The 124,653-nt window shown below is 40.6% G+C and overlaps 2 protein-coding genes and 2 pseudogenes across 6 annotated transcripts; 3 read left to right on the top strand and 1 right to left on the bottom strand.

Annotated features, from left to right (window-relative positions):
- The first annotated feature begins 9,171 nt into the window (after nucleotides 1-9,171).
- Nucleotides 9,172-18,351, top strand: LOC125360637 (annotated as a pseudogene).
- Nucleotides 18,352-20,976: 2,625 nt separating this feature from the next.
- Nucleotides 20,977-26,916, bottom strand: Chchd7 (coiled-coil-helix-coiled-coil-helix domain containing 7). 2 transcript variants are annotated; one of them, XM_048358993.1, is made up of 4 exons: nucleotides 26,831-26,916; nucleotides 23,168-23,235; nucleotides 21,740-21,838; nucleotides 20,977-21,114 (listed from the first exon to the last, which is right to left on the bottom strand). In XM_048358993.1, exons 2-4 carry the CDS (start codon nucleotides 23,219-23,221, stop codon nucleotides 21,010-21,012), a joined length of 258 nt encoding a protein of 85 aa, XP_048214950.1. In that variant the 5' UTR covers nucleotides 23,222-23,235; nucleotides 26,831-26,916; the 3' UTR covers nucleotides 20,977-21,009. The 2 variants fall into 2 exon arrangements, with proteins under 2 accessions (XP_048214950.1, XP_048214951.1); XM_048358994.1 differs by lacking the exon at nucleotides 26,831-26,916 and adding an exon at nucleotides 26,117-26,494.
- Nucleotides 26,917-27,392: 476 nt separating this feature from the next.
- On the top strand, nucleotides 27,393-72,700 carry Plag1 (PLAG1 zinc finger). 4 transcript variants are annotated; one of them, XM_048358821.1, is made up of 5 exons: nucleotides 27,393-27,550; nucleotides 54,634-54,733; nucleotides 62,912-63,010; nucleotides 65,554-65,908; nucleotides 66,414-72,700. In XM_048358821.1, exons 4-5 carry the CDS (start codon nucleotides 65,667-65,669, stop codon nucleotides 67,669-67,671), a joined length of 1,500 nt encoding a protein of 499 aa, XP_048214778.1. In that variant the 5' UTR covers nucleotides 27,393-27,550; nucleotides 54,634-54,733; nucleotides 62,912-63,010; nucleotides 65,554-65,666; the 3' UTR covers nucleotides 67,672-72,700. The 4 variants fall into 4 exon arrangements, with proteins under 4 accessions (XP_048214778.1, XP_048214781.1, XP_048214779.1 ...); XM_048358822.1 differs by lacking the exon at nucleotides 27,393-27,550 and adding an exon at nucleotides 36,293-36,448; XM_048358824.1 differs by lacking the exon at nucleotides 65,554-65,908.
- Nucleotides 72,701-98,574: 25,874 nt separating this feature from the next.
- On the top strand, nucleotides 98,575-98,989 carry LOC125360883 (annotated as a pseudogene).
- The last annotated feature ends 25,664 nt before the right edge of the window (nucleotides 98,990-124,653 follow it).

Here is a 124,653-nt window from a genome sequence, read left to right as displayed (position 1 = left end):
GGGGGAGTCAGTGCAGCATTGCACCACCAGATGGCAGCATGGGGCCACCGCCATTTTCGCCCTTGGGCAGCACTGCAGCTTTATCAGACTGAAATGAATTGGTTCACAGCCATGGAAATAGGAATTATCACAGCTAGGCTCCCTCTATTGTACCACTTAAGCCCTGAACGCTGGTGTTTCTGAAACCCTATTTCCATCCAATTTTCCACACCTCTCCTTACTGTTTGGAGGTATCTAGACTGTCTAGGAAGTCTGACTTTCTTTTTTAAAAAGAAATCATTTCACACACAAAGGAAAGAAATTACCAGGTCCACTCAACAGTTAGCATTTGGGCTGGTCTTTATAAACCCATAAAGGCTCAGCTACTGTGAAAAGTGTTGTTAAAACAAAACATTCTTTGCCGTGCTTATAAGCAAATCATACCTTAACAAGATTAGTTAAAAACCAAAGAAACCTCGGCAAGCTAGTGGCTATTTTGTTTTTGTTTTGTTTTTTGTAAAGGTGGTGGCTTTTTTTTTTTTTGCAGAAAAAAAATCAAGCATTAGTCCATCCATATGTTTTTCAATTTTAAGTCATTGTACAGAAAGGTTTCAATTCAACTAGTCAGATTATGAGTAAATACATCTTGGTTAATGGCACCCCTTCATCAACGTTTTTGAAGATCAACTTCAGACACTGAATATTCTATATAAAATAGTTTTGTACAAATAAAATGTGTTTCCTTTGAAGCCCAAAGTCCTTCTCAACTTTCATGATGCAAATGACTATTTTCCTTTGTAGCTACAAATAGGAATAACATTAACATGATCCACCACAGATTAAGACAGTATTCGATCACTTGGAATCTCACTCTCCTATAGAGCTTGAACTCAGAGCCTCAACTTGCTTGCACTGCTTGCTTGAGGCTGAAGCTCTACCATCTGCATCATGCCTCCACCCTCCCTGGCTTTTTGCTGCCGAATTGGAGATAGAATCACATGGACTTTAGGCTGCCTTTAAACTGCGATTCTCTGTTTCTCAGCCTCCTGAGTAGCTAGGATTGCAGACATGAGCCACTAGCACTTGACTTTCCATTCATTTTTAATTCAGGACTAAATGTATTGTTCCAAGGTCAGAAATATATAGCATGTCCTCAAATGCTACAGTTTGATTTTACATTTAACGCACAGATGTTAGTCAACAGATGAGAAAAACATATATATTCAATTAACTCCCTAGAAAGTATGCTGTGAAGCTCAAAACAGTGTATTCCTTCTCCCATTAGCATTGAACTATATTTTACTTTCCTCAGCTGAACATTTTTATTGCATACAATGCACGTGTGCTTTTCTCTCAAAGTATCCCTTTAATTGACTGCCCGAGTGCATGCAAGCGTCTGTACCTAAGTCACTCAAATCGGCTGCGCCTGGATCTGCCTTCTGATTAGCCCACAGCCACCCAATCGTCCTGGCACTGTGAAGATAATAGAAATGTGCAGATCAAGGGTTGGGCACTCAATAGGAACCAGCTAGCTGTAAGTCTTTACAAATTGAATATGCTTCCTGTTCTCAATCTGTTTTTTAAATTTCTAAAATCACGCTTAGCTGTGAAAGGCTACGATTTGTGATTGTTTAGTCAGGACCAATAGAAATAACCAGATAACAAAAAAATCAAGAACAGAACACTTTGAATGTAAGTATGATGGTCATGAAAGTCATGCGTTTATTTTATGGTTTGGATGCAAAAGCCAGAAGACTCTCCTCACACAAACTCCTCACACAAACTGGTAGAATAGCATCAGTTAATTACAGAGTATATGTTTTGAAAGATGATAAATGACTTAATAAAACAGTTGACCATGACTTGAACCAGCGAGGGTTGGGTGACACATCCCCAAATGCTGTAATTAAATAGTCAGAGCCATTTCTCAATGCGTGAGCCCTGCTTCCTTTAGACTTGAAATAGCTTGGGAAGTAAAGTACAGTGAGGTTTTTAGGTTACTAGATCAATGATTCTGAATGCATGGTTGACAGGTCTAGACTGGAGATCAAAGTACCTGAGATGGTCAGGAAAGGGCTGAGAAACAAGTCCAACCTGAGGAAAGTGAGCACCAGGCTGGATGCGGGCTCGTCGAAGATCACACCGAAGCCACGCCTGACCTCATGCCCAGGACATGGGCTGTGCTTCTTAACTGTGAAGCTCGTCCGCAAAATCCCCCTTTCCTTCCTTCCTTCCTTCCTTCCTTCCTTCCTTCCTTCCTTCCTCCCTCCCTCCCTCCCTCCTTCCTCCCTCCCTCCCTCTTTCATTCCTTCTTCCCTCCTTCCTTCTTCCTTCCTTCCTTTCTTTTTTCTATCATTCTTTCTTTTTTGTTTCAAGACTAAGACTCAAACTGAGGCTTTGCTCACTGGCTGGCACTCTGTGAACTGCGCCACACCTCCAACCTCCACAGAACACTTCCAACCAGACACAGACAGGCTGGTCTCTGGCGCTGTTCTCTAAGCCATGGCATCTCTGGTGTTGATTCACACATTTTATCCCCACTCATGCATCTGGCTGAGACAGCCTGCTAGCTTAGGGAGGCCATGAGGAACTCACAGAAACAAAGTCCAGTGGGAGGAAGACCCAAGACAGACACCCCCCTGTTCCTGAAGAAGCTCAAGTCCCTCTCTTAAAGGCTTGAGCAACACAGTCACAGGGAGCTCCCTGGACCAAACCACTCAGGCGTTCTCTTTTTCTTTCTGTGGCATGGTAGTAGGAGATCAGGGCCACATAGTTTTCCCAGGGCTTTTATTTAGAGTAAAGTATTATTTGGAAAGTTAGAAAGCTCTTGCCTTTCCAGCACCTTGTAGGTGCTCTGAATTCCAAATGCATGTCAATGCAAACAGCCATATCTCATAGGGACACTGAGCACTACCTCTTTCCTCTGAGTGTTCCCACATAGACAAGATAGATGGTGGAGGATGGTCCCATTCAGTACAGTTATTGGCAAGGGGCAGTGAACCCACCGCTGCTATCTATCTCAGGGAAGGTGGCTTCCACCGCATGCATGTCTGCCATGAAGCAGCAGCTCCGGCCAGCTCTGAGAGCACTTCAGCTCCTCATAGGTTCTTCCTATCATCCCTGTAGGAGGTGGAGGGGGGGCTGAGAATGGAGCTTTGCAAGTCACTCACTCTGTGACAAGATACTTTTTCCAAAATTTTGAGATTCTGAGAGACAGTCACCAAACCTGACTTCATCATCGCCAGACTGGGACTCTAGACTGGACTCTTCAGGTCTTCCAAACTCGGTGTCGTCCATCGCGTTCTAATGGAATATGTGTGTTTCATCATCAATTCCACGTTGGAGAATTCTTCACTTGGAGTTTGTCTTTTGTGAGAATCAGACCATGTGACTGCACCCCTGTTCTGTGGCAGGCTGGTTGCGTGAGGGTGGGCAAACCACTTCACCCGTGCCAATCTCCTTCGTGTTTCTGTGAAAACAAGTTGGATAATAATAAATACATGTCAGCGATGGTTATTATGATTATATCTATATATATTCCCATAAGGATACTACAGTTTGTATATGTCCCTCAAAGTTCATGTGCTAAAATCTTTTTTTTTTTTTCAGTAGCACTGGAGTTTGATATCAAGAAGGTCTCATACTTGCTAGGCAGGCAGGCAGTACACCACTGAAGCACACCTTTAACATGCATCTTCCCCCCCCCACCCGCCCCTCCTTTATTTTGCCCGTCCTGGGGCTTGAATTCTGAGCCTGGGGCCATCGTTGAGTTACTTTTGCTCAAGACTAGTACTCTTTCACTTGAGCCACAGTGCCATTTCTAGCTTTTTTTTTTTTTTTTTTTTTAGTAGTTTATTAGAGATGAGAATCTCATAGATTTCCAGCCCCGGCTGGCTTCAAACTACAATGCTCAGGGCTGGGAATATGGCCTAGTGGCAAGAGTGCTTGCCTCCAAACTACAATGCTCAGATATCAGCCTGTTGAGTAGCTAGGATTACAAGCAGGAGCCACTGGAATCTGGCTCTCTAGCCCATTTTGCAATAGGATCTTATTTTTCCCCAGGCCAACCTAGACAGTAATCATCTATTTAATATTGATAGGACAGGCATGTACCACTGCATCCAGCTTTTTCTGTTGAGTTGGGGTCTTTTTTGCCAGGGTTCATCTCAATCCTCTTGGAATCTGTCACCTATTTTAGCTAAGATTCCCAACTATGGGAAGAAAAGTCTGTGAGACTCTTATCTCCAATTAACGATGAAAAAGCTGAAGTGGAACTGTAACCCAAGTGGCAGAGCACTAGCCTTGAGCAAAAGAGCTAAGAAAAGATGTTCTGGCCCAGAGTCCAAGTTGCAGCCAAGAAAAGAAAGAGAGAAGGAAGGAAGAAAGGAAGGAAGGGAGGGAGGGAGGGAGGGAGGGAGGGAGGGAGGGAGGGAGGGAGGGAGGGAGGGAGGGAAGAAGGAAGGAAGGAAGGAAGGAAGGAAGGAAGGAAGGAAGGAAGGAAGGAAGGAAGGAAGGAAGGAAGGAAGGAAGGAAGGAAGGAAGGAAGGAAGGAAGGAAGGGAGAAAGAAAAGATTAGGTTATAATGATTCTGTTCATGGATTGATGTCATTTCCATGTCTCATAAATAGATTCGTATCATTACTATGTGAATGAGTAATAGTAAAAGTGATTTTTTTAAGGTGTCTTTCTTTCATCTTCCTTATCATCTACCATATCTCTATCATCTCCCATGTGTTAATCAAGTGCTTACCATGTGTCTGTCTACATCATGGAGTGATCATGTATGTAGCAGTAAGGCCCTCGAGAGTTTCAGCTCCTTCGTCATGGACTTCCAAGGCCTGGCACCATGAACTGAGTGAGTTACTCAGCCTGGCGTACTCCAATGGTCACACATGTCCAGGAGGTGAGGTGGGCTGGGGAAGTCTGAAGTTAAATTACTGAGTAAAACTCCTGGCTCCAATCCATGTTAATTATGTGACTAGGGTCAAATCGTTTGACCTCAAGTTGCAGAATTTTCTTGCATGACTCTTCATGAGAGTCACCCTGAGGAATAAATAGAAGGAAAACCAATATACACTTTGAATGTGTGGCTCAGTGATTGCCGCTTGGTGAGCATCTGAAAAGTATCAGTGACCATGATTAGCAGTAGTTATGTAGCAGCAGCAACAGCCGGAGTGGTGGTTATAATGTTGGTTTATTGAGGAGACAACTCATAATTATTAATTCTGAATACCTCTGAAAAATGTTCTTGGCAGAAGTAAAGTTCCCATCCTGACTGGAGCTCTCCTCTGAATAGTTTAAGGAAGAGCACAGTGTTCAGAAATATTCTAGATGGAGAAAGATTTTTTTTTTTCCCTTCATAAGCTATTCCATTTGGTTTGTTAAAAAGTCTTCCCTGCCAGGCACCAGTGGATCACACTTGTAATCCTAGTTACTCGGGAAGCGGAAATATGAGGATCTAGATTCAAAGCTAGCCAGAGCAAGAAAGTCCATGAGACTCTTATTTCCAATAAACTGCTCAAAAAGTTGGACATGGTGCCATGACTCAAATGGTAGAGTGCTTGAGAAAAAGACAGCTCAGGGACAGTGTCCAGGCCCAGAATTCAAGCCCCAGGAATGGAAAAAAAAAAATCTTTCCTACTGTGAGAGAGCAAGGGAAAGGGTGGCATTGTCTAAAAAGAAAGGTACTCATTACCTGACTTATATAATTGTAACTCCTACGTATATCATCTTTATAATAACAATTTATAAAATCTTTCCTCTGTTTTTAGTATTCAGACAAAAACCAATAATTGTAATCTCCTTAAGGGTAATAATAAAAAACCAGTTCTTTTTTTAAAATATATATTTTCCTTAAGTAATTGTAGAAAGAAGTTGCCATTCAACAAAGCAGTTTATGAATACAATGCAATACAATACAATCTTGATCAATGTCACACCTTTCATCATTCTCCCCTATCTGACTTTTTTTTTTTTTTCCAGTCTTGAGCCTTGGACTCAGGGCCTGAGCACTGTCCCTGGCTTCTTTTTGCTCAAGGCTAGCACTTCGCCACTTGAGCCACAGCGCCACTTCTGGCCATTTTCTGTATATGTGGTGCTGAGGAATCGAACCCAGGACTTCATGTACACGAGGCGAGCACTCTTGCCACTAGGCCATATCCCCAGCCCCTATCTGACATTTTTAATACAGAAATTTTCATTGGTTTTGTTAGGTTTTTAAAGTAGGTAGCCAGTAAAGGAGAATGCCAAGTGGTATTCAGGCAGGAGAGAAAAAGTTTATTACTGAACTGCTTGGCCTGTGGCCGAGATGATGCATGGCCAGAGAGAAGGGAGAGAAGTGGGGGACCCCCATCCCGCCCAGCCTTACCTAGGGCAGGGGCAGGGGGTGTGGCCAGGTGGATTAGGAGGTAACCTCAGGGAAAGGGGCGGTAACTGCCTCCAGGTCTGCAGGTTACCCAGGTAACTGGGTGGAGACTTAATGAGGTGGGGGCATCTGCATGCATAGTATTTACCCTTCAAGTCAATTTGTTCTCGAGAGGTGCTATTATATATCAGGTATGCACTGGATTTGGAGTGGGAAAAAAAAAGGTCAAACTGAAGTTATTTCAAATGCTCTCCCATTTACCATTTTGGGTAGAATGGTGTGCCCTTGGATCATCACTGAATTTTTTATTATACATAAAAAAAATGCTTGTATAATGCACACATTGTAAATGGGGTTTCATTGTGACCTTTCCACCTATGTGAATAACTATCTTGATCAACACCCCACTATCACTCTCCCTTCCGATTTCAATTTCAATAGGTTTTATTGTACCTTTGAATTCTGTGTGTGTGTGTGTGTGTGTGTGTGTGTGTGTGTGTGTGTGTGTGTGTGTGTAAAAGAGAGAGAGAATCCGAGTCAAAGCTTCAACTCAGGGACATGCTGCTCTTTCTTAGCTTTTTCACTCAAGACTAGTGTCCATACCTTAAACTACAGCTCCATTTCCATCTTTTTGGTGTTAATTGGAGATAAAATTCTCACAGACTTTCCTGCCTAGACTGGCTTCAAACTGTAACCCTCCGATTTCTGCCTCCTGAGTAGCTAGGATTGCTAACATTAGGTAGATTTTTTAAAATCTATTTTCCTCATCTGTGACAGTAAGGCTATCAGTATCTATCCTGCTTTATCTTTCAAAATTATGATTGCAGTTCAGATGAGGAGAACGTTGGCTTGAACTTTAATCAAAGTCAATACACATTGAAGTTTGTCTTATTTCACAGTATGAGCTCACTCACCCACAGAAACTCCAGTCTGGGGATTTTGTCTGTACTCACTGAAGAAAACAACTATTTAGCTGGTTGGTCCATTGACCCCACTAAGACTTGGCTTGGGCTGGGCAGTTTTTTCCTTAGGCAGAGCCTGCCTAAAGAGTTGGTGCCCCAGTATGTTCCCTGAGCCCGGGGGGCATGGGTGTCTGCAACCAAGGCCTCACAGACTGCTGGAAGGAATTTTAACAGCTCTTCTCTGAGTCTTACCCTCTCCAAAGCACATATTGACATGAAAAACCACAATGGATTGAAGTGTTTAAAGTAAAAAATGCACTTTTAAAAATAAGTACTTAAGTTGGCTGACTGAGCAATACTACCTGAATGCTGAATTGAATTTATTGAGAATGAATCCTAGTCAACTTTTTCATTTTAACATGTGACACCAAAGTAAGAAAAATGCCCAGAGAAAAAACACAATTCCACAAAACATGTTCTTATTTCTACCTATGGAACAATGGCGACCTGCAGCAGAGTTGTAAGGGCGGAGCCAACAAACCCTGACTGGCTTTGGAAAAATGTTTAGATTCAATTTAAAAGTCAATGTGTTTCCTGTACCCCTGGGAGCTGTCTGCTTTTTTCTGTCTCACACCTTTATTTGCTTATGTCTCCTGCAATACTCTTCCTGATACCCAGAAAAATCTGTTGGAAATGTCCCCCAAATTGAGAAACAAGTGGCAATAATATGAAGTGACAATTTTTCATTTATTTGCCCGTTGGTATTGATACACACAGACTGTCTTTTGCTGTGGCCACACACAGCTCCTCCTATCCTGTCTAGTTGTCCCATTGTTTTGAGTGGAATATTTTGAGCAATGTTTTGTCTGTTTCTTTTGAGCAATGTCTTATCTAGCATGACTTGCCATGTAGGTGTGATTTTGGATTACACATTCCATTCATCACTACCTGTATCATATCCCAGAAAGTGGTACCCAAAATTCCACCAAGCACAGATAGAAAAAAATATTGTTTAGAAAGTTTGTATCTGGCCAGGCGCTGGTGGCATATGCCTATAATCCTAGCTACTCAGGAGGCTGAGATCTGAGGATTGTGGTTTGAAGCCAGCCCAGGTAGAAAAGTCTGAGCAACTCTTCTCTCCAATTAACCACCAAAAAGCTGACAGGAAAAATCTGGCTCAAGTGGTAGAAGAAGCAAGTGAAAGCACAAGTCCCTCAGTTTAAGACCCAGTCCCAGAACCACCACAAAAAAATAAATAAACCCTGAAATTTGCATCTGTATTGAACATGTTTGGTGTTTTTTTTCTTGTCATTATTCTCTGAAGAACATAACAACTTATTATGTTTACATTGTATAAAATTGTAAATAATTAAGAAATGATTTAAAGCCTATGGGAAGAAGCGTGGAGTCTACTTGTGAATATTACACCCGTTTATACAAAACACTTAAGCATCAAGAGCCTGGGTATTGGTAGAAATTCTGGAAACAGCCTCCATGGATACTGAAGACAACTATATTGTTTTGTTTTGTTAAGCTTTCAAACACTAGTCTAGAGCATCTGAGGGAGAAACTGTTTGATTACATCATTACTGCAGACAAGTCTTACCCATGTCATGGCTTCCATGTGCCTTGTATAAATAAAACTCGAAATCACCCTGGAGGTGACCATGGAAAGATCTCTGAATTCACCACAAGATTCTTCCACTTTGCCTGAATTGGTTCCCTAGGTCAGGGGTGGGGATTAGAGAGCAGAAAATGGATTCACAGCAGCAGAGCAGAGGTTGACAAATTCTCCCTATGGATTAGTTGATCCTCCATGTTTGAGACTTGCCTCTGTCATTGATAGCCATAGTGTGTATGTGTGTGTGTGTGTGTGTGTGTGTGTGTGTGTGATAGTGTGGCTAGGACTGTAGATATCACATCATCATGACCTTCAGTAGTCACAAGTACGGGCACGTGGATATCATGCCATGGCCCATTGATCCTGGAAGACTTGTACATGGGCTGAGTGGATCCCAGAGATGTGGGTCAGAATGGACATCCAATCAGAGAAGCTAAAGCACACATGCAATGCTTATTAGGCAGGCCACATGACCCTCTGACTGGGTTTGGGGACTTATATTGCCAACAGGCTACCCAATGATCTTGAGGGTCACGGTACCTCTCTACTAGAAACATCTGATTAACCCCTGCACAACCTACCCCAGGCAGTGCCCTTTTTGGGGATCCCTCCTGTGTAGAAGAAGCCCTGTTTATCGTTTTCTTCAGTACAGCTTTGCCATTTTACTTCTTTGTCCATAGACTCATTCTTCAAGATCATTGAGACAAAGCTTTGATCTAGATGTTCCCTCTGGCTACAGTTCAAGCTTGACCATGAGTCTACAACACAACACCTTGCAGAAAAGTAGCAAACTGAAGCTGTCATGTAAGAACTCTAGGTGGTAGCAGCAGGTTACTGAAGGACATTCTCAGGATCTTTGAATCACTTGTGGGATCCAAATGATTTTTTTTCTTTCAAGATTGTTAGTGTTCTACAAGTTCCAAGTTAAAAGTGATTTGGCACTCCACACACAGTGTGTTTATTTTCTGTATGACTGTGTTCCTCCTCCTCGCTCCTTGCTGGGGATGGCTTTAAAGTCCATTCCCTGACTCACTGTCCTGGCATCTCTAGACCCCTGCCTAGATGCCTGAAAAGCTTGGATACTGCTCTCTTCTCAGGTATATTTCCATCACTTTAACACTCAGCCCTCCAGAGACTCATATGTCCTCTTACATCCACATTCTAAAATCTAAGAGGTGTCATGAGAAAAACCAAATCAGATCGTTGTAAGCAAAGTTGCCTTCTGAGTGGCAGCTTTGCTACTCAAAATTTTGCTGCCTAACCTTTATCATTGTCAGTATTTCCCTACCCAAACCCCACTTCCAATATCTCTTTACTTCATGCCCCTAACTCTCTAGGCAGCCACACTCAGCAACTCCTATCTTGCCACATAGGCCCTTGTGTTCATAGCATTTTAATGTGCGAGGATCCTAACACGGGTGTAATATGCTATCTAGTTCTTTTATTGTAATTACTATGAATTGCCTGTCTCCTCTCACCTAAGTTCCAGTGGGCAGATGACTTTGCCTATTGTGATGAATTTAAAAAAAAAAATCTCAAGTTCAAAGGACTGTATATTACAGAGCAAGTACTGAATAAATATTTACTATGCAAATAAATGAATGCTGAAAGATAATACTTCTCTAACACTCAGGTTATTATCCATGATTTGCTGACCTCAAATTTTTTTTTTCCTGGATTGCTCTGATCATTTCTAAATGCAAAGCTAAGGTACATTTTTAAATTAACTTTGTCCATGTCATTCTTCTCTTTACCTTTTTCCTTTGCTCCCACACCTAGCATTACTCAAAACATTTAATTTCAACACATCTCTTTGGCCATCTTAATCCATATTCTTCAAACTTCCCTAAACTTCACTATACCATGATTTACTCCTTGTGTTATTCATTCTTTCTAAATAAAACCATTCCATTGTTAATTTTACTGTTTAAAAAGTATCAAGAACCTAACCATAAAAGTTTCTGAAGGAAATCTCTCTATAAATTTTGATTATCTTTGTAATACCCTACTCTGTCTTCTTGAAGATTATTGAGCTGTCTAGCCCTGGCCCTTAGAAATATCTAGATACTAAAATAACTATAATTAGGCTTATAATCACTCAGCACTAAATAATTCTTACTCAAGAGCAGGATGCTGTTTTGGAGTTCGACCACATGAATGAAATCGCCTTGATTTTTTTCATACTTAAACCTGTCGCTTGAGTAGGGATTTTCCTTTTCCAAAGATAAGTGCAAAGAACGAGAGCATAGATGCAGAGATAGGCAGGAAGACAGACAGATAAGGCATATGTGTGTGTATACATTCATACATATATGTATATGTGATACTGGGAATTGAATTCAAAGTGCTCTACCATTTGAGCCACAACTCCATTCCCATTTGGCTTAGTTATTTTTCTAATAGGGTCTCTCATACTTTTCCCCGGGCAAGCCTTGTTCATGATCCTATTTATACCTCCATAATCCTCCTGCTCTTTGCCTCTTGAGTAGGTCACTGTGCTAAGTCTTTCACAGATATCATCCTATCCCATGCACAAGTATTCTCTCAGACTGGCATTCTGTGCTTGCAGAAAATACACATTTTATTTTTAAAGCAGAATTACAAATCTAACCAGTGAAACCACAGACCAATCACACCTCCCAACCGCTAATAACCTCCCTCCCACACTATACCCTCTTTCCTCAGCATTTTACACTCTCTCCCATCCCCCAATGCCAGAATTAAAAATAAGCAGGAAGATTAAACAAAGAGACAGTAATAACGGATGTACTCGTCTACACACTCACATCACAAGTCTGCACAAGGCTTGAGATAGAGCAGGATTGTGGAAGAACAGACCAGCCTGAATTGGCACGGGGGGGGGGGGGGGAGGGGGGGGAGGGACAGTAGCAGTGGTAGCTTGGTTTGTTTTTCCCAGGAGGTAGAGAAATGTAGTCTATTAAGGTTGTGAAAGACATTCTTCAAAAGTGGGAATTATATACAGAAGTCGTCAAGAGATTGGAATGCTGTTCTACAAGGTGACATATACATTTGAAGTGAAAGAAACAGATGAGATGACACTGTTGCCAAGACTATGTACTGTGAAGCTGAAAACACCCCCACCTTGATCCACAACTCCTCAAGTCCTTAAGCAGCCCAAATATGTGTTAGGAAACTGGGTAGTACAAGGAAATGGCAAACCAACCTACTTGTCCTGGAACTTACAAAGGACTCTTCCTATTTCTTGATAGAGCATCTGTCCGTTCTCAGTAGCAGAGGATGGGTCAGGTTAACAAGGTACATGGAACCAATCATTTTGGAAATACTTCTTAGAGTTGATGCAAAGGTTTCATAGATAACCAGTTATTCCACCCAAGGCTAATTTCCAACTTCCTCTTAGAGTATAGGTGTCATTCACCAAGGCCTCCTGTTTACCAACTGCAGCTTTTTGTTTTCAAACTCAAATATACTCAATGAATGAGAATCTGAATAATGATGACAGTAAGGCAACGAGGAGAGGACAACCAGGAGCTAGGCAGTGGAGCAACCTGGTAACTAGTTTCAACATGCCTGTCAGTCATCCAAACTGCTCGGATCTCTGTAAGCAAACCAAAAGAATAGTGACTCTACTGGGCTGCAGCGAGGTTCAAAGATGGTCAGGTTTCCACTAACACTATGAACTGAAAGGTGCTATGCAAGTAAAGTGCTCTCTGCTTTTGCAATGTAGGGCAGGATATAGATAGAACTTCTGTATGTAAGGCAGAGACTAAATGATGAGTACTAACATGTAATTGTGTTTCCAGGTCAAGGAAGCCAATATCCATGAAGACCTGGGAGAACAGGAAAGAGGGATGCTGTGCATGAGGTTCAGACGTTACTTCAGGAACAGGACTGGATGAGCTAAAGAAGGATGGGAGGGATGAAGGGAGTAGGAGAGAGAGAAGGGGAGAGGAGAGGAGAGGAGAGGAGAGGAGAGGAGAGGAGAAGAGAGGAGAGGAGAGGAGAGGGAGAGAGAGAGAAAGAGAATAGTGGGACAATCCAGTCAATAGTGGTGCTGTATGTGCCATGCACTAAATGTTGGACAATATTATTTCTTCCCAGTGACTAAAGGCATTCAGTTCTTTTTCATAATCTCCCTGTACTTGTTCCTGCTTACCCCAGACTTCCTTCTGTATGAAAGAACCACGTTAGTTCTAAGTCATGAGTGAAAATTATGAGAGAACATTCTGGAATAAGTCACAGGATGGAACTCTAAAAGGAAAGGAGTGAAATAAATGAATAATCAGTTTGGCTTTTGTGGCAAGATTCTTTGGTTGGTGGTGATGTTTGCATTATTATTTGGGGGGAGGCTTAAGAGGGAGTGTCCAATAAAAGTTGTAGATGATGTCATAAATTTACCAGTATTGATCAAGAATTGACTGACGCTTTGTCTTATTACAAATGAGCCAGGATTTACATACCTACATCTCAGGTACTAACACTATCTATCCATTCAACACATGGGAAACTTTATCCAACTTTCACAGTAGCCTACTTGTTTTTTTCTAAGTATGCTTTCACAGAAGAACGGATGCTCCAATGGAAGCATTTACTCAAGACCATCTAGGTAGTAAGAGGGCAGACTCACACCCAAAGGCAATGTTGTATCCTGCTGTGCTTTACTGTGTATACTAAGTGGTGCCTTTTGGCTTATCTTTTGGTACCAGGGTCTTTATTTTCTTTATGCATGACTGTTTACCTTTCAGGACTCACTTCGATCTACAGCCAGTGCCCAGAATTCAGTGAATCACTCAGAATCTCAGGGTCTCCATCATTCTCTCCTCCCCTTGTGTGAACTTCCTAGTAGCTTCCTTCCCCTCAGCCCACCAATCCTGAAATTCAGTGCTTTGACATGACCCTTTTGTTTTGGTTTTGTTTTCTTTTTGTTAGGACTCCCAGTACTAGGACCCTGACTTGCTCCCAAACCTCTTTCTTTGTGGTAAGCACAATAAAATAAAAGAAGCAGAAAAATGGAATGTGTAGACCTCTGTGATTATTGTAGGCTGGGCACACTTTTTGAAAGAAAGCAGACTTCTTTTTTCTTTTTTGTAACGCTGGGGATAGAACCTGGATCTCTGCACATGTTAGGCAAGTGCTCTACCACTGAGCACCATTACCCCTAGCCATTTTTAAATGTAATTTAAGAGGCTTCCTAGAGGAAAGCGGGTGTTTCAGACCAATTTTGGAATTTCATTGTGTAATAGCACCATCCAGTTGTCAGAAGAAAAGCCCAGACACACTGAGAGAAATCCAGCAGGCTTCTAGGGGCTGAATGCTCAGCAGGCAGCCTGGCTACGGACAGGCCGATGGCTGTCAAATGATGGCTGACAACAGCAGAAACCTCTCCTAAGACTGAAACTTGTCAATTGAAACTATTCTTGTCTTTATAATCAAAGACAAAACTATCTTATCAAAGACAAAACTATCTTACCTCCGTTTGCCTCTCTTTTAGGATGAAGTATTGGGTGCTTACTCTATATTTCATTCTTTTTCCTGCAAAATAAAAGCCAACCAGGGCACACCGTGTGTGACTGTTACAGAAGAGACAGATGATGAAATGAAGAGATGCGACGAATCCTGACTGGGGGATGTCAGAACACTTCAGAGAAATGACAGGTGAGCTGAGCCAGACTGGACAGGAGAGATAAGGGGAGCGGTATGGGCATGATCACGCAGGTTCAGAAAACAGGGAGGGTACTCGACCACGGCGAGTGTGTCGGGAAGATACCGCACAGCACTGTATTTTCCTGTCTGGCTCCTGAAATGTAAGGTCATGGAAGACAGGAGCTAGTCTGGTCCATCCCCAAAAGAACCACTTCCTAAAACTGCCTAGAACCTTCCCGCACCAGATCAGGATTTGGGCAGTAGCTTGAAAAGATGGGCAGATCTTGAGAAACTCAAGTGAAGGAATCATTGCATTTGCATCTTAAGAGACTTACCTAGCTATGGTAGAGAACAGGCATTAGGATGATAACGGCTGAAGAAGAAAAAGCAGCTAAAACAATGGCAGGGTTCCAGTCATTTCAATCTTCTCTTTGTCTCCAGAATTCTTTTTTAAACATAAATTGGATTAGATTCTCTCCATCTCAAAAGCCTCTATAGCTTTCTCTTACAATCAGAAAAAATGTACTGAAGTACCAGGCACCGCATTCAAGACTTTTAATCTGAACTCATTCTACCTTTCTAGTTTCCTCTTACTGCCTCCCTCCACATATTCTGGCTTTAATTAGTAAGGGCTTCCCAAAGAACTGTGTTTGCCTCTTTGCCTCTTTGCACTTCTGAAGGCCACTTACCTTTGGAGTTTGCTATTATTGTTCCTGCTCCAGTGCTACTTCATTCCCTTGCAGTGCACCAAACTTCCTCAAGGGTCAGGATGGTAACTTCTTTGTTCATGCCCCTCTAGACAGCCTACAGCTTTGCAAATGCTGATTGAGTAGAACTGAACTATAACAGTAGTTAGAGTTGGCTCCATTTGCTATTTTTAAACTACAGAAAGCATAAATAGAAAGGTTAATGCATTTAATTACAGGAAAACCAAAATTTTTTTTGCGTGTGCGCCAGTACTGGGGCTTGAACTCAGGGCCTAGGTTCAAGGCTTGTGCTCTACCATTGGAGTCACAGACCTACTTTTGTTTTTTTTTGATAGTTAATTGGAGATAAGTCTCATGGACTTTCCTGCCTGGTCTAGCTCTGAACCATATTCTCATATCTCAGCCTCCTGAGTAGCTAGGATTACAGGCATGAGCCACTGGCACCCAGAAGAAACATTTTTAAAGAGCCAATAGCAAGGCTAAAAACTCCCAATTAATTCACACCAACAATCTAAAAGAGAAAAGGAGGTAAGGGTAATAAACTTGTTCTATTTTTTTTCACTCATTAGATTAGCAAAGATTAAAAAAATTGAAATACCTAGTGAGACTTAAAGTGTCAGGACAGAAACACAGGCTTTATTTATGGGAGTAAAAATCAGTGTGTTTCTCTCTTTGGAGAGCAATTGTTGTTCCATTATCTGTAAAATGTAAAGCACAAAAACCGTACAGACAAATCATGCAGGACAAAGATCCAGGAATGAAGAAGACTTACAACTTTGTTATAATGGAATATCCATCTATAGGAGGTTGGTTGGATAACAGTATAGCAAACAATGGAAGTAGCAGCCACTGACAGAGATGGAGTAAATCTATACCACAGAGAGGTAGTAATCCCAAACTATGTCATTAAGAGAACAAAGAAAGTACCACACACCTCCTACTCTTTGAGGCTCCCGTGGCACAAAGCAAATGCACCCAGACATGCTTGCATATGCATGGGAATCTTGAAAACTCTTTTCGACATTGACTGCTTCTAGAATGATTTATTGTACAAAGTCTGCACTCTCTCGTTGTTTGAGCCTGAACAATTTTCAATTTTAAAAGCCAGAAGCTCCCCCAAACACACATTTGGGATCATTTATCACATACTGGATGCAGACCAGACATTATAGGTGTGACCATGACACGGGTATTACTTGCTTTTGTCCCAGGAACTTATAAATACAGTGATTCTCAAAAGGATTTTTACATATGACAGACACAGGACATCATTGTCCCCATCTGGCTGAGAATCTGTAATAAAATGCTTCCCACAAGTGAACATGAACATAGTAAAAATGACTCCTGTGTATTTTGCTACTTGATACCTTCATATAAAGTCTTGCCTAACAACATTCTCATAGCACTCACTCACATCCGGACACAAACGACTTCTCTCAAAGCAGAAACTTGGAGAAATATAACAATTTAATAGCGACGATAAGGAAAACTCTTGGGACTCTGCCACCACCCCAAAGATGGGGCAATGGGGGTTGGACACAGATCAAAAGAACACTACCTTAAAGTGATTAGGGTAGTAAAGCAACTAACTAGGAATTAAGAATTACTGAAGACAAATTTAGAATTGGACAGTTTTATCTGGGGGACCATTGCATACTTGAAGTTTGTTGACCGAAAAAAATCTCAAAGCGGTTTATCAACAAAATGCTCCAAAGATTTCCGATCCGCTCACCGCGCCAAGTACCACACTGAGGCGGTGCGTTTTGCCAGAGATACCAGGTCTCTGTTGCCCTGGCTGGCCTCAGATTCCTCAGCTCAAGGGTTCACAGCCTCTTGAGTGCTGGAACTATATTCACAGAATTTAGAACACTTAGAAGAGGAAAAGATGCTAGAACCACAAGAAAATGGCTTGAAGGATCTTCCAGATTATGAGCATGTCGAAGATGAAACTTTTCCTCCTTTCCCACCTCCAGCCTCTCCAGAGAGAGATGGTGCAGAAGCTGAACCTGATGAAGCTCAGCATTGAGAGTTTTCACAGAAACATCCCATAGTTCTGTATAGTCAGGGAGAAGAGTACTTGTTCCCCCAAAGAGAACGGTTAAAAGGAATCTACCCAAGTTGGATGCTCAGAGATTAATTTCAGAGGGAGGTCTTCCAGCCTTAAGACATGTATTTGATAAAACAAAATTTAAAGGTAAAGGTCACGAGGCTGAAGACTTGAAGACACTAACTAATCAGACACATGGAGCACTGCACACATCGGCTATTCCCCTAGCTGCAGTTTGAGGATTTTATTGACCGAGTTGAATACCTAGGAAATAGAAAGGAAGTTCAGACCTGTTTAAAACAAATTCGACTGGTCTCCCTACTTTACATGAAGATTTTGTTAGCAATAATGAAAAAGAAGGGCAAAATAGTCATTTTGATGTGCCGGCTGAGGAGCCAGATCCCTTTCTGCCAAATTCATCTGCAAGTGAGCCGTTTGCTTCTGAGTCAAGTCAAAGCCTAACAGAAGAGCAACAACAAAGAATCGAGAGAAATAAGCCGCTGGCCTTGGAAAGGAGGCAGGCAAAGCTGCTAAGTAACAGTCAGACCCTCGAAAATGACACATTAATGGACACACCCAGGGCACAGGTGGTTGAAGAGGTTGAATCCCGGGAGGAGCAAGTGGAAGACCTGAGTAGCTCCAACATAGATGCTGAGGACGGTCCCCGTGATGCTTCCTCCAGTACCTTCCCTGACGCAGAGCAGCCAAAGGGGGAGGAGATACGTGGGGGCCATGGCTCTTAGCATGGACAGTGATGGCTTCATACTTTATCCACAACGTTCCTGCAGTTAGGCAAACCTCCATGGAGAGGATAATGTAGTCACTATCTTGCAAGTTTTGGAGTGCTGTGCTTTGTCTCCTTTGTGCAGTAAAACTTGCAGATTCCTACTTAAAAATTTGTATTTATGTCCTTAATGCCCGCTGCTTGTTTAGTCTGCTACCTTTAATGTTTTATACAGCTATGTTGTCATAAAATCACTAGGAGCTGATAAGCAGCTTCCTCTAGTGTGCTTTCAGTACCTTGTTTGTAATCCATGAGCACTGTTTTCAGATGTAAATATGTAGATTTACTACTGTCTTTGTATAAAGTAAAAACTTAATTTTACAAACTGTCAAAAAAATGCTCCAAAGAAGAAGTAGATCTGTGGCTCAAATGTTAGAGCACCAGCACTGAATGAAAAAGCCGAAGGACAGCACCTGGGTCCTGAGTTCATGCCACAGTGCTGCACAAAATAATTTTAAGACATTATTAATAATATTGCCCATGGAAATATACAGAAACCAAAGAGCTAGGCCATCACTACAAAGCTATAGCACTCTACATTATGATGCTGGCCTAAGGGGAGGTGTGTGTATACACACACACACACACATATGCATGCATACATACACACACACACACACACAAATGGCATGGAATGGAAAGTCCAGAGAAAAACATTCTCACATATATAGTCAATCTAAAACAAAGTGCTAATTAAATGGGAGAAAGATAAGTCTTTTTCAAGATTGCTGGGAAAATCCATGGCCGTGTATACGAAATGAAATTGGACTCCTACCTCAGACTATCTGCAAAACTTAACTCAAAATGAATGAATGAGTGGGCTGGGAATGTGGCCTTGTGGCAAGAGTGCTTGCCTCCTATACATGAAGCCCTGGGTTCGATTCCTCAGCACCACTTAAATACAAAATGGCCAGAAGTGGCACTGTGGCTCAAGTGACAGAGTGCTAGCCTTGAGCAAAAAAGAAGCCAGGGGCAGTGCTCAGGCTCTGAGTTTAAGGCCCAGGACTGACAAAAAAAAAAAAAAAAGAATGGATGACCTCATTTTTGACGTAGAACCACAAAACTGTTAAAGGACCTTGGGTTAGGCAATGCCTTCTTACATGACACCAAATGCAAAAGAGAAATTGGTATTTCGTTGTAGAGAAGTTAATAGTTGTGTATGGTTGTTCTGAGGTTTGAACTCAGGGCCTGAACGCTGAGCCTGAATTCTTTTCCTCAAATCTAGCACTAGTGACCAGCAAGGTTATCACTCTGTATCTTCAACTTTAAAGGTTAATGTTTTCTATTCATCAAAATGTTTAAAAAATTTGCTCCAAAGCAAACTATACATGAAACTTCAACCCATACAATGGGAGAAAATTCTTGCTAAGCAGACATCTAGTATCTCTTATCTAGTATATATAAGCAACTGTTATAATTCAGTAAAATGACCCACATATTAAGATGTGTCAAGAATCAGAAGAGATAGTTCCCCAAAGGAAACAGTCAATATACAAATGAAAAGATACCCAACCAAGTTTTTTAGCCACCAAAGAAATGTAGAGCAAAACCATATGGGGAGAGCAGTTTGCATCAGTAGAGTAACTGTAATAGCAAATGTTGAAGGTGTAAAGAAACTAGAACTCACACACTGCAGATGGGAATTAAACAGCACAACCACACTGGAAAATGTCGTCAGATCCTCAAAAAGGTTAAATAGTCACAATACAACCCAGCAACTCAACTCTGAAGTATTCATCCAGGGATTCAGGAATGCCTCCACACAAGGCAGTAAGGCAGGCATTCATATCTATGTCTGCTGTGCTTAACAATCACACAACTTGTGGAAAATCAATGACAAATAAATAACTACAGGATGAATGCGGATTCTGCTATGTACACTTACAGGAGTGACAGAAAAATGAAATGCTTCGCACATAATCTTCTCAGGGTTCAATTTTAATCCATCATTTTTTTCTGTAATCACGAGCATTTTGAAAATAATCCATTTTTTATTCAAATGGAATTACATTTAGCAAGGAAGGTCATATGGTTTAAAAACTTCTGAGCTGGACTTTGACTCTGATAGTTCACTGGCTATAGCCATTGAAACTATACCCTTGATCCAGGTGATAAAAAAGGATGTAGTAACTTGTTTTCACTAGCCTTGGAGAACTCAGTAGATTTTATTAAATACTGTATCTTTACATTCTGTAAACGAACAAATTCAATTTGAAAAGGCAGTGGGTATAGGCAAACACACAACCAGCCCCCACGGAGTATTCTCGTTGTTTACATCATGAAGAAAAGCTGTGCCTGTCTCATCCCAGTCGGGAGTTTGCCCAATGAACCCTGCATCCTTCCTTCATCTCATCCTGCAGCAGAAATCCCATTTTTAAGAGTGTGCATTTTCCCCCCATTCTATTATGGAGATTTGAGAACTGATACTATCACTCCAGATGATTTTGGTCACAGAATCTGTACCCAAGTCTCTCCTTAAAGACAGAACACTAGTTCTTTTTCATATATCTGAAGATAACTTCTCTTTACCCATTTTTCCACAGAGAAAGTACTAACCTTAATTCTATAAATGAGTAAAGAAATTGTAGGGTTTAAGGCTCATACACACATCTATCTGCAACTCACCTTCCCAGTCTTCTTCCCACGATACTTGCACACTTTTAAACAATAGACACTTGAATTATTTTATTTCCTTGGAACAACTGCCTTTCTCTCAGTCCCATGAAGTGTCTTTGTCCAGATCTCAATTTTTTTTTCAAGACCCAGCAGAGAAGCTCAACTCCTACAACCCCACCCCCACCCCCACCTCGCCTTACCTCTAGGAAGTAGAGCCTGGGAGCAGCTATCAAGGTCTCTGGGCCAACAGGAGTGCTCCCCTCACAGAACTTAAGATTCCTCTCTGTTTGAGGTGAGCCAACTCTTAGAAGAGTATGTGAACAACAGTCATCAGTTCTAGTTAAATAAACACTTTTAATGTAAACAGTCAGTAAGGCTTCTTTCCCATTGCTCCCAAAATTTCATCTCTTTCTGCAGCCGTAGGCATGGGTGGCGTCACTCCATTCTGTCTTCTGTGAATCATGACAGAATTCTGTGCATAGACATAACACAAGAAAACAAAATTAGTCATTAATTCACTCCGGCTTCCTCAAGGAAAATTGTGACAGTTAGACTGCCCAACTGTGTCCAACAGTTAGACTAACCCAAAACCTACTTCTGAGACTCCGGATAAAACGTCAAAGTTTTAACACTGAAATAGAAGGGTTATTCGCCTATAAATATGTTCATAGTAACTGAGATGGGGATATCTGTGGAAGTATGCATGTGTGCATGCAAAACTGTTCAGTGAAACCAAAAGTCCATACAGCAAGTAGCTGGAACCTATCAATGCTTATGCAAACAGAAATTATCTATCAAAGGCATAGGAAAATGGGATGATTTTACCTACCATAGACGGCAATAGGAAAGGAGGCAGGAATGGCAGTCTAGTATGCTGTGTCCTAGCAGGGTAAGTTATACACTGTTCATCTCCAGGAAAACTAATTTAGAACAAAGTTATCATTTTAGGACTGAGATAGAGATACGTGTAGGAAGACTCACTTATATTAAAACTGCTTCCTATACCCCAGAACAGGGTGAGATAACAAAAGCTCTTGTGGGGTCATCACGGGGACAAGATTAATCTCAGTCCACAAAGTTTACCAAAGTAGGCTTACCCAGAATTTCCGGCAGTTTTTGTATCTCAAGAAGTAATTGGAACACCTCTCCTTGTCATAGTTATTTTCATCCATACATCTTGTAGAAGCATCAGATTCCTTTAAAGGTATCAAAAGAGTAATCATTTAAAAGTTAGAATATGGTCTAAAAAGACCAAAACCAAAAAACTGCTCAATCTGTTTCCTCCCAAAGCAGAAGTAAAATGGTTCGTTTTGTTCACTTTATAATCAGCACACTAATAAAAACTGAATTATCTATCCCAACTATCACTCTCCTTGGGTAGACATCTTTCTTTTAATAGTTCGGGCCAGTTTTCTAAATATCATGGACGTTTGAATGAAAGTACTGGCTGTGATCATTTGATCCAAAAGCCGAAGATAGAAGATGCAGAATTATTGCTGCACTGCTAGAATCAGAAGCCAGTCTCCTAGCTGGGTGCTGGGAACTTGTGCTTACAACTCTTGCTACTTGGCTAAGATCTTAACCAAAACAAAAGCCAGAACTGGAGACATGCTTCAAATGGTAGAGCACCAATCTTGAGCAAAAATGCTACGTGAGAGCATGAGACTCTCGAGTTCAAACCCTAGTACCTGCACCAGAAAAAGAAAAAGCCAGTCTCCTGACTCAGTATAGTTCTGATTTTTAAATTCTTGCTTTATTTGATGTTTGACCTTAATGATGGTCCAGGAGAGTTTAACGAAATTGCTAAATAAGTTACATCAAGACAATTGTTCCCACTTGAGCCACTTTGCCAGCCCTATGGATGTATGCATTTTTGAAAGATGCATATAGGATCAGGAACCATAATTCTTCATAGCAGTAGTATGATTATGATTCACGGGTTACAAAGCCACAGTAAAGCACTGCAAGGCATACCAAATTAGTACAAATAAGAAGTTATTATTTCACCAAGACATTTATTTATAAGATATCATTCAACTTCAAATAACCTTAACTTCAAATAAACTAATTCTATTATTAGCCCTTTTGCATTCAGCCAGGTTGTCTGGAGAGCCCAATGAAATTACTACTATGAAAACCGTAAATTCAATGGCAATTGAAAAATGTGATACATTCCAGCATTCTCTACTTCAATAAAAGATTTTTCTTTAGTGTTACATATGTTCATTTTTCCAGTGGCAATTAAGTGGTGCATTTTTGCAAATAAACAAAATTAAAGAAAAAAGTCTGTTAGCCATATTATTCACATTTAAATGTTCTAGTGAAATAAAATACAGTGACCAGGAATACTTTTTTGTACAGAAATAACTTTTATTCAACAACTGCAGGAAACAGATGCCCACAAAATTAGATGGAAGCCTGGTGGTGTTTTTGGTTGTTGTTTGTTAGGGTTTTTGTTGTTTTTTTTGTCTTCTTCTTCTCTTTCCAACTTAATACTCAAGAAAATGAAAAGCAAACCTTCCTACCAGCAAGCAAGGATTTATGTCAGGATCTCTCATTCGCCTTGTCACCAGAGGCATTCTACGTTTTCTTACTGAAGGTACAAAAAAAAAAAAAGAAGTTAGGCAAGGAACGACAGAAAATAAATTCCATTAGCCCCAGGAGTACTTGAAAACTGAATTTTGACATAATGATCACCTAGTGAGGAACTTCATTATCCTCAAGTTGGAGGGTGTGGAGCTCTTCAAAAGGCCATGGGAGGGCTGGGGATATAGCCTAGTGGCAAGAGTGCCTGCCTCGGATACACGAGGCCCTAGGTTCGATTCCCCAGCACCACATATACAGAAAACGGCCAGAAGCGGCGCTGTGGCTCAAGTGGCAGAGTGCTAGCCTTGAGCGGGAAGAAGCCAGGGTCAGTGCTCAGGCCCTGAGTCCAAGGCCCAGGACTGGCAAAAAAAAAAAAAAAGGCCATGGGAGAGCTGGTAGAGTGGCTCAAGCGGTAGAATGCATGCTTCAGAAGCACGAGGCCCCAGGCTCAGACCCCAATACCACAAAACACAAAGTGAAGGAAAAAGACATAATCTACTCGGGAGGGGGGATGGAGGGAGGAAAATGAGGGAGGAGGCAACAAGTTTGATAAGATATGCACTCACTGCCTTCTGTATGAAACTGTAACCCCTCTGTACATCACTCTGACAATAAATCAATTTTTTTAAAAAAGAGCATTTTCCTAGAAGAGTAAATGCTTGCCAGGTATAATATTAATAATAATAACGAGGAGGAGGAGGAGGAGGAGGAGGAGGAGGAGGAGGAGGAGGAGGAGGAGGAGGAGGAGGAGGAGGAGGAGGAGGATTGCATTCCTTGCTGGTAGCATGGTTTAAGTGGTAGAGTAACTGCCTAGCAACTTTGAGACCGCGAGTTCAAACTCTAGTACCAACAACAACAAAACCTTGATGTGTTTCTCCTTTGTATTGCCACAGTGCCAAAACATAGGCCGTATTTAATAGTATCTATTGGACTTTGATTATAATGTCTAGTAAGATAGTTGAACTTAACGTCAGTTTTATTCGATCCTTATTTCTTAAAGTAACAAAGCATACCAACAAAATCTAATAATGTCTTACTGATTAGAATACAAAGAAGAGAAGAACAATATATTAGTAAGTCAGACTTTAATAAAAACATTCAGCAACTAAAGTACTAGACCTCTTACTCTATAGCCAAGCATAGGCATCCAATAGACCAAAAAGCTACATTACTGCTTGCTTAGTTGACACTTTAAAAGCCAGATGAGTTTAAGTGAGATGTTGAGTTCCCTAAGAGCCAATTAGTTATCAAATCATATATTCATGAAATAAGTATATCAATTATATTCCAGGAAAATTACTCTCCAACTAAAATTCATACGACTTTTATCATCAAAGAAATGTCAGAGGACTAAAAGAAAAAAAATTTAAACCAATAGTCATAATAGGCTATTCCAAAGTGATATTTTGTTTTTGTTTGAATATACTGGTATCCTATTAAGATGAACTTCCTATGCTACTTTTGAAGGTTCTGAAGTAAGCCTAAGGAACTGATTTGGCCCAAATCATATTTTTAAGTTAATCATTCTTCTATATAAAGATCAAAGGAGAAACCAGCAAAATAATGTAGCATATTCTACAAAACTCTGCTGGATAAAAAAATATACTGGAGCTGGAAAAGCATGGCTCATATATGTAATCCTAGCTACCCAGGAAAATGAGACTTAGAGGATCCTGGTTCAAAACTAGCCAGGTAGAAAAGTCTGGAAGACCCATATCTCTTATTTAACCAATGAAAAGACAGAGTGGAAGATGGCTCAAAGGGTAGAAACCAGTCATAAGCAAGAAGCTGAGCTAAAGACGCTCAGTTCAAGCCCCATTACAGAAGAATAGATAACACACATACACACGCACACACACAATGAGTTCTATGATAAAGAATTTTTCTATGAAATAGTTTCACTTTTCCTTGTGCAAGATCGGACCACACACAAAAAAATCAAGTGTGTTAAATGAAAGCAGATTCAGAAACCTTCTCAAAAAAAAAAGAAAAAAGACAGGAAAAAGTTTGGTTAAGCCAGGTGATGTAGCACAGGACTGTAATCCCCATACTTGCAAAGCAGAGGCAGGAGATGCTTGAGTTCAAGTCTAGCTTGGGCCACACAGTGAGACCCTGTGGGGTTATAAGAGGGTAAAGAACAGGGATCGGGGTTTGGTTTTCCTGGGGATCTTTTCACTTTTAGTGACTACCAAATACCTTACAACTTTCATTAAGACATAACAAAACCCAGCCAACAGAAATATCTTGACAAAAAAGGAAATTCAAAATGCTGTTCAATTAAACATAGAAGCTTCTTTGTTTCCACAACACAATTCTTTCTGCAGACTTGGCTCTTTCAGGAATAAGTTACAGCCTGTTCTTTCACATTTATCTTGGGGTGTGATAGCACAGAATTCTGCTTATCTGTCCATACATTTTGCTAGAATAACAACTGGACACAGAATTTAAGTAGTTTGCTTTATATCAAACTATTCTCTGTATTTCATTCTCATCATCAGTTAAATCCTGTAAAGTTTTCAAAAATGATACCTTGGTAACATCACTTATACAGGATCAGATTTTTACTATTCACACTTCATTTTCTTTTCCTGCCAGTGTCTAAGGAAAGTTACTCTAAGTGTGGACTTCCGAATGTCACCTCCTTTGCATGAATTCCTACACAGTAACAGACATGAAGAGGAAATGTCAATTAACAGAGAGGAAACTGGTCTGAAGAACAAGTCTGAGTGCTTGGCTAGAGAGGCCTTATCTGCTTGCTTTTTGAAGGTACTGCACTAAGCAAATGTTACAAGGCTCCACTACTTGCAAGAGGACACCAGAAGGAAAGCCAAAGAGTTGAAGGAATGGCAGTAAAGGCAGCATATCATCTTAAGGGCAAACTGATTGACCCTGTAGCTCTCGATTTTTCGTGCAGTTGTCCAAGCATAACCCCGACTCTCCAAGCAGTTTTGAAAGGGAAGGGAGAAGGGAAACGTTACTGAAAACACATCCATGGCCTGAGGCTAGCTGATCAGAGCCTAAACAGGGCCTGTGACTGCTAGTGGAGAAACAAAACACACCAGGCTGTCAACCCACTGCTGGGTGCTGAGGCCAGGGGCACGAAGGCTGGGGTGCAAACCGGAGGGGGGCAGGGAGGTGGAAGGAGTGACCGCAGGGCTGCCTTCGGCCGTAACTTAGACCCTCGGCGTCCAATCGTGGACGGCGGACACAGGTGAGCACACCTGGCTTCGCTCGGCGACGGAGAGGGCCCGGGGGGTTAGAAGAAAGCAGGAGATCGGGAGTGGGGCGGGGGGGGGGGAATGTTGGGGGGTGGACAGGGATACGGCGGCAACAACGCTCCAGAGGCTGGAGGTGGAGGTGAATGAAAAGGGCTGGGGTGTGCGGACCCGGCAGAGGTCACCTTCCTCGGCCGGCCCCAGCCTGACGAACAGACCTGGGTGGCCAGAGAAGGAGTCACGGCCAGGGGCCCGCGCAGCGCGAGGCTGGGCTCGGGAGAGGCCAGGGGCTGTAGAAGTGGATCCGGCCCCGCGGCGACCCACGCGTGCCCCACTCTTCCCGCTCCCCTTCAGCCTCGGCAGAGGGTGAGGCGGAGGACCACTCACCTCGGGCCGCTGCCTCCCAAGAACCCAGGCCGTCTCCAGCTCCAAACACGTCAATGGCTCACGCAGCAGGACCTTAAGTAGTGCGCACCCCAACTTGCTGCCCCCGCTCCCCAGCGGCGAGCCACCCAATCGGCGCGCGGCGCCGCCTGACTGACAGGCGCGCCAGGCCCTGCGGGGCAGGGGCGGGTGGGCCTTGCCCCGCCTCTAGTTGGAGGGGGTAGGGCCGAGGCGGGAGGAGTGGGCGGGGCGGGGAGCCAGGCCCCGCCCCCGCCCCCGCCCCGCCGCGCCCCCCGCCGAAGGTCTGCCTCTTAACACTTCGTTCCGACAGACAGCGCGGTGGACCAATGGGAGGGCCGGTGGCCGGCGGCGGCGGTGCTGAGTGGCCGGCCCCAGGGAGGAGCGCGCGGGAGGAGGCGGGCTCAGAGGCGGAGTGGGGGGGGGCGGAGGGCGGGCCGGCGGGAGGCGGGGGCGGCGGCCGAGCAGGCCGGGGGAGGCGGCGGTGGGCGCGACGTCGGCGGCGGCGGCGGCAGCGGCAGCGGCAGCTGCAAGTTGGGCTGCAGGGGCAGCGCATACACTACAATGGCTGCTGGAAAGAGGCGTAAGGAAACAATTTCCAGGCCCGCCGCGTCCAGCCCGAAATATGAGAAAAAAATTATTAGAAATTCCGCGGGCGGTGTAAAGGCGGCGGACGGGCCGGAGGGAGGATGTTAAAGCCCCGCGGTGAGTTCTCCCGGGGTTCGGGGCGGCGGAGAGGCGTTTAGCGGGAGGAATATCAGGGTTATTTAAATTATGGGACTCGCCGAGGGGGCAGAGGAGCCGCGGCGGCGGCGGCGGCGGCGGCGGCGGCGGCGGCCGGAGGAGGAAAAGTTGGTGCTACTTCCAGCCCCTGGCTCGGGGACCCCAGAGAGGAAAAATAATCATACAAAATAAAATAAAAAATAATTCCGCGGGGCGGCGGGGACTCCCCAAGTCGCTCCTGACAGGGCAGGGGGCGATGCGGCTGGGGGAACCCGAAGGTGAGGTCGGTGGGAAAAAAAAAAAAAATAAGAAGGAAAAAAATAAAAAAAAAAGAAGCCCCTTTCTTCGGGGTCTGGAAAGTTTGAAAAGTTCCTCCACCTCCTCCTCGTCCTCCTCCTCCTCCTCGTCCTCCTCCTCCTCCTCCTCCTCCTCCCTGGTGCTGTGAATATTGTGACAGCGGCTGCTGCGGCGGCAGCGAGAGCGGAAGACATTAGAGACCCGAAAAAATAAGGGAAAAATTAATATAAATTCGGTTTTGGGAGTAAAGTCTCCGCGATTTCCACCAAAACGTCCCGGGGGAGGGTCCCTTCCCGCAGGGCCCGGCGGAGAGCCGCGGTCGGCGATCTTTGGGGGGCACTGGGACTGACTTGGGGTAACTTTGCCCCCTTTTTTTTTTTTTTTTCCAAAAGTTTTTTTTTTCCTCTCTCTCTCTCTCTCCACTCTCTCTCTCGCTCTCTCTTTTCGGAGCCCTGCGTGTGGTGGGTGTCCCTCTGCCCTGGCCCAGGTGGGCGAGCCGGGGCCGGGTGTGCGGGGTCTGCGGGAGGTGGGCGCCGGGGAGTGCGGCCGCGGGGCGGCGGGGCGGGCGGGGGGGGGGCCGGGGAGGGGGTGCTAAATGAAAGCAGGAGATCGGCACCGAGCAGGGACAGCTTGTTGTCAGTATCATAAACAACCAAAATGGAGGGAGAACTCAGGCATATAACCAAATAAAAACTGTTAAAAAATCGCAAAAAATCCCTAAAAATCCGCGCTGCTCCCCCTTCGCTCGCCGAAGGTAAGGGGAGGAACCGCCTCGCCTCCCGAGCCCGTTTGGACTTTGCAAAAGGGACCCAAGGAGTTCCTATTTATTTATTTAAAAAAAAAAAAAGAAAAAAAAACTTTTCGAAGGGCAAAAAGCCTTTTTTTATAACTCCACCGACAATGAGAAAACGTGAAAATGCGATGCGAGGGGAGCCCGGGGCAGGGAGGGAGGGCGGGAGGGAGGGCGGGAGGGGGGGTGGCAGGGCAGAAACTGCTGGACTTATTGGTAATGGGGACTGATCTGAGATAAGATAAACACCCTCCTGGCTATTTTATCACTCCCTCCCCCCCCCGTGTTCTTCGCGAAGCTTGGTGTGGTGGTGGTGGTGGTGTTTTGTTGTTGTTGTTGTTGTTGTTTTTTGAGGGGGGGGCGGCGGTTTCTCCTCCTTTATTTATTTATTTTCTTTGGGGGGTCGGGGAGGGGGAAAAAAAAAGTGATGCCATTTTCTTTACTAGAGTGAATAGGGGTGATGGGAAGCCTGGAGCCCCGAGTGTGGGGGGCAGGGGGGGGGGCTCTCCGAGCTGGCATTTTCGTCGCCCCTGGGCTTCAGGTTTTGTTGGTGGCTCCCTCCTTTCTTTCGGCCAGGGCTCTCCAGTGGAGGGGCTTCGCGAGAGGTGATGTTGCCTGCCCCTTAGGAGCCTGGAGGGCAAGGCTGCTGTGGAAGCCTTTGGGGAAGGGGTGGGAGGGGTTAGGTCTTCTCCCACTCTTGACACTGCCTTGCACACTACCTGTGCTAGCTCCCTGGGCCAGGTGAAGCTGGGGCCCCGGCTGGGTATCTCTCTCCTCTCTCTCTCTCTCTCTCTCTCTCTCTCTCTCTCTCTCTCTCTCTCTCTCTCTCTCTCTCTCTCTCTCTCTCTCTCTCTCTCTCTCTCTCTCTCTCTCTCTCTGAAAGGATGGTGCCTCTGGCTTCCCAGGGATGGCAATGGGAAAGTGCGGCTGAGGTTGGTTCCACGTGGGATCTGGGACCCAGCAGGGCATGTTAAAGGGACAGCTTCTCTTTTCTTGGCTTGTGCATCACCTCCACAGACTCACTGTCTGAGGACCAAAGACAGAGCAGCTTGAGAGGGTGTGGTGATGGAAAGGCTTTCTCTTTCCATGACTCATGTGCACCCACCTTGAGGAGTGATGGAGGCTGAGGAGGGGAGAAACACACTTAAGTAGAAGATGGAGATGTGTATGGCTTCATGTGGATCCCCAAGTGTTCTCTTTTTTTTGTGGAACAAGCCCTCCCAGGAACTTTTCATGTTACATTGCTTTGGAAGCTGATTTTGGAAGGAATTGTGGAAAAATGGAAATAGTTTAAGGTGTGTGGTGTAATGGTATAGCATTATTGAACAGTTATGAATTCTGTGCAGTGAGATCAAAGAGCTGTGTGTGCCCATAATGTGATTTTACAGCCATTTTGTAAAAGCTGTAAAATACCTAATATTCAATTTGGCTAGCTGTATACTGAAGACTTCTGGTTGGAAATACAGGCAGAGGGATGAAGATTCTTTAACATTGTGAGCAGTAGACATTGGGGGGAAGGGAAACACACCAAGACCATGGAAAAGTTGACATGTGTGTCCATTTTTAAAGCCCATCCTGTACATATGTATGTTGGAACTTTTTGCACCTTTGAAATGGAAATATTTTAAAATCATGAGACCTGTTAGTTTGCATCTTTTAACTTGAATTTGTGTTGTTTCACAGGAAATGTTTACTAACCTTAAACTACTATCCTCTTTTATATTTTTGGTGTCCACAATGCTTTTTAGATGTCTAGTGTGTACATTGTTAGTTGTGCCCTTGAAATGGAGGCTAATCTTAGATAGAAATTCCTTGAGTTCATTTCCCACAGATAGATGAAATATCTGACATCAATCTGTTTGCCTTTGTTTTTGTGACTTATGGAAATGGTTTAAAGTTAGAGCTGAATTGTTCAACTTTCTTTACAAATAATTATTTTAGAGTCCATCCTATGTAAGCTGGTGTTCACAAGTGAGCTCTTTGGACACTTGTCTGTAAATACCTCCATAACAATATTATGTCTGTTATATTTGAGTACATCATCTGTGGTTGGTTTCTCATTTTGGAAACGATGCAGCTTTCTAAGAACTCATTAAAAATAATGCCATGAACCACAGTTAAATCAAAATTGATTGGAAAGAGGTTATCATTGAAGTAAAGTTAGACACCCCCTCCCCCCAATCTGTCTAGGAGTTAAGGAATTCCATCAGTACTTAAAAAGCCCCTGAAGTTTAGATCACATTTTCACATCTGTGTGTGTGTGTTTGTGTGTAAAACTCTATAGACATTTATAGTGACTTATAGGTAGTCAGAATTAGATTTTATGTTTAAAATTAATAAAACTATTGGATCCCAAATAGTTTCCACTTTGATAAGCCAAATGCTAATATCAGTAAGCTCAGTATCTGTAAAAGTGAAGCAAAGTATTTCTCCCATTTGTATTCAATCATTGAGGTGTACCTAGGTTATTTGGACACTTCTATTTATGACTCATTTATTATCAACCTAAATTATAGGTCTGGTATTCTGATTTTTTTGTTTTTGTTTTTTTTTTGTTTTTCACATAGAGTGACATAGAACTTCATGTTTGGGTTTTACACAAATAGCTACATGTCTGAATTAGAAAATTCACTGACTCAGAGCACATACACAAAATCTATCATTTCTTAGGGAATCTTATTCAATAGGACCGAGCACAATATGCAGTTTAAATTGATTGAGGTTTATAGAAGTCTTAGATATGCTATCTATTGACCACCCTTATCTGGGTCTCCTTTTACAGAAATATCCTAAGGATATATTATATCCAAAATTCTTCACTTAGAATTCTTCACTTAGGATCTCACAGATTGAGATTCTTACTTGAAATTCACATGTCTGGGTTGCTTTTCAACAACCTGTGAAGTTTAATTGCTGTAGAAGGTGATTTATATAGGTGGGCTAATACTGATAAATTTTTCTATCTGTATCCATTGTAACCAAAACATTTTGGTAACCAGATATTTTATAGCTAAGTAAATTAGCAAATTTGCTTTTTATTCAGAGTTTAAAGTTTTAATGATGTTTTAATATTAATCATGAAATGAAAAGGATTTTTTCTTCATTTTAAAAAATAATCTTTGTTGTTACTACATATATTTTAGGTTGGTGTTCTGGAAATTTACCTTTCTGAGGATTAAATTATTGTATTCTTAATTAGATGTAGTGTTTTTATGTTAACTGAAAATTGAAAAGACAGTCAACTAAAACATATCTATGGCTATCTTGGAAGTTTGTTACAGTAATCATTTGTCTTAAGCTATGTGATTAAAATGGTGACCTTTCTAGGAATGTTTTAATAGTTTTATCTAGAATTCTGTTATTTGAGAAACTAACTTCTGAAAAATTACCTGTTTTACACACAGATGCACCCATATAACACAGATGCACATAAGATAAAAGAAAAAAGTTTGATTAAATAACTTTACTTACACTGCCTGAATGCATTTTCTTTTGGATGTGTTTGCAAATGTGTAACAAAATAAATATATTGGTTTTTTCCACTGATAAGGTGTTGGATTCTATAGTTATTTGAAAGATTGTAGAGTTTCAGAAGGAGAAAACTGAATGTATTCAGTAAAATTTAAGACAGTGAATATGTTTGAGGTGAAAAGGCAACAAATTGTCCCTTCAGCCATTTTTCAAATGTTTTAAGAGTCTGATAAACACCTTTTCTGAAATACTACTGAATACTGCTTAGGTGTATCAATCATTGCTAAAAAAATAAAAGATAAAAAATAAAAAATAGAACTTTTAATTTCTTTTAATTTTGACAGGAATTAATGTAAGCAGCATATTTAACTGATCACTGAGTGTTGAGGTAACCTTGGAAAAGTATTTACAAATAAGTTAAATGTAAGGGGAGGGTACATCAGATCGATAAACTATAAAGTTGACTATGTTTGTAGGATTCATACAGTGGAATTCACTTTAGTAGTACTCTGAAAATCCTTCAGTGGTAACTAATTTTTGCTTTTTTAAAAAATCATTTTATTGGTTAATTTTTTTTAATGCCTGAGCCGGAAATTCATTGTGTTACTGCTGTATATCTTGTTTGCAATTTAAAATTTAATTTAAGAAATTTAATGGAAAATTTTAGATCACAATATTTTATAGAAGTGCTGGTGTATAGTTATTGACATTTGAAGCTATGAGGAATATATCTATCTGTATGAAAGCCTAGCAGAAATTATTACAGAGGCTTAATTTGATTTTTCCTTTTATGTTGATTGGCCCATTGCTCTCGAGTTTGCATTATAGTTGGCGTAAAGACCTGTACCTGCCTCCTCTTTCCATGGTGGTATTGACCTGGACAAGGTGGTGTGAAATTACCAAGAACACTTGAGTATTTTTGTTGTCTGATTTTGTGTATTATTGGAGTTTGTCGTTCTTAAGGATTTTACTCTCTTTTAAAAATCCTTTTCCAAATAGAAAAAAATTGTAAAACATAATATCTCATTTCTGAAATGTACAATGGTGTGATATTTCACTAAAATTGTTAGTATTTAAAAGTCCCTGGATATCTTATAAATAGAATTACTACAGGATCATGGTATGAAAGCTAACCACAGTATGTGTTGGGAATTTGAGATGACTACCTGAGAGTGTATATGCATCTGAAGAATGAATGAACTTACGAAATTATGTCCTAGGTTAATAGGCAAAGCAGTTTGTTGAAAATACTTCCTTACCTTGTTTTTTAGTGGAATCCTTTCCTCATTTTAAAGCAGACAACCTAGAAATGTAAAGGCATTAGAGAGCAAAAAGTATTTTCATTGCCTCTTAAAAATAAGCTTTTAAAAATGAAAAATGTAAAACAAAATGCATACATAGTGTGGTCTAAAATGTTCAAAAATGATGACAAAGAACTAGATGGTAAGAATTTCAGAATAAAAAAAATTATGGTTAATTTCAATTTAAATTTACAGGGGTACAAAATAACTAACTATATTGCAAAAATTACGAATTTACTAAACAGTGAAAATGATAATTCAGTAGCAACTACCAGAGAATATTTTTAATGCAAGTTGTTAGGTTTATAATAATCTTTAAAAATTAGATCCACAAAGCCTTTCTTCCCTATCTCCTTAGGTTTGGGTTAAACTAAATTAATTTCCAAGAGTAATTTACAGGGATTATTTGAAATTCTTTTTAAAAAATAATAAAAGCCAGTTTCTACTATTTTTAAAAATATTTTAAAGATTATTTTAAATGTATACCTTTGTGAATTATTCTGAGAGCCTTAAAAACTATTGAAAATTATTTTCTTCATTGTTTATCAGAAAGCTTAATGTTTCCTTTAGGTTAGTGAAATCAATTTTAAAACTTCAGTATAAGAATAATTTATTCTGTAGACTTTTAGGGAATTTGGGTATTTCTTATAGACTTAATAAACTTTAAAACACTTTTGGTAAAATAAAGATAAAAACATTTCTTTAAGCAAGTTTTTAAAGGTGTGGGTAGATCCACCTAATTAAAGGATTTTTTGTTTCTCTTTATTAATTAGCAGTTGATTTTCTGAAGTAGAATTTAAGCCTGTAAATGTTATGTTCTGAAGTAGAAGTTGCCTTTAATGTTGAAAAATAAATTTTAAGAATGCAAGAGGCTTCTTTTCTTTAAGTGCCAGGATCTTCAGTGATTTGTGAGTGGTAGGACATTTCAGTCTAGCTCTATTGTGAAGAGAGAGCTTTATTTTCACATTTCAGTTATCTGTTTGATTTATCTTACACCAAAATTGGAATTACACATGTACATAAGGATTATTTATGATTTCCTATCTTTCAGTCTCTAAATAGGAGGGTATTCTCAGATTAAATAGCTGCAATTAAGGAGCTACCACTTGGCTTTTAAAATGCATAAATATATATATATATTTAATCACTAGTTAGACATTAGAAAGTATAACATGCATTTCTGAATACTAGAAATCAATTAAAGAATGGGGAATTTAGCTCTTCTTGATATAGAGCAAAATCAGAAACTGTTGGAATCAATTTCATTTCCTTGAGAATACATTAGTAAGTTGATAGAATTGTTCTTGACAGGAGAATTTTAAGAAATTGAACCTAGAAACATGCCCAATGCCCACCTTTTCTTCATACCCTAAAAGAGTTTAGAATAAGTAGTTTGTATTTTTATCAGCTATAGTAAGTTGTATTTTTATCAACTGTAATACGTAGGTTGTATTCTTATCAGCTATAGACAGTGAAGTGAAATGTCTTTTTTTTTTTTTTGAATAGTGAATTGCCTTTCTTAAGTTGATTTCTGGATTTCCTAAATAGGATATATTTAAGTGTTTCACTCTAAAGAAGGGAATCTAGCTCTATTGACTTAAAATTGAATTTGTTATAAATTTGCAGTGTGTGGGAGAGTTTTCACATTTATGTATTTGAATAAGACCTATTTATTATAACCTTAAAATGAATATTAACATATACTCTCTTAAGCTAATGCTGGCATATGAACTTGCTATCCTTGTGCCTTTAAAATTGTTTTCTAAGTGTAAAGCTGTTTTTCACATGGTTTACTAATGTTTTATTGTCTGGAGTAATTCAGTAAAATGTCAAGCTCATTTATGTTTCTCTTCTAATATTAGTGTTTTATTTGAACATCACTATTTCAATGCATATGACTTTCATATGAGAATAGAATTAGACATAGGATAAGGTAGCTTTTACCCAGTGTGGTAGAAATGAACCCACAGACTCTTTCTTGGAAGAGTTTTAAGTGTTCTGAGGAAGGAAAATGTCTATGAGTACAGAGCTCAGGACAGGAGTTTTATAGGGTTTTCTTTGTTTGTTTTGTTTTTTGCTTCTTTTGCTTCATAAAACTTGAGCATCCTCAGAGCTACTCTCATACAGATAACAGATCCACCTCTGCTTTGTGTATAGCACATATATCTGATTTGGGCTGTAATGTGATTAGCTTCCATTTAAAGGTATAAAATATTCTTCAGCAACAGTGTGGCACACATCACACTTTAAAGCACACTGTATAAAATGTGTTACTATTAATTATTTGTCTAAATTAAAATGAAAGCAAGCCATAAATAATAAATTTAATTGGACATAAAATGAAATCTTAGCTATTTAGCTGAATAACTTGGTTTACTGTTGGAATGTAAATAAATTTTAACGAGTTGTTTTTCAATCTGAACCTATTTTGAAGCCTAAGGAGTTTGTAAACAAAATGAATACACGCAAAATCCAAGCAGTCTGTAAAAGTTTCTGTGACAGTTCATTTTTTTCCAAATGACCAAAATGGTATATTCATGGGACTCAGATGAGTATTTTATTTGAAAGTTTTCATCAGAATCCTAAGTATTTAATATTTTTAATGATAGTTTGGATTTTCTTGAGGTTTCCTTAAAAGCCTTTTGATTTGGACATTACAACCCGATTCAAACAGTTATTTTTAAACTTACAACTTTGTAACTATAATTTTTTTTGAGATTATTTCTGTTCCCAGGATCCTGTAATTCTTAGGAGAAATTTCTGTCTGGGAACATTTTTAATCAGGTTTGAGTTAACTATCCACTGAGAGATACAATTGCTTGCTTAAAACACTAGCTCTGATGTGGTACTTAAATAATCATATTCAGTTCACCTTTTACTGGTCAGGCAAGAAGAAGAAGAAAAAAGTGCTTAAGAAAAGTGTGATTGATCCTATTCAGAGGTGACTCAGAGTGCTTGTCTACAAGGCGTGATACCTCTGCCAGAATTAAAAGAATTCCAACCAATTCAACCCTAATACCTGTGAGTCTAAGAACTTTTTATTCCTCACCAGCCTTCAGACAGACTTGTGTGCTTCCATTGGCCATTCCAAGTGTCCTGCTGTTTGGATCTGTTTTGCTCTCAGTGCTGCCACCTAGTGTATGGCAGTGCCTCTGCTCCTCGCACTCATTTGCTGTGCTTCCCTGTCAGGCGCTAACATGCAGACCCAACTCCCGGAAAATGAACAAACATACTGAAACCCACCTGAAAACTGTGCTCCACCTCTGTGTTTAATTCTGCACTAAATCTTTATTTTGAAAGCCGTACAGTTCAGCAGTACAGCATTCACCTGGCAGAATGGGAATTTAGAAATTTTAAAATTAAATACCTCTGTCTTTCACATCATTTCACTAAAGTAAGACAGAATTGGGCTACTTTATTAAATGTATCTTCAAATTGGACAAGTAAGAAAGCTAGAAGTTCTTAATTTCTAAAGGTGAGAGATAGTACTTTTTAAAATTTTTAGCGAAGTTTTACTTTAAAAGTTCTTACTTGTAAAAACAAAACCAAAAATGAGTACGGGAGTGGGGGAAGGGAAAGAAACTATATGACTGTTTCTGCTTAAAAGAAAAAGAAACTTAACTCGATTGGTTAAATTGTTCCCTGAATCACTAGCCAACATGACTTTTAAATTACATCTCCCAAAAAGCTTTGCGTATTGATGCTGTGTTTCAGCCAGCACATACTCTGGGGACCTTTGCTTTCACCTATGCCGCCTGTCCTCCTTCTCACAGAAGGTCTGTGAGATGGGAGTGCAGACGTGTGCGGGCAAGAGGCATCAGTGAGCTCAGGAACTGGAACTCTGCTGCCTCTTACAGCATCTTTAGAAAGGACTGGCCAGAGAAGCTAACTACTCATTTGTTAGCGCTTGCTGAGGCTAATATACCTATACAGTAAATTGTTGCAAAAAAAAAAAAAAAACTCTTAGGCATAAAGTTGACTCTGAGTAAGTCACTCAGGTTAGAAAATGATGTCTACTTATTTTTAAACCATACATAAGAAATTGGTGAAACATTTATAACCTTTCTAAGGTAAAGGTCATTAAAAGACGTAAACCTAAACTTCATTTTATACTAAGGACTTTAGCTAGATATAGCTTTATTTTTGCTTTAAAACAAATGCCTAGGGCTGGGAATATGGCCTCGTGGCAAGAGTGCTTGCCTCGTATACATGAAGCCCTGGGTTCAATTCCTCAGCACCACATATATAGAAAATAGCCAGAAGTGACGCTGTGGCTCAAGTTGGTAGAGTGCTAGCCTTGAGCAAAAAGAAGCCAGGGACAGTGCTCAGGCCCTGAGTCCAAGGCCCAGGACTGGCAAACAAACAAACAAACAAAAAATGTCTAGCAAAGCCATTTAGATTTCAGAATAATCAGCATTTCTTGCTGAATTTTTGAATGGCTTAGTTCAGTGAACCGTGTGATTCTATATGGTAGCAATTGAAAGTATTGCTTACTTTAGTTAATATTTAGGTGCTAGGCTTCTAAGGCAGAAATGCCATCAATGCTCTTCCCACTCCAGAGAGTTGGGGAATGTATGGTATTGTTCCAAATTCAAGCCAGGCACCAGTACTCATGCCAATAATCCTAGCAACTTGGAAGACTGAGATCTGAGGATCTTTCTTCAAAGCTAGCCCAGGCAAGAAAGTCTCAGAGACTTTTATCTCCAATTAAACCACCAAAAACAAAAATAAAGCTAGAAGAAGAAGTGTGGCTCATGTGGCAGAGTGTTAACCTTGAGCACAAAAGCTCAGGAACAGCGCCCAGGCCCTGATCAGCACCAAAAAATGAATTTAAAACTATGAGTTCAAGATCTTCATTTTGTCATTCATGTCATCTCATCATGGGTTGGGGGCTCAGGGATTTCTTTATGTGTCTCACGCACATAAATACCGCCTTAAATTTTTAAACCTGAGTGATATGGGAAATGTGATTAAATTTTGAATCAGAACTACTGTAGTATCACCTTAAGAGGAAGAATGTTTTTTAAATTCTCTACTTCATCTTATTTTTTCTTTACAGCACCCTTAAGACAAAAGTAGATCTGCTATGATTGTTTTCACAAAGTAACATGAAAGAGTTTGGGAATTTAATTTGTGAGGCATGTTAACTCACCTGCATTTCTAGCTACAGAAGGCTCAGAGATCAGAAGGATGCTAGCCTGGTGAAAAGTTAATGAAATCCCAGCTTACAAATAAGCCAGGTATAACGGTCCATGCATAGAATCCTATCTCTGTTAGGAGGATTGTGGTTCAGTCTCAATGATGAAACGACAAACCCTAGCTGGAAAATAAAGCCAAAAAGGACTAGAGGTATGATTCAAGTGATAGGGTGCCTGCCTAGCAAAAACAAGGCCTGTATTTCAGATGCCTTTCTAAGAGTCAGGAAGACCCTTACAGAACGATTTAAAACATAACAAGTGTTTGTCTTTGCAAAAACAGCACTGCTACTTTAAAATGATAAGTTACCTTCTATAAAGAGACAGAAGAGATTTGGTTTTGTTTGCATCTGGTTTATTTAAATTTCTTTCTCTGCTACGTGGAGGCAAAAATAGGGAGATTACGTCAAGCTATTGTTTGAGGGTACCTAATTGGTCTTTTACTTTTTCCTTGCCTTTTGGATGATGAGATAATGTACAAGAGAAAGCACAAAACAGTAAGTTGCCAGTGAATGATATAGGAAATAGTAACTGCAGAAATTCAGTGAGGGAGAGGTGGAATTTGAGATGAGATTTGAAAAAGGCCTGAACTTGGAATGACAGAAAGAAGAGGGGATGATGATATTTGGGTGATATTCAACAGAGGGTAGAAAGCAGAAATGTCTTGCTTGTCTGGCTCCGGTGATCAGTGAGATCAGAGATTATACCTTGAAGGAAAAGATGAGACCCACATACTGAGGCCTTGAATGGCAGCCTGAGAAGGCTATGTGTTAAAGCGTGTGTTAAAGAAGGCATTGTAGCTGTTCGGGTAGAAGTGGATGGATGAGGAATCTTGGATTGTCTCTGAATTCTGAAGAGACGGAGATGAAGGTTGGAACTAGTCACCAAAGTGCTAATGTCCCACCTTTGAAATGGAGTCCCTTTATCATTCTCATCAGCAAGTCGTAGACATTTCTTTATCCAAGGCCTCTTTGCTAAAGCGGACTCTCAACATCCCTAAAACCTTCAGTCCGCACTTCAGTGAGGTTATGAGTGGCCCTAGCACTCAGTTACAGCCCAAAGCCAGCCACGCCATCTACATTTACTTGTGACTTCCGTTGGAAGTTCAATACTTGTTTTGTAGACACTGGCCACACACACAGTAAGGAGGGAAAAAAGGAGTTAGACACAGAGGAGATGGCTCCAGAGCGAGGAGAGGGGAAGCAGGGATGTGTGGCCCTGCGCGCACAGTACATTTGGAATTCTGACCTGCAACAGAAAAATGGTCAAAAGGCTAGACGTGAGACGTGGGCCACATAACCTATCAGGTCTTGAATGCCACCCTGAGGATTTTCATTCCATTGAGAAATCAACCCACTGAGATTCTAGCTTGGCCTCATTCCTAGTTTACCACCAGTTCTCAATGCTTAACCTTCTTCTGACGCCCTCTTTGCTCCACCCACTAGCCAGATGTCTTGCCTTGTTCCCAGAGCACCCTGGAGGAACCTCAGCACAGCTGCCCTCCCAGTGTTGTTGCTGCTGTTGTTTTCCCTTCTCTGTTGCGGTGCCCAGGCTTTGGGGCCCCAGGTACCTGTGTTGGTTTGGTTAAGGCGGTGCTACCCCATAGCAGTTCATGCGATGCTCTGGGACAGCCGAAGCCCACCCCATTACTCCTGTCCCACTCAGGTTACCTGGAATTTCCCATTCCTTCCTCTGCCTGCAGAGTATACTCAAATCTCACATCCAAAACAAAAAACAAAGCCAGAACAAAACTCAAACCTTTGCATTCATCCCATTTCCTCCTCAAGTATCTTTCTCTTCATCAGCGCCAAACTACGTGAGAGAACAGACTGTGTGCATCTGTTTCCCTCCTCTGCTGGTCCTCCAAGCCTCTCACCCGTCACTGAGCTGCACTGGAGGAGAACACCCATGTACAGCCTCTAGTAGCCAAGTCCAGCCGCATCTTTGCCATTCTGTCCCTGTGCAACTGATCTGCACTCTTTCACAGTTTTGCAAACTCCAGCCTCTTACTTTCCTACTTTCTGCTGTTCTTTGGCACTTCCTTTGCACTTTGTTCTAATGCCAACAGTTTTCCCACCTGTCTTTGGTCACTGGCATGTTGGTATGTCCTAGGATTCACAGACTTCTCTGTTCTCCTCCCCCTCTATATATACTCCCAGAGTACCAGTTTCCTGTCTTTTGAATGAAAGTTTCATGCTAATGAAGCCTACATCTCTACCTCTGTCTTGGTCCTCTGGGCCTCTTTTTCTATTGACACTAACGCTCCTTTATTTGTACCTTTCTTCCCATCTCTTATGCATTCAGCAAACCCATTGAGTCAGGTATGAGCCAGATCACACACACCCTCAGTAAGCAGAAGCGTACAATAAGCAGAGTTCCTTTGGCTTGTGGCAGGTGATAGGAGGGCAGGAAGAAAGAATACCAGTGAGGAGTGTGGAAGGCCAGGAAGAGCAGACCCTTAGAGACAATAAACAGAGAGGACCTCTTCACAAAGGGTTTGGTTTTGTTTTTGTTTTAACTTGGGGCCTGTACTCTTGTGTTTGCTGGTCAGGTGCTTAGTAGAGCCATGTTCCAAGTGGTTTTTACGTCAGTTTTTTGGTGTTTTTTTTTAGATTAAACTTTTACTTGAGCCGGCCTTGCACCATGATCTTCTTAGTAGCTACTTCCTAGTAGCTTAGATTATATTTTATATATGCATATGTATATACATGTACACATATTTATACATACACACAAACACACACTGCCTTGTTTTTTGAGATAGGATCTCTCTGACTTTTTGTCCATGCTGACCTCAACCAATACTCCTTGTACCTCCACCTCCCAAGTAGTGTGAGCTATTGCACCCTGCCCTGAAGCAATCTTTGTGTAGAGGACTAAACCTTGAGGAGCGTGCCAGGATATTTCCAGACTGCATGTCTGCCATGATGGAGCAGGACTCAGCACACTGGAGTCAGAGAGTGCTAGGAAGGAACTAATCAGAGAGCTGCTCTGCTGGACAGACATCTTGTGCCTTCCTCGGGGCCTGCAGTGGGTCTCCTAGCTTTTACCTCCGTCCTTATCCCACTGTGCTCATCCTGCTGTCCTCTGCTTGTGGCTCGAGGATGGCAGCTCCTCCTCTGAGCATGGCGCCCTTGAGAAGCACAGCTCCCTGGGATTAGTGATCTCTTACATGTACACCCTCATGTGGTCACTTCCTGCATCTGGGATGACCCTTCCTTGCATGCACGGGCCCCTCCTCACCTGCTCAGGAGCTCTTCTGGCCCGTGCATTTCCAGCTTCTTGCTGAGCTGATATGGACAGGAACCATGTGCTCCCTGACTTCTCTGAGAACTGGGCGCATAGTAAATACCTCAGCTTTCTATTTTCAGGAGTACTCTAGGTCGATTGTGGCAAATGGAGGCTAAGCACTCATGAAACGGCACTTGGGGGCCATGTGGTCAAAGTCATTCTTCCAAGAGGATGTCCCAAGAAAGCATTGAGCCTGAGAGGTCAACAAGGAGAGGCTAGATTGTTGGCCCCTTGGACCTTGTCACTTGTGAAGTGCACGACAGACAGCAATAGCTGAGAACTTTGTCTTGACTGCTCCCTGCTGACCTTGTACCCTCTGCTCTTGGTAGCTAGGACCTGCCCAACACACACACATATCCCTGACAACCAGGCAGAAGCCAACCCGAGCAACAGCAAGCATTGTTCTGGGCTAACAGAGACAAGCATGTGTCACAGGAGAACACATATGTGGAGAACAGTAAGCACACCCCCACAGTGTACCCAGAGGGGGGTAAAACCCCAAAGTCTTTGAGAGAAACACACAGAAACCCAAACACCATGGGAGGGGGAGGCAGGCAGGCACATCTAGGGAGACTGTCTAGGCAAGTCTGCATAAATTCTGTTTATATTTATATTATTCCACAAGAAAGGAGAACCATGTAAACAGAGAGGCGAGGATATACAACCAGCTCACACCCAGTGAGCAGAAAGAAGGACCCCTGCTACTCCAAGGATAGCAGCTAGCTTCTGAGCAAAGAGCACAGGTTACTGATCTTGTGAATGGGGCATTTTACCTCTTTTCTCTGACATGGCCAACTGCTTACTCCGTGCTTGCTGTTCAGTGCGCTTAAACACAGTTATTCTTCCCATAATCCTAAAATGGGTTCTGTGGCTGAAGAAGCTAGGTGTTAAATGAGATAATGTGTGAAAGAAAATCTCAGCATGGTACCTGGTCCACTGAAGCACACAAGAGGTTTTTATTTTCTAAATAATTCTGTCCTAGGACATTCTAGTGAAATATGATAATGGTTGTAATCATTTTCTTGTAGAACTTGATTCTCTAATATACTAGGTCACTTTACTCCACATTCACTGAGAAAATCGAGTCCATCAGATATGCACTGTCTGCAGTCCCATGACCACCAACCTCATTTGTAGTTCAGCCTCTCTGTTTTTTGCCTGCTGAGAAGCTCAGCCTCCTGCCCAAGGCTCATCTTCTCCTTTTGTTGTTCCCCTGAGTATGGAATTATGTTCAGCGCCACTGGTTTCATGTCTGTAGTCAGCAGTAATATTCAGATTTCCAGACCGTGGTGGTTCATAAGTGCTTGGCGCTGCCATTTCCTTTCTCCTACTATCATATCGGCTCCTTTCCCAAACCACACCAGTTCAGGCTTCTGTATCACCTCTCCATACCAAAGTCACTTTGACAAAAGCCTCTTCTTACACACACACACACACACACACACACACGTGTGCGCGCGCATACACGCACACATGTGAGGTAAGCAAGCATGCACACATACTACTGCCAAGTCCAGCAAACAGTGTTCTATCTATGTACACTTCTATCTACCTGCTCTTCTCACATAGTGGGGACCCCATAGCCTGACAATAGCTCTTTAATCTTTCTATACATATTTAGCCCTCATTCTTACTGTATACAAAGTGATTGCTAGCCAGCCTAAAAGTTAAAATTCTTTCTGAAGAATGTTTGTTGCTAAAAATAATCTATATTTTGAGGAAGGACATAACTAGTAAAATTATTTGTTACTATGTTACTTATATATTCCCCCTCAAACCCTTAAAAAACAACAACACTATTTGGCTTCAATGGAGTAGAATATTGGTGACTAGCCTGTGACCTTTGTGGCAGGGTCAAGGTTTCAAAAATGATTCTGCCTGTTTCTTAGTTCCCAGAAGTTGTAAGCATCATACGCTATAAGTAAATTATTTCTGTCTCTGTCACTGTCACTCAGTTTTTATTGAGCACCCAGAGTTTGTAATACAATTATGTATATGTCTACTATGTAGGGTTAAGGATAGTCTTAAGACTTGATGTCTTACTATAGAATATTTTGAAGATCAATAAGAACAGAATAGGAGAATGACTACTCATACCCATAACCAGTCATCACCTCAATGGACAATCCTGTTTTAACTATGCCACGACTCATGTACATCCCCTCTCCTGTAGACCATTTTCATGTGCAAATCATTTCATGCCCTATGTATGTGTATATGTATTTCTTAATATTTTCAAAAAGTGCAGACTTCACAATGTAATTATTTTATGCCCCCCAAAATAAAAATTCTTTTATATCATCAATATCTAATCCTTTTTTAAAAAAAGCAGTTGCATGATTCCAGTATAAGGTTTACACTGAACAATTAGTTGATGTTTTCCTTGAGTCATTTTTGACCCCACTGGCCATTGCTTTTAATTTTTCTCCCAATCTCTATTAAAATTTGCTGAAGATTCTACATAAACTTTTTGGCAATGCAGCATTTGAACACAGGGCTTTGTGATTGCTAGGCAGGCTTTACTACTTGAGCCATCCTTATAGACCTTTCTGCTTGGGCTGTCCTGTAGCATGATCCTCCTTGTTGTGTTTTCTGCTGTAGGTGGGACTGACATGGGTCAGCACCCCCAGCTCTTGGTACAAATGAAGGTTTCGTGAACTTTCCTTCAGGCTGGCTTGGAGCAGTGATCCTCCCAATTTTGGCCTCCTGAATGGCTACGGTTAGAGACATGAACAATTAGAGACATGGTCCCATTATGTAAGGTTCAGGTTCTGGAACTGGGAATGTGGCTCAAGTGTTACAGTGTCTGGTTAGCAAGCACAAAGCCCCGAGTTCAAACGCCAGTATCCACTCCCCCCCCTCAAAAAAAAAGATTCAAATTCTGCTCTTTGCTTCTCAGTATGTTGTATTCTTCTTGAATGAGGAGGTGAGAAAAAACATAGAAGTCAATATTTAATTAAGTGACATAAGCAAGCAATCAAAAGGCCATTGATATGAGTATAGTAAATGAATGTAATAACTATTACTATGGCTATATAGTATTTTATTTCTCATTCAGTATTAGGATTTCCACTGTGAAGTGTACATAAAATAATAAATATTTCCTTTTTTTCCTTAAAAGCATGTAGTACTTGTAAATACAGAGTTGAAATCTTTGGATTTTTATCCTAATTTATAAAAACTTGGTGTTTTAGAGGGATCGCTTCCCATGTACTTCTGTGGATTTCTCACGAGTTAAATTCATGTGAATAAAGCACCAGATCATTTAGCTTTCTCCCAGTTGTTGACCAAGGAGGTTGTTCCCAGTCTTAAATAATGCAGTGATGAATGTCTTGTGCATAAACCTTTCTGTGCATCTGTTGCTGTTTTTCAGGCATAAACCTTTCTGTGCTTCTTTTTTTTCAAGTGTGAGATGTGTAGGCAGAAAGGTGCCCTTTTTGTTTTTGTTTTGTTTTGTCTTGGTAGTTGTATGGCCATGTGGATCTCCAAGAAAAACTTGTAGTCACTAGTAGCACATGGGATTTGCATTTCTTGAACTTCCCCAGTATAGCCACAGTCACCTAGAGAAACCTTGCCAGTTGTCTAGAGCTTTTTAAAATTTGTCTTTTCTGTGCTGCTTTTTATAGGTTTTCCCTTCTTAGTAGTCACCTCGCCTCTTAGTACTAACTTCATCATCTTCACTCAGATACTAGCTCTAGAGGTGCATTTTACATACTTAAATTAAAAAAAAAATTCACCGTGTGTGTGGATTTGCAACTTCAGCTTTGGTTCTTTAGAACTTGTATTCCTTCTTTCTGGCTCCATCTTTATGGTCATTGACTTTGCTATTCTATATTAATATTACAAGTTCATAGTGGAGGAAAAACTTAGCTGCCAAACTGAATTAATTAGAAGTTACAAAGCAGATAAATTTACACATTGGGTAATCACATTACCCAACAAGTCACTTTTCTTTAAAAAAATTTTTTTGTTAAAGATTCAAATTGGTACCTCAACAATCGAGAGATGTCAGTTGAGAAATCTAAAGTATTAGGACTATTCCTAAATCATAATAAAGATGCTCTGAAATTACAGTACATACTAAAACTACCTCACATTGCATAATGCTTTACAGCATACCATCATTGCTTGGAAAAAACATTCACCCTGTGAATGTGAGCATAAATGGCCCTTGAGGACCATAGCCTGTAACTTTTACAAACTCTGCTCACCATACTTGAAACGTTCACACCTCTCCTTCGCCCATAAGCTGGCTCTGGCTAGTGCACTAGTTTGTTCAGCTCCATCCACTACCCTTGATAGCTACCTCCCTTCTCTCAACCCTGGAAGACGACCCTCTCCCTGCTATTGCTTTTGGTTTTTTTGTCATGGTATTGGAGTTTGAACTTAGGCTGGCACTCTTCCACCTGAGCCACACCTCCAGCCCACCCTGCCTTTCACTTGGACCCCAAGATGACTGGGGAACAGTAACATTTCTGAGTAATGTGGAAGTAGCCTGTGTAAAGCAGGCCAGTGAGTCTAGCTAGCTACAGCTAGCTTACTCAGTATCCTGTCCCTTCTCCCCCATAGCACCAGACTCCATTCTGTTTCCCTGCCTGCCAATGCTCCTTCCCTTTACCTTTTTGTCCACCTGTCAACATCTATTCATCCTTAGTATGTGTCACTGTCATGTGTCATCTCCTCTCTGAAGCAAATTACTGTCTGTGGGAGTTAACATTCTTGCGTTGAGCATCTGCACACTCCTGGTCTTCCCCTTTCTATTCTTGTATATGTGCCCCATCTTCTCTCATCCATTGTCCTACCTTTCCTTCTCCTCATGATCTATCCTAGCAGCAATTAAGCATGTTGTACATGTGCCATCTATCAAAGAAAAATACTGATAGCTCTCTCCATTCTGTACCTTCTCCTTTGAAGGACAGCATTCTCTGAGGAGCCAGGAGCACTTTGTGCTTCCATAGGACAGTCCCTCCTCAGCCTCCAGACTGTGCTGGTTTACCATAGACAGTATTTTCCATTACTACCAAAAGCCTCTCTATACCTAAGCGAAGCAGGCTAAGTCCTTATCCAGATTGCTGCCTTCTCCTTCACGTGTCTCCTTTCTTTTGCTCCAAGGCAGAACAGCATGGTAGCCTCCTTTCCACCTTCCTATGTGTCTCCTTGTTCTGTCTACTCCAAGCAGTGGGGCTCCTCTTTGTTCCCCAGCTCTAGGCTCCTTCCCCAGACTCCTGCGGTGTCACTTGTTTTAGCCTCAGACTGCCTTCTCTACTGCTAACTGTGCTCTTGACTGTTTTTGTATGTGCATGTGCTGAGGATCCAACCTAGGGCCTCATGCATGCAAAGCCAGTGCTCTACCCCTTGCTGCTCCTTTTTAGGACACCGTCAGCTTCACTCAAGGAAGTCCTAGTTCCTCCCTTGGTCTGCACACCCCATCTCTGCCCTGCCTTGCGGTTGTAGCTTCCACAAACTGTCCCACCCAACATCCTCACTTGCATGATCCAATGCCTGACCTCCCTCCACTCAATTCATTTGCCTCTTCCTCCTCAAAGTCTCTTCTCTGAAGCTTGGAAGAATCTTTTCTTCTTGTAGCTTTTCATTGTACCTAGCCTGTACTTAAATTCTGGCATTTTCTCCCTTTTATTTTAGGTTACCAATAAATTATATTGTTTTGAGTTACCTCTCCCAATAGACTCCAAGCTCCTTGATGGTAGAAGTTGTGCCTGCTTAATCCTTGTGTTCTCCAGATTACTTTGATATTTAGTGGTATTGAGGGTAGAGATTTGTTTGTCTTTAAATTTGTTCTTAAAGCTCCTTCACAGTATCTTTGTGCAGATTCGACTGTCTAGGACTATTGAAAACGAACTTTCTAGACATGACCACAAGGTGGCACAGTGACTGCGGCCTCCTGGCAACTAGTGAGAGTGGGCCAAGTAAAGAAAAAGAACATATCTCTTTGCTTGCTAGATACTCCATGAGAATTCAGGATACTTTCCAAACTTCAAGTGTTCTGTCAGGTTTTGATCATTCAAGAGCTAACCAAATAGATTGGGCCACTATTTTCTTCCATTGATCCAGTGGGCCAGCAAGATACAAAGCTCCCTGGCCTTCTCTTTCTTACCTTTTCTGTGCATTCAAGTGCTGGTTTCTCTGCGTTCAGGCTTATTCTTCTGGCCGTCACTGGGAACTGAAACCTTTGTTGCCAGAAACAATAGCTCTCTCCTTTGCTGTTTATTACTTCTTCTTTTTTGGGGGGAGCTCAGGGCCTGGGCACTGTCTCCAGCTTCTTTTGCTTCAGGCTAGCACTCTACCACTTGAGCCACAGCACCACTTCCAGCTTTTTCTGTTTATATGGTACTGAGGAATTAAACCCAGGCTTCACACATGCCAGGCAAGCATTCTACCGCTGAGCCATCTTCCCAGCCCTCTTGTTACTTCTGAAGTCATATTTTTCTTTTTTATCCAATATGGATAATCCATAGATTTTTTTTTTTTTTACTTATTCAAGTGAGATTCGGCTTAACAAGCAATAACTAGTTTTGTTTTAATCGTGTTTGTCTATGGCCTTCTCCCCTATTTCCTAGTTGCACAGTCAAGAATTGGTTGTGTTCTCTTTAGTTAAACATATTAGAATTCAAGAAGTCCAAAGGTTCTGTCCAATATTGCACAGACAAATAACACTGGGAATGTATATATTCAACTATGTATATCATTCATTCCTTTATTATCAATGCCAGCAAAATTGCTTAAAGCAAAAGAAAACAAGTTAGAAATTGCTACTGGTGCTGTAGGTAAGTTTGATATATGTTGCATTAGTGTTTAAAGTGATATTTTGACAAGGTAGACCTAATATAAATTAGTTAGAATTACACATGGTTTAGAAACATGTCTGCAAGGTTTAACCCTGAGGGTAAAAATAAGAGACATAGAGAGGCTACAGGAATAGCTCACATGATAGAGCTTCATCCTTGAGTTCAAGCCCTTAACTATGCTCAGAATTCCTACTTACATTAGTCTACATCATATAGAATTATTAACACAAACGAATATTTAAAGGTGTTCAATTGCTCATATGATGTATTAAATATGGTATAAAAAGGGAAGTAAGGGATATATGGACACACTTTTGAACAGCTATGAAGCAAAAATAAAAAGTAAAATCACAAGTCAAAGGTCTGTGCCTAAGATTGAATTCAAATTCTTCAGTAGGACCTTTCTATGGTATTTGATAAATGGAGCTCATCCCACAACTATTTATTATCTTCAAGTCTCAGTTCCAGTATTCCTGGAGCCTTTAAGTCATGTAGTATGATATGTCTTAAGCAACAGGTGAATTGCATTGACTTCCTCCAAGCTTAACAGCTGAGAATGTGGCTCTTAAACTTCACAGATATGTTTCCTTCCTAGTAAGGGGTGAAGGCAACTCACATTTAAGCTGTTATACTTTATATCTTTTTCCCTCTTTTAAATGAGGAGGGCTTTTATTCATTTTGGATCTTTCTCCTTATAAAGGATTTCAGGGGTTTTTTCTTAATATTTTTATTAGATAAACTAATTGTACAAAAAATTGCATTATAATGTTTACATACATGAATGTAATGTTCTTTGATAAAATTTACCCCCTCTGCAGCATTCTGTTTCTAAGCTTCCTTCCCTCGGTATTTTGTGGGTTTTATTATGTTGTTTTCCTGCAAATAAAAAGTGTGTGTGTGTGTGTGTGTGTGTGTGTGTGTGTGTGTATTTTGACCTTATCTGCCCTCCTTTTCCCTACTACCTTCCTGCTAGCCCCACAGTCCCTCTTTGTCATATTATTATTATTATTGAACAAATCTTTCTCGTCCTGGATTATCTCAACCTGATGATCTCAGGTTCCATCAAGTTCCATCAATTTTCTTCTAACAACACTATTTCATTATTCATTATTATTTTTTTTTTTCTTGATGCTGGTCCTCGAACTTGACCTCAGGTCCTGGGCACTGTCCCTGAGCTTCTTGCTTAAAGCCAGCACTCTGCCATTTGAGCCACGGCTCTACCACTTCCACCTTTTAAAATTTTATTTTATTTAGTTTTTTTATTGGAGATAAGAGTCTCACAGACTTTCTTGCCTGGGCTGCCTTTGGACTGTGATCCTCAGATCCCAGACTCCTGAGTAACTAGGATTACAGGTATGAGCCACTGGTATCTGTCTCATTCTTTTTCACGATTGAATAATCCTTACGGTGTGTATCTGTTACATCCTCCATTCAATTGTCAGGCACTGAGGCTGATTCCATAGCTAAGCTATTATGAATTAGTGTTGTAACAATTATGTACATGCAACCTTCTCTATTGTATGTTATATATACTTAAGAGTGTTATAGTAGGATGGGAGTTCTTTCTTTTTTTTTGGAACTCCCGTATTTTTTTCCATAGTGGTTGCACTAAGTGACATTCCCATCATCAGTATATATGCTCCTCACCCCATTTACCTCCATCATTTGTTGTTTGCCTTCTTTTTTTTTTTTTTGGCCAGTCCTGGGGCTTGGACTCAGGGCCTGAGCACTGTCCCTGGCTTCCTTTTTGCTCAAGGCTAGCACTCTGCCACTTGAGCCACAGCGCCTCTTCTGGCCGTTTTCTAGATATGTGGTGCTGGAGAATCGAACCCAGGGCTTCATGTATATGAGGCAAGCTCTCTTGCCACTCGGCCATATTCCCAGCCCGTTGTTTGCTTTCTTGATGGTTGTCTTTCTCCCTGGGTTAAGAATGCATCCCAGTGTAGTTTCCTTTATGGTTAAGAATGTTGAACATATATTCAGGATGTTAATCCTTTAATGAGTAGTTGACAATGGTTTTTCTGGCTCTCTATACTGTCTCTTCATTCATTGCTTCTTTGATGTACAGAAGCTTTTTAATTTGATGCAATCCATTTGTCTTGCTTTTATTTCTTTTTTTTTTTTTTTTTTTTTTTTTTTTTTGGCCAGTCCTGGGGCTTGGACTCAGGGCCTGAGCACTGTCCCTGGCTTCTTTTTGCTCAAGTCTAGCACTCTGCCACTTGAGCCACAGCACCCCCTCTGGCCATTTTCTGTATATGTGGTGCTGGGGAATTGAACCCAGGGCCTCATGTATAGGAGGCAAGCACTCTTGCCACTAGGCCATATCCCCAGCCCACTTGCTTTTATTTCTTGAACAATTAAGAGTCCTATTCAGAAAGTCATATTCCTGTGTCTTCTAGTATTTTCTCTGTACTAGTTTTCAAGTTTCAGGCTTTATATTAAGGTTTTGATTCATTTTAAATTTTCGTACAGGGTGAGAAATACAGATCTAGCTTCAATGTTTGACATGTAGACATCCAGCTTTTCCAACACTATTTGTTGAAAGGACTGTCTTTTCGCTAATAATGCTTTTTGTGCCTTTAGTAAGAGTCAGAGGATTGTAGCTGTGTAGGCTTATTTCCAGGTACTATGGCTCTGTAGTATAATTTGAAGTCAAGTATTATGATGCCTCAAAGATTGTTCTTTTGGTTCTGGATCACAGATTATTTGAGTACTTTATGCTTCCATATCAATTTTTAGATGATTTTTCTGTTTCTACAAAAATGCCTTTTAATTTTAGTGGGGATTGTGTTGAATTTATAGATTGCTTTTGGTAGTATTTCCCATCTCACAATATTTTTTGTACCAGTTTATAAACACAGGAGGTCTTTCTGTCTTAATGCCTTCAGTTCCTTTCTTTCGTGTTTTATAGTTTTTGTTATAGAGGTTTTCCCACCTCCTTAGTTACATTTATTCCTATTTACTTTGTTTATTGCTTGTTTGCTTGAGAATATTGTAAATGAGGTTATTTTACTAATTTGTTCAGACTGTGAACTGTTGGTATTTATGGTTTAGTATGTTGATTTTCTGTCTTGCTACCTTGCCAAAAGTGTTCATCAGATCTAATAGTTTTGTTTTGTTTTTGGTAGAATTCTTTAAGTACAGGATCATAACATACTCAAATAAGAATAAATAGACTTTTCCCTTTAGTTTGTATCACTTTAATTTTTTTCTCTTGCCTTATTGCTCAATCTGGGAGCTTAAGCCCTGTGTTGAATAAGAGCAGAGTGTGTGAACACTGTCTCAATCCTACTTTAAATGAAAGAGTTTCAGATTTTCCCCCGTTTAGTATGATGTTGGCTGTACATTTTTCATACATAGACTTTATTATATTAGGGTCTATTCTGTCTGTTACTAGTTTCTTCAGCGCTCTTATCATGAAGAAATATTGAATTTTGCCAAAGGCATTTTTCTGAATCTGTTGAGATCGCAGATTTTGTTGTGCTGTTTATGTGATTTGCATCCTTGATTATGTAGAATTAAAAATCTTTGTGAACTATCATTTTACTGTGTTTGCAGGTATTTTATTTGAATTTTTGTATCTATGTTCAAGAAAATAGGCATGTAATTTTTGGTTTTTGTTGTGTCCTTATCCAATTTACATATCAGAGTGATACTGGCTTCATAGAATGTGTTTGGTCGTCTCCCTTCCTTTTCTATTTTATGGCAAGGTGGATAGGTAGGCAGGTAGGTAGGTAGATAGATAATCTCCCTTGTGTCTCAATAGAGAAGTATCTGTCTTATTGAAAACCAGAATCTCCCTCTTCTCTGTGTCCGTTTCTGCCTGCTTCCTCTGGAAGCTGCACCCTGTTCTATTGCCCCCTCGGCACAGGAACATTGATTGTCTCCTCTTTTTTACCTGGGATCCTGAGTTTTCCTTTAGTTGTCATCCTACCTTTAGTTATTCTTTTCTCGTTAGGTACAAAATTCTGAAAGATAGTAGCCTCCTGCTGAGGATGATTTCCTCATCATGTGGCTACCAGCTCTTTCCTTTCACATATTCTCCATTCCCTCGCTCCTGCATCTTCTCTTTCTCCCGTTCCCTCACTCCACTATCCCAACCCATTCTCTTTCTTAGGGAATTGTAGTGTCTTCATGAAGTGCCTACACGAAGACCGCTTGGTGAAAATTGTAGGTCTGTTCTCTAGCTTTTATTAGCTTTGGGGTCTTTTTGTTGTTGTATTTTTCACCTTTTCCTTATCCTGGAGTGACCTAGTTTTGTCTCATAGTGATGGTCATTGGGATTCAAATGAATTAACTAGTAATTTGGTTTGAATCTTTCTCTAAGGGCGGGCTACCTTACTATCCTTGTCATCCTTCCTCTTAATCTCCTTGTTAATTTTGCTAACATATAAATGGACTTTTTTCTAGAAAACATTTTTTTTTCTTTTCACCTCATCTTTGGATTGCTGTAGTATGTATCTTCTGTGTCCCCTTGAAATAAGTAATCTCTCCCATTGTCCCTCCTCTCTAGCTTCCTTCCCAGGTTTTTATTGTTCTCAGAGTTCTTTCTCGCTTGAGTTCCTATGAGGTGTTTAAACATCATTATTCTATATGGCAGCCAGAAGCTCATCATAGAGCTTATTATGACCTGCAATTCTAAACACTGAATTCTGGCTATCAGGCTCACGTATTCCAGCCACACATGACCCTTCTACTTTATCCTCTCTTCTTTTTTTCTTCTCATTTTTCCTTTCTTGACAATACATTCTTCAAAAAAAGTCCATAGTACTTTTTTCTGAGCTTCTTTAGTACTTACTTCTTTTTACCAACGTGTGTGTATATATACGTGTGTGTGTATTTGTTTCTAACTGTTGATTTTACACTAACCATTACCAGTGCCACCTGATGGAAGTTTTTATTTTTACTCAACAGATATATTTCTTAACATGACCAAAAGTATGCATTCTGAAGCAACTCCCAGAAGGTGGAGATCATTTCTATCAGTACCCATGATAATTCAGATTAGTACTGTATATGGTATACATCAGTAATATTTATTATGTCAGTGTCAGATATTTATCTTGATAGAGTGGTAACTCTATGACTAAGCCTTGGCTCTCTGGCTTAGGAACATAAAGCAGATGATTTCCTGAACAGAGCTCCTGGCATCCTTATTTTGTCGTGACCATGCCCATAGAGATCGGGCTTCACAGCTAGCACAAACAAAAAGATACTGGGACTTCATGTGAAAGTAAATTTTAGTCCTATCATAAAAACAAACTCAAGTGTACACGAAGTATACTCAGCTTCTTCTGCCTTCTCTTTAGGACTTCTCTTTAAGTAGAGAAACCAAAGAAGCACTTTAAGGGATAGAATTTTCCTAAGACTCCACTGAAAACTGTTTAGAACATAAGAAGAAAACGGTCAATTTAAGAAATGCAATAAATTTGGAGTCATATTTTATTCAGTGAAAACAAACAATTAAATGACTATGATTCAGGGGAAAAGAATATGAATTAGAGATTAGTGTGCTTACCTTTTTCTTTAATGTAAACCATAAATGCTTTGCTTTACATTTGTTTCTAACAGGATAGAGTTTTCAATAAAGTTAAAGTGTAAAGAATAAGTGATTTATACAAAGAATCTGCTATTAACCAGATTGAGCCTAACATTTATAATTTCTTTTTTTTTTTTTTTTTGCCAGTCCTGGGGCTTGAACTCAGGGCCTGAGCACTGTCCCTGGCTTCTTTTTGCTCAAGGCTAGCATTCTGCCACTTGAGCCATAGCACCACTTCCGGCTTTTTCAATGTATGTGGTGCTGAGGAATCGAACCCAGGGCTTCATGTATACAGGACGAGCACTTTACCACTAGGCCATATTCCCAGCCTCTAACATTTATAATTTCTAACTGTCTTTCTTCTTTTCTTCCTAGGTTGCCTCTTGGTGGTGCCTTGGCTGTATTTGGCACCCAGAATGCTTCATTCTGTGATGGTCTATTAATAAGATTGCCTTGGCTAGAGTTAGAGCCTCAGGTAGGTGACTTTTGACCTTATATAATACGAGTCTCAAAGTGATCAGTTATTCTAGTTCCTAAGTGATGTAAGAGATAATATTAAAAGCTTTGACAAGCATACCACATAGGGCCAGTATGCATTGTGATCAGCAGGACTCAGTAATAAGTACAATCTAGTAGAAGACAAGGAGTGGCAATTCTCACTCTGACAAAATACTTAGCTAATGTGAAAGTTTATTTGTTCCTCTTCCCTAGATAGACTCTTAAGTAAGCTCTGTTATTCCTGAATTTTACAGAGTTGTAGACTATCCTTGTTGCCAACTATGCTGGGAGCAATCTTATTAACCAGAACATTAAATTCCTGGGATGGGGCAGGTGCAAGAGTAAGAAACACATTTCAACAAGAGCATTTGCTAGTGTTGTTGGGGAAAGGCCACACATATACATGTATCTAAATTTCCCTGCTTGTGTATAGATGTAGCTCAATGCTTGAAAATCTAGGCACATGCCTATTTGTACCAGGTAAGTTATCAACAGGACTTCACACATAGGGTTGGAATTTAGAGGCCAGGACCACAAGCCCTAGGCCAGAGAGACTGGAAAAAACAATTGTGGCTCTTTCTGGACACAGGGAATGGATTTATTTATTTTTTCTTTTTTTCCCCCAGTCCTGGGGCTTGAACACAGGGCCTGAGCATGGTCCCTGAGCTTCTTTTTGTTTAAGGCTAGCACTTGAGTCACAGTGCCAGTTCCATCCTTATATGGTACTGAAGAATTGAACCCAGGGCTCTATGCATGCTAGGAAAGCACTCTACCACTAAGCCACATTCCCAGCCCTGGACTCAAATTTCTAAACTCTTCATTTACAGCAGACAGGGCAAAGGAGGACTTGGGATGAAAGCCAGTATTCATGAACAGATCTTTAAAATAAAACTAAAGGTGCATAAATTAATCTGGCTAAAGTTTTCTAATAAGCACAACATTCTATGGAGATAAAAATCAAGTTAGCCTAAATTTTTATCCATTTGTGTACTCAAAAAAGTAATAAAAATACTAGAAAAAATGTAATAAAATATCAATGTTTTGAATAGACGTTTTCTTTTTCTACTTCATTCATGATTTTAAAATGTTTTTAAGGATGCTACTTTTTAGTAGCTAGAAAAAAGGAACCATTAATTTAAGCCAAACTTCATTTATGCACATTTTTTCCCTTTTGATCCTTCTATACATGTGACTATTCAAAAATAAACATTTTTCTCTGATATTTTCAGTGTCATCCTCACATTTCAGTTTCACATGAAGGATATCTCTTTAAAGAAATAGAATTTTACCAGGTACTGGTGCCTACACCTATGATACTAGCTACTCAGGGTGCTGAGATCTAAATGAATGCTACTTGATGCTAGCCCAGGCTTAAATATTTTCTGGACTTCTTCAAACTAACTAGCAAAAAAAGAGCTCAAGGCATGGTTCAAGTGGCAAGCCACTTGAAGGTCTTGAAGTGGTAGACCATTCAAGGTCCAGGCCTTGAGTGCAAACCCCCAGCACCTCAAAAAAAAAAAATAGAATTTTATTTTATTTTCCCTTCCCATAGAATTTTATTGTTTATTTTTAAACCAGTCATTATCAAAATAGGTTACATGTACTTAAAGAATGATTAGAACAGAACATTTAGAGGCAGAAATGTTCTGGAAATACAGCTCTACTAAGAACCCAACAGGTTTCTCCATGCTCAAGCAATCCTTTAGAGACGTCTTCTCCTGGACATAGGAGTCACTGGAGATAGAAGCATGTCTCGAATTGACAATTTTAGCTAGGACTCATCTTCAAATATTTAGGAATGAAAAGAAGTGTTTTTCAATGTGATTTTATTCTGGTCGGCCACATAGGCATGATAGAGGAGACAGGTTGATGGTGTGTGCAACGACTAATCCAAAAGTAGATTCGGTTTTCATTACATTGTTAGTATGACGCTGAGCATGTAAGTTTAAGCACCAGCACATGCATTAGACATTTGTACCTCCTTATGTATAACATGAGCCCATATTTCAAGTACACAGTACTTTGACATGGCTTAAAATTAATTCTCTGCATGAGCTTTTGTAAAAGTAGAACTTCCTTTCCTTAGCACTTTTCTTACATTACTTCTACCTTTTTATTTGAATTTATAAAGTATGGATACTTGAGAATTCAAACATAAAATCTGAATCATTGTATATCTGATTTTTAAAATTAATTAGCTTACATTGATACAGAGGAGTCTGAGATTTTAATAGCATTAAGAAGTTATTCAAGAATAAAGGAATTCCTTCCAAATCTGTAAGGCCCTTTACTGTTGACAGTCTTATAGTTGATAATAGATATTTTTGTTGTACCTCCAGAAACTTAAATGATTACTGGTAATAAGACAAAGAGCTTACAGCACTTTGGGAAATATGACCTGTAAGTGACCTAGTTCATAGTAATAGCTAGCTCAGAGTATTTTGGAGATGTTTCATATAGGTTTTGAAGCAAAGAAAATCTCACTTTTTATTATTATAGTTGTAATTCTTTGCACAGTGTTCCCTTTGCATCATTGCTTCTGTTTTGTACAAGTCCTCTCCTCTTTCCTATTTGAAAATACTAATTACCCTCTATGACGAAAATTAAGACCACTTATCTGTGTTCTTCAGTTTTTATTTTTATAAAAACATACAGTCATAGAGAAGCCTACCTCCCTACACACACACACACACACACACACACACACACACACACACGAAACTGTTAAAAGAAAATGCTAGCTTCTAAGTTATGAATCATTACGAGAGAACTTTTTTTTTTTTTTTTTTTTGTAAATCCTGGGGCTTGGACTCGGGGCCTGGGCTGTGTCCCTGAGCTTCTTTTCTCAAGAATAGCACTCTACCACTTGAGCCACAGCTCCGCTTCTGGCTTTTTATGTTTATGTGGTACTGAGGAATCGAACCCAAGTCTTCATGCATGCTAGCAAGCACTCCATCACTAAGTCACATTCCTAGCACAAGAGAGAGCTTTAAAGAGAATAAAAAACTCCTTATCTTGACCTGGCATTTTTGCTCCATGAAATAAAGAATGGAGGAAAAATCCTTCTGAATTGGAAGATCCATGTGTGGTTCTTCTGTATTTATCAGGTCTGTTCATGTGTCTGGGCCCTGGCCTTGAAAAGGAACGTCATCACCACACAGATGAGGAACAGAGCTGATAATGGCTTTTTTTTTTTTTTTTTTTTTTTTTGGCCAGTCCTGGGCCTTGGACTCAGGGCCTGAGCACTGTCCCTGGCTTCTTCCCGCTCAAGGCTAGCACTCTGCCACTTGAGCCACAGCGCCGCTTCTGGCCATTTTCTGTATGTGTGGTGCTGGGGAATCGAACCTAGGGCCTCGTGTATCCGAGGCAGGCACTCTTGCCACTAGGCTATATCCTCAGCCCGGCTTTTTTTTTTTAAACACTGGAATCACAGCTTTGAAATTTGTCAGTATTTCCCAAATTATTTCTTAAAGTAAATAAACTGACTTTCCCTTCATGTCTCCATTACTTACATGTTATTGAACATAAGCCATTTCTAAAAGCCATGTTGGTTTTGTGGAACATTTCAAGATCAACTTAGAAGTACCTTTTAATGAACTGCTTAAAATAAGTTGAAAATATCAAATGTAGTAATTTTTTAAAGTATCCTCATATTGATTTTTGTAACTATGACAGCTAGTGAGAAACAAGTATTGTGGTTTTCCATATTCCGGTTATTAACTCAGTTCTCTCAGGACCTACTATAAATCCAGTGAGTTAGTTGCACATCTCTTTCCTGCTTCTCAGTGAGCAGTCTGGCTCCTTGCCCTTCTCTGTAGGGATCAGCAGTGCCATCCAAACATTTCACTGACTTGCCTGCTTCGTGCCAAGTACCCATATAGGTACCATGAATGTTTTCACTTCGGCAATTCTTATTAGAAATGAGGCACAAGAAGTAGCACTGTGGCTCAAATGGTAGAGCGCTTGCCTTGAGCACAAAGAGGCTCAGGGACAGTGACCAGGCTATGAGTTCAAGCCCGAGGACCATCAAAAAACAAACAAAAAGAAATGAGGCACAATTAAAGTTATGTAGTCTTACTACTTGATTCCTTAGAAATAAGAACCAAGAATGCTTATTTTTGAAGTAAATATTTTAAACAGCTTTTTATTATTGCAGTTGCTGTTACTCAAAACTCTTTTAGTGTTTCATATAGATTAAAATGTTGACAACTGGTAAGTTTTCTTTTGTAATCTACCTATTTACTCTACTTATGGAAAATGTTCTGAACAAATGTTGACATTTTTTCCTGAAATGTTTACTAATGTTGTTTTATGATTAGTATAAGAGAGACTAAAGCTTTGATGATTGATAGCATTTTTCCTTAGCAAAATCTGTTTTGACTTTTAAATATAAACGAGTTACTAATACAGGTAAGTGTTGCAGAAATTCACAGCTGTTAACAAAGTAACTATCAGAAATATGGAAATCAAAATATAGAAGAGATTTCAATATGGTCTTGTTCTTTGCCTGGCATCTCATAAAAATTAGTTTTAGTAGACCTTCTGATGTGATTTATTTTTGCTTGTTATTCTAAAGTAGTGGCTCAGCAGACTAAAGGAGGCTATTCATAGGGGAGGAATCCAAAGGCATAACTCCTCTGAAAATTTAAAATACTATTTATTGCAACAAATTCCAGGAAATGGAAACATGGAGGGTTTTTTGATTGAGGTAGTGGTATTGGTATTGTTTGCTTTTGCTTTGGGTTCTTGTTTGTTTGTTTGTTTTGTTTTTAGGGAGACAAAGGGCACTGCAGAGGAAGGAGGAAGGGTGAACAAATGCAGTTATAGTAGTCAGTGTACACTATGTGGAAAATGAACTATGCATTTTGTGGGCAGGGATGGGCGGGGAAAACAGGGAAAATGAGGAAAGGGGTGACATTGTCCAAAAAAGAAATGTGCCCATTCCCTGACTTAGGAAATGGTAACCCTCTATACAACACCTTAATACAAATCACAATAAAATTATATTAACAATTTTTAAAACAAAATAGTGACTCAGGCAGAAAAATAATGTTAAACACAGGAAAATAAGGCTGTGTGCATGAGCTTAGACTATTCCCTCTAATTACTGTTCTGTGTATTTAAAGTCACACTGGAGTAGGGAAGAAAGCCTGCTCTGTTATCAGTAGAAACTGGAAGCATATTCTGAAGACACTATTTCATCTTAAAATGCCTTCTTTCCTTCCTTCCTTTTCTGCCCTCCCCTTCCTCCCTTCCTGTTTCTCTCTCTTCATCTCTTTCCTTTGTCTTGCTTATAAAATCCCATGCTAGCCTCAGACTTTTGATCTTTCCACCTCAGCTTCCAGAGTGCTGGGATTACAGGCATATATCATCGTGTCTGACTCATTTTAGAGCAATTTAAAATGAGTACATGTATTTTCTACTATCCTTCATAATTCTTTAGACCAAGGCAAAGAACAAATCTTATCAGTTGACAAAAACCTAACTCTTAACAAGTTTCCCCAAAGAGTAGAAAATAATAAGTATAAGTTTTATTGTTGACTTTTTAGAACAATAATTCAAGTAACTATTTTAAAGGTTTTTCTTGATTGTACAAAAATTCACAGAAAGCTAGGCTCAATGGCTCATGCCTGTAATTCTAGCTACTCAAGACTCTGAAATCTAAGGATCACAATTTGAAGCCAACCTAGGCAGAAAAGTCTGTGACACTCTTAATTCCAATTCACCAGTGAAAGCTGAAAGTGCAGGTGAGCCTTAATTGGTAGACACCAGTATTGAGTGAAAGAGCCAAGCAAGAATGCAAGGCCCTGAGTTTGCCAGTACCAACACATACATACATTATACAGACAATTTTAGTTAAGATTACATAAGTACAAGCTCTCTATATAGTTTAAATACATTTGCTTTATCAAAATAATGGTTATTTCTAATCAGTTTCTGGTTTCCTTGGTTTTAGGAAATAGCAATTCTTTGAAATTACTTGGCATCTAGTAAGAATTCAAAATAGGTTGAATGTAAGGAAATTAAACATAATTTGGGAAGTATATTAGGGGATAAAGTAAGTTAAAATAAGTATTATTTTAGATTATAATAAGATATATAGCAGCATTACCTTGTTGACTATTGGAGTATCTTAAAATAAGATATATAATACTTAACTACTGAAATACTTAGAACATTAAAGCATTTTTATTATAAGTTGCTATTGAATGTAAGCATAGAGGAATATTTTATGAGTGTATTTAAGATGGAATAAAATTTATATTAGATGAATAAGAAAATGTATATGTTTATTATTTACTGGTTGCTTTTAGATTGATTTCTAAAATATTTTATTTATCCTCTCAGATAGATATTCTAGTTATTTTTAACAGTTTTTAATAGTACTTAGTATTTACTTTGTAAGCTGTCTTTTAGATCTTAAACCTACTTCTTTTTTTGGAGCTATTATCTGACAACTCTAATAAAGAAAATTTGCATTTATCCCTCTTCAGATCTTTTAAGTATGACAAGATATATCCACTTTCAAATTGGTTTGCTAACATAGCCTTTTCATAGAATGTAGTTGAATAAAAATGAAGTAGGAGTTTGAGTTTGGCATAATTCCCTTTCTTATCATGCATATGCCATCAGGTTGTTGGCATTGATGATAAATGTTTCCACATTCCAGATTTATTGAGTTCAGGAAAGACAATAGAGATGAACTCCTAAAGTATATTATGTGTGTTCAAATAACAATACATAAAGTGGTCTTTCATATTCCTAACTATCCCACCAAAACTCAGTATGTACCATAAGCAAGTAAGTATTTAAAAAGTTAATTTTATTATTTTGCAATTTTGATGTGCAGAATTCAGTCCTTCCATTTTATGCATGTCCTATGCTTTATAAAAGAATGGAGCTTTTGCTTTACCTTCTTATATAACTTTCATTGGTCTAAATTTTAATTTTTCTTATCTCTTAAACTATGAAAATAATGCTGATTTCACATACACTTTTGGTATTTTTGTAATGGTGCTTGAATGTCTACTAAATATTTTATCTATATATTACAAAATCTGAAAGTATTTAAAGATTTTATTTCAAGTAAAATTATTTTGGTATTTTGAATTTCAAAGTTATTTTTACTTAATCTGTCATTGACATATCATTTTATTTTTGTATTTTAACTATTCTGCTTAACCCTCTCAAATTCTTATAAATAATGATTTCTGAGTAGTTAAGTTTAAAATTCTCGGGACTAGGCTGGAAATCTGGCAGGGCAGTGAAAGGGCCTGCCTGAGTTCAAGCCCCAATACCAATGGAAATACTTAGATTTGACTAGTCTCTGTATCCCTTGTACCCCTCTATAAGAATTCTAGATCTGACTTTTCACCATTATTTTCCCATTTACTTGTTTGAGTTATTAGTGCACTTTTGTGTGGTGTATTTTTTGTTTACTAAAGAGATTGGTAGTAAGCATTTTTAAAAGATTTTAAAAATATGATCTTAAAAAAACAAATAATGCTTTCTTTCTACTACTTCCCACACAAGACAGATCAAACCTGTATTTAATTTCCCTTGTCTTATTTTGTAATCTAAACAACACAGAGTTGTTGCTTCATTCCAGCAATCTTTACCACATTCTTAAGAATAAATTGGCAGGTATACTACAGGTAACAAAAGTGTGGCTCTGAGAAGTCCCAGTTGCACAAATGTGTGCAATGTGGGTAAAACCATTGTCATAAATGGTGGTGCTTTGGTATCATTCCAAAATGCACTTTCTGACAGAAAACTGAGTTCATCTCTTCCATAATACTACTAAGCTTACTGTCATTTTGATCAGGTTTATTTAAACAGTAACCCTAATATCACACCAATTAAATATTTTTAATTAAGTTGAACTTGAGAAATAAGTGAGGAGTCATTCAGCATCACAAATTGCCATTTATCTAGGTAATGCTATTTTGCTTTTAATTTCTGCATCTATTTGTTCATGTAAATCTGCTTAGGACTAATAAACATATGCAGTTGGTGAAAATTAATGCATGACTTCAGCAAAGAATGGAATGTAAGCATGTGTCATGAAACTGCAGTTCCTCCATGCTTCATTTTCTATCATTTACGTGCTCCTTCTATTTAGAGTATAGTCCATTCTTTCTTTTACCCCCCATAGGTCAGCCAACATGGGAAGGATTGGATTCCACTCTCTTCCACGAAGAGTTAATGGGACTGGCTAAGATCAAAGTCTGAGGCTTTTACCATCTGTAATCAGGTATGTACTGAACAAAAATCACTGTGATTTTGTGCATGCTCTTTTTAAAGTATTAGCTTGATACATATTGTGAATATGGTCTTTATTATATTGCATTCACAACTTTATTGATCCTGTAATTTTAAATGCACCTATGCTAACTAATTTGAGTTGTGTAATGTAATGTAATGATGATTTAAAAGGTATTATCATCCATGAAAAAATTTCAGCTGGTCTTAGAAAAGTGTAATATTTGAAATCAGTGCAATTCTTCATTGCTCAGTATGTACATACAAAGATAAACAATTCATTTGTTATTCCATATTGAATATAACCAATTTTAGCACAATCAAATGTTTTTATATTGCTTCATGGTGCAAGTTTAATACTTTTTTTTTCCTCAAACACCAAAGTTATTTTTCCAACTGGAATGCTTTACATCACAATTAGACTTTGTAACAGTAACAGTTACAACAGCTCGAAATTGTATCAGATTTTAGTTGTATATAAGGATTTAGATACTTTGATTCTGCGATTAGAACATGATTAATTTGTGCATAGTCTGAATAGGTATGTGAAAGCATCTTGTTAGGAAATAAAATAATGGAAATTATGTTTCCTGCCACAACAGAATACTTTATACCAGTTTACAGTCATTACTAATTATAGCAAAATAGCTGTTCAGATCTAATTTGTGAGAGAAGAGGCTGTCTTCTGAATGAGATCATAATAGGAAGAGGACAGGTCTGAGATTCAAAACATCTGAAATCAAAGGATGTATATTATTAAAATAGGCAATATCTGTTGTCACTTTTAAGGTGCAACAGGGACTTTCAGACAATACAGACCTAATAAAGAATACTTGGTTAACTTACCCATGTGCTTTATTACTGTAGTCAGATTAGTAAATCGTTGTTGAATTCTGTTTAGAGTCAGCCTCTATGTTAAAATATGAGAACTTGTTGTAACATACACTTAAATTTTATGAAAACGCAGGTATTTAGAGCTCCTATGAAAGTACAACAGGAATCTGTGAAAGTGAGTGTAACAGACCTAGCATTTATTTTTATTTATTAAATTTTTATTGTAAAGATGATATACAGAGGGATTACAGCTAAGCCAAGTAAAGTCAGTTGATGAGTACATTTCCTTTTGAACAGTGTCTCACTCCCTCCATCATTCTCTCCCAGTGTTTCCCGCCCCCCTTCCCTCCCTACATTGTATAGTTGTATAGTTCATTTTCAACATAGGGTCTAGACCTAGCATTTAAAGGCAAGTGCCAGTCTAATACCAGAAAAACAAGTGAGATAAGGAAATTGGCTTCCTTTTTTTTTTGTTAAGTATATGATAGGATGAAAACTTCAGTTAATTAGTTCATAACAAGTCATTTGTCCACATTCAAGTTTTTGGTTAAAAGATCATATCTTTTTGAAAGAGGTTGTAGATGTTATCATTTCTGTGGTCTCTTGATAGTACCTCACTAAACTACCTTGAAGAAACCTTGAGGAATCATTGAATCTTTGGGGAGTTGCTTTTCTTAGTTTTTGAAAAGTAGATTTGGTAGTATATACTTATCTCTCACTTATGTACATCTTAACTTTTTTATTTAAATAAAAAAAGACATTCTGTTTGCAGTACAAGGTAAACATTTCATTCTTTTTTACAACACCAATAATCAACTGCAACGCTCACATGATTTTTTACCCACCCTTCTGTGATGCCTTTTTGCATAGATATTGTTTACAGTGAGAGGTCCCAAAAGCTGTCTTGCACTCAAAGGCTGATGCCCGCTCAGCTCTGACTGACATTGGCTTATCGACCAACCTTAGGATACCCAGAGGATGTAATCATTTTCTATGGTGTTAAAAATGTTGAGAAAAGCAAAGTATATCATTCCTCCAAGATGCTAAGCAGCCATGCCTTTCATCTAATATGCCATCAAAAGCATTTCCCATTTCAAGAACGTAAACTCCTTACACAGACAAATCATTCTTCTCTGGACTCAGTGTGAATACACTGCTGCAAAGACTACATTTGTACTTTAGGTGGCACATTTAGCTCCTTTGGGCCTGTAGTGTCTTTAAGTACTTTTATTGACTTAGGGATTAAGTTTTCAGTGCTAAAGTGTTGTTTGTTTGTTTTTTTTCATACAAAACGCAGTATGGCTCATTATATGCATGTATTACAGTGGTTTTTAGACATTAAAATGCTGAAACATTTTTATATTTTAGTCAGATTTATGTTCTCTTACCTTACATGAAAGCTTAATAGTGCCACGTTTAGAATCATGTTTTGATGCTTCCTGAGAGTTTCTGAAACTGCTACTGCTATGCCTAAGTACAACATGGTCAGGTGGAATTTCAGGGTATGTATGAACTGTTCATTCTGAGCAATGCATTTGTATATATGTTTTGACTAATATAAAGAAACCGACAGATATTACATTGGACCAGCTGAATCCATTTTATGGTTTCTTTTTTAATTCAAAAGCATCACGTAGCAAATAATTTTTTTTTTAAATTGAGTTTAGTTACAAACTAGTTGTTTCTTATTTTTTTTTCCAGTCCCTTTTTGCTTTCTTTTACGACCACATGAAACTTGAGAAGCCACCTAAAGCTATATTTAGTGGAGTTGGGCAGTTCCCAGTGTCCAACAAGAAGGCCTGGTTTAGGCTGCGATGGCCACTGTCATTCCTGGTGATTTGTCAGAAGTAAGAGATACCCAGAAAGTCCCTTCAGGGAAACGTAAGCGTGGTGAAACCAAACCAAGAAAAAACTTTCCTTGCCAACTGTGTGACAAGGCCTTTAACAGTGTTGAGAAATTAAAGGTTCACTCCTACTCTCACACAGGAGAGAGGCCCTACAAGTGCACACAACAGGACTGCACCAAGGCCTTTGTTTCTAAGTACAAATTACAAAGGTATTACACTCTATTTGTCTTTCAGATTATATTTTCTCTTTTGTTGGCTATGTGAAGCCATTGTAAGCGTATGTATTTGTATACACATTTCTCAGCTGATTTGCAGACTATATGTTAAGTAGATTAGACTTTAGCTAGTTCTTAGTATTCTAAGTCACATACTTTTATGTGTTAATGTCTTTGATTTGTTTTTTTTAATAAAATGCTTAATGAGAGTAGAATTTCCATTTGTAGAAAGAGATTGCGACAAGAAAAGGGTATGGACATTTACGTGAGTATGTTCAGTGTTGTTCATTTGTTTCTGTAATGCTAGCTAAAAACCAGCAAAAAACTAATGTGGCAACTTTAATGGCTCAAGTTTGCAGTATTTACGTATCATACTAAGTTAAGCAATTTCTTTTATTAAGTTCTGTATTAGCATGATAGTTTAGTGGCCCATTTGAAAAGTGAATACATCCCGATTTTTGTGGTGATCATCACTAACAGAATATATCTGTGTTTAAAGGCACATGGCTACCCACTCTCCTGAGAAAAGCCACAAGTGTAATTATTGTGAGAAAATGTTTCACCGGAAAGATCATTTAAAGAATCACCTTCATACCCATGACCCCAACAAAGAGACATTCAAGTGTGAAGAATGTGGCAAGAACTACAATACCAAGCTTGGGTTTAAACGGCACTTGGCCTTGCATGCCGCAACAAGCGGCGACCTTACCTGCAAGGTATGTTTGCAGACTTTCGAAAGCACAGGCGTGCTTCTGGAGCACCTTAAGTCGCATGCAGGCAAGTCATCCGGGGGGGTAAAAGAAAAAAAGCACCAGTGCGAGCATTGTGATCGCAGGTTCTACACCCGGAAGGATGTCCGGAGACACATGGTAGTGCACACGGGAAGAAAGGACTTCCTCTGTCAGTACTGTGCACAGAGATTTGGAAGAAAGGATCACCTGACTCGACATATGAAGAAGAGTCACAATCAAGAGCTTCTGAAGGTCAAAACCGAGCCAGTAGATTTCCTGGATCCATTTACCTGTAACGTGTCTGTGCCTATAAAAGATGAGCTCCTTCCAGTGATGTCCTTACCTTCCAGTGAACTGTTATCAAAGCCATTCACAAACACTTTGCAGCTAAACCTCTATAACACTCCATTTCAGTCCATGCAGAGCTCAGGATCTGCCCACCAAATGATCACAACTTTACCTTTGGGAATGACATGTCCAATAGATATGGATACTGTTCACCCTTCTCACCACCTTTCTTTCAAATATCCATTCAGTTCTACCTCATATGCAATTTCTATTCCTGAAAAAGATCAGCCATTAAAGGGGGAAATTGAGAGTTACCTGATGGAATTACAAGGAGGCATGCCCTCTTCGTCCCAGGATTCTCAAGCATCGTCATCTAAGCTAGGGTTGGATCCTCAGAGTGGGTCCCTAGATGATGGTGCAGGAGACCTCTCCCTGTCAAAGAGTTCTATCTCCATCAGTGACCCCCTCAACACACCAGCATTGGATTTTTCTCAGTTGTTTAATTTCATACCCTTAAATGGTCCACCCTATAACCCCATATCGGTGGGCAGCCTTGGAATGAGCTACTCCCAAGATGAAGCACATTCTTCTGTTTCCCAGCTCCCCTCACAATCACAGGATCTTCAGGATCCTGCAAACACTATAGGTCTGGGGTCTTTACACTCACTTTCAGCCGCCTTTACCAGTAGCCTAAGCACAAGCACCACGCTGCCACGTTTCCATCAGGCTTTTCAGTAGGATCCTGGGAACGTGGACTTAGTACAGAAATGTATGCATAGTCCTGCCTTAGATGACAATTTTACTTGTAGTGCCTCATTTAAGACAATATGAAATTTTCTGCTTTTGTATAGTACCAGGTTTCATTAAGCCAGTATAAAATAGAAATTAGCTTCTCCAGTGAGCTTTAGAACCGTTCATGTGCAGTTATGTTTACTTGGGTATTTTATCCTGATTCACTGCCAATTGCCATAGTCTAAGAGCTTTATTTCCATATAGAAAAGCCATTATTATATTAATAAAGTTTTACAGGTTCCATATTCAAATTATTTTTAGACCTTAATTTTTACTTTTTTCCCAGTAACAATGGCTTTACCTTTTGACATTTGGCTCATTTTTTTTAATTGCAATAGAATGTAAATTTCTTAAAATGTGTGTGAATAACTCAGTTTAAAAATTTTTTACTAGCCACTAAATGGATTCATAATCAAATGTTTTTAAATAACTTTAAGAATACAGTTTTGGAGACAACAGATGTTCCTAGATATACTATAATTTCAGATCTGTACCTATTTTGAAGACTTGCTATTGTCTGTCTAAAGTATTTGCTACAATATTATGAACATAATAAGAGAAACAAAACTTAAATACAAAGCACCAGTATTTGTAGCAAAAAGCGACTCTTAGTAAGGTAATATAGCAATCTATATTGATAGTTTGCCCTTGACTAGCACACAGACTGTTTTGCTGGGTTTAAGCCTTTTTAACCTTTTAACTTACTATCTTTTCTTTTAATATTAGCTTATGACATTGGAGTCTTCAGCATCAGTATCTAGATAGCTCTCTAATCTTTTCCACCTTTCCCAGCCAGAGGGTGGCTCAGGTACACCAGCAATTTTATTCTGTTCATTGGTCCACAGTTACTCCATAAACTAGAGCCATTGTGGAACTGTGGGCAGTAGAGATATTAATCCCAGCCTCTGGGAGTGGCAGATGCTTAAGCAGGAAGGTAGATGTAAAGCATTCCTTAAAGCTGGGAATTTGCCTATGGGGTCATGTCTGGTGTTACCAGGGTTGAAAACGAGGCTTGAGGAGTAAAGTAAAACCATATCACTTCCATCACTTCCTGCTGAATTTGATATATCTTTCTCTTAAGAGCCAGAAGCAGAAGACAAAAACAGCAATCTCGCTCCTATGATGTCTTCTTATTGAGTTTGACTCTAGCTTTTCCTGGTATTTCCAAGTAGAGAATTTAAAACTTAAACGCATCAGAAAACTATTTGAGGAATTACTGCAGAGTTTTATGGAACTAAAACTATATACAGTAAAACCCCACCTTTACACATCTCTAGGAAATGGGAGATATGTTGGAAATAAGTTTAATTTGTAGAAGAGTACAACGTACAATAAAACACGTTTTTTTTTCTTGATATGAAAACAGAAATCAATATTGTATTCGCTAAACAAAATAGTGATGGGCTTTCCTCACGTTAGACAACCACCATCATCTGTTCAAAGATCCAGTTATATTTTTCAAGGATCATTTGGACATCAGCCTAGGAAACTTACCTACTAAGCACTTGATAACACCTTATTTTGGGACCCCATCTATTGGGGTAGGAACAAAACAGAGAGATTTATAGAAGAGCAATACTCTTAAAAAGAAAAAAGAAAAATTATTTCTGAGCACTCATTAGCCCTATCTGGAGCTTCTTTCCCTTTGTGTAGGGCCATTTATAACTGCAGGTTGCAATGTTTACCAAGCATTTTAAAAAGGAGTGCAGATTACTGAACATAAGACATTATTTAAAATATTTGGGAGTAGTATAATTTGTGGAGAAAATGTAAATTGTAATAATGTAAATGGGGGTTTCACTATATATATATAATACACACATACACACATTTATCGCACTTCATAGAATCAAAGTTGCTCTCTGAAGGAGCTGTGGCTCCTGATATTTTATCATGCTCCTATTTTTTTAATCCCAGGAGCAGTAGTTTTTATACTTATGTATTTAAATTTTATTATGAGAAATGACATTTTATTAAAAAAGTGTGTTCCAAAGGCATTAAAATTATATATGTTAATAAGAAAGTACATTAAAAAAATTTCAAACTGCTCCTAAGCTTTTGATTAGGAGAATATTACACGGAAAGTAGGCTTTTGCTCTGCTTCATTACTGCTTCCTTTAGTTTCTATGAAACAGATTGCTTACCTAAATCTGCAGTTGAATGATTAGTGTTCAATATTGCTTTAATCACCATAAAAAAGGAAAAGAGAAATTTGGTGACAGAGCACAAGTACATAGAAAACCTATTTTTTAAATAGATATCACAAATGGCAAGTGTGGAAGCATTACTTCGTTCTGCTTAAATTTTGCTTAAGAAGTCAAATAAGTAAATTGAGACGTTGGCCTTCAATAGGCTGTATTTTACTTTTAACTAAAAAAAAAGGGAGTGCCTGGATTTATGAAATAGAGCATTTTGGAAGTGGGGAATGGCGCCATATATGTATGTATATATATACACACATATATATGTATAGATATACATATATATGTTTTTTTTCTTCTAATTCTAACCTGACATAGAATTCAAACAGTCATCTTCAGGGCAACAGTATTAAAATTGTGGAGTCTTAATGATCTTACATATACCTTTCTGCCTCTTGTTGCCCCATAGAGTTGAGATAGCACTTCACAGTAAAAGAGAAATCAGCTATACTTTTTTTTACATTGACTGAAGTGGTCACTAAACCCTTTTTGATAGAGTTTCTATTAAAGATGAGGCAGATTTGTTTAATTGCACAATATTCTAATAAGAATATAACATATAATTGGCTTTTTTTAGAAAAATTGTAATTTGTTTTTATTTGAAGTAGACATGATTGAAAATAGTCATTGCCAATGCTGTTTTGATTCTTTAGTACCCAGAATCATCATTCTTGACATTTCTGGTAGTGCCTTAGCTTGGGGAAGAAATGGGGGGATGGTGTTAACATTAAGTAAAAATATATTAGTATAGAATTTGGACCTCAGACAAGATATTGAACCTCATTCAGTTTGACTTCCACATGTGTGTACAAACTACATCACCAGTCACAGAAGTGTGAGTGTGGAGGCATCTTGGCACTGTAAGCAATAGTATCCGTTGGTTTATACAAACACCTACCGTCTTTATATAGTTACTGGTCACTTAAACTTTCATTTTAAAATCCTATTATCAAATCCAGTTTTTAAAAATTTTGATTTTCCTGGCTGACCATGCACCACTCTTTGTGCAACTTTTTTATTTCATTTAGTGTTTCTTTCAAGCTGTGTATGTTTGCCTATTTGTTGCTTGTGCTTTATTTTTCTTAGTCATTTGTGGAATATAGTGTGATATTGTGTTAATTTGGACAGTAGCGGTTTTTAAAAACCATATACTGACTGAAACATGAGCCAGAGCTGATTGCTTTATTAAGCTAATAATGAATGTTATAGAGTACATATTTTCAGGATCATTCATCTAGTGAGCAATACACTTATTATAGGCCAATATTTTTTTAATAGAGCTTGGTCAACCTCTATACTACACATATTACAAGATATAGCACTTTCAAAATGAATCGAAGCCTTTACAGAAACTTTCTAATAGGTATGCCTTTTATTTTAAGACTTAAAATTTGTTTCAAGTGCCATTAGATGATATATATGTAGGCCTTTGATATATAATGCTTTGTGTACAAAAATGGTAGATGGTATTTTAAACAGGTACATTTTTACAGTGTTTTCTTATCAATTTGCTATATTGCACAGAATCAGTGTGTGTCTTTTCATAAGGTTTTACAATGGTTTATTTTTTTACAAGGTTTACGTGTCTCAAAGCACACTGTCTTCCCAGTCTGTAAGTTAAAAAATATCAGTTCACCCAAGTTGCTTCTAGCCTACTGAGATCCATGTGACATCGGAGGAGATCTTTTAAATGTTGAGTATTTGTCATTAGCAATGGCAGGCTGTTTCCTCTGACAAATAAGTGCCTGAGTTGAGTATGTCTTTGTTTTTGTTTCACTGTGTTAACTGCCAGGTCTACAACACAGATTGTATGTGTTGATGACCTCAGTCCACATCATGTGTGTTTGTGATTAAAAGCCCATAGAGAGCTCCTTTTGGATCATATAAAACAAGATGATACTACCAACCTTGGTAATGGCACACTTAGGTCACCATGAAGTCCTTCTACTAGGTTCTTAGCCCTCTGAGGGTGGAAGGCGGTGTCATTTAATAAATTATCTAGCTCCATAATGACACAGAAGTATTGCTAATGTATAAGACACTTCATAATATAAGCTGCAGTGGTACAGACAAACCAGAATGAATGTCTATCTTCTCAGAAACACTCCTTCCATATTATATTGGATCATGCTGCTAATGTAACTTGGGATACAACTCTTCATGGTGCTACAAACTTCTCTGTCTTGTTCAGTTGTGTTTTTTTAATCCATAGGAAAAGGACTGCTTTAGGTGTAAAAGTGTACAATATATTTTTATACTGTGACTTAATTTGTCATTAACAAACTTTTACACCACCACAATGTATTCATGTGCACTTGCAAAAGGAGATCTTGGATGTGCAAATGTTACCAGAACAAACCCAGCTTTTGTCCACAAGGTGACTGTAACTCAGAATGGAAAGTGGGCTTGACAATGGAGTGTGGAGTGAAGAACATGTTGTAAGTTACTAACAGCCCTTTGAATTTAAGAAAAACTGGGAATCCATTAGGAAATGGATTACATCGTGCCTCAACATAAGCTGGACTGCTGAAATTGTATTTGTTAGCTAATGAAAAAGTGTTTGGACTAGTACTCTAAAAAAATGTTCTAATGATAAAGTTTTGAATCAAAATAGAAAAATATCTGCATTCCAGACTGAATTTTGTATATTTTTATTGCATTTAAAATCGCTATTCTGTGATATTGGGAAATCAAGTGGCTTATCATGTATATCATGTACTTAAAATGTATTCACAAACTACTGTTGTATTTGTATAAAATATAGACAAAGATCCTATTTGTGTGTGTGTATGTGTGTGTGTGTGTGTACAAGCTCTGTAAAATAGCAATCATTGTGAAGCTACAGTGATACTACATTTTAAAACGTTCACATCCAGAAAGCAGGCTATTTATTGCTAGATTCCCATACTTAAAATATTAATTTTCTGCTAATTAAACAATAATAGTACTGCAGCTTCTCGTGACCTACAGTGTTATGTTTCCTGTAAGAAAAAAAAAGATGTGAATTCCACAAAAGATATAAATAAAATTATAGAATGACTTTAGTTAACATAGGCCTCCCTGAAATGTTCATAGATGGTAATTTGCTATAACATTTTTTCTTCACTATGAAGTATTTTTTATTTGATAAATACAAAATTCTAATTGTTGGCTCTAAGACAGTTCTTGTCATTGAAATGAAATACATAGGATTCTAAGAGATTTTGATTTTAAAATTTTTATGCTTTTAGAGGAAATGCAGAAATTACAGATTTTTCTAAAGTTAAAACATCAAAACCTTAATCCAGAGCCAGGTGCCAGTGGCTCATGCCTGTAATTCTAGCTACTCAGGAGACTGAGATCTGAGGATCATGGTTCCAATCCATCCTGGACAGGATAGTCCATGAGACTCTTACCTCCAGTAAACTACCAGAAAAGCCGGAAGTGGGGGCTGGGAATATGGCCTAGTGGCAAGAGTGCTTGACTCGTATACATGAAGCCCTGGATTCGATTCCCCAGCACCACATATATAGAAAATGGGCAGAAGTGGCACTATGGCTCAAGTGGTACAGTGCTAGCCTTGAGCAAAAAGAAGCCAGGGACAGTGCTCAGGCCGAATCCAAGGCCCAGGACTGGCAAAAACAAACAAACAGAAAAGCCGGAAGTGGAGCTGTGGCTCAAGTGAAAGAGTACTAGCCTTGAGCAAAAGAAGCTCAGGGACAGCGCCCAGACTCTGAGTTCAAGACCAACTACCCCCCCCACCAAAAAAAAAAAAAAAACTAATGTAGGTAAATTTAGAATTTATAAAAGGCTATTAGAATGATATTTCTTGCTTGAGATTGTACTTGCAGTGTGCACTCATTTTACAATTATTTTCTGTTGATACAGTAAGTCATCTTTTTAGAAATTTACCTGGGAGTTGTTTCCTAAAATATGAAAAATGCCCTATTGACCATTCAGACTAATTCTGAAAACAGAGTAACTTACAGCACCTCCATCACGTATGAGCAAGTAGAATTTTCTGCTTTTAGAGGGTAAAGTAAATTACCAGCAATTCCTATAATAGTGATTCCTCATTCCACGAATTCCAACAATGTAAAAGTATTTCTACATTGATTCTGATAATGAAGACTAAGCATATTTTTATTTTAATTCCATCCCTGTGAAATTCTTGAGGGACAATTTTTTGAAGGAAAAACAATCATACAAGTCAAGAATAGTAGACTCTGAAAAGGTGTGTTTGGGATTAATTCATGTAAAGTATAATCTTTATGAAATGTTTATTCAAAATTCAGTTTACTTATTATAGGCCTAATGGGGCCAAGATATTTTTTCACTAATATTAAATGAAAAATTCCTACTAAAGGAAGAAGGGAAAATCCAGACTGGCTACTAAGCTTGAGTGTTGCTGCCACTTTTCTTTAGTTACACATTGATTCAACTCATACTTCTTAAGGAAAAGGGCACCACTTCGTGCTAAGTCTGGAGGTGTTCCAAAGTCAGCACCACAGAAAGGAGAAATCTTGTGGGATCAAGCGTCAGAGGAGAGAGAACAGCACTGTCTTATGATGGATTGTCTTCACCCTAGTCGTCTAAATAGATTCAACTAAGCCATACTGCATTTCCCTTGTACATACAACAAAAATGGCCAAATATTGTCAATTTCAGCAAAAAAAAAAGGGACCAGTGTTCTCATCTCAACCACACTCTAAACTACAAAGAAAGTGTTCACTAATCTTTTACTCTGAAAATATTGACTTATTTAGTGTGATGTGTCAACTTAGCTGAGCCTCAGTATTAGACAAGTAGTCCACAGAATGTTTTGATGTGATTAATACTTAAGCCAGTAGATTTTGAGTCAAGCAGATCTCCCTACTAATGTACGTGGCCCTCACCCAATCATTTGAAGGTCTTAAGAGCAAAGACTGAGAAATCAGAAGTAAGACAATTCATCCCCCAACCTGTAGACTCAGCTACAACCTTAGCTCTTAATTTTCCTAGCTCACCAGCCTGCTCTGTGGATTAGCACTTGCCATTGCCACCATCACATAAACCGATTCCTTCAAATAATTCTATACCTATGTATATATACAAAGTAGTGGTCTTTCTCTGCAGCATACTAATACAGTTTGTCTCAAATGTGTTTTTGTTGTTGTTTTGTTTTGTTTTTTGGTGAATCCTAGGGGTGGAACTTGGGGCTTGGGCTCTGTCTCAGAGCTTTGCTCAAAGCTCAAGTCTAGTGCGCTACCATTTGAACCACAATTCCACTTGTGGCTTTTTCAGCAGTTAATTGGAGATAAGTCTCATGGTCTCTCCTGCCCAGGCTGACTTCGAACTGTGATCCTCAGATCTCAGCCTCCTGAGTAGCCAAGATCATAGGCATGTGCCACCAGTGCTAAGCCTTAACTGTAATTCTTTAGGAGGAAGAGGAAATTGTATGTATAATAACATAACAGATCCATTCCCTGATTCTGTTTGCCCTAAAAAGGGGATAGGAAAAAAAGTGATTTGCTCAGTGGAGACTGTATCCGTGAACGAGTTCTGAGGTGTACTGAGGCTTCAGTTCAGGGTCTCAGGCTCTCCCGGGGCTTTTTTACTTGTAGGTGGCACCTGAGCCACACCCTTAGCTCCTGAAAGTCCATTTCAATATACTGACAGTCTTTGGCTGCCATTATTGCAGGCTGTCAGGGATTCAGCTTTGGCCTTGACGGGGGAAGGGCAAGGAGAGCTATCCCGAGACGCTGCCCTTCCCCCAGCCCTGGGGCAGTGTGGAAGCAGGCCACACCTCTCTGGGTCCCCGAACCAGAAGGGGTGGCTTTGTGACCAGCCCGCTCTCCTTGCCCTTCCCCCGTCAAGGCCAAAGCTGAATCCCTGACAGCAGGTGAAAATGGGTTTCTTCAAATGAGCAAATCCTATTTAAATGTAAACAGCTAATCCTGCTTTACTCAGTGGAAGCATACTTGAAAGCCATTGGGTCTGTATTGTAAGTGCACACGTGAGGATTTCTGGAAACTGAGTCTTTTCTGAAAACAGCCAAATGGTCCATTTGTAATAGTACCACAGTGAAATCTCTGAGGCTCTGAGGCAATGAGAGAGGAGGTAGAAAGGCTTCTCATAGCAGAGTTGACGTTTCCTGTCTTACAGTATTACATTTTCCGGAAGAAAGAATTTGCATAAAAGTTTTATTCCATTTGTCATCTGAAAACTTTCATCTTTCTTGAATCTCTATCCAGAGTGTTGCCAGCTGGGCACCAGTGGCTCACACCTGTAATTTTAGCTACTCAGGAGGCTGAGAGTTTGAAGCCAGCTGGGGCAGAAAAGTCCCATGAGATTCTTATCTCCAATTTACCACCCAAAAACTGTAAGTGGTGCTGTGGCTCAAAGTGGTAGAGCACTAACCTAGAGCAAAATTGCTGCAGGACAGCGCCCAGACCCTGAGTTCAAGCTCGACAACCAACCAACCAAACATTAAAGAAAAGAAGTGTTGCCAGACTTATTGGAACCATGTCAGCAAGCTGCTCTTTCCAAATATATGTTATCTGTCATTAGCATGCACGCACACCCAATGTCATTTCTTAAACAGGTTCCTATAACCAGATTTTCACGCCCTAGGAATTTTCATTGTGCAAGAAGGTGGATAACTTGAGCGTTTGGTGCCCTATTTAAAGATATTAGGGTATATCAGCTTTTCCCATCCTAGAATGAATGATAATCAGCAGCTGTAACAGAAACAAGCCCTTGACAACTATTCCATTTGAAGACTTCAGGAAGGTTAGTTGGACACCATCCTAGTTTTCTAAGTTAAATCTTTCAAGGGGGGGGGGGTGGCGGGAGTGTGACAATGTCCAAAAAGAAATGTACTCTGCCTGATTTACGTAACTGTAACTCCTCTATTCATCATCTTTATAACAATTTTTAAAACTCAGGGAAAATGCAAAAAATAATCTTATAGGTACCAAACACTGCTTACTGTTCCATAATTTTTTCCATAGACTGTGTCCATATTTATTGCTAAAATGCTAGCCTTCTTGACAAAGCTTCAAGTTAGTGATTTGAAGCACTCCAACACTAATCTTCCATTCCATTCTTACTAGCAATTTGTCTTGATTGTAATTCTTCAGAAAGTCTGCTTTTACCTGTAGGAATGACAGCCTTTTTTGTCTTATATCCCCTTATCTGTTAGCCTTCATTCCCAGGTTCTGTCTGCTCTAACAAAAAGCATAGAAATGTTATGTCCTGAGTTTGGAGGAATGGCTCATTTGGTAGAGCCCTAGCCAATGAGCAAAAGCAGCAGGTGACAAGTTTGAGTTCCAGTCTCAGACCTTAAACAAAAAGGTCATTCCCTGGAGTTAACTCTCAGGACCTTGTAATCGACCTTATGCCTGCCTATTCCTTTGCAAGTATGGTGTTCTCTACTGCTAGTTTCTTTTCTTCTGCCCAGGAATTCTACCAGCTGGAATCTTACTCGTCCTCCAGCCTTTCTTTAACCGTTTCTCCTCCACAAAAGTGGCGTTTGTCTAACCACTGAATGGTAACTCTTCCTCTGAACAATTATTACAGTTTATTAAATCACAGTCTATAATAGCCCAAGTGGTTGAGAGCAAACCTTATTTATGGAGATCTAAAATCATCGCAGATAGTCAGTTTATACCAGTTATATGAAAGGCAGAATTGTTTTCAACCATCTTTAAGACACATTTAAAAAGAATAAAAGTTTGATCCTAGAAAATAAAAACAAAATGACTTTGACAGAAATCACTGCTCTCTAGAAAATTTCATTTCAGAAATTCAAGATTGTGCAGTCATATATAAAACTTTGTTCTGTCTTTCTGCATCAGCATGAGCAAATCATACAACTCTGCATTATTTTTCCAGAATGAAATCACTAAACACATAAACACAATACAATGGAACAAAACGAATGAATCTTTGAGGACTCTAATTGTCATAGCTGTAATTCAAAGGCTGTAGCAGTGGAGTCTTAAGCTCTGCATTAGGAAAAGGGGAATTCCACAGACACCGGATGTCTGCAATTTGAAAGGGAATTCTACCTGCCATCCACATGACCTGAAACACAGGAAGGAATCATATGAAACCAGTCAGTTGTCAAATGGGTGTTCAAGCTGAAGGAGGGCTTTGACACTTAAGGATCCCAAGAGTAACTTGTGTTTTTACAAAGGAAAGAATGCAGATAACCAAAGAAGCAAAAATTGAATCCACATATCTCCAGAAAGCATATTAAAAGTCATGATCAAATTATATTAATCATTCTTGACAATTTGCTAGAAAATATTGACGATTTGCTAGAAAATATTTTTGAAAGAGATGGATACTAATGCATTGGAAATGTTGTCAACGGGCATATTTGGTAATTATAAAACTAAGATTTACATATCAAGTTCTGTTTACACGGACATTGGGAAGGAGTGAGGAAAGAAGGAGGGAAAGAAAACTAAAGGCCTCTTTAATCCTTTGGGGACCCCACCTAACAAGATAACTAGGCAGTTAGTTGGAATATCAAGTTTGGGTGGGGAACATAACTATTGAATGAAGATCAGATAGAGCCTAAACAATACCATCTGAACATGGAGAACGCAGTTTTTGAAAGATTTTTCCAAATTTGACCCTAGAAAATAATAATCAAAAGTGAGCAAAACACTGGACACTAATGAGAAGGAACTAAGCAACTCATAGGAATGGGAAGGAAGGGAGTGAAGGAGGGAACAGATGTTGCAAAACAAAAGGAACGTAATGTACATATCTGAAATGGAGAAAATGATTGTATTGTTAAAGTTCATAGACTTCACAAGCTATGTAGCTATGAATGACAATTTTCATCACTGTGAAAGTAAAATGTATACTGTGAAATAGATGTAATAACTTAAACACAATTTTTAAAAAGTGAGCAAAATCCAATATTGCAGAAACTTACCTGTTTTAGGAAATCTGGAGAGACCTTCAATTCTTGCTGTCAGGAGGAAGTACAGGGAAGTGACCATGACTGGCCACCCATAATCTAAACCAAATTTCAGATTCAGAGCCGAAGACAACTCCATCTGGGGAACTGGACTTGGGTGGCAAATGTGACTTAGCACCCTTGCCCAAGTGTGTGTCCATGACAAACAGTATCCACTCATTAAAAATACTCATTGGTTATCAACTGGTACCAGACATTATTCCAGATGATGGGAACACAGTCCTGAACCAAACTCCTCATACAGCTTACATTGTTAGACTGAGTTCCCAAGATGTTGAAGGTGTTTCCCTGCTCCTGGTCAGAATGTACCAAAAGCAGGTGCTCCCCAATTTATGATGGGATTACATCCCAAGCTGAGCCAGAAATGGCAATATGCTTACAACACTAAACCTACTGAAAATCCTCCCTGAGCATCAATACACTATAGAGTGTTGGCTACCTCCCAGACAGCAATTCACATCCCTTTCCTCAGTCCACATAGCCATGAGATCATCCATCCAAGCGGATATCAAAAAATATAAAGTTAAAGAGATGGGCCAGGCATTGGTGGCTTGCGCCAGTAATTCCAGCTACTCAAGAGAATGATATCCTGTGAGCCTGGGCAGGATCGTCTGTGAGACTCTTATCTCCAATTAGCCACCCAAAAGCCAAAAACAAGCTGTGGCTCAAGTGATAGAATGCTCGCCTTGAGCAAAAACGTTCAGAGACATTGCCTCAGCCCTGAGTCTAAGCTCCAGGATTGGCACCAAAGTACCCCCACAAAACTGAGTATCATCCTTCTTTTCCAAAGAAAATAAAAACATTTAAAAGTAAATGAACAAAACTACAATAGGTAATGTCAATTCCGAATAAAATTTTACAGGTTCTGTTGATTCTCACATTGAAAGGTAGGGCTCAAATCATCCTTGGGGGAAAATGGTATTTTATTTTTTTGTCAGTTGTGGGCATTAACTCAGGACCTAGGTGCTGTCCCTGAGCTTCTTTGTGCTCAAAGCTAATGCTCTACCACTTGAGCCATAGCACCACGTCCAGTTTTCCAAGTCTTACCATTTCCTTATGAATGGAGCAATGCCACTCTTTCTGATAAAAGTATTATATATATATATATATATGATATATATATATCATATATATGATCTCATTTTCTTGATCCATTCATCTACTGGGGGCGCATCTGGGTTGGTTCCATATTTTAGCTATGGTAAATAATGCTGCAGTGAACATGGTTGTGCTGGTAGCTTTAGTGTGACCTTGTTTGTGATCCTTTGGGTAAATGCCCAAAAGTGGGATTTCTGGGTCATAGGGGAGCTCTGTGTTTAGCCTTTTGAGGAACCTCCATACTGCTTTCTAGAGGGGTTGAACAAGTTTACACTCCCACCAACAGGGTAGTAGGGTTCCCTTTTGGCCGCATCCCCTCCAGCATCTGCTGTTAATGGCTATTTTTCCTGGGATGAAGTGGAATCTCAATGTTGTTTTAATTTGCATTTCTTTTATGGCCAGAGATGTTGAGCACTTCATGTTTCTATTGGCCATTCATAGTTCCTCTTCAGAGAAGCCTCTCTTTAAGTCTTTAGCTCATTTATTGAGGGAGCAGTTGTTTCTTTGAGGAATTTGCTTTGGAGGAACTTAATTTTTTTGAGTTCTAGTATATTTTAGATATGGGGCCCTTGTCTCTTGTATGGCTAGTGAAGATTTTTCTCCCAATCTGTGGGCTTTCTATATATAGCTATAAATTGTAACCTTTTTCTCTGGTTGTGGCTGTAGATACCTAAACTTCAGTAAATAGGTATGGATCCCTAATTTTATCTCCCTCGCTCTGTAGATTTTCTTATAAGGATTTTTATTGATTTCATTTTATATTTAAACTTCAATCTACTTGTTGTTATATGAAGAGTGTGTAAAGTGCTGATAAAATTTTAATATCTTCCAGAAGAGTAGATGGTTACTAGTGTGTGGGACCCCCATCTTTTCCTCTTCCATATACTTCCACTTGGGTAAGGAATAATCTACTACTAGAGTCCCTTGACTGTTCTTCTTACAGTGTTCACAGCCGTATTTGTAGGCATTTGTTCCATGTATGTACTTTAAGAATATTTTATTCAATATAAAATTTCCAAATGGCTGGGGAATATGGCCTAGTGGTAAAGTGCTCAACTCATAATAAACACGGAAGCCCTGAGTTCCATTCCTCAGCACCACATATATAGAAAAAGCCATAAGTAGCACTGTGGCTCAGGTAGTAAAGTGCTATCCTTGAGCAAAAAGAAGCCATGGACAGTGCTCAGGCCCTGAGTTCAAGCCCCAGGCCTGGGAAAAAACAAAACAAAACAAAACAATACAAAAAATTCCCAAGCACTGGAATTACAGGCACCCACCGTGCTGGGCTTTTTAGATGTTAACTTGGAGAAAATTGACAAAATACAACTAAATCTTTAAATCCAAGCAAATGGAAGAGTTTTTCCTATCCTTAATATTTTGCTTTATGTCTTCTAATGTCACGGACTTGTAGTATTGGCACTCTGACTTCATTTGTTATTTTTATGTTTTAGCAATACTGGGGTTCGGAGTTAAGCTTTCACGACTACTAGGCAAGTTCTTCAGCACTTGAACCACCCCCCTAGCCCATTGTGCTGGTTAATGTTTTTGCTGGTGCCAGGGTTTGAACTCAGACCATCATACTCAGGTAGATGGCTCAGCTGCACTCTATCACTTGAGACATACATACCTCCTGCTCTGCTTTTGCTTGCTGTTTTGAAGACACAGACTTGAGGACTTTTCTTTCCGTTCCTGGCCTCCAACTGTGAGCCACTGGATCTCAGCCTTCTTAATAACTCAGTATTTTTTCCAGGCTGTTCTCAACTGTGATCCTCTTACTTCTACTTCCTGATGGACTGGAATGACAAGTATTTGCCACTATCCAATTTTTCTTTGTTGAGCTAGGGTCTCTCTACCTTTACGCTAACTCACCCATAACACTCACATTTCTACATCCCTATTAGCTAGGGTTGTAGGTGTAACACTTGTGGGACTCAGTGTGGGAGTCTTGTCTTTCTTGTTAAAAATTTTCTTATGTGATCTAAATTTGACCTTACATTTCACACCTAGATTTTTATAGCCAGGACACACACAAACACACACACAGAATTAATTAGATGTATATCTCCTGTTTACAGTATTTGACCAGATTTATATGATTATTCAATTTAAATTTTTCCTGTATTTTCTTGGATTTCCTAATGTGTATTCATATCATCAGCAAATGAATACTTTTTTTTCCCTGTCAATTGTGGGGCTTGAACGCTGGGCCTGGGCCTTATCCTTGAGGCTCTTTGTGCTCAAGGCTAGCGCTCTACCACTTGATCCACAGTGCTGCTTTGGTTTTCTTTTTTTTATTTCTTTACTGGTTTTTTTTAAATAATAATAATTACTTATTTATTGTCAAAGTGATGTACAGAGGGGTTACAGTTTCATATGTTAGGCCATGGGTACATTTCTTGTACTGTTTGTTACCTCCTCCCTCATTCCCCCCTCCCCTTCCCCCTTTCCCTCTCCCCCCATGAGTTGTTCAGTTAGTTTACACCAAAAGGTTTTGCAAGTATTGCTTTTGGAGTCGTTTGTCTTTTTATCCTTTGTCTCTTGATTTTGATATTCCCTTTCACTTCCCTAGTTCTAATACCAGTAGATACAGTAGTATCCAGGGTACTCAGATGAGATACAGTGATAGCGCAGGGACAACCACAGGAAGGGGATACAAGAGGATCATCAAGAAAAGAAGCTACGGTTTCACATGGCATGTTAAAAGTAGTTACAACTGTGACATAACAGTCATTTCCATAACATGGAGTTCATTTCACTTAGCATCATCTTATATGTTCATAAGGGCATAGCTATTGGGCTCTTGTGATCCTCTGCTGTGACTAGCCTAAACCTGTGCTAATTATTCCCTATGAGGGAAACCATAGAGTCCATGTTTCTTTGGGTCTTGCTCACGTCAATTAGTATAAGTTTTTCCAAGTTCTTCCATTTCCTTACAAATGGGGTAATGTCATTCTTTCTGATAGAGGCATAAAATTCCATTGTGTAGATGTATCACATTTTCCTGATCCATTAGTCTACTGAGGGGCATCTGGGTTGGTTCCATATTTTACCTATGACAAATTTTGCAATGAACATTGTTGTGCTGGTGGCTTTAGTGTGTTCTTGTTTGTAGTCTTTTGGGTAGATGCCCAAAAGTGGGGCTGCTGGGTCATAGGGGAGTTCTATGTTTAGCCTTCTGAGGAATCTCCATACCGCTTGCCAGAGTGGCTGAACCAGTTTACATTCCCACCAACAATGAAGTAGGGTTCCCTTTTGGCCACATCCCCGCCAACATTTGCTATTTAGTTTTCTTGATAATGGACTTTCTTACTGGGGTGATGTGGAATCTCACCGTTGTTTTGATTTGCATTTCTTTTATGGCCAGTGTTGTAGAGCACTCTTTCATATGTCTCTTGGCCATTCTCATTTCCTCATCAGAGAAGTCTCTTTTTAAGTCTTTAGCCCACTTGTTGAGGGGGCTGTTGGTTCTTTGAGGTTTTGTTTTGGAGAGGCTAATTGAAGATAAGAGTCTCACAGGACTTTTCTACCCAGGCTGGCTTTGAGCTGCAATCCTCAGATCACAGCCTCTGGAGTAGGATTATAGGCATGAGCCACTGGCAAATGAATACAATTTATAAGTTCTAAAATACTTGCCAGTATTTCACATTCTTGTTTTAGGATATTTATTGAAATCTTCAAGAAATCATTAAGTAATGGTGATAAAAATTGATATCTCCTTGGTGGTGGTAACTGAAGTCACTTCAGTGTTTTTAATATTTTAAAATACTTGCTGATACTTTAGGAAAATGCCACCTACCCACTACCATGAGCTCGGAGGGTGAGTCCCTGAGGCCAAGCGGGATGGGCAAAGGGAACTTGGGAGACAACATGGTATGAAAGTGTGGACCCACTTTTGATAGGGACTCCCCCCCTGCCCCAGCCTTTATTCTGCCAACAGTTACACAGTCTGGTGGCTGACTTCTAGGAAATGCCTGTTCAGCCTCTCTAGATTTATTCCGAGCAGGTTCCCCTTCAAAGTAGTGATAAAATATTTTCATTTTATATGGAGACACCTTTGCGTTCCTGAAATACGCTCTGCTTTTCGTTGATAGTGTTACTGAATGCTAATAAGCCGTTTAAACCACTGACTCCATCCATTTCAGTATTTGAGATTGAGGTAGTTTCCTTTTTACTGAATTGATGAGCTTTTGGAGCTGTAATGATGCTGGCATCATGAAGAGGAGAGAAGTGGGATGCCCCTCCTCTGTTCTCATAGGAAAACAGTTGAACTATCAGAACTTAGTGCTACCTAACCCCTGGTAAACCTAGTTATCTGTAATCCTACTTATATGTGAAGCTGAGATCCAAAGGACAGAGGTTCAAAGCCAGCCTGGGCAGAAAATTCTAGGAAACTCCATCTCCCAAATCATCAGCAAAAACCAGATTAGAAGAATTGCTCGAGTAAGCAAAACAAGCCAGGGAAGGACCCCGAGTTCAAGCCTTGAAAGCAAAACAAAACCACGTTAGTGCTGCTGGGAAGGCGAGGCAGTATTGGAGGCACCCGTACCTCTTCACAGGGCCTTCTGATCACCCTTCCCTTGCATCAATTACAGTTGGCATCGCCAGGAAGGCACCCATTCACTGCAGACTCCGTTTGCTGCTGCAGAATTTGCATGCAGAGCTTCCCTGTGAGGCTTGTTACAGCCACTGAATCTACGGACAAAAAAGGGAATGGGGGAAAAATGGCCATACTGTTCCACAGTGGAGGGAAAGGGGAAAATACCTGAGACAGAAGATCCCTTGGGGCTTCTTTTAGTAATACCGTGACCTGTGGCTAAAATCAAGGGAAAACTCCTACAAACTTTGCCTAGGCCAGACTCAAACCATGATCCCCCTGCCTTTGTGTCCTGATTAGCTGGATACCAGGCATGACTACCACACCTGCCTTTATTTTGAGATAGGATCTTGCTTGCCTGAGTGGACGTAGAACTTCCATCCTCCTCCCATCTCTGCCTCCAGGGAGCTGGGATTACATGTGTGAGCCACCATGCCCAAACCCTATGACAATCAATTTCTTATAGTAATTGTGCTTGTTAGTGGGATGTTTGTGTATGTACATGTGTATGTTTCCCTGGAAATCCCTGACTACTATATAGTAAATATAAGCATAAAGTTTAAATGTCAATATAAATGCAAACATAATGAGTTACATTCACCTATAAAAATATACACATTGTTGTAATAGTGTTTTTCTTTTTAAAATTATACATATGGTTTACAAATACCATCCTCAAAACCAAGGTAAGCTGTGGCTCAAGGTACTTGTGGCTCAAACCTGTAATCCTAGCTATTTAGGAGGCTGAGATCTGAGGAGTGCAGTTCAAAGCCAGCCTGGGCAAGAAGGTTCATGAGACTCTTATCTTCACTAAAGCTACCTAACAAGCCAGAAGTGGAGCTGTAGCTAAAGTGGTAGAGTGCTAGCCTTGAGCACAAAAGCTCAGAAACAGCTCCATAGTTCAAGCCCCAGGGCTAGCAAAAAGAAAACCAAGATAAAAAGTATTAAAAAATATATTGATTCACCAGGTGCTGGTGGCTCATGACTGTAATCCTAGCTACTCAAAAGTATGAGATCCAAGAATTATGGTTCTAAGCCAGCCTCAGCAGGAAAGTCTGTGAGACTCTTTTGTGTGTGCCAGTCCTGGGGCTTGAACTCAGGGCCGGGGAGCTGTTACTAAGTTTTTGTAGTCAAGGCAAGCATTCTACCACTTGAGTCACAGCTCCACTTCTGGCTTTTTTGGTGGTTAATTAGAGACAAGAGTCTCGTGGGCTTTCTTGCACTGGCTGGCTTCAAACTGCAGTCTGCACATCTCAGCGTCCTGAGGAGCTAGGCTTACAGGTACGAGCCATGAATGGCCAGCTGAGACTCTTATCTCCAATTAACTACCAAAAAAGCTGGAAGTGGAGCTGCGGCTTAAGTGGTAGAGTGCTAGCTTTGAACAAAATAGCTGAAGAAGAGTGCCCCCACCCTGAGTTCAAGAGCTAGTATTAAAAACATGTTTGATCTTCAATATCCATAAAGGTATAAAGAAATAGGAAGGAATTGCACAAATCACATGAAAAGAAGCAGATACTGATGAGATAGAAACATGGCAAAGAAAGAAATGACAAGTTACTTGAGGCTGAAATTTCAGGGTTTTGGGGTCATCTGGTCTGGGCCATGAAAATTCAGCATTGCCACTATAAGTCAAAAGCAACCATAGACAACAAGCGTATTAGTAAGCATGCAAGGAACATTTAGTAAAGCAGGCAACAGGTTGGGTTTTCTTCACATGGTTCTGTGTGGTGACTTCTGCCTTAGAGTGTCAGATTCCTGTGTCCTAGAGTTGCTATTGGAGTTTGGCCTCGAGCTGGAGAAACAGATACTCTACGCTGGACCCATGCCACTAGAATCTATTTTTTTTAAGTTCTCAAATGATGAATGGAGTAGGCCACCTAGCTACACAAGGCTTTTCCATGAAAGGAACAGCACAAGGGTTTAGAATGCCTTCACTTTAGCAACATCATTTTTACTCTAACACACCAATTTAGGAACGTAGAAAAAGAGAATTAAATCAGAATCAAATAAATTGAAAAAAATAATTTAAAGATGAATTTGGTGAGATTCAAATCATAATGAGTAACAGAAAAAAAATTTGAAATGAATGATTTGAAACAAACAAAATCCATCAAAGCAAATTCCCTTTGGTATTTCTTTTGTAGGGAAAAAAGAGATAAAGCAGAGCATGAATTACCAAGGAAGACTGAAACTATGCAAATCATCCTGAAATTTTAGATGAAATAGGTAGTATTCTAGATAATTACTTACTGCACCCAAGAAAGAGTCGAGACTTGGACTAAATTAATATAAACAAGAAAGGAAAATGATTTTAAAATATATTGTGAAATACAAGCAAGATTCCATAAATAAAACTCAAAAATTGACAAGAAAATGTATTCATTCAATTCCATAAATATTTAGAGTGTCTACCACCTGCTAGGATAATTCTGGACTTGGCATATAAAAGCAGTAGACAAAGCACAGTCCTAGACACACAGAATAGGTTGTACTGTTCTTTATTGTGAGGGTAAGTGCTGTAGGAAAATGAAAGCAAATATGAGCGAGAGTGAATATTGCTAATCATAGTGAGTTCCTGTAATGGATTATCTCTGCATGGAGTTGCTTTCCATCTGTACATACTTGTTAGTATCATGTCTTCTTCTGATTTGTTTAGTTTCTGGTTGTTGTTGGTTTTGGGTTTGGGAGGGTTTTTTTTTTACCTATTGTTTAATTGAATTGTGAGGATTTTGTTTGGTTTTGTTTTTACTGTTGAGTTTTGAGAGTTCTTGATATATTCCAGATATTAGTCCATTTTAGACTGTGTGGCTTGAAAATGTTTTCTCCCATTCTGTAGCTTCTAATTTCCTCTTCTTCATAGGGTAGAGCCTAAATTGGATATTTTCTAATCTAATTGGTCAGTTTTCCTATTGTAGATTATGCTACTGGTTTCCAGTCTAAGACCTTTGGCATAAACATAAATCTTGAATATTTCTCCTGTTTGTCCTAAAAGTATTATAAGTTTTTTTAAATTTTGTTTTCCCAATAGAAGTCCAATTAGTGGAGCAAGCATTAAGGATAGTCTTCTTTCTTCTTTTAAGTTGTTTTTGGAACTTTGTCAAAAACAAGTTGGTCCTGAGCTGGGCACCAATGACCCTTTTCTATAATCTTAGCTACCAAGAAGATGAGGTACGAGGATCATGATTTTGAAGACAATTCAGACAGCAAAGTCTGTGGGACTGTATGTCCAATTAACCACCAAAAGGCTGGAAGTAGAGCTGTGGCTTAAGTGGTAGAGTCCTGGCTGGACCAGCACTAAAAACAGTCACACAAGAACAACAATAACTGGTCGTGTTTTTGAGGCCCCATCTATGGGTTCTGCCTTCTGCTTAATTGACCTTCATTTTATCTTTCTGTCAATACTACATATTCTAAATGACTGCCACTACATAATCAGGCTTGGAATTGGGTTGGTTGTTTTTCTTTTTTTCTTCTTCTTCTTCTTCTTCTTCTTCTTCTTCTTCTTCTTCTTCTTCTTCTTCTTCTTCTTCTTCCTCTTCTTCGTCATCATCGTCTTCTTTGTCTTCTTCTTCTAATGCCAGTCCTGGGGCTTGCTGTCCTTGAGCTTTGGGGCTCAAAGCTAGGACTCTACCACTTGAGCCACAGCTATACTTCTGGATTTTTACTGGTTAATTGGAAATAAAAGGCTCACAGAACTTCCCTGCTTGGGCTGGCTTAGAACTGCAATCCTCAGATCTCAGCCACCTGAGTAACTAAGATCACAGGTGTGAACAACAAGCACCTGGTGAAATTTTTCTCTATGACCCATGGAGTATTTGAAATGTACTGTTTACTTATCAAGTGTTTGATAATTTCCCAATATTATTCTGCTATTGCTTTATACTTTAATTCCATGGTGATCAGAAAACACATTCATTTCCATTCTTTTTGAGATTTATTTCATGGCGTTGGTCTTGCTTGCTATATTACAGGCACATTTTGTGGAGTAGAATATTTTGTTAATATTCACTGGATACAAAGACTAATGAACACAAAGAAGCATGTCAGGAAATACCAATCAGCAAAATTAAGACTGAAGACACGCTATACATAAAGTGGGCCACATGGTTCAACTGATAAATGCTGAGGAAAATAAAAGGGTGAAAGCTGGATCTGTAGATTAAATGCCTTACCATAAATGCCAAGGTAAAAATAAGGCATATTAAACCATACTATCTATAGATGGACACTTTGTAATCAAACCATTAAACACACACACACACACACATACGTACACAGGCACACACACAGCATGCACATGCATGTGCCCTGATTACTTATAAATTCAGGATGGTGGCTCCTTTTGGAGAAAGAGAGCTATAATGGGGTACAGGGAAACATTATTGGGATGGCTAGCAAACTTTTGTTTATTGCTTTGTGGTTTTGTTTCTTATGATCTGCACTGTGCTGGTGTTTAACAATCGTCTTTCCATGGAGAAAAGAAAGCCCTTAATTACAATGTTTCATGATTTCTATCATGTAAATATTATCACCATAGGCAATTTCAGGATACCAATTCAGTGTCTCTCAATATGGAGTTAGGAAGAAACTACACATATAATTTATAGGAACCTGTGAGCAACTGTAGTCCAGCACTGGACATTTGGTCTCCTATAATCATCTACCAAGATACATACTCTTTTTTGTTCATTTTATATGTAGGAGAGCAAAACAAAAAACTAAAAATGAATAACATTGAAGAAGGGACTGATTCTTAGTTTGGGGGCTGGAACTATGTAAAATGAGATTGGAGCATCTTTTATTGCCAGAAAGAGGTGCCTCGAAATAGAAATAAAGACCCCCACTAGTGGAACATGTCAAACAGATACAGCTGCCAACTGAAAGAACTTTATGTCAGAAGTAAACTGGGTATCAGAGCACACGCCTATAATAGCAACACTTTGGAAGCTGAAGCAGAATTATCTTGAGTTTGAGGCCGGGTGAGATATATAACAAGACTCTACCTCAAAAATAATGGTTATTTAATTAATAATAACAATAATGATAATAATAATAATCAATTAGTGCAAGAACCAGGTGCTGGTGTTCCAGGCTTGGAATCTTAGCGACTCAGGATGCTGAGATGTGAGGAGCACAGTTCAAAGCCAACAATACAAAGAATATAGTGAGAAAGGAAGGAAAATAACTTCACACTGGACAAACTTGACCAATACTATGTCAACAAGGTAATAAAAGTCATACAGTAATGGTCTGCTAAAAGCACTGGACAGAAAGATGTCGCAAAGATCAAGGAAGAAACTAATGAAACGGAGGCTAAACTAGCAGTACAAAGCATGGAAGAAATAAAAAGTAATGCTTTGAAAAGGTACACAAGACTGATGAACCCTCAGCCACACCAAAAGGAAGGAGATAATGAATTAGGTAACTGAAACATATTTTCTAAGAAACTCTAGAAGAAACAGATGCATTTCTACATCCATACAAGTTACCAGACAAAGCTATCACACGCAGCGGGGTTAAAGAAGTCACGGTCTCGGGGAGATGAGCAACGACGACATGGATAGAGTCAAGAGACCGGCCACCCCGAAACAGCGGAGCACCCACGTAGCACCGGGACTGGAAGAGGAAAAGAAGCAGAGTTAGAGCTTGCACCCAAGCCGCCCGGGCCCGCAGGAGCGCAGGGCGCACGCGCAGAGGCCTCCAGCACCGGCCTGGACCGCGCAGAAGGACCCTGAGGACAGAGGCCAGGCACCCCGAAACCCAGGCCCGGGGAGCCCCCAGCGCCGCGCCGCGCCAGGGTAACGGAGAGGGGCCACCGCACCGCTGGAGAGCCGGGAGCGGTTCCACGGTCCGTGCGCACCCCATTGGGGACACCCCCACCCCCCCCCCACCCCGGGAGCCGGACCCACGCCCCGCCCCCTCCCGCCCAAGAAGGAGCACTACACTGGGAGAAGGAGCACTACACTGGAGGGGAACAAAGAGGCCAAAGTCCTCCCCCCCACACCCACCCACCGGCTAGTGCACCCGGGGCACCCCAGCCGCCAGACCCTTCCCCCCAAGAGTTCCCCCCAAGGGGGAAGCCCAGCCCGGCCACCGGATCCTTCCAGAAGTTCTCCCCAGGCAGGACACGCTGTCCCCCGGCCTACGTAACCAGCTGAAGCCGGGGCCGCCAGTGGAGCACCCCCACCCACAGGGCCCGCCTCGGGGAGCCTCCTCGCCTGCGGAGCGCGCGCTTGCCCACACGGCACCGCAAGCAAGCCAGGGCCAAGGCACGAAAGAGCCAGGGCCCTCATCCGAGGCAGCACCCCGGAGGCCTGGATCCCGCCCGCTCACCCCCAGCTGCAGGTCGCTGCGATGGGACCGAGTTCCTTTCAGAGAGCCCAGAACCAACCAAGTGTGTGCACAAGCACCAGACCAGCCAGCGGCCCGGTGTGAACCAACCCGGGACAGCGCGAAGGCTGCCATCTGTCAGTCACCAACAGGCAAAGCTGGGGACACGGCCCCAGGATGCCCATTCCCACATGGGTAGATCCCAGTGAAAAACGACAGGGTACATGAACAGCCAAGTCAGCACATCAACTCCTAAAGCCAGCGGCAATCCAGGAAAGAGCTCCAGTGAGAGTGGAGAAGGACTACAGGACAAAAGAGCCATTAAAGATATGATAACACAATTACCCAAAGAGATAAAAAGGGAGTTCCAAAAGCAGTTTCAAGATCATAAAGAAGTAATCTCAAAGGAATTTCAGGACGTCAAAAAAAGAAATGCAGACATGGCATATACCTCATTACAAGATTAAATTAACTTTGCAAACCAATAAAGTCACCATACATGGTTCCATTTCAACAATGCAGACCACAGTGGAAGGCGTGGCCAACAGAATACATGAGATGGAGTTGAAGATGAACCAGAGGAACGGGAGAAGAAAGTCATAGAAATGGATGAATAATCACTCCAAACTTGCCAAAGGAAGTGCAAGAAATGGCAGACAAAGCCAAGAATTCTAATCTTCATATAATTGATACGAAGGAGAGAGAGGAATTCCAGAACTTATTCAATAAAATGATTACAGAAAATTTCCCAAATCTTAAAAGAGAAAATCTCACCCACATAACAGAAGCATACAGAACACCTAGTAGACAGGATCCTAGAAGAAACACCTCTAGACACATCATAATAGCAAACAGCTGATTTTAAATGCTGTGAAGTCAAAGGAGCTATACTACAATGGAAAGAAAATCAGAATCCCTGCGGACATTTCCACACAAACCTTCAATGCAAGAAGAGCCTGGAAAAGTACTATCCAAGCCCTGAAGGCCATTAACTGCCAACCCAGAGTGTTGTACTCAGCAAAGTTAGAATTTAGGGGCTGGGAATAAGGCCTAGTGGCAAGAGTGCTTGCCTCCTACACATGAAGCTCTAGGTTGGATTCCCCAGCACCACATATATGGAAAACGGCCAGAAGGGGCGCTGTGGCTCAGGTGGCAGCGTGCTAGCCTTGAGCAAGAAGAAGCCATGGACAGTGCTCAGGCCCTGAGTCCATGGCCCAGGACTGTCCAAAAAAAAAAAAGAAGTTAGAATTTACATTTGACGGAGAAACTAAAACCTTCCATAACAAAGAAAAATTAACAGAATACATAAACAGGAAGCCAGTGCTGCAAAAAAAAAAAAAAAAATTAAGAGAAGGATTACAACCCAAAGAAAACAATCAAGATCAAGGAAACACATCTGATAGAAATAACTAGGAGATAAGTTTAGTAAGCGCAGGTAAAAGAAAGAAGCAAAAAACAGGAAAGCAAAAAAAAAAATGACAGGAAACACAGCACATCTTCCTATAATAACCATAAACATTAAAGGACTCAATTCTTCCGATCAAAAGAAAAAGAACTGCAGAGTGGAACCGAAAACAAGATCCATACATTTGTTGTCTTCAAGAGATCTATCTCATAGCCAAAGACAAAAACAAATTCCGAGTGAAGGGATGGAAAAAGATATTCCATGCCAATGCACCCAGCAAGAAGGCAGGGGTGGCCATTTTTATTTCTGACAAAATAGACTTCTCATTAAAATCAGTTAAAAAAAAAACAAAGAGGGTCAGTACATATTAATTAATAAAGGGGAACAATCCAGAAAGAGAATATCACAGCCATACTCACCAAATAATGGAGCACCTAAATATGTAAACCAAATACGCTCCAACCTACAGGACAAGATAGACCCAAATACAATAGTAGTGGGAGACTTTAACACTTCACTCTCACGAAGGACAGGTCAACCAAACAGAGGATAAGCAAAGAAGCCTGAGAACTAACTGACATCATATCACAAATAGAACTAACAGACATATACAGAGATTTCCACCCAGCAATGACTCAATACACATTCTTTTCAGCAGCCCATGGAACAGTCTTCAAAATAGACCATATCATAGTTCACACAAAGAACGGGAGCAAATACAAGAGAATTGAAATAATTCCTTGTGTCCTATCTGACCACAGTGGAATCAAACCAGTTCATATATATATATATATATATATATATATATATATATAATTTATTTATTAATTAAACAAAAATTTTTGACAAGGTGTTGTGCAAAAGGGGTACAGTTACATAGTAGAGCAGTGTGTACATTTCTTGTGATATCTTACACCCTGTTTTTCTTTCCCTTGCCTAGGTCAGTAGACATATATACAATACAAAATGTACCAAGAACATATACAGTAGCCACGTGGCCTACGCCAAAGGAAATTCACCTAGGGCTTTAAATGTAATGTCGACAATAGTCTTATATGAACGCACATACATAGTTTTTGAGCTATTGTGATCCACTGAGAGGTCAATTTTTGACCTTTATATGTTGAGTAGTTGTTTGGTTTTAGTTACATAATGTAGGGTCGCTGACCCAAACCTGTGGGAAATACCATTTGACAAGCAGTTTTTGGTTTCACAGACCTGGTCTCTACTTTCTCCCTCTCCTCCCACCTTAACAGTCATATATCAGGGAGATTATGCCCTTTTGTTTTCTGTGTTCTAGGTTTGTCTCGCTCAACATTATTTGCTCAAGTTCTGACCATTTCTCTGCAAATACTAATATTTCACCATTTCTAATTGCTATGTAGTATTCCATTGTGTATAGGTACCATATTTTTTGGATCCATTCATCTGTGGAGGGGCATCTGGGTTGTTTCCATATTTTGGCTATTGTGAATTGTGCAGCAATAAGCATGGAAGTGCAGATGTCTTTTTGATATCTTGGGACCTGTTGTTCAGGATAGATGCCTAGCAGTGGTATGGCTGGGCCATAGGGTAGGTCTATGTTGAACTTTTTTTTTTTTTTTTGGCCAGTCCTGGGCCTTGGACTCAGGGCCTGAGCACTGTCCCTGGCTTCTTCCCGCTCAAGGCTAGCACTCTGCCACTTGAGCCACAGCGCCGCTTCTGGCCGTTTTCTGTATATGTGGTGCTGGGGAATCGAACCTAGGGCCTCGTGTATCCGAGGCAGGCACTCTTGCCACTAGGCTATATCCCCAGTCCTATGTTGAACTTTTTGAGGAACCTCCATACTGTTCTCCAAAGTGGTTGTACTAATTTGCACTCCCACCGACAATGGAGGAGGGTTCCTCTTTCCCTGCACCCCTTCCAGCATTTGTTGTTGCCTGAGTTCAGAGTATAGGCCATTCTAACTGGGGTGAGGTGGTATCTCAGGGTTGTTTTCATTTGCATTTCCTTTACTGCCAGGGATGTTGAACATTTCCTCATATGTTTCTTTGCCATGTTTATCTCTTCTCTTGTGAAGTCTCTCTTTAGCTCCTTTGCCCATTTCCTAATTGGTTTATTGGGCTTGGAGGGGCTTAGTTTTTTTAGTTCTCTGTAGATGACAGATATTAGGCCTTTGTCTGTTGCTGTGCTGGTAAAGATCCTTTCCCATATGGTTGGCTGTCTTTCTAGTTTGGTGGCTATGTCCTTAGCTGTGCAGAAACTTTTTATTTTGTAGTAGTCCCATTTGTTGAGTCTCTCCCCTATCTGTTGTGCCCCTGGAAGTTCCTTCCCGTGCCTATAAGTTATAGCATCTTTCCTACTCTGTCCTTCAGTAGTTTCAAGGATTCAGGTCTGATGTTGAGGTCCTTGATCCATTTTGAGTTGATCTTGGTGCATGGTGATAGGCTTGGGTCTACTTTGAGTTTTCTGCATATGGCTGCCCAGTTTTCCCAACACCAGTAGTTGAAGAGGCTCTGTTTATTCCATTGTATGTCTTTAGCTCCTTTGTCGAATATCAGTTGACTGTAAAAGTGTGGTTTTATTTCTTTGTTTTTTTTTTGGCCAGTCCTGTGGGGCTTGGACTCAGGGCCTGAGCACTGTCCCTGGCTTCTTCTTGCTCAAGGCTAGCACTCTGCCACTTGAGTCACGGCGCCACTTCTGGCCATTTTCTGTATATGTGGTGCTGGGGAATCGAACCCAGGGCCTCATGTATACGAGGCAAGCACTATTGCCACTAAGCCATATCCCCAGCCCCGATTTCTGGATCTTTAATTCTAATCCACTGGTCTTCAGGTCTGTTTTTATGACAATACCAGGCTGGTTTTGTTATGATAGCCCTATAGTAGAGCTTGAAGTCTGGTATTGTGATACCTCATGCACTGCTTTTTTTGCCTAGAATTGCTTTGGCTATTCTAGGTCTTTTGCTGTTCCATATGAATTTATGGGTTGCTTTACCTATTTCAGTGAAGAATGTAGCTGGGATTTTGATGGGGATTGCATTGAATTTGTATAACATTTTGGGCAATATGGCCATTTTCACTATATTGATTCTGCCTACCCATAAGCATGGGAGGTCTTTCCATCTCTTTGTGTCTTCTTTGTTTTCCCTTATTAGTTTTTTTATAGTTCTCATTAAATAGGTCTGTCACGTCCTTGGTTAGGTTTATCCCTAGGTACTTTATTCTTTTTTTGGCTACTGTAAATGGAATTATTTCCATAATATCCTTTTCTGCTTGTACATTGCTGGTGTACAGAAAAGCTGCTGACTTTTGTGGATTGATTTTGTATCCTGCTACTTTACTAAAGTGGTTTATTAGGTGTAGGAGTTTGGGGACTGAGTTTTTTGGGTCCTTCAGATCATGTCGCCTGCGAATAGGGATAGCTTGATTTCTTCCTTGCCGATGTGAATCCTCTTGATGTCTTCCTCTTGCCTTATTGCTATGGCTAGGGATTCCAGCACTATGCTGAAAAGAAGTGGGGAGAGTGGGAATCCTTGTCTTGGTCCTGAGTTTAGGGGGAATGATTTTAGTTTCTCCCCATTTAATACGATATTAGCACTTGGTCTGTTGTATATGGCTTTTATTATTTTGAGGAATGTTCCATCTATTCCTGTTCTCTCCAGAGCTTTTAGTAAGTATGGATGTTGTATTTTGTCAAAGGCTTTTTGGGCGTCGACTGAGATAACAATGTGATTCTTGATTTTAGTTCTGTTGATGTGGTGGATTACATTGATTGATTTACAGATGTTGAACCATCCTTGTGACTGTGGGATGAAGCCTACTTGGTCATGATGTATAATTTTCTTGATCAGTTTCTGGATCCTGTTAGCTAATATTTTATTGAGGAGCTTTGCATCTATGTTCATTAATGATATTGGTCTGTAGTTCTCTTTTTTTGTTGGGTTTGTTGCCTGGTTTGGGGATGAGTATAATATTAGCTTCATAGAATGAGTTTGGGATTTCTCCCTCTGTTTCTATTTCGCAGAAGAGTTTGAGGAGTATTGGTATTAGCTCCTCAATAAAGGTTTTATAGAATTCGTTGGTGAATCCATCTGGGCCTGGGCTTTTCTTTGTTGGGAGGCTCTTGATTACCCCCTGTATCTCGCTGTAAGTGATTGGTTTATTTAGTTGATTTATTTCTTCTTGGTTCAGTCTGGGCAGTTTATACTTCTCTAATGATCCATTTCTGTAAAATTATTGTTTTTTACTGAGTAGAGGTTCTGGAAGTAGTTCCTTATGGTTGTTTGAATATCGTGTGTATTTGTTGTAATTTTTCCGGTGGAGTCCCTGATTTTACGTATGTGAGTCTCTTCTCTTCTTTTTTTTTTGTAAGTCTTGCGAGGGGTCTGTCAATTTTATTTATTTTCTCAAAGAACCAGCTTTTAGTCTTATTTATTTGTTGAACAGTCTTTCTATTTTCAATCAGATTTATCTCTTCTTTGATCTTTGTGATCTCTCTCCTCCTAGTCATTTTAGATTCAATCATTTCTTGTTTCTCCAGTTGTTTTAGTTTCATTGTGAGGTTATTCACCTGCTCTGCTTCCATTCTTTTAATGTGAGTGCTGAGGGCAATGATTTTGCCCCTCAGTACTGCCTTAGCTGTATCCCATAGGTTTCTTTGTGATGTATTTTCATTGTCATTGTGGCTTATGAATTCGTTAATTTCATCCTTAATTTTGTCTGTGGCCCAAGTGTTAGATACAGTGAGGAGTTTAGCCTCCAAGAGTGTGTATAACCTCTGTGGTAAACGTCGTTATTGAGGCTTACCTTTATTCCACTGTGGTCAGATATAATACATGGGATGACGTCAATACTTTTGTATTTGCTGAGGTTCTTTGTGTGGGCTATGATATGGTCTATTTTGGAGTATGATCCATGGGGTGCTGAGAAGAAGGTGTATTGGGTCTCTGTAGGGTGAAAGATTCTGTATAAATCTGTCAGATCCATTTGGGATATGGTGTTACTTAGGTCCTCAGCTCCCTTGCTAATCCTCTGGGTGTTGGATCTGTCTCTTGGAGAGAGTGGGGTATTAAAATCACCCACTATGATTGTGTTTGAATCTATTTTTTTCTGCAGTTCTGTGAGAATTTGCTTGGCATATTTAGGGCCTCTTTTGTTCGGTGAGTATACATTTATCACCGTAATGTCTTGATTCTGGATTTTTCCTTGTATTAAAATGTAGTGTCCTTCTTTGTCTTTTTGAGTTGATTTTAATGAGAAGTCCAGCTTGTCTGAGATCAGGATGGCTACTCCTGCTGTTTTAGTAGGTGCGTTTGCTTGGAAGATCTTGCTCCATCCTTTCATTCAGAGCCTGTTTTTATCCCTTGCTGTAAGGTGGGTCTCTTGTAGACAACAGATGGCAACTTTTTGTTTGCGGATCCACTCTGCCAGTCTGCTCCTCTTTATCGGAGAGTTTAAACCGTTTATATTCAAAGAGAGCAAGGATAAGGGTGTTTTTTTCCCCTTCCATTTTCCTGTTAGGCTGTTTTTCCTCTCTTCTCTCACTTTTTTTTTTTCCTGTCTTTAATGAGCTGCTCTTTCTGTTGGGCTCTGGCTATTATAGTTTCTTTCTGTTTCTGTCTGTGTGTCCTGTACAATTTCTGTTGAATTCTGTTAGAATTCACTGTAAGGCTGGTTTTTTATTCACATACTCCTTTAGATCCTCTTTGCTATGGAAAGATAGGGTTTTTCCCTCGAATATGAATTGTAGCTTCGCTGGATATCTTATTCTGGGTTGGCAATTGATGGCCTGTAGGACTTGGATTGTGTTCTTCCACTCTCTTCGTGCGTGGTAGGTTTGTGTGGAGAGGTCTGCTGTTATTCGGATCCTTTTCCCATTGTAATAAATCTCTTTCTTTGCTTTGGCTGCATTCAAAATTTGCTCTTTATTCTTGAGATCTGAAGTCTTGATTATTATGTGCCTGGGCGAGGATTTTCTAGGGTCTGGTCTGCCAGGTATCCTATAGGCTTCAGTTACCTGGGTGAGGTCCCTTGTGAGATTGGGGAAGTTTTCTGCAATAATTTTATTGAAAATATGTTGAAGCCCTCTGCTCTGGTACTCGGCTCCTTCTTCTATTCCAATTATGTGCAGATTATATTTCTTGTCTTTGTCCACTAGCTCCTGGATTAGTCTGCCCTGGCACTTTACCGTTTCTTGGAGTTTGGTAATTTTCTGGTTCTTATCGGCTGCATCATCATCCAAGAGAGAGATTCGGGATTCAATATGGTCAATTCTATTGTCCAATATGGCAGCACCCAGTGGCGGTGTGAACTGTGAGGAGTTCGCCGAGTTCCAGCTTCCTTTGCAGGGAAAATTGATGCCAGCCAAACCTGTAAACAACTTTATAAGTCTTTGATGTCAGCTCATGCCAGTAGGGACAAAGTTATACAAAATTGCATAGCCCAGACCTCAGCAGTAGTAAAATACCTCCGAGAAGAGAAAGAAAAGAATTTGGGTGATTTGGCATTATTAAAGCAACTTAGAAAAGAACAGGCAAAGTTGAAATGGATGCAGTCAGAACTCAATGTTGAAGAAGTGGTAAATGACAGGAGCTGGAAGGTGTTTAATGAGCGCTGCCGAATTCATTTCAAGCCTCCAAAGACTGAATAAAGAAAGAAGTTGTTTTTTTTCTAAAGGACAGGGTCATCTCATCAGAGCTAAGCATGGGTGGGCTTCCTAGAATGATTTCTGAGCCAACAGTCCAAGTTCTTTTGTTGATTTCAGCCCCATTTAGCCAAGACCTCAAGTCTAAGTAATTCTGACAATTATGAGTAATTAACTGCTATTTTATACTGATTCTGTAAAAACAAAATGTCTTATAAGTATTAAAAAATTTTCTGAAGGGGCTGGGGATATGACCTAGTGGCGAGAGATCTTGCCTCGTATACATGAGGCCCTGGGTTTGATTCCCCAGCACCACATATACAGAAAATGGCCAGGAGTGGCGCTGTGGCTCAAGTGGCAGAGTGTTAGCCTTGAGCAAAAAGGAAGCCAGGGACAGTATTCAGGCCCTGAGTCCAAGGCCCAGGACTGCCCCCCACCCCAAAAAAAATTTATTTTCTGAAAAAAAAATGTGGTCAATTCTTTGTGCTGTGGATTCAAGTTGGAGTTTATGGATATCAGGGAGCTATTTATGGTTGCCAGATCAGCTCTGATCAAGGAAATTTCTTCCTTTAAAGAGTTGTATTTTAAATCTATTTTTTCATGCATTTTGCTTCTCAGGATGTCAAGGTCTTCTTTAACAGAAGTTTGCACTGTATCCATTTTTGCTTCCATTTCTTTTTCCTGAAGGTCCTTCGAGACTTCCATTCTAAACTCCTGGAGTTGTTCTCTGAATTTGTTTCTGAGGCTTTCCGTCATTTCTGCTATCATAGCCTGAGTTGTTTTTTTATTCTCCATCTCCTCTTCAGTCGTGCTGCTTTTTGGAGCTGGTGAGTTGGCTTGCCCTTTGATGAAATTTGTTATATTTCTTTGTGATTTGCACATCTGGAGATCTGTGGGTGGCTTCCCTTTGTGCTGATTCCCGCTGGTCCGTCAGTGGGAGCCTTGTGCCCTGGTGTCCTGGCTCTGGGTTTGGGTTTGGCTATTGGACCTTGCTTACCAATGGGTGAGTGTGACCTTCTCGGTTGTTGCTGAGGTGGTCACCCTCCCTTCACTTGGGGGCCAGTAGGTTCTGTGTCTTTCTCTGCGGGACAGTGTCCTGCCGCTGTGCTGTGCTGACCCTAGCGTGCCCCTGGTGGGGGTTTGCTGGTCACTGATTCAGCGTGGCATGGAGGCTTTTCTCTTCTTTGGTTCTTTTTTCCACTCGGTACCTTGGTCAGAGGCACTCACCTCTCAGATTGAGATTTGCCGCTGAGAGGCACTCGCCCACCTGGTGGGCGCTGTCACTGGGGGCTCTGACCTCCTGTGCGGTGTGTGCCTATCAGAGTGGTCGCTGCCATTGGGGGGGCCCTGCCCACCTGTGTGGAGTGCGCCTATCAGAGCAGGCGCTGCTGCTGGGGGGCCCTGCCCACCTGTGCAGGGAGTGCCTATTAGAGCAGATGTTGCAGCTTGCCCGCTTGTGCTCTCCCACGGAGGTTTGGGCAGGCGGTCCTCCTGCTGGAGGGCTAGCATGCTGGCCCACGCTGGCCCCTGGGGCGGGGGGAGGCGCATGGGTGTGCACTCTAGGGCTTCCTTTGGGGACGTGTGGCCCCGAGTTGGAGGGTGCTTGTGTCCTCTCGCGAGTTTCCTATGGGGAGCAGTATGGGTGGGCCCCAGCAGGATCAAGTGTCCGGGCGCGGGTTGGTGCCCACAGACTCTGCGCCTCTGCTGTGAGGGGGGGCGCGTGATTGGGCCCAGATGTCCCTGCTGGACTGGTATTGCCCACCAGCAAGTCTGTGACTGTTGTTCAAAAAGTCCTCGAGGCCCAGGCGCCTCAGGTGGGGCTTCCAATGCCTACCAGTCTCCGGGCCCCTGCTGGGGAGGGGCGGGGCCGGTGCAGCCCGGTTCAGGCTCCTCTGTTGGGGCTTTGGGGGGGATGCCTTGGAGCTGCTCCTTGTTCCTTTGGGGTGGGGAGGGGGAGGGAGGTCTAGCTTCTTTGTACGGTTTGGGTCTCTGCTAGAGCTGGTCTCCCGTTGCGGGGGGCGGGGGGCAATGGGGAACTTACTGGTCCTGGATTGTGTGTGTACCGCGCTGCTGTTGGCCCTTCAGGGGTGGGGTGCTGGGGTTTGGCAATCAGTCATTTGGTGGTGGCGGCCCCGGCTTTCCCCTTCTGCACCGCCTGGTTCCCCCGCCACTCATGTCCGATCCTGGCCGTGCAGTCCCGCACCTCCGTTCCCTTGCCGCCATCTGTCTCAGTCGGTCTGCACTCCATCTGGGGTCCATGGAGTCCCGCTGTCTGGACTCTGCGCTCCTGGCATGACTTTTCGGCAGTTGGTTTGCAGGCGCCAGGTCCCCTTTCCCAGCCTGGTCCTGTTCCGGCCAGGGTCGATGGGTCGGGGGGGGGGGGTACCCCGGAGATTTTCCAGCTCCGTGCAGGTTATAGGCTCTTCTTTTTTTGTTCTTTTTCGTTTCCTGCATTTCTCCACTGCTTCTGGCTGCTGGTTTTGCTGGGTTCTTGATGGGGTGTTGGGTGCTGGAGTTCCCAGCTCGCTATTCCATTGGAGCGAGTTGGGGTGCCTCGCTACTGTGGCGGCACCATCTACCCCCTCACAAACCAGTTCTTAACGACAAAGCATACAGCAGAAATGACTCAAATACCTGAAGGCTGATCAGTACACTACTGAATATTACCTGGGTAACAGAACAAATTAAAGAATTAAACAATTCAATGAAAATGACAATACATAACAAAGGAACCTCTGGGGAGCAGCAAAAGCAGTGCTGAGGGGCAAGCTCATAGCCCTGAACTCACACATCAAGAAAACCGAAGCAGCTCAAGTTAAGAACCTCATGATGCAATTAAAAATGCTCAAAAGCAAGAAAAAAATTAAACCCAATGCCACAAGAGGACAAAGATATCAAAGATTAGGGCAAAAATTAATAAAACAGAATTTTTTAAATAACCATACTTAAATTAATGAAACAAAAAGCTGGTTTTTTAAGAAAATATTAATAAAATTGACAGATCTTTTGCAAGATTAACAAAAAGAAGAAGAAAAGAAGAAGGAGGAGGAGGAGGAGGAGGAGGACGAGGAGGAGGACGAGGAGGAGGAGGAGGAGAAGGAGAAGAAGAAGAAGAAGAAGAAGAAGAAGAAGAAGAAGAAGAAGAAGAAGAAGAAGAAGAAGAAGAAGAAGAGGAAACTCAAATCAGTAAGATTAGGGATGCCACAGACAAATTACAACAAACATCCAGGACATCCAAATGATCATAAAAAACTATTTTCAGAACCTGTACTCACTAAAGAAGGAAAGCCTAGCAGAAATGGACAAATTTCTAGAGAAATACAAATTGCCCCAACTGAAACAAGAAGATAGAAATCAACTAAATAAGCCAATAATATACAATGAGATAGAGGAAGCAATCAAAAATCTTTCAGTAAGGAAAAGCCCAGGCCCAGATGGATTCACCACAAAATTCTACAAGACTTTTAAAGAGGAATTAATACCCATACTGTTCAAGCTCTTCCATGAAATAGAAGCAGAGGGAGTAATCAAAAACTCATTCTATGCAGCCAATATCATACTCATCCCCAAACCAGGCAAGGATCCAACAAAGAAAGAGAACTATAGACCCATCTCTCTGATGAACACATATGCAAAGCTCCTCAATAAAATATTAGCCAACAGAATCCAGAAACAATTTTTTAAAAATCATACATATGACCAAGTCGGCTTCATTCCACAGATGCAAGGCTGGTTTAACATATGTAAAGCAATTAACATAATTCACCACATTAACAGAGCCAAGGTCAAGAACCATGTTGTTATCTCAATGCTGAAAAATGCCTTTGACAGAATAGAACACCCATTCACGATAAAAGCTCTGGAGAAAATAGGAATAAAAGAAACATTCTTTAAAACAATAAAAGCCATATATGACAAACCCACAGGTAAATGCGGGGGGGGGGGGGGAACTAAAACCATTCCCTTAAAGTCAGGAAGAAGACAAGGATGTCTACTCTCTCCACTCCTCTTCAACAAAGTTAGGGAATTCTTCGCCAGAGCAATAAGGCAAGAAAAGGACATTAAAGAGATCCACATATAGAAAGAAGAAATTAAGCTATCCCTATTTGCAGATGACATTATCTTATACCTGAATGACCCCCCAAAACTCTACTCACAAACTCCTAATAAACCACTTCAGCAAAGTAACAGGATACAAAATTAATCCACAAAAATCAGTAGCCTTTCTGTATGCCAACAATGTGCAAGCAGAAAGGGAAATCATGAAAACAACCCCATTTGCAATAACCTTAAAAAGAATAAAATATCTAGGAATTAACATAATCAAACATATAAAGGGCCTTTTTAGTGAAATATATAGCAATCTAAAGAGAGAAATCAAAGAGGACACCAGGAAATGGAAAGACCTTCCCTGTTCATGGGTAGGTAGAATCAATATTTTGAAAATGGCCATACTGCCAAAAGTGATATATAAGTTCAATGCAATCCTCACCAAAATCCCAATGACATTCTTTACTGAAATAGAGAAAACAATCCAAAAATTCATACGGAACAACAAAAAACCTAGAATAGCCAAAGCAATGCTCGGCAAAATAAGTAATGCAGGCAGTATCACAATACCAGATTTCAAGCGCTACTACAGAACCATAATTACAAAAACAGCTTGGTATTGGTACAAAAATAGACCTGAAGATCAATGGAATAGATTAGAAGACCCAGAAATAAAACCGCATACTTAAAGTCAGGTGATTTTTTTGACAGAGGAGCCATAGACATACTGTGGCAGAAACATAGCCTCTTCAACTATTGGTACTGGGAAAACTGGGCAGCTACATGCAGAAAACTAAAAGTGGAGCTCACCCTGTCACCATGCACTAACACCAACTCAAGATGGATTAAAGACCTCAATGTCAAACCTGAAACTCTGAAACTACTACAGGAAAGGATAGGAGAGATACTACAACTTATAAGCATAGGCGGGAACTTCCTAAACAGAGTCCCAGGGGCACAACAATAGGAGAGATACCCAACAAATTGGACTACATTAAAATAAAAAAGGCTCTGAACAGCTAAAGACATCACTACTAAATGAGAAAAACATCCAACAAATTGGGAAAAGATAGTCACCAGCAATGCAACAGGCATAGGCCTACTATCCATCATATACAGGGATCTCAAGAAATGACTCCCTTCCAAACCTATTAAACAAATCACTAAATGGGCAAGGGAGCTAAATAGACACTTCTCAGAAGAAGAAGTAAAAATGGCAAAAGAACACATGAAGAAATGCTCACCATCCCTGGCCATAAAGGAAATTCAAATAAGAACAACCTTGAGATACCACCCTGCCCCAGTAAGAATGGCCTATATTCTGAATTCAGACAACAACAAATGCTGGCAAGGATGCAGAGAAAGCGGACCCCTATTACACTGCTGGTGGGAATGTAAACTAATACAACCACTCTAGAAAGCAATACGGAGGTTCCTCAAAAAATTAAACGTAGACATACCCTATGACCCAGCTATACCACTCCTAGGCATCTCTCTGGAGCAACAGGAACCAAGATATGACAAGGACACCTTCACTTCCATGTTCATTGCTGCACTGTTCACAAGAGCCAAGATATGGAAACAACCCAGATGCCCCATTACAGAAGAATGGATCCAAAAAACATGGTACCTATATACAATGGAATTTTACACTGCCATTAGAAAGGATAAAATAATGGCATTTGCTGGGAAATGGATGGAACTAGATCAACTCATGTTGAGCGAGATAAGCCAAGAACAGAGAGACAAAGTGTGAATGTTCTCCCTGATATGCAGGTGTTAGATTTAAAATTCAACAAGATATGACAAAATAAACAGGACTCAAGATACAAATATACAGTGAGGCCAATAAAGGACAGCCTTGGGAACATTATCCTGTTATTTTTAGATGACCATATTCCTTGTCTCATATGTGGGGTATATACAAGCACATCTGAGGGAAGCTGGGAGGAGGGCACAGAATGAGTGGAAAGCGGGTGAAACAAAACTACAACATCAGGGTCCATCAGCTGCATTGCTCATTGACGAAAGTGAACTAAGCAACTCATCGGTGGTGATGGGAAGGAAGGAAGGAAAAAGAAAGAGCAAACAGATGTTACTAAACAAACGGAAAGACATGTACATATCACCCAATCTCGAAGAAATGATTTTATTGTTAAAGTTCATAGATTTCATAAGCTTTGAGAGTAGAATGATGATTTTCATCATCGTGAAGGTTAAAATGTATACTGTGAAATATATATAGTAACAAACTCAATAAAAAAAAAAGTAGTAGCCTCTCAACTAACAAAAGCCATGACCCTTTTGTTGTTGTTGTTGTTGTTGTTGTTTTTCTTGGGTGTTGTCCCTTGTGTTCAAGGCTAGCATTCTGCCACTCTGAGCCGCAGCGCCACTTCCCCCACCCCCCCTTTTTTTTGGTGGTGATTCGAAATAAGTCTCATGGACTTTTCTGCCTGGGCTGGTTTTGAACCAGGATCCTCAGATCTCAGCCTCCTAAGCTGCTAGAATTACAGGCATGAGGCACCAGCACCTTACTCGCTTCTATTTTTTTCAGATTATCTTTAGTTATACTATGGAGTTGACATACAATTAAGAAGGTTATGGATATACTATATCGTGATCAATGTCATCTCTCTAAACATTCTCACTCACTGATTCACTTCTAAAGTACATTAGACCTTTAAAGAAAAATTAACACCAATATTCCTCAAATTATTCCATAAAATAAATAGAAAGGGGAGGAAAACGATGAAAGTGTATGGTAGTGTTTGAAGTCAGTGTTATCTTGGTACCAAAACTGGATAAGGAAACATGCATAGAAAATTACAGACCAATGTCCTGGATGAACATGGAGGCAAAGTTCTCAATAAAATACTTGCATCCCAAAGTCAACAAGACTTTTAAAAAGGCCATATACCATGATCCAGCTGGTTTTATTCCAGGGATGCAAGCATTGCTCAGCATATACAAATCAATAAACATTGCAGCTAATAAATAAGATAAGGACTAAAGGTCACATGGCATCTCCATAAATACAGAAAAGGCCTTTGACAAAATTAACATGCCTTCATTATACAAGTCCTGAAGAAGCCACAGAACTTATATCAACGCAATAATCAATAATCTAACAATCAAACATCTATAGCTGACATCATACTAAATGGGAAAAGAACTGAAAAATAATCCCTAATACCCAAAGGGAGATTAAAACTGTCCCCTCTCCACTGTTATTCAATATAGTACTTTAATTCCTAGCCAGAGCAAGAAGGCAAGAGAGAGAAATAAAAGGAATACGAGTAGTCAAAGATGACCACAATATATCCCTACTTGAAGATAATATGATCCCATACTTAAAGACTCCAAAGATGCCACCAAAACCCTCTTAGATCTGATCAACACTTTCAACAATGTGTGTCCTCTAGCTGATGTAAGGCTGCAGACCCTGCCAGGCTGGACGCTTTCTTACTGCTCTTCTCATCCCTTCCCTTTCTGCTCGGTGTTTCCTGGTTAAGTGTTCAGGGGTGCTTTCCTGGACCTGCCCGGTGCTCCCAAAGCACCCTGTCCTTCCCTTGACTCACATAAAAACAGACCTGGAAGCCAGGTAGGTCCTAAAACTGGAAATGCACCCAAAGGGAGGCTATGAAATACACAACTCATTCCCAACTTTCTGCCTGCCTCTAATCTCAGAGTAAAGAAAAACTACACATCTAATTTTTCTCAAGTAACTTTGCAACTTATGGTAGCCAGAGGAGCTAGTTGTTTGACTATGGGATAAATAGGATGAGCTACTTCTAGGAGAGCTGCCTCTTCCCTCACCCTCCAGTGTCCTGCCCTAAATGCAGCACGGCACTTTCCAACAAAAAGTGACACACTTCATGTGACACTGAGAATCTCCTGCTCCTCCTTTCCTCCTCCTTTCTCCTCCTCCCCCCTCTTCCCTTCTCCTTTTTCTTCCCCCTTCTCCTCCCCCTCTGTCCCTTCCTCCTCCCCTTCCTCCCCTTCCCCCTCCTCCTCCCTCCTCCCTCTCCTCCTCCTCCTCCTCCTCCTCCTTCTCCTCCTTCTCCTCCTCCTCCTCCTCTTCCTCCTCCTCCTCCTCCCCCCTTTTCCCCTCCTCCTCCCTCCTCCTCCTTGTTTTTTTTTGTTGTTGTTGTGAGACTGGGACTCAAACTCTGTACCTGATGATTTGTTCATTGGCTGGCACTCTACCAACTGAGTCATACCTCCAGCCCCACATTGAGAATTCTGATAGCTCTGGCCATCTGCTTCTATTCATTCTATTCTATGCAGTAAGCTTAATCTGTCGGTGATTTTCAATAGAAATAATTTTACACTTAGATCTGAGACTTCTTTCACAATGTAGAACAGGTAGGAAATGGCCTTCAAAGTCTTGCATTCTAACCAGATAGATGTAATTTCTCAGAATTCTGCTACTTCGTCTCAGTTCAGAATTGATGCTGTAGGTGTGCTCAAAACTGACATCCACTGAATAATAAGGACTTAGAAAATAAGAGGGGCTATCAATTTAGGATATGCATCCTGTAAACCAATGCATTAAGTGTCCCGCATGATCCCTCCTCATCTCACCCCAAAAGTTTGTATTCCCACCCTGAGCCAAAGGTGTGTAAATCAACATACAATAGAGATACCCACACAGCCATGTTTATGGCAGCACTGTTTACAATCGCCTAGCTATAGAGTCAGGCTAGGTGCTCAGTAACCAATGATGGATAGCCAAAATAGGGTAGCCAGGCCAGAGTGGCTTGCTCCTATAATCCTAGCTATTCAGAGATCAGGAGGATCAGAGTTTGAGAATAGCCTGGGCAAGAAATTCATGAGATTCTATTTTAAATAATAGCTGGGTGCAGTGGTTGGGCTTGTCATCCAGCTACGTAGGGGGCTAACATCAAGGGGATCATGTTTTAAGACCAGCCCGAGCAAAAAATAGTTCATAAAACCACATCTCAATAAAAAGATAAAATAAAGCATTCATAGCTTTAAGCTATGAAGTCCAAGTAGGTTGAGGCAAAAAGTAAGACTCTCCCAGTGCTGATGTCTCACGTCTGTAATCCTAGCTACTCAGGAGGCTGAGACCTGAGGCTCATGCTTCCAAAGCCAGCCAGCCGGGAAAGTCCATGCACAAGATGCTTCTCTCCAATAAAGTACCCAGAAAAAGCTCGACATGGCACTGTGGCTCAATTGATAGAGGGCTAGCCTTGAGCAAAAGAAGCTCAGGGAGAACACCCTGGCCCTGAGTTCAAGCCCCAGGACTGGAACAAAAAAGGAAGGAAGGAAGGAAGGAAGGAAGGGAGGGAGGGAGGGAGGGAGGAAGGGAGGGAGGGAGGGAGGGAGGGAGAGAGAGGGAGGGAGGGAGGGAGGGAGGGAGGGAGGGAGGGAGGGAGGGAGGGAGGGAGGGAGGAAGGAAAACAAGCAAGACCCTACTTAAAATGTTAACTAGAATAAAAGGGCTGGAAATGTGCCTCATGTAGCACCTGCCTAGCAAGCATGAAGTTCTGAGTTCAAACTCCAATACTATAAAAAAAAGAAGAAGAAATTGTGGTACATACATGCACACTTACATACATAGAATGTATATATGTACATATATACACTGGAGTATCATTAATCTATAAAGAATAATGAAGTTATGTTGGCTGCAGGAAAATAGCACTGCAGATTGCTGTGTTGAAAGAAATAAGCCAAACTCAGAACAAATATCACATTTTTACTCATATTTGTAATCTAGATATAGTCACAAGAACAATAGTAATAATAAAGATATGATTGCAAATGGGGAACTATTTCAGGGAGAAACCAGTGGGAGGGAGAAGAGAGAAAAGACAAGGGAATGGGGCCAATATGGTAGAAGTACATTGGAGTACATTTATATGTTTATTTATTTATATACACATACATATAGATGTATATGTTTATATGTGTATATAGATATAGAAATATATGCATGAAAATTGCATAATAAACCCCACTTTACAACTCTCAGAAAGGAGTGGGAAGGAAAGAAGAGTGTAAATATTGATGGGATGGAATTTGATCCAAGACCACTGTATGCATATGTGTAATATTTCACAATGAAACCCCATAAAATAATTTATGCTACTAAATTTTTGTTTTAAATTCTCTTTATTTAAATTTCCTTAAGTTGTTTTCTGCTCTGTCTTGGGGTTTTTTTTGTCTTTGTTTTTGTTGCCATTCCTGGGGCTTGAACTCAGGGCCAGAGCACTGTCCCTGGCTTCTTTTTGCTCAAGGCTAGCACTCGACGACTTGAGCCATAGCGCCACTTCTGGCTTTTTCTATATATGTGGTGCTAAGGAATCGAACCCAGGGCTTCATGTATACAAGACAAGCACTTTACCACTAGGCCATATTCCCAGCCCCTCTGCTCTGTCTTGGGAACCCATGAGCCCTAACTCATACAATGGCAACTGCTGTGTCAACGCTATGCCTAATAGTGATTCTGTATTGAAAGACATCCTAAATTCCTCCCTAGTTTGTGTAAGCTCTTATGACTCAGACCAAACCCTCTTCTCTCTCCCTATTACCCCACTGACAGTCAGTGATAACTGAGTAGACACTCCTCAGCTTTGAGTCATAACATATGTCAACAAAATTGAAACTGATGACCTAAATTTGAACCAAAGATTACCCATTCCACTGATAATATATTATTAACTGAGGCATACAATATATTATTGACTGAGACAGGGTGAAGGTCAATGAAGAAAAAAATGAATAGAAGGAAAGAGAAGTATAAAAGCACAAGAAACAAAACAAAACAGAGAAAATACAACCTGAACACCCAAAGTCAGGGGACATGGAGGCTTGCAAGTCACTTCCTCTCATCACGTTTCCTTCACGCTGGCCCGACACTCTGCTCAAAGCAGGAGTCAGAGTTCTGCTTCATCTGGATCAACACTCTAGCAGATATGCTCTCATAATTCCATATTTCTTCTGGTGGAAAATGGCACAAATTACAGAATGTCTGTTGTTTGCTATGGGGCTACTGGGTCAAATTATTGTGTACTCCTCGCATGCTTGCTTGTGGTGCAAACAGGGACAAATATGGACTTAGTTATTCATAGCATCTGGTCCTGTAATTAGAAACTATCTGTGGACTAGAGCGGGGTCGTACAGGATTGTGTTATCATTATATTCATCATCACCTCTTCTTTTTGGACAACTGGTAAATGTCTTTTGAAAAAGCTGTCAGTAATTGGGATGTTGTGTTAGCTTTTCATTGCTGTGACAAAATACTCAAGAAAACCAACTTAAAGGAGGAAATAGTTTCATGGTTTACCGTTTCAGAGGATTTAGTCTATAGTCACCGCTTGCTTTGTGTTTCTAGGCTTGTGTGGAGGCAGAATAACATGCCATGCTCCTTATATCATAGTAGCTGAGAGGAAAAGAGGGGGAGGAGGAGGGGAAGGGGAAAGGGAGGAGAGAGGGGAGGGGGAGGGGGAGGGGGAGGGGAGGGGGAGAGGAAGAGGGAAACTAAATATACCCTTCAATGGCATACTCTCAATGATCTACTTCCTCAAACTAGATCCTACCTCCTAACAATTCCACCACCTTCCAACTGCTCATCAAGTCCATCAGCGGACTAAGCTATTAAAGAAGTCAGATCTCTCATGATCCATTATTTCCCAAAGACCCAAGAGTACTGCTTTGGAAATCAAATCTTCCATTCATGAGCACTGGAATATTTCAGATCAAAATGATAACAGGTAGATAAATGACAAATGAACCTCTAGCTGTTTGTTCCATGGATAGCTAAAAAGTATATTGTTGTGATTTAATAGATAGGAGAGCCTCAATCGAACGTTCCTATGACTAGGAGAGAAACAAATGTTCACTGGTGCCCTATCAGAGTGGAGGCTCAAGGATATAGCTAGTGATGTCTGTCTTCCCCAATCTCAGAAGCACTGGAAGCTCTTCTCCATCCAGCGCCCTTCCCATGCCCTGCACTGCTTCCCGGAGCCCTGCACTGAGGACAGTTCTCCCATTGTCCTGCACTGGCCTGTCAATGGGTGACTAAACTAATAAATCAAACGGACATCCATTTATTCCTCATATTTGTTCCACAAAAGCAATATTTAAAGATCAGACAAGCCAGGCACCATGACTCATGCCCGAAGTCCTAGCTACTCGGGAGGCTGAGATCTGAGGATTGCGGTTCAAAGTCAGCCTGGACAGGAAAGTCCATGAGACTCTTATCTCCAATTAAGCACCAAAAAGCCAGAAGTGGAGCTATAGCACAAGTGGTAGAGTGCCATCCTTGAGCACAATTGCTCAAGCCCAAGCCCCGAGTTCAAGCCCTAAGGATGGAGGGGCAGGGGGAGGCAAAATTGGACAATTCTCAACTAAGAAGATGAGTGACTGGTGAACATAGACCTCCTTGCACAGCTCCTAGTCCAGTCATGAAGTACTGAAGATGAGGACTCCTGCTGGGAAGGGTATTGGCAAGTGACTGCGCCCTGTGCCACCGCAGGCTTATCCCACTGAGGAGGTGCAGGAGAGTCATTCGCCAGGGCCTTTGGAAGCAATGAAGATGGGCAGGAAACACAAGGCAGGAGATGGCCAACACAACATTCAGTTCACAGTGAACTTTAAGTAAAGCACACGCTAAACTAATGGTGAGGACGGTATAAACAATACATGAGCCTGGTGACTTGGTGGTGACTAAGTATTACATGTTGGCCACAATTGCATGTGCTAGACTTTCACATGACTGGCAGTGCAGAAGTAGGGGTGTTCACACCAGTGTCACCACAAATGTGAGCAAGGCACTGAACTACAGGAAATTTCATCTCTAAGGTAGTATTATGGAATCATCATAAATATGCCATCTATCACTGACTGAAATATCATTAAATGATGAAGAATTGTAGGTAAGAGTCTTAATTTAAAGTGTGAAACCATTATCTTTTTTATGATTTTTTGTGCCAGTCCTGGGGCTTAAACTCAGAGCCTAGGCACTGTCCCTGAGCTCTGTTGTGCAAGGCTGGCACCTTTCCACTTGAGTCACAGCTCCAGTCTGGTCTTTAGATGGTTCATGTGAGACCAGAGTCTCACATACTCTCCTGCCTAGGCTGGCTTCGACCTGTGATCTTCAGGTCTCAGCCTCCTCTGGAACTAGGATTACAGGTGAGCTACTAGTTCCTGGCTGGAAACCATAATCTTTCCTCTCACAGGAAGGTAAGGTAACCAGATGCCTGCGGTCATGGAAGGCAGTTACAAAAGGAGTCTCTTGACTTTTATGTGCCTCGTATGTTCCTTTTGACTTTTCCCTCCTCAACCTTGGCTGTCCTGGGTTTCTATGTTTAGACTTAATTCTATTTCCTTGGGAAACTTCCAGTCTTAGGTAAGGATCATAAGGAAGAACATCATCTTTTTGTGCAGCTTGGGTTTCCTATCCCTTTAGAACATTCTTATAACATCCAACACCATGACTAATGCGGGCAGCACCGCTGTGCATTTTGTAGTTTCCAGCCTTCCTTCATTTGTACCAGACCATTATAGGAAAGGTCTCGCAGATCCGCACTAGATTTACCAGTGACAATTCGGAGTTTCTATTTGCTCATCATGAGCCCTGGAACTACCATATCCTGAAGCAGCTAAAGGAAAAACCACACGCCAACCACTGTTTATTCATGGTATATATTTAAAAATTTGGCTCTTTTACAAATGGCCAAGAAAATGCCTAATGTCTCCTCAAAGATGCAGAAACCAACTACGGGAGAAACTCTCTAAAAGGTTCTGTCTCCATTTCTTGCCTGAATAAACCAATACAATGTTACTCCAGTTTCCCCATCTCAAGAGCTGAGACTTTCTAATAACTGGGTTCTTTGTCTTGCCTGTTCCTAAAGTCACCTGGCCTCAGGGGTTAGAACCTGTGGGGTTCTGACAAGTTTCCTGGCTCTCCTCACCATGCAGCGAGGGATGTAGGAGCTTCCTTATCAAGTGCTCTTAGTGTTATAGAAGATCTAAACTCAAAGAACTAGACCTGAAATTCTCCTGCTAGTAAAAAAGGCACATCCTGCAAAAGATCAGAATATTTTCTGTATAGTAAAAACAGAGTCTTTGAGCATTTTGGAATAGATGAAAATGAAGTAAATCTCTTCTCAGGTAAGTCCATATTACAGAAGGCCAAGTGAGAAAGGAATTCTTTTTACTTCTTTAAAAAGTAGTCAAATAAACCAGTGCCAGTGACTCATGCCTGTAATTCTAGCTACTCAGGAGATTAAAGTCTGAGGATAGTGGTTTGAAACCAGCTTGGGAAGAAAAGTCCCCATGAGACCCTTATCTCCAGTTAACTACCCAGAAAAAGCTGGAAGTGGCACAGTGACTCAAGTGGTAGAATGCTAGCCTTGAGCACAAAGAGGCTCAGGGACAGTGCCCAGTTTCTGAGTTCAAGCCCTGCAGCTGACAAAAAAAAAGTCAAATAAGAAGCATGGAAAATGCACATCTTTATATTATATATAAAGAAGAAAGACAGAAAGGTGAGAGGATTCAAAGATTTGGGGCACTAAATTATAGTGCAATCAATTTAGAGAATTGTTTTGAATTATACAATGTCAATTTGACACTATAACTATATTAAGGTGGAAGGAAAATGCTGTTATACAGAAATCTCATTAAAAAAAAGAGAGAGGGGCTGGGGATATGGCCTAATGGCAACAGTGCCTGCCTCGTATACATGAGGCCCTGGGTTCGATTCCCCGGGTTCGATTCCCCGGGTTCGATTCCCCAGCACCACATATACAGAAAACGGCCAGAAGTGGCGCTGTGGCTCAAGTGGCAGAGTGCTAGCCTTGAGCAAAAGGAAGCCAGGGACAGTGCTCAGGCCCTGAGTCCAAGCCCCAGGACTGGCCAAAAAAAAAAAAAAAAGAGAGAAAGTAAGGGAACTGGAGACCCTGCTCAAATGGTAGAGCAGCAGTCATGAGCAAAAAAGCTAAGTGAGAGGATAGGATACTAAGTTAAAACCCAGTGTCATTAAGAACAGAGAGGGAAAAAGAGAGAGAGAGATTGAGATTTTAAAAGCTCTAGTACTATTAAATACTTAGCAAGTTAAATTTGAATGGAACATGAAACTGTAGTTCCTAATCTTACAAGAATTTGGGCAGTAAAAGAGTCAGTTGCTCATCTTGAATTTGTGTGTGTGTGTGCGTATATACTGTAACATCATGGAATGAATTATCTAAATATTATTACATTCAGAGGTAGGGAAATGCATTTGTGTGATTTTCTCTTTACTCATCTTCTCATAAAGTAGGTGCTCAGAACAGTTTTCTGCCATTCTCCAGGGTTTGAACATCACAAACCTAGGAATCTTTTGGCTGAAAATCAGTACTTTCAATGAAATCTGTGAACTAGTTTCACAGATAACTTCCAGAGCTGAAAATAAATTAATCATAATTATATATGCAATACAAGGGTTTATAGGGTGAATTATCAGGAATACTCAAGGGAAAAAAGCTTTTTTTTTTACAGTACTAGGGCTTGAACTCAGGAATTGAACACTGTCCTGTAGCTTTTTTGCTCAAGGCCAGCACTCTGCCATTTGAGCCACAGATCCAATTCTAAGAAAATGATTTGCCCACACATCCTTACTGGCATTCAAAGTAAGAATAAAATATCTGCAAACAATCTTATATTTTATTTCACACTTTTTTCAGATAACAAGTAATTATATGATATTTGGAATCAAGATGTTATTTCTAAGAGAAGAAGAGGGAAATGAAATAAAAAAACCCTTCAATTGGGGATCCGAATGTTAGAACTGAATTAGAAATATCAACAGGAATCCACACCTTTGAAAGATTTTTTTTAAGTACAGGAAATGATCTAGAAACAAAGGGTTTAAGAAATTGAATATAATGTGTAAGCTTAAGGCTTCAGTTATGATTCCTGATGCCATCTTTCCAGGATATTTTGAAGAAAGAGCTGATTTGATGCACCACTAAAAGCCTGGGACAACTTGGGGTGCCAGGAGAGGAGAATTCATTTTGATCAATCTGATCAACAGAGTCACCCACTGGTTGAAGTGTATTAGCTTGAGCAAGAAAAGACAATAAGGGGCTGGGGATATGGCCTAGTGGCAAGAGCGCTTGCCTCGTATACTTGAAGCCCTGGGTTCGATTCCCCAGCACCACATATACAGAAAATGGCCAGAAGTGGCGCTGTGACTCAAGTGGCAGAGTGCTAGCCTTGAGCAAAAAGAAGCCAGGGACAGAGCTCAGGCCTTGAGTCCAAGGCCCAGGACTGGCCAAAAAAAAAAAAAAAAGACAATAATTATCTTAGATAATCAAACCACATGGAATCTAGGCGAAAGTAGTATCCTAATCTTAGATGTCTTTAGCAGCCGTAGGAATGGAAGAAATGCCCCAGGCTTGGGTTTATTCCCTCTGAAATCAGAACAACTAAACCCACTCGGAACTCCACCTGGATCAGCTATTGACAAAGTACCCTCACACTCGCCACACTAAGGAATGATAGTGGTTCAGAGTATGGATTTGTGATGGACATAATGGCCTGTATCCTCCCAGGAAGGCAAAGTGGATCACAGGTGCAGGTAGGTGACTTTCCACACCTGGATAGCCTATGTCCAATGCCAAGCCATTTGGGGAGGGCTTCACCATTCACACCATTTCATGCCATTCAATAACCCTACCTATTTCTTTCTTTTCTTTTTTTTTTTTTTTTTTTTACAAAACCCTGATCCCAACAGCTTCGATAACACTGACCCTTATCCAATTTGTTCACAACACAGAGTGAGGTGTACTTATACCTTGCTAATAAGTCACTTATTACTCTCTACTTTTTGTGGTTCTCTTGTCCTGTGTTCTTTTACCTGAATATGAGGCAGTATCTTGATCTTATATTCTTTACTGAAGAACTAGAACTCCCATACACTGGTAATACGTCCACAATGATGCACAGGAAAATCTTTATAAAATTGATATATGGGGGCTGGGAATATGGCCTAGTGGCAAGAGTGCTTGCCTCCTACACATGAAGTTCTTGGTTCGATTCCCCAGCACCACATATATGGAAAACGGCCAGAAGGGGCGCTGTGGCTCGGGTGGCAGAGTGCTGGCCTTGAGCAGGAAGAGGCCAGGGACGGTGGTGCTCAGGCCCTGAGTCCAAGGCCCAGGACTGGCCAAAATAAATAAATAAATAAAATTGATAAATGCAATAATATAGATAGCACTTTCTACCTTAAGGAAGGAAAGCAATAGAACAGAATGATCCAGTAACTTAAAGGAGGTTTAATCCAAGACAGCTGAATGCCAATAGGATGCAATTTCAAATACCATTTTATGGTAAAGATGGGGTCTCTTAGGCCATGAAACATTTGCATGTGTTAAAATTTTGTCAAGTTAAAAGACAAAATGTAAAAATATCTGTATAAAGAGTTAAAATTCAAACGCCAAGTGATCAGCCCAAACCAACCTGCATGGTGTGCACAGATTGGATCCAGGGACCCAACCTACCTGCCAACAAAACTTGGGCCTACCCCTGAAGTTTACGTTGACCACAGAAGATTGAAAGTAGCTCTATGTACTTCGCTGGCGTAGACACAAGTCTAGGCGTATTGCTAGGTACAAAATTCAACTTTTTTTTTTTCTTGAGTGTAGCAATATGTTTACTGAAGTCCAGTTCAGTGTGTTTACAGTAAACCATCCTTCAAAGGTCTATCCAAGCATCATCTCGGCTCTTACTGATTGACAAAAAAAAAACCTCACATATTTTAAGATGGAAAAATAACCATTATAAAAGTGTAGACATTCAACTTTTTAGAATTACGCCGATCGTCTAGTGCCAATTAAAATTTTAAAAATCAGGGATAGGTTTTCAAGTTTGACTTTCTAATCTTTGTGTTTGGGTTTTTTTCAGTACAATATACATCGTCATCCACATTTCACTGCTTTCCTCCTAGAAAAGCAAAAGGGCACTTTCAACCTCATCTCCAATTTGTAAATAGGGGTCAAAACTCTTCAACTGTCCTCCTACTTGCAATCACTTGCAATCGCCCCGTTCTGGAACTGGGCTGCAACCTGGGGTCGGCGCGGCGGCGCCCCGCCCCCTCCCGTCCGAACCTGGTGGCGGGTCTCACTCCGCGCAGGCGCCGTCCCGGCCCCGCCCCCCCCGGCCCCGCCCCCGCGCCGTGCGCATCTATACATTTGCGGATGATGTCCGCTGCGCTTCGTGGACTTCCCAAAATGTGTTCCAAGACGAGGCCTCTGATTTGCACGGGGAAGTCACCGTACGCGCACCTTTGGGGGCCCGAGAGCCGCAGACACATGCTGCCTGCACCCCGGTGTGACGAGCCGCGTGGGAGAGGACGTGGCACAAGCGTGGGGAGAAGCACCGAGCGAAGGAGGTGCGACCGCCGGAACGGAAGCGGCTCCACTCCCAGACTCGGGGATCCCGGCGGGTGACGTTACCTCCGCCCCAGAACTGCGCCTGCGCAACGCAGTCCGTGCCGGCGCGGCCCCCTCCCCTCACCCCCGTGGAAGCTCCGGCCTTCCCTGGAGAGGACTGTGCACACCCGGGGTGCCTTGCTTTGTAACTCCCTGAAAGAAACTGCTGATTCTGCTACCTGTTGTATCTTGTGATACATGTTTACCTAGGCATGAAAGGAAGCAGCAGGTAGACTTTGCAGCCAGGAAGGTGCACCAGGCCCCTTTGCCTTGCGTCCTTGGTTCTTTCTCCAGGTCTGGGTGGAGCCTACCCTGTGGACGGCCACACTGGGCTCTTTGGGAATCACAATGGCTTATTGCATTTGACTTGATTAGTGTTAACCCTCTTTGGTTTGGGTGTATATCAACCATGCAACCGTGCTTTTAAATCTTTAGCCGCAAATAAAAGGGCGGAAAATACTCATAATTTTAACTTACAATGAAAGGTATTACTTCAGGTCTGCTAAGTTATTTTTAAATCAATATTATCTAACAAATCTGAACTTCTTATTGATATAAACACACACATACTGAGTTTTTAAAAAACAAATTTAAATAGTAGTACTTAGGTGTCACCTACATATATATATATATATATATATATATATATATATATATATATATCCTAACCAAGAAGAATTTGGAATTCAATTAATGTTGGCAAGCCTGAGGCGGCCATGTGTTCCTCCTCTTGCAGAAGAGAAAATGAAGCAGATGGAATGGTAAAAATCCGAGGGCTGGTTCTTTGCTCTTTACCATCATCCTTAAGTTTATCACTTCTTTGTTTCTATGCTCTTCCTAGGGCTTCAACTCAGGGCTTAGGCACTGTCCCTGAGCATTGTTTGCTCAGAGCTAGTGCTATACCATTTGAACCACAGTTCCAATTCTGGCTTTTTGCTGGTTAACTGGAGATAAGAGTCTCAGGAGCCATCAGCTACATTGGACATTGATGCAAGTGAACTGAGGGGGCTGGGAATATGGCCTAGTGGTAGAGTGCTCGCCTCAGACACATGAAGCCCTGGGTTCGATTCCTCAGCACCACATATATAGAAAAAAGCCAGAAGTGGAGCTGTGGCTCAAGAGGTAGAGTACTAGCCTTGAGCAAAAAGAAGCCAGGGACAGTGCTCAGGCCCTGAGTCCATGCCCCAGGACTGGCCACAAAAATAAAACAAATAAAACAAAAGCAAGTGAACTAAGCAACTCAAGGGCAGTGATGGGAAGAAGGGAAAGAGAAAGAGGGAACAGATGATATTAAACAAGAAAGAAATGAGCATACCACCCTACCTGGAAGAAATGATTTTATTGTTAAAGTTCATAGAGGTCATAAACTTTATAGATTAGAAGATGATTTTCATCATTGTGAAGTTTAAAATGTGTCCTGTGAAATGTATGCAGTTACTTAATCTCAATTTTTAAAAAAAACACAAAGTACTTTCCTTCTGGGGCCCACTTTGAACCCTGATACTCAGATCTCAGCCACCTGAGTTTCTAGGGTAACAGGCATGAGCCACTGACACCCAGCTAGGTTGTATCACCCTTAAATCCAAATACTGTATAGCACATGGATGTGTGACCAGAAAATTCAGGTTAAGAATTTAAGAACATAATTAAGCCTATGTGTCAGAAGACACCTAGATCCTTAAAGAAGTACGATCTTGTTCTCAGGGTAAGTGAAGTTTGCTGGGTTAGAGAAGTACAACTAGAACCCAGCTTCACACTTAGAAGTTTTCAAATGACTACTTTTCAGCTTTACACGAGGCTGACAGCCAGGCACAATGGGTAGAAACTGAATTCTGACCCTTCCTGGGCTAAGGATTTGCTGTACCATACTCTTCAGTGATGCCATAGGATGCCCAGAGAAGTCCATCTCCAGCGCACTTTGTTGCTCATCTCAGGATGAAGCTAACTTTATTAACTGCCTTTTCCACTTAGATATTACCGACTTAGGATGGATTTACTAAGGAGTAATTCCATTGTAAATTAGGATCGTGTCTTCCAAGATGCTAGCAAAAGGACTGGGAATGTGACTTGGCGGTAGAGGGCTTGTCGAGCATGCACATAGACCTGGGTTCAATTCCCCTGTGCCACATCAACAAAAAGCCAGAAGTAGCACTGTGGCTCAAGAGGTAGAGTGCTAGCCTTGAGCAAAAAGAAGCCAGGGACAGTGCTCAGGCCCTGAGTTCAAGCCCCAGGACTGGCAAAAAAAAAAAAAAAAAAAGATGCTAGCAAAAGGGAAACAATGGATTTTAAATATCAATTAAGCATTTCTTGAGTAGACTGACAGATCTAATGAATTTATGATTTGTGAACATAGAGTACCACGTTTTTATTAGTATCTTACATTTTATGTGAACATTAAAATCAACTTCGGAAAAATAAGGATTCTAAAATAACAAGTCTCATCATATTGCATTGTGTGAGATTCCTAGAGGTTTCAGGTGCACTGCTTCTCTTACTCTTGTGGTACTCACAGAATCCTTATAGGTAATACCATCTGAGCCTTGAATTGTCATCTCAACTATGTGATAACCACCTAGTTTCATTTGCAATATAATTGAACGTCTTCATTCATTGTCATCCCTTTGTGTTTGGGGTTTGGTACTATTTGCACAGAACTGCATTTCTTCTAAAATGATGTTTATCATCCTAATTTCTCATATGGAAAGATTGGGGCTCAAAAAAGTTAAGGATTATACACAAGTTGACTTACTAAGATCCACAGCCTAGGAGAGAACCCTTTCCTAGGGCTTCAGGAACTTTGAATCGCTGCCATATAAGTGGCTCAGGTTTACTAACATTCCCTGTTAGATCCTGTCTACTTCAGAAGCTTATGACTCATAAAATGGGCTAAATATCACCTATGTACACATCATCCACCCTCAGACCAAAAATGTACAGCTTAATAAAATATTGTCTATTTTTCATGAGTGGGGTGATATTATTGGGCTTTTCCAAAGATATGGTATGAAATCTAATGTGTTAGTATAAAAAAATCAGGAAGTCTTTATGATTGAATAATTTCAACATTTGATTTAATATCAACATCTGACTTGCCTACATTATACATGTGGATTTTCCTGCCAGTTCTGTTTCTTCAGATTGTTCCTCTTCTATAACAAATTTATTATTATTATGAGGTCTGGTCATCACTTTTATTATTTTTCCCCACCCAACTCTGCTTCAAAATTTCTATACAAGGGAGTTTATTAGAGATTGGATTGACTTGTATAGACAGATTTAAAGATTCTTGCTAATTTGCATATAAACTAAAAGTTCCATTCACCTGCATCAGTGACTATGCAGATCAATTGCAATTCTTTTTTTTTTTTTTTTTTTTTTTTGCTACTCATGGGGCTTGAACTCAGGGCCTGAACACTGTCCCTGGCTTCTTTTTTTATCTCTACCACTTGATCTACAGCACCACTTCTGTTTTTTTCTATATATGTGGTACTGAGGAATCGAACCCCGGACTCTGTGTATTCGAGGCAGGCACTCTACCACTAGGCCATATTCCCAGCCCTTCAACTGCAATTCTTAACCCATGTTGTACCCCCCTCCATCATACTCTAAGAGCTTCCTCAAAGGTCTGTTTTCTGACTTTTCACTCTTGCAGGCAGGACCACTGGGACAGGTTGGGACAACTTCGAGCCCCACCACCACTGCAGCCTGTGGAGTGTGCAGGATCCCTGTACTTCTTCTTTATTTTAGATTATTTATTTATTTGCCAGTCCTGGGGCTTGAACTGGGGGCCAGGGCACTGCCCCTGAGCTTCTTTTGCTCCAAGTTAGCACTCTACCACTTGAACCACAGCAGCACTTTTGACTTTTTCTGTCTATGTGGTACTGAGGAACCCAGGGCTTCATGCATGCTAGGCAAGCACTCTACCACTAAGCCACATCCCAGCCATCCCTTGTACTTATGTAGTGTCCCCAGTTATCACCAGATGAAGTTTGACAAATGCACATTTATTATGATTAAGAAATCCTGGGCTGGGAATATGGCCTAGTGGCAAGAGCGCTTGCCTCCTACACATGAAGCTCTCGGTTCGATTCCCCAGCACCACATATATGGAAAACAGCCAGAAGGGGCGCTGTGGCTCAGGTGGCAGAGTGCTAGCCTTGAGCGGGAAGAAGCCAGGGACAGTGCTCAGGCCCTGAGTCCAAGGCCCAGGACTGGCAAAAAAAAAAAAAAAAGAAAAGAAAAGAAAGAAATCCTGTAAGAGAGAGGTGAGTCTGGCAGCTCCATGCTGTCTATCCGGGAACGGGTAATTTTGCTAATGTTAGAAAAAGCGTGTTTTCTGTTAAAGCGATTGCTTCCTTTCTGTTCATCTTGAAAGAAAGGTTTTCCTGACACATTCCTGCTTTGGCCAGGTGGCTTGGCCCTTGTCAATTACATTTTAGTTACATACATCCTTTTCCTGAGCACTTTATTTATTTATTTATTTATTTTTATTAATTGGACATAAATTTTTTTACAAGGTGTTGTGCAAAGAGGGTGCAGTTACATAGTAGGGCAGTGTGCACATTTCTTATGATATCTTACGACCTGTTTTTCTATCCTCCTGAGCACTTTAATAAGACATTCTGTTGAATGCTCCTTGATTTTTAGTTACATCTGTTACCCAATGTGAGCAATGTGAGCAGAGGGGCCCGGCCTGAGGGGCTAGGGGTGAAAAATCTTCCTGCAGGGCTAGGGGTGAAAAATCTTCCTGCGGGGCTAGGGGTGAAAAATCTTCTCCCCCAGTGTTGCAGGATCCCCGGGAAGAGGACCCACTGGTACACTCTCCCCCTTATTGTGTGCCTTCAGAGCCTCCAGTGGTAAGTTCCTCTCATATCAGAAGTGGTTCCTTGTACCAGCCTGAGGTGGTAAAAAGTGGTACAGTCCCCTTACTACCCTTGAGACAGGTGCCACCCCCTGGGAGAGACCATGGGCAGGTCCTCTTTCTAGTGTATGTTCCCTTTTCAACTAGTGACCTATATAATTGGAAACAGCAAAATCTGTCCATATTGGAGTCTGTATTCTTTACACACCACCCCACCTGAGATGATTGTCAGCAACTTCTGCATGTGCTTTTTACCTCAGAAGAAAGGGAGTGCATTCGGCGTTAGGCCTTTAAGGCGGTCCTTGGACCAGATGACTCCCCGACCTAAGACCCAGTGTGTTTGGAACAACTTTTTCACCTGGCTCACCCAAACTGGGACTATAGCAGTGATTGAGGTAAGAAGGCGCTTACCAGTTATCTATCGCCAGACTCTGCTAGCAGGAATATGGGCAGTGGCTGGGAAGCCAACTAATTTATCTAAGGTTAGTGAGGCTGTAAGCTCCCCAATGTGTCCCCCGCTGGTCTTCTAGAATAGCTTTTGGAGGTCTATAGGACCTATACACCTACAGATCCTGAGGCCCCAGAGAATCAAAAAGCCCTAAGTATGAGCTTTGTTGTGAAGAGCCAGACTTTGAAGTCAGGCCCCACTTTACCACGTGAACCTCACTTTACCACGTGAACCTGAGATAAGCAGGCCCTGTGAGCAAACCCAGGACAAGCTTATTAGGGCCCAGCCGGTCAAGAACTCTAACCGCTGGGAATGCTTAACTCTTAACTGCCCCCAGAATGCCTTGAGCCCTGAGCCAATCAGATTTGTACCTGTGTCCTGCTCTTGCTTGCTTGAACACCTGATTGCTATAACTTTGTTTTTTTGTCTTGCTTGAACACCTGATGGCTGTAACTTTGTTTTTTGCCTTTATAAGCCCTGTGCAATCGCAGCTCGGGGCTCCCTCCTAACCTCCGCTGTGTCGGTGGGTAGGACGAGGCCCAAGTAGCAGCTCGCCTGAATAAAGCCTTGCCTTGCTTTTGCATTTCGGAACGTCTGAGTCTCGGTGGCCTTCTTGGTGGTCGTTTTGTGACTTGGCATAACAGTTGCCCAGTTGGCCACAGATATTAGAAAAAAGCTTCAAAGGTTAGAAGGTTTTGAGGGAATGGTGTTATGTGAGCTGGTAGCGGTTACCCAGCAGGTGTTTGATAACAGAGATACTCTAGAGGAAGAGCAGGTAAAAAAGGCAGTTCAAGTTCTAGTAACAGCACCAGCACTGGGATCAAGAAACCCTCTATGATGGCATAACTCATTTACAAATGGAAATAGGGAACCTGTAGGATGAGCCCAATGTGGCTATTGTAAGCTAAACAGACATTGGAAAAGGAAATGTCCAAGGTGCAGAATGATGGAAAATGACAGGTTAAGTAAGCACATTAGCTGCCAGGAAACTGTGTTCAGTTCTCCTGAGAAACCTGCAAAGGAGCTAGGGACTGTTAAATCCAACTTTGTTGAACTGAAAGAGCAATTATTGGAGCAGACAGAGAAGTGCTGTGTCAGAGAAGAAAAGGCCAAGAAAAGGGAGGAGGAAAACAACAGGCTGAAGAAGCAAATTGTCACTCTTCAGAAAGAGTTAAAGGACACACATGCTCTGATGAGGAATGCCCAGGAAATGGAAAGAGCATTATGCAGAAAAACAGAAGAGCTCAACAAACAGTTAAAAAGATTGGTCACAAAAACACACAGAAGTGAAGAACGAGAAAGAGATGCTACTAGAGGAAAAGGCCAAACAGACTGCTGAGATCCTCGCCACACAAAGTCAAATGCAGAGATGGCGGATCCTCATGGCAGAGTTCCAGCAGCAACACGAACGACTCTCCTGGCAGCACGAAGCTCAGATGCAAGAGAACATAAAGCAGCAGCAGGGGATACTGGCCCAGAAACACGGCCAGGAGCAGGAGCTGGAGAAGCAGCTCAGGAACAACAAGGCCAAAGAGATGCCTTTGCAAGTAGTTCCTACAGCAGTGCCCATGGACTTTTGCCTGGATCACCTGTTCCTGGTGCACATGTTAGAGCCAGAGCTACAGGAGCAGCAGCTGCAGCAGGAGCTCCTGGCCCTGAAGCAGAAGTAACATGTCCCAGTAGAACAGGTAGAGGCACTGAAAAAGTCTCCCAATAGCACCATTGAGAACTCAAAGATGGCGCTGAAGAGCATGCAAAGGTGCTGTGGAGAGCAGCAGACTGAACAGGCTGCAACAGCAGTTGCACAATCAAAGGAACTCTTCTGTGCCCCTGGCAGGACACTTGCAGGCTAAAGAGGCCTTTGAGAAGGAAGTTGGGATCATGAGAACAAGCTTGGGAGCAAGGGAGGAAGAAGTCTCCACA

The sequence above is a fragment of the Perognathus longimembris genome, chromosome 12 (assembly GCF_023159225.1).
Source record: "Perognathus longimembris pacificus isolate PPM17 chromosome 12, ASM2315922v1, whole genome shotgun sequence".
Classification (NCBI taxonomy): domain Eukaryota; kingdom Metazoa; phylum Chordata; class Mammalia; order Rodentia; family Heteromyidae; genus Perognathus; species Perognathus longimembris.
Note: the sequence above shows the minus strand (reverse complement) of the source record. Positions and strands in the feature narration are given on the sequence as shown.

Bases quoted from the DNA above. Each gene is read 5' to 3' on its own strand.
- Plag1 (XM_048358821.1), top strand. From the start codon at position 65,667: ATGGCCACTGTCATTCCTGGTGATTTGTCAGAAGTAAGAGATACCCAG. The intron at 65,909-66,413 runs GTATTACACTCT...CTGTGTTTAAAG, and splicing joins TCTAAGTACAAATTACAAAG to GCACATGGCTACCCACTCTC.
- Chchd7 (XM_048358993.1), bottom strand. From the start codon at position 23,221: ATGCCTCTGGTGACAAGGCGAATGAGAGATCCTGACATAAATCCTTGC. The intron at 21,839-23,167 runs GTAGGAAGGTTT...ATACCTTTAAAG, and splicing joins ACATAAATCCTTGCTTGCTG to GAATCTGATGCTTCTACAAG. The intron at 21,115-21,739 runs GTAAGCCTACTT...GTCTATGCACAG, and splicing joins AAAACTGCCGGAAATTCTGG to AATTCTGTCATGATTCACAG.